This window comes from Balaenoptera acutorostrata, chromosome 2, assembly GCF_949987535.1.
Source record: "Balaenoptera acutorostrata chromosome 2, mBalAcu1.1, whole genome shotgun sequence".
Classification (NCBI taxonomy): Eukaryota; Metazoa; Chordata; class Mammalia; order Artiodactyla; family Balaenopteridae; genus Balaenoptera; species Balaenoptera acutorostrata.
This window is the reverse complement of record NC_080065.1, coordinates 17,769,488-17,913,666: the sequence shown is the minus strand read 5'-3', so window position 1 is coordinate 17,913,666 and position 144,179 is coordinate 17,769,488. Positions and strand designations below refer to the sequence as shown.

Sequence of the window (144,179 nt, the reverse complement as noted above, 5' to 3'; positions counted from 1 at the left end):
ACTTGGATGGACCTGAAGACTGTCATACAGAGTGAAGTTAAGTCAGAAAGAGAAAAACAAATATTGTATATTAACGCATATATGTGGAACCTAGAAAAATGGTACAGATGAACAGGTTTGCAGGGCAGAAATTGAGACACAGATGTAGAGAACAAACGTATGGACACCAAGGGGGGAAAGCCGCAGGGGGGTGTGGGTGGTGGTGGGATGAATTGGGAGATTGGGATTGACATGGATACACTGATGTGTATAAAATGGATGACTAATAAGAACCTGCTGTATAAAAAAATAAATAAAATAAAATTCAATAAATAAATAAATTAAAAACTGTGAGAAAAGGCGTGAAGGGGTTCTCTGTGGAAAGTTTAACATGTCCATGGCTCTATGCTGCCTTGATTATATTTATGAGTAGCTCATATTACTGACCATATTAGGACCATATTGAAGAATTAGATATGTGCTCCCAACGGAAATGTTAGCAGACATGTTTTCGCAATCTCACTTACAAGATGGTTCTAACAAAAATGTACATGTGCCAACAGGTTTCCTCCCTGAAATGACTCTACACATTTTTTCTCACTAAATATTCACCAGTAGAGTACTTTCCTGTCAACAAACTAAGTTATTTAGTATTCCTCAAACACAACTTGCACGTTCTTGCCTTGGTGCTTTCAATTTTTTGTTCGGCCAAATACTCTATTACTCTCTCCATGTTCTCCCCACCTTCACCTCCTCCAGCACATTTTGTACCCATTCACATGACTGCTCCGCTGTGACGCCTTCCAGACCATTTCACTCCAGAGTCACTGTCCCCTTCATGGATTTCTTTCTTTCTTTGTTTTATTAAAGTACAGTTGATTTACAATGTTGCATTAGTTTCAGGTGCAGAGCAAAGTGATTCAGTTATACATGTATATATATATATATATATATATATATATATATATATATATATATATATATATATATTCTTTTTCAGATTCTTTTCCCTTATAGGTTATTACAAAATATTGAATATAGTTCCCTGTGCTATACAGTAGGTCCCTGTTGGTTACCTATTTTATATATAGTAGTGTGTATCTGTTAATCCCAGACTCCTAATTTATTCCCCCCTGCTTTCCCCTTTGGTGACCATAAGTTTGTTTTCTATGTCTGTGAGTTTATTTCTGTTTTCTATATAAGTTCATTTGTACCTTTCTTTTTTTAGATTCCACATATAATCAATATCATATGATATTTGTCTTTCTGTGTCTGGCTTACTTCATTTAGTATGATCATCTCTAGGTCTCTGAATTTCTTTGATGCACATTCTCTGCCAGCCTCATTTGGAAAATCATGAGAATTTCTTCCTCTTATATTTTCTAAATCATCACTTATTCATGATTCATCTTGCTAATCATTTGGAATCTTTGGAGAGAAGGCTTTGTCTTATGTGTCTTGGCAAGCCCAACATTGTCTTACAGCTGCGAGAATGACAAGGTATATCTGTTGCTTGATTATTTGTTTATTTGTGGAAGAAGGAATAGGAAAGAGATGTAGAAGTAAAAGGTAGCAGATACGAAGTGTTTGCTATCTGCCAGGTACTTACTGTTCATGCTACTGTTTGAATTTTATATCATTTAATCTTCTCAGTACAGTATCTTATGTGATAGATTTTCTTATGATCCCCATTTTATAAAAGGAAGCACGTTCTCTAAGGAAAATTTGCTTCTCTGCATCACTGCCCCATCCCACTCACCCCAGGATGAGTTCAGCATTGCCCAGGGCTTCTGATGAAATCTGTCCTACATGAAAATCTGGTTCAACTGAAAATGGTCTTATCAGCCTTGTGTCTAAGCCATGAGGCAAATGCGAATAGCTTGGCCCTACTTGTTCCCATTTAAAGATTTGTGATAAGGGACAATAAAAATATCAATGTTAACAATAGGTAGGGAAACAAATTCAGCTTTTAAGAGAATAAGATATTAGAATATATATAATATTTTGCATAAGGCAAAATACTTTGAATTATTTTTTTTAATATTTATTTATTTATTTATTTATTTATTTATTTATTTATTTATGGCTGTGTTGGGTCTTCGTTTCTGTGCGAGGGCTTTCTCTAGTTGTGGCAAGCGGGGGCCACTCTTCATCGCGGTGCGCGGGCCTCTCACTATCGTGGCCTCTCTTGTTGCGGAGCACAGGCTCCAGATGCGCAGGCTCAGTAATTGTGGCTCACGGGCCCAGTTGCTCCGCGGCATGTGGGATCCTCCCAGACCAGGGCTCGAACCCGTGTCCCCTGCATTGGCAGGCGGATTCTCAACCACTGCGCCACCAGGGAAGCCCACTTTGAATTTTAAAACCAATTTCCAGGATAACCTCAACTTTAAAAAAAAAAAAAAAAAAGCAAACGTATTTGATTGACAAATACCTGTATATTTCCTCCAATAACTGAGTTAAATATCAAAGACTCCATAGCAATCACAAGTTTTGTTCATCTTGCTTCAGGCTACAACCTAAAAATGCAACCAAGGACATTAAACTATTCTAAAAAGCATAGTAGTGATCATTAATCATTTCCATTTTAAAAGTAGAGCTATTCAAGGCTCTAGAAAGCCACACAAGAAAGTGAAACTCACTTGTAGCCTTATATATACATGGCTAAAAGAAGAGCCTTTAAAAACAAAACCACTTTAAATGAATTGATCTCTCTAACACTCCTTTAGGAGTTTCCAGGATATTCATAACATATATGGAAATTAATTATGAAATAATGTATCCAGGAGTTTCCCTATATTTGCATAAAAATTAGTATTAATAGTGGTAGTGTTCCCTTCTACAGCACCTGCCCCTGACTGTCCCAGTTAATTAAAGCTTACATAGTGACCTTAGCCTTGGGCAATCCTTTGAATCATATATCCTACCGGTGTCCTCTGTACCCAGAGAGGTTGTGCTGACAGTTTTATTTCCCTGATGAACTGAAGTGATTGAACCAAAGAATGCAAAATAAGCGGTCCTCACCCTGTCATTTTCCCTCACAGTTTGTCCTTTGGTGAAGATGTAACTATTCTCTCTAGGTGGCTCAAAAGAAATTAAGAACCGGTAAGATGACAGTGTTTAACAGGAATATTTGTTGAAGTGACAATGTGGAGAGGGGTCTTAAGAAATAATTTTGGAGCCAAAATTTAAATTTATTCTTAAATGACGCATGATGTGGTTGTAGTTTCATAAATGGTTAAACCGATTGCAAAGCTGCATGAGGAAGGAAGGAAAGAAGGAAGGAAGGAAGCAAGGAAGGAAGGAAGGAAGGAAGGAAGGAAGGAAGGAAGGGAGGGAGGGAGGGAGGAAGGGAGGGAAGGAGAGAGGGAGGGAGGGCCACAAGTAACTATTGCTAATGACCTGAATTCTCTCAGACTATGTTCTCATATGGCTTCGGTCAGCACAGCAGGGCAGCAGGCCTCCAAATCCAAGTCTATCTCCAAAATTTAAGGAGAAAGGATATTTTGCAGAAAGAACAAGTGAGGTGCTGGTGCGATGTCAGCATCCTCTACAAAGCAGAGTGATGCAGGACTAAGATGGCTCTAGACCTTAAGCTCTACACTGACCATGGCAGCCCACTGGGCTTCCAGGGTCCTATGCCTTGTTCACTAAAAGCACTAGAACCCAGCCAACGTTTCACTTGACTTGAAAACCACTCTCTGCACTGGTGAAAACTCATTTCCTACATCCTAGCTGCTAATTGATAACTCTCTCAGCCTAAATTTCCAGAGATTTGAAATAGTAAGTAAAGGAAGAGTTGATTCCTCGTTATGACACTTCAAATGCTAACTATTCAACCTAGAATGTGGATTCTGAATAAAGTATTTCAACTGCCTCTAAGGTGTAGATTAAAGATAAATTTAACACAAGTGCATTACATTATTTGTACACTAGGAAACATTCTTATAACAACAAGTTATGGACTCCTTGGGATCTAGTGAGAGAAGAATCAAGAAATCTGAGTGTCAGGGTATCAAACTCAAGAACTATTCAAAAAAACCACTTTTAACAGCCAGTACTGCCTATCTGAGTAGAAATATTTGTAGAATATAAAGGGGAATTTGTCAAGCTACTATAGTTTCTTGGTAATATCCATTGGTGTAATTCTCAGCACACCAAGCAAGCCCCTATTATTTGGTCTCTTCACATGACCAATGTCCTGGCAGAAGTGAGGGTCCTATGTAAAAAGGTAATTCCATTTATCTTACCAGATATCTTAAGATTATGTATTATAAATTGCTGTTCCAGTTTTTAAATCAGCATATTGTGAGTTTGGTTAGTGTGGCAGGCTCAATAATGTTCACCCCTCCTCTCACCAAAGATGCCCGTGTCCTAATCCCAGAACCTGTGAATATGTTCCCTTAAATAGCAAAAGAGATTCTGCAGATGTGGTTAAATGAAGGATCTTGAGGTGGGAAAATTGTCCTGGATTATACGGATGGTTCAACATAACCACAATGGTCCTTACAAGAGGGAACCAGGAGGGCCAGCATCAGAGAATTTGATGTGATGATGGAAGCAGAGGTCAGACAGTCAGAGAGGACTGAAGATGCTACAAGGCTGGCTTTGTAGAGAGAGGAAGGGGCTATGAGCCAAGGAACACAAGCGGCCTCTGGAAGCTGGAAAAACCAAGGAACCAGACCTTCCCCTAGAGCCTCCAGAAGGAGCCAGCCCTGCAGGCACCTTGACCTTAGCCCAGTGGGACTCATTTTAGATTTCTGACCTCCATACTGTAAGATAATAAATTTGTGTTTTTAAGCCACTGAGTTTGTGGTAATTTGTTAACAGCAGCAATAAGAAACTAATACAATTAGTGTGATTTATTTCACAATCTGATAACTTCTGGGAGAACTAAAAAACTGGTTTTCTGAAGGATGAAAGCTGGGCCCTGGGCCTGGGATGAACCCCTGTGATGTTCTCTCTTTTCACATTCTCTCTCCTCTCTTTTTCACTCTCTCTCCTCTCTCTATCTCTCTCTCTCTCTCTCATCATGATCATCCTCACAGCCTGAAAAAATTAGAATGTAGGGATTCATTCTAGAATTCTATTCTTTACTTTGAGCAGTCAGATATTCAGGTATAATGACAGAACACATCACTTCCATAGAGTTTTCCTATCTTCAATTACCTATAACAGAAAAGCAGCCCAGAGTTTTGAAAACTAGCCAAATCAGGTATAAGACATTCCACTTACGAAATTTCCTCTATCTTATCCCTAGGAGGATATCTCTGGGCCTAATCAGTCTTACGTAAGATTGAACAAGCTTAGTGATCTAATTGTCTAGCCCATTGTAAAATCTGAAGCCACAGGTTCAAAATAAGGAATGGGGAGTGGATTGCTAAAAGAGATCAAGTATTTGCAAAAAGAAGGGAGAGATCACAACCTGATAACACGAACGAGACATAAAAACTCTTCCTAAGAAAACAGACCCCAGAATTTAGGAAGAAAAAAAAAGGCAGCGGCCTGGAGCCACTTAGTGAAGGACCAGCTAGGGTTCAGTTCAGCTACACAGCTCAGCTAGGGTTCCGGACACATGAATGTGTTAAATCACAGTGCGATATCTGGGGTTTCTTATGATGAGCCTAAGTTATCAGTATGGCATTACACCGTGGCTTTTATAAAATGCTTAACAGGGTAATTATAAATATAATTAATTATATGACAATGCTTAACAAAGTAAGATCCCTTAATAATTCACTTTAATTATATGTCTTAATGCTTACCAGTTAAGACCCCTCAATAATTCACTTAAAAGGAAGTCTCTCATTCCCCAACTATGCCAAATAAAGTGTTAAAATATTATTAAATTTATTCTATGCTAATTAGTAATACTGAGAAATCAGAAGTCCTCTTACTCTCCCCCCCACCTTTTTCTCTGACTCTCAGTAGTTTTAAAGATCGAGGAAATCCTGACACCAAAAGCAAGCCCCTCCTCCATCCATCAGCTCCTCTGTGGTATTGCCACCAGCCCCGCAGGAGATGATTTGAAAGCACGGCATCACAGGCAGGATTTTACTCAGCCTAGGATTTGGAGAATTTACCTGGCAAGCTCTATAAAAGAGGTCTGATCCTGCCCACGGAAGAGGCGGGAAAGGTGTAGCAAAAAGCACTTCAGGATAGCTTCAAGTACGCACCATGGCTGAAAGCAGAAAGCGATGAATAGTGCTGAATCCTGGAAAGTTTAATCGGCTACTGAAAAAGCAGACTGAAGAACTGGAGATTTTCACACCAAGAGATGTATTATTTGAGGTCCTTACAAGTACAGCCCTTGGCTGGTGTCTGAGACCTTGGATTTCTGAGGAAGTGCCATCACTTTGACAGGAGGAACTCATCACGCTTAAACTGTTGGTGAAAACAGTGATTTATGTTGACCATTTGATTTCCTTCTGGCAGTCTGGAATTTTGATACATGCTAGGTAGAGGGTGTCTGCATGACTAGCCCCCAGTAAAACTCTGAGATCTGAATCTTTAATGAGCTTCCCTGGTTGGCAACATTTCACAGTGTTGTCACAACTCACTGCTAGGAGGAATGAGTGCATTCTGTCTGACACCACTGGAAGGGGACCATTAGAAGCATGTTTCTGCTTTCCTCCCAACTTCATTCCACGCACTTTTTCCCCCGCCTGATTTTTCTTCATATTCTTTCACTGTAATAAATCATAATTGTAAGGAAAAAAAAAAGCACTTCCATCATCAGTTCACATCTCCTGAGATTCTCAAGACTTGGAGCCCAAGATCAAATCATCAGCAGGATGCAGAGATGCCGTTTAAAGTCAAGTTTTTAAAAAGTCACTTTGAAAATTTCAGCCCTAAGCGTAACTTCCTTTTCCGAATGAAAGTTAAGCCAATGTACATGACCCGACAGGTTTGCAGATGACCTAAATCCTTCAAAGAGAGAAAATAAAGTCATATTTTTGGCAATGACAGATCTCCACCACCCTCAGCCCCGAGTTTCCTCATGCAAGGATTAAGCCTATGATTTGGTAACCATCACTTTGCATATTGTAGAAAATGGTACGTTAGGCAAGTGCTTAATATTCCCCCAGGACTTTGCTGGAGGAAGGAAGTGGGTAGCAAAAGGGCACAGCAATAAACCAGAGTGAAAAGACCCATCAGACAACAACGTGGATAGCTCCACATCTCAGAACCACACCATCTAGTTTCTCATCTCCAGGCTCCAGACCTTATCTCACTGAGCAGCTACAGTAAACCCAATGTTAGAAAAAAGTGCTGTTTCTCAAGCTTCAAACTCAGAGGAGAATATGAGTGAAAAATCAGATGTCAACTTGGCGTGCAGGGGTATGGGGATTTTATTACATCCTTTCTACTCAGGCTTACAGACTTCACGATCACATCATGTCACTCCCCAAGATGATGCTGGAGAGCCCCTTATACATCAATTCATTTGACTTAACATGCGATTTTTTTTTTTTTTACAGTAGGTCCTTGTTGGTTATTTTAAATATAGCAGTATGTACATGTCAATCCCAAACTCCCAATCTATCCCTCCCCCCAACCCTTCCCCCCTCATAAACATAAGTTCATTCTCTAAGTCTTTTTGGATTCTTCTATGCAGCCAAAAGTTCTGGTCACTGAAAATATACTGGTGAATAAGTGCCACATAGTCCTTGCCCTTAAATAGCAGAGAAATTGAGCAAGAAAAGAGGAAATTACAATAAAATGTAAAATGTGCTCTGACAGGAGTCATATGGGGTCCTATGGGAGTTTATAGGAGAAGCTGCATCAGATACAAGCTGAGAAGGATAAGTGAGAGTTACCAGCTGAAGGTGGAAGCCCGGGGAGGCTTCCAGTATGGCGCCTGCGGGCACTCGAGTTTGTGAATTTCTGAGATAAAACATGAAACGTTTTTTCCATTTAATCTATGAAATCATCATCATCCTTTTGGACATTTGGGCGACCATTATGTGAGTGACCCTATAATGTACCAGGCAGGCATTTGGGGTTCAAAAAAATATAAAATATTATTCCTACCCCCACAGAAGGTTTACTGTTTTTTTTGGAAAAGGTGCAAAAAGACAATCAGCAAAAGATTTGAATAAGCATTTCCCCAATGAAGGTATACATTGAAAAGAGGCTCAACATTAACAGTCGTTAGAGAAAAGCAAATGAAAACCACAATGAGATATCACTTCACAACCACGTATTATACAAACAATAACAAGCATTGACGAGGAGGATGTGGAAACACTGGAACCCTCACACACTGTTGATGAGATGTAATATAGTACAGCCGCTTTGGAAGATAGTGTGGTTGTTTGTTAAAAAGTTAAACATGAAGTTACCATATGACCCAGCAATTCCGTCTTAGGGAATTATCCAAGAGAAATAAAAACATATGTCTACACGAATGTTCATAGCAGTACTTCTACTTCATAATAGCCAAAACAGTAGAAACAATCCAAATGACCATGAACTGGTGGATGGATAAGCAAAATGTAGGCTATTCGTACGGGATATCTGTATGTATCGTTCTGAAACAGTGAATGAAGTATTAATGCAAACTACAATGATGAACCTCAAAAACACATGCTTAGTGAAAAAGCCAGTCCCAAAAGACCACATATCATATGATTCCATTTATATGCAAAGTCTGGAAAAGACTAATCTATAGAGATGGAAGGATCATTAGTTGCCTGAGGCTGGAGGTGCGGACAGGAAATGCCTGCAGACAGACACCCAGGAGCTTTCTGAGATCATAGAAATGTGCTAAAATTGGATGGTGCTGATGGTCTCATGACTGCAAATCTACCAAAAATTATTTAATTGTATGCCTAAAATGAGCAAAATGTATAGGATATATTATACCTCCATAAAGCTGTCTAAAAGGATAATCATGGGGACTTCCCTGTGGTCCAGGGGTAAAGAATCCGCCTTCCAATGCAGGGGACGTGGGTTCGGTCCCTGGTCTGGGAACTAAGATCGCACGTCCCACAGGGCAACTAAGCTCGCACGCCACAACTAGAGAGAGAAAACCCACATGCCACAACTAGAGAGAAGCCCTGGCACCGCAAGGAAGACCCTGCATGCCGCAACGAAGACCTGACGCAGCCAAAAATAATTAATCAATCAATCAATAAATAGAGATAATCATATATTGTGAAACATGGTAAATGTCAAATCAATCGTTTAAAAAAATGGTGTCCAAACTTTTAATATCATCTGATCATGCACCCCGCTCATTAAAAGAGTGTTCATCGTCGATGTATATACATTTATTTCTTTGCAAATAATGAAATGAAGTAACGTGCTGGTATATTATATGGAGCGTAGAATATACCCCAAAAGTAAAACCAAAAGAAGAGGAGATTTAGGATACATAACCAGGTAATATTTTAGTACAAAATTATTGATTTGATCACAAGATTCTTAAGAAGAAAGGAATCTAGGGGTTAGAATTAGTCAGCAAAATGAATTCTAGAGTAATAAACATGTAAGTGTGGAAAGCTTCCAAAATTGACTGGGGTTTCTGTTATGGACAAGACCACCCATGCATGATAAACCCTCAGAATATTCATCAATTGAAAATCATGTCCAAAGTGATGCTGTGTTTGCATAGTGAACAATGGAACAGCCATCAAAATAAACCCAGCTGTTCTGAGGATGGCAAATATTCAGGAACATGGAACGGCGGGCGTTGTTAATAACAAGTGTCAAAGGGGAGAGTTCAAAAGAAAAGAACAGAGAAAGGAAGTTGGAGGAAGGATTCATATGAAGAGGAAGCTTCCTATGCAGTGTGAACTTTTGCTTCCAGGTGGGATGGATTTAGTCACATCACTCTGTCTAAACCACCTATTGTGACCAAAGAGTTCAGTATAAGAAAGACTGGACCAAATATCTGTGGAGTTATAACAGCTGTTAAATCTTTAAACGAGTTTGCTACATCTATTGGTCTTTATCCTTAACCTTTTCCCTTGAGGTTTCGCATTACAAAAATAATGATTTTTGTTGGCTTTGATGTTTATAATGTGGTACCCGCAGTGAGTTACAAACAATAAATGAATATAACCAAGACAGAGGGTTCTTATTACTAAGTTGTAAGAGACAGATAAAGTTGGATGAGGAATTTAGGGCCAGATCCTGAAGGGCCTTAATATTATGGAGTTTGGACTTTTTGTCTGTAGCCATCATGGGGGCCATTGAATGTTTTTTGAGCACATGGCAATCTAATTTGTGTGGCTTTTGGAGGAATTAACAGAGTGCCATACACAGTGCGGACAAGAGTGGGGAGAGGTGCGAGGTAGCATTCTAACTGGTTAGAATTCTAACAACCAAAAGCTCAGTGCAGGCTGGAATTAAGGGCCTCGATCAAGATGGGGCACTGAGGACAGAAGGAAGAGAACAGCAGAAAGTGAAGAATTTCTAGATGGCTGATGGTGCTGTAGGAGTTTATAAATCTTGGTGCCAAAAACTCTCCAGCACCAGGCGAGAGGGCAAGTTCAAATGAAGTGTACAAAGATACTCCACAAGCTCAAGCTCCACTGGGTTTCTCCGGGCTAGATAATGTGGCCCGGAGCACTTTGAAGCAGGCCCAAGGGCAGGAGGTGCTCTATCTTGTTTAGTTCAAAAAGTATCTGCTTATCCAGTCCTGCTTCATTGCTTCTCAGTGGACTCTTAAAGACACAGAGGAAAGTATTGAAGGACATGTCATCAATTTTTTTAAAGCACCAAATAAAATCATCTTACTTTGGAAAGGGGCACTTCATCTCCATCCATATTTGAGGAATTTTGTAAAGGGGACTCAAGTAAGAATTAAAAGATCCATAAAATCCCTATCTAGTTGACTTGATTGTGTTGTGGTTGACAACTGTCTCCAGACACCCTGGGAGAAACAAGGGCTGTTATTTTCAGGAACCTGATATCTACATGTTCTGTGTGTGCATGGAGGCTGTAATCCAGTGACCAAAATAGATACAATAATTCCTACAACTTAAAAAAAAAAGAAACCTAATTGTCCATCCACGTATTTCTATTGTCACTATGGAATCACTCTGGAGGAAATGTACTTGGAAGTCTGTCCTAATATTCCTTTTTCTTACTTGCATACATAAAAACACAAAGGTTTGGATTTTATTAGTGAACCAAACTGAAAGAAACAAACGTAAGAAAGATAATGTTTTCTATATTACCTGGTAATAAAATTCCAATTTTTAAGGTCAATTTATCTACCAGATTTATTTTTCCACCTTCCGACATCTTTGTATTTTCAGGTTGGTTAATGGTGAAGGTCACTCAGTCAAATTGTAGAGCTTGGCTTCCTTCATCTGAGTAGTCATATTTGCTAGACATTTGGCTTCTTACAGAGTCTGTTCTAAAGATCACAACCATAAAGGTCACCTTCCACCTCTCACCTCCCTCACGGAATCACCTCTTGGTGAGTCTAAAGAAACATTTTCCTGCTCTAAAGATCAAGAACAGAAACTTCTGGTTATTAATCAGGTCATTATTTAGTTTCCCTGGTTTGAAATAGGCAAAGCATACCTTTTTGGACAATGTATAACCTCCATTGTTGCAAAAAAAAAAAATTGAGAATTTGGTACATGGTCAGATGAAGTCATTGCTTGCTTAATGTTTTTTGTTACAGTAAAATAGAAAATCTTGGAGTGCAAGTCTGTATAACATCATTATTCTAGACTATTTCAAGATAGGAAATTAAACTCCAGCCTTGAAATTCTCTTCCCCTACAGGAAAGTCAGCCATCATTTTTCTTGAATATTCTCCCTTCTGACCTTAATGAAGAATTTATAGGACACCTCCTTCTGGAAGTATGACCACCACACTACAGAGTGTCCCTCAAAAGGGGAACCCGGAAACTTGAAGGGCAACCAATCCCAAACTGGCTGTATTCTGGGGGTTTTGTGCTGAACCCTGGGGATATGATGAAGTCCAGGGTCATCCAAGCTGGAATCTAACAGGAAAACCTTTACTTAAAGCTGAGACCCCAAAAGAAAACAAGAAATACATCATGCACAAAAGGAGACCAAAGCCAAAATGAAACAAAACAAAAACTACACACCCATCTCAAAGTTGGTGTTGGATAAATGAAAAAGAAATCTCTTTTAGGATTTTATAATGGTAGTCTGGACCTTATATGAGTTTCAGTCTAAATGTACACTGTCCATGTGATCTAAAACATCTCAACAGAGAATTGGATTAAAGTAGTCTCAGTTTTATTGCAAACAGAGTCAAGATATATCCTCTCTAAAAGATCTCAAGTTCAAACCAAACCTCAAACAATTGCCGCTAATAAACTCCCAAGGGAAATGCGCAGCTCTCATTCAAACTTCAGGGTACACACAAGGAACAGGCACCTTAATGAACATCAGCAAAAAAGAGGAAGCATCTGAAACAGACATACAAAATTTTAGATATTGAAATTATTAGACACAATATAAATAATTGTATTTAATAGTTTTTAAGGGACATCTTTAAAAAGAAGCTTTAATATATAAGCAGGAAAGAGGAAAATTTAAAAAAACAACTTCTCAAAGTGAAAAGTGTAATAATTAAAATGAAAACTTAATAAATGTGAATATTTGATAATAGGAAGGAATTATCGTTAATGATTGTAAGTGTAATAGTAATATGCTGGGGAATGTCCTCATGTTGAAGCAATGCAGGCTGAAGTATTTATGAGTCAAGGCTGATGATATCTGCTACTTATTTTTCAAAGGCTCTAGAAAGGGAGACAAATGGGAAGATAGATCAATGGGTGGATGGATGGATGCACAGAATGGGAAGGGATGGATAGAAAGATGGAGAGATAGAGGGCCAAGGGATAGCTGGACGGATCGATAAATTGATGGGTGGATAGAGCAAATATAGGGAAATGTTAACAATCTGTTTAATCTAGCTGAGTAGATATACAGGGGTTCACTGAACTATCCCTTCTGCTCTCCTGCATCTTGAAATTTTTCAAAACAAAAGTTGCAAGAAGAAATAATCTGTATGAAGAGAGCAAAGACCTCCTTCTCAGTCCTGGAGTCTCTTCTCCTTCCAGAATTCCCCATGCCTTTCCCGTTTTCTCTTCACCTGATGCTGCCCTATTCTTTTCTTCCCAGACAGCAGAGAAGAAAAATGTAGTTTCCTAACTTCTCAGCGGGCACTTCTGGAAAGCCGTTCTTTATGGGGAAATAAAACTAAGTTGTCTAAGTTAAAACGTTTACTAATAATTATTGAAATGTAGACATTTGGCTTTGTATAGAGTCTGTTCTAAAGATCACAACCATAAAGTTCACCTTCATCTCTCACCAATTGTATTTGCTGCCATTGGAAATTTCCATGATGCTTCTCCTTCACTATTTATTTTATTTTATGTATTGAGGTATAGTTGATGTACAATGTTATATAGGTTACAGGTGTACAACATAGTGATTCACAATTTTTAAAGGTTATACTCCTTCATTCTTTAGTGCAAGTCTAGGACTCAGCCAGTCTTTCCCTCCTTGCAAGAGGGCACATGTGCATGTACACACAAACACACACACACACACACTCACGCACACACATTTTCTGCTACTTCGAATCAAAGCCCAGCTGGCCCTATGAGAATCGAACAGAGTGAGGTGATGAAGCAGACCACACAGTAGATTTGAGACTGGATCCCTGGAAGGGATGAGAATTCCTTGACAACTCCCCAGGGAAAAGTAAAGTAAAACTGTGTCATTCTCAAATACTCACGTAATTAAATTCACGTAAAATTAAAACCAACATGAAACCTTCCTCTTCATGTTAAAAGTAGTTCACTTAAGCAGTCCACGTACTGTCGGCTGCTCCTGCTACACATTATTAAGTGACTGAAAAGATTAATTTTAGCAGAAATCACAGTTCAGTGGTTATTAGGCTAGCATTAAGCAAATAAGCATCCTGCCTCCAAAAGAAGCTGATGGCTGCTTGGCAGAGGGAAAGAACAGAATCACCTTTTTCTGCCACAGGCAATACTATAGCATTCATATTCCATGTTTCAGTTTGCAGCTTGCATATGTGTCTTCAACTCGTGAAATATTAGGAGAGGACCCTTTTCAGGAAGTGAGAGTCTGAACATGACAGACATATAATCTCATCTAGAATGACAACTGCCTCTTTCCTAAACCACAAGTATTCATTTCCACAATTTGCAATAATCTGCCCTGTGCATACCAAAGCGTTCTAGACAGAACCAGCAGTAGCAGGCTGGTCTTCAGTCCCGCAGGCTTTTCTGTTAAAACCAGATCCATAATCAAATGCTAAGAAAATATATGCCCTCAACCCTAGTCAAAAATACGAATGCAAACTATATGAAAGTAATGTTCTCCGGGAGAAGATACGTGTAAATCTAGTTTGCACATGGAAATCAAGGTTGCTTTGCTTCCCTGAACATTATGCTGGAGCATAGATAAACAACTTCTTTGACCTTGACCAGGAGCTAGGAGACTGTTGGCGACACTGAATGACACAAGCTGGCCTCAGACATGGGGCGGGAAGAGCGTGGTGGAGATGGAAGAAGAAGGTAAAGAAACAAAGGGTTTACAGCAGGGGTGAGCAAACTCTTTCTGTAAAGGGTCAGATAGTATATTTTTAGGCTCCGTGTACCACTGGGTCTCTGTGGCAACTCCCTAACTCTGCCCCTTGGAGTGTGAAAGCAGCCAGACACAAGCTGTAATGAACGGGCTTGGCCATGTTCCAGTAAAGCTATTTACGAACATTGAGACATGAATTTTAGATAATTTTTGCATGTCATGAAATAGTGTTCACTTTTTAAAAATTATTTTAAAATGTAAAAACCATTTCTATTCTATCCTTGATAATTTGCCAGGTTATGGCGCTTTGTTCTAACAACCTGAACAGACTAAGACTGTATGTCTGTGTCCCAGGTATGGAGAACCACACCTGGCAATTTGCAAGCACTTAAATCTTCTTGAATGAATGAATGTATAAGTGATACCAATCTATTTGGGTTTAAAATAAGAAAATATGTGAAGACAGTCTGACACTTTCAAGGACTTTGACACAACTTTTTACTTGTTCATAGTTCATATGGAGATCATAAAAAGAAATTGAGTATGCATGATTCTGTAAACTTTATGATCTTGCAGCTGCAAGTTTAGTCTCAAGCATCACGATTTAGGATTTTTAAAAAGCCTTGGCAGCCCTTTCATCTAACCACTTCCTGTCACAGAAGATAAAGGATTTTGTCATTGTTCTTAACTCCAATCCATCCAAAAACCCTAATTTCAGGGGTCTCGCTCATGAACTCCGCTGTCTTGGTCTACTCAGGCTGCCATAACAGAATACCATAGACTGGGTGGATCAAACAACAGAAATATATTTCTCACAGTCTTGGAGTCTGGAAATCGAGATCAGGGTGCCAGTATGGGTTCTGAGGAGGCCCCTCTTCCTGGCTTGCAGACAGCTGCCTCCTTGCTGTGTCCTTACGTGGGAGGGAGAGAGAGAGAAAGCTGGGGGTGTGGGCAGCTCCGTTGTCTAAAGGCCGAATTTCCAAATACAGTCACGCTGGGGGGGCGGGGGGGCATGGCACAAACACTCAGTCCATAACCTCTATCTTTTGTGTTTCCACCCTTCTCCTTGTAGTACCAACTCAGATAATTGCTCAACACTAGTTAACTCTACAATCCATCGATCCTACCACTTTTCAATGCCCTCCTTCTTCCTGGGGTTCTCATTTCCCTACCTAGCTTAAATTCTACAGTCTCTCATTTAAAGCATCCCCTTAAATACGTTCTCAACCACCAGAATCTCCATCCACTGTCCTATGAGGTGAATGTTGTCATCCTCTCCATCCCCATTTTAAGGCAAGAAAATCAAGGCCCAAGGAGAAGGGTCCAGCCAACATTCAAGCCCAGACTTCAAAGCCTCCACTGTTTCTTGTTTTATTAAAGTTTATTCGCCTGGTCATTTAGCACAATTGGTTTACTAGTGAATACACTAGAGAGAGGGTTTAACCAGTGCAACTCCTACCATGGCCTGCAGACTAGTGCCCACTGGAAACATTGTTACCAGTCTGCCACCTGGTTGTTTCAGAAAAGCTGATGCTTGCATTTGGTGCATCCTTTTTTTTTAATCTCATTTTTCTGGTAGTTCATTTAATTGTATTTTATAGAAGTAACAGCCCAGGATGGATTTGAAATTAAAAAACAAACAAACAGAAACAAAACATTTTTTCAGAGATAATTTTTAAAGCTCTAGTTTGAACAACTAAAAATGCAAGTTAATTTATCCCAGTATGTTCTAGATTCCAATTTTATTAAAAGAGAAAAGCTGTCCTATGCAATTATTGCATCTATGAGCCAACCTATTCAAATTAAATGATACAGATAACTTCAACATGGAAACTCAATCCAAAGCGTTTTGAACTGAAAAATTATTAAATATCTTTCCCAATGTTTTTCCCCAACTCTTTATATGCCCCTTGTTAGAAGTCTTTTCACTTAACTATGTGAAGTATGATCAAATGGCAATATTTTCAATTTCATGAAAAACAACAGTTTGACCTCTTTTTGCCTACTCTGCCATATACACCATACTTTTTCTCATTATTGAAATTTAAATCTACTAAGAGCAAATCAATAGTACGTGATCTCATAGTTTCACTTGGATCAGGGCTTCTCAGGATACCTGGAAAACTTGTTAAAACACAGACTGTTGTGCCCAACCCCGGAGATTCTGATTCAGTAGGTCCGGGATGGGCCCATGAATCTCCATTTCTAACAGACTCCCAGGTGGTGCTGGTGCTGTGGATATGCCAACCATATTTGGAAGAAGCACCAAAAACACCAGGTTACTTTGTGAATTCAGCCGAAATATTCATTCATTCCATTATTTTCGTACAGTAAATATTTAAAAATACAATTTAACAACTTAAAAATGTTTTTAAACAAATTCAGATTAAAATCCAAGGTATTTGAGAAACATCAGGTCCTAAAGGTGACTCTTGCAAATGATGAACTTGACATACTTTCCAGCACGTAGTATTTGACACCTTGTAGATGTCCCATAAACGTTTGCAGAAAAGAAAGGAAGTCAGGAGTGGCAGAGAGCATGGGACCTCACCTAGTTCAATAAAACAACTGGGAATGGAACTACTGTTATTTTGGATCATGCGTGCTCTAATCTATTCCAGTATAATCATGAGCGCAAAGCTATACCAGATTTTGCCAAATATTCTATTCCTTTAATTTGACCCCTCTTCCAGTTAAAAAATATTGCCAAAGAATATCCTCAGATTGTTCAAATATCACAAAACTCTCCGAGAACGGTGATTCTGAGCTTTCCCATGCCTCTTCCCCGGGAGCATACCAGAACACCCTGTCCTTAGGTATGTAGCTTTGTCTCCAGTTCTGGTAGCAGACACCCTCTCTGTCCATCTCCCGATAGGTGTAGTGAAATCTTCTGGATTAGCCCAATTTGGCAGGCTATTGTTAGGGTGTATTCAACCTAGCAAGCTGATATCTGTATTATCTTCATTACTTGGTAATATGCAAAATACTTCCTAGTTAAATATTTTATTTTAGGCCATTTCAGATTGATCATCAATCTAAGACCTCCATTACAATTCTTCAGCTACCTCTTGCACATCTGTGCAACTTAAATAAAGATTTAGTTTATGCTAATCTAGGGTCAACTTAATAGCCTGCCACACACGTATCAGCCATCTCTGCCGTATTGCCAACATTCTTCCTCACATCTATGGGTTACAACTCAACCAAGGTTTCCAGCGATGAATTCAAGAGGTTACTTTTCCATATTTTACTGCCTATACCTTTTATAGAAAAGAAAATTGAGGCCTAGAGAATTTAACTAATTTGCACAATGGAACAATACTTACAAGCATTATAACCCAGGTCTCACTCTCATTCTGTTTATCTGGTTAAAGAACCACATCAAATAGATTCAGCAAGAGTCCCTGTAGGTAGGAGCTGTGGAGAGGGGTGTGGGGCAGGGAGAGGAGAAGGAAGTAAATTATAGTCCTGGGGAAAAAGGGAAAAAATTATATATCTATGTAATTATAAATAGTATGAAACAAAATATAAGAAAAAGTTAAAGTATGGTGAAAAATAATCATGCATATTTCAAGGAATACAGGACAAAGAAAGAAAATTACCTTCTATATGAGACTAAGGCAGAAATGTTCCCAAAAGGGAAAAAGAACTAAGAGCAAGAAATTGATCATATATTGGTCACATTTATACAATAACCTTTAGATTGTTTAAAAAAATCAACCTCATTTTTGTTTTCTCTACAAAACAGTATGCGTCCCAGAGTAGGTACTTAATAAATGTTTGTTGAATTGAATTTAAATTACTCAGTTTGGCAAGATTATTCCTTTTTCTTAGTGCTCGGAGGGAAAAATCATTAAATGGATTTTTATCCTACCTTTTATAAATGATTCTATAGTGCTGGCCTAGTTGAGGATTTTCCTTTGTAAGATTATTATGTTTTGCTTCTAGTCTCTTGTACCTCCATTCTGTGTTTTGTACTAAAACTGCAAGTAAGAGAGATTCTCACTTGCCAGGTCCCTGTTGTCAAATTTCAAAGATTTCCGCAAACAGGTTAAGTGTCTTGAAGCCAACTCATTTCTTCAAGGAGCCAGCTGAACCCTGATTTTTGTTTGTATGATACTGCTGCCCTTGTTCTATTTCAACCACCCCAGGCAGAGAATAAAATTTTTGCTTGGCCTTCAATTCCATGTTCGTATTTATTTAGAGTTTGCAAATGCCTTGCACATTATTATAAACAAGGAAAATCTTTGGGGAACTTTAGAACTCCAGTTGGAGAAATCACTGCAATCAGAGCTTTCTCTGGTGGGTAGGCTTAAAGATCCATTGAAGATCCCATCAACCTTTAAGAATTTTTTTAATACAGTGTTAAATTTCCTTGAAAAGTTTACATCAAGAAGTCAAACTTCATGTATTTGTCATTTTTCCAAACAAGGATTGTTGTCTCAAAAGGCTTAGACTATGTCTTAGAACTCATTCCCACTCATATTTCACAAAATTATATTAAGCAACAAAATTTCACGTTTGAAGGAGACTTTCTTCAGCTTTCTTCTTCTTTAAACTTGTCCCATGATCAGGGTGGGGGGAGAGTAGGTGACAATAACTTTCCCATCTTGGGTGATTTTCCATTTATTTCAATGCATGGGACTCTTTTCCTTCGCCACACACATGTGCATAATAATTAAAGTTTAGAATGGGTCAGAGAGGCCATCTGGTCCCAAATTGACTGATGAGAAAATTGAGGCCCAGAGAGATTAAAATCCTCTCCTCAGAGGAGGAAAAGAGCCAGAATTTAAAATGAAATCTAATGACTCCCAGATGATTCTTTCCTCTGCTTTTGCATTATCATTTATCTTTTTGTTTACTACCTATGTCTCATCTTGCCAACTAGATTATCCTTAGCTTAGCCCAAAACTAGTCAATGAGCATCACCTCTGTTCTTGGTGTCATCCTAGGTGTTGGAAGTAAAAGATAAATGACACCTTCCTTTCACTCAACAATGTTTGCCTTTACAGTACCTGTGATGATGAATGTTGAAGAAAATCAGGACCCAATCCTGATGTTCATTCATGCACTCCTTCACCAAATATGTACTGAGCACCTGTACTATGACAGGTATTGTTTTAGGCACAACAGTGAATAAAAATAATAAAATTCCTGCTCTTGTAGATTTTATATTCAACTGGGAGGAGAGGCAGGAGATATGTCTGTTGGTGAAAAGTGCTGTAAAGAAAAACAAAGGGTGAGGGGGAATAAAAATGATGGGGGTCCTATTATAAATGGGCCAGAAAGGCCTTTCTGATAAGATGACCTTTGAACCAAGACCTCAAGTAAGTGAGACCAACCCAACTATTTGGCTGGTTTCCATCAGGCCTGTGCTATGATTGGGAATGAAAAGGTGTGAGCATAGGGGGTATAGAAAATTAGATTCCTTTGGTTTTATTATAGATTTAGTCTTTTTAAATTATTTATTCAGATGAAATTCACCTAACATAGAATTAACTATTTCAACACATACGACTGGGTGGTATTTAGTATGTTCACAATGTTCTGCAACCATCACCTCTATTTCTAAAAGATTGTCATCACCCTAAAAGAAAACTCCATTCCCAGCAGCCCCTAGTAGCCCCCAATCTGCTTTCTGTTTCTCTAGATTTATCTCTTCTGGATACTTCATGTAAAGGGGATCATACAATATGTGAAACATTTTGTCTTGGGCTTTTTTCTCTTCGCATCATGTTTTCAAAGTTCATCCGCATTGTGGCACATGTCAGTACTTCATTCCTTTTATGGCTGAATAATATTCCATTGATTGTGTAAACCACAGTTTATAGATTCATCCATAAATCAGTATTGGCCTGTTTCTACCTTTTGGCTATTGTGAATAATGCTCCTAGGAAATTTTTTGTACAAGTATTTGCGCACCTGTTTTCCAATTTATTATTTTTTTGCCCCTCCTTAATCCATTTCTGAGTCTGTTCACAAGTCACCTTTGAAACTAAAAAAATATTTTAAATGACCCCCACAGTGATAAAGGAACAAGTATATTTGAAGCCTCTAAATGAATGCCTGGCACATAAGAAGCCTTCAATAAATGGCAGTTGTTATTATCAATAAAAATAATTAAAAGAACACTATGTTAAATAGCACACAGTGAATGCAGACTTCATAGAGAATTTTTCCAGTCTGGAGGGTAGAAGTGAGTGGGGACCCAGATCCTTGTGGGGAATCAAGCTTTTCACAGCCTGTCCCTATACTCTTCATCCACCTCATCTACTTCCCAGTAGCTGGTGAAATTGGCTGGAATTTTTTCTCAGCATTCAGGTCATTTATCTGCCATACTCTAAGATATTCGCTAGTCCCCAGATTTGCCAGTGGACATGCTCTGGGTTTTGCCCTGAAGTTACACAAACCTTGTTGTGAAAAGCAAATGGAAAGAAATTGTTGTGTTTCTGATTGTGTAACTTGGCATTAAGTGAATCTCTAATTTATTTATTTAACACGCAACTGCTGACATCATTGCCTGAAGCAATATCAAGCAGGTCTGATCCCAGCCTATTTGCCACCCAGAGTCAACACCATTTAAATGCATTGTGACAATAAAAATTCCATTTTTATCTAGAGCTAAATATCTGCTCAAATAATCACTTGATCATTTGAAGGGCTAGGACTTGGGAGATGCACTAGAGTTCAGGAGTTCCTAGTCCTTCTGTGACTTGTTTTGACCTCCAAGAGCATAATCCTGGCATTGTGCTACTTCCCCATTATATTCAGGTTACTTTATATGACCCTATGTACCCCATCAAAAGTTGCAAGACTTATCCTATATTTGTTTACCTAATCTGGTCAATTCAGTCAACGCGGCTATGAGTGGTACAAGTCACTACTTAATTAAGACCATATTTTACTTTTTAACATCAATTATGCCTTCTTTTTTTAATTTCAACTGAAGTTTCTTTCATGCATTACAATATTAACAATGTTGGTGAGAGAAAATGGTGACAATTGGACTAACTCTGTAATGTGTAGTTACTGGCCAATGCCAATTTAATATCCTCACAGAAGTGGCAATTTTAAGAAAGCCATGTTTTTCTTAAGAAAATAAAACAGTTCTCTTTACAATAATCAAGATCCCTGTTCCTACATTTGCACTTAGAGCTCCTCTACTTGCAGAAACGAATTCTGGCTCTTCCCTGTATAGCTGTCTACCTTCTCCATGTATCATATTGCAGACAGAAGGAAGCTTTCAGAAAATTCTCCCCAGACATTAAAAGAAAAACACAGCAACAAGAGGCCTTCACTATCTCAGGGCTGAGTGACCCAGCTGAATTATCATCAGAGCATAGACCAAACTCCAAACAAAACAAATATCGTTATAAGCAAAATTTCTCTACAAGAAAAATATTTTGCAACTTTGAAACCTTGTTGCCATTGACTCAGTAAACTATACCATGCAGACAAACAGAGGTACAAATTGACTCTGTGATGCTACAATCTCCACCTTCCCACTAGAATGTCTTTAAGAACAAGGCTTTGTATCTCTGGAGCCTGGTGATTAATATAGTGATGCTGAATAAATTTGGAAATGAGTAGGTTCTCAACGCACGTTAGTTGCTGAGCAAATAGGTTCAGTAAATTCCTCTTCCTATATGTATATGTATAACTGATTCACTTTGCCATACACCTGAAACTAACACAACATTGTAAGTCAACTATACTCCAATAAAAATTTTAAAAATGAAAAAAATTTAAAAATGAAACAAAATATAGTAATTTTCAGTAAAAAAAAAAAGAAAGAAAAATTCCTCTTCCTAGAACTTGAAAACTCAAGGAACAGACAGTTGTCAGTATTGCCAAGACTATTAGAAGTATGTTAATCCTTTATTTGCAAATATTGAATAGATTGTTCTGGAAAAAAAATCATTTTGTAGAAAGAACTGTTTTCATTTATTTCAAACTTGTTCCACTATCTTTCTCCTCCCCTGGACAAAAAAATTGTTTCACAGAAGAAATTATACCTTATTCATTTGTTTAACTGCACCAGCTAGCATAGTGCCTATTATTAGTTCCAGGATAATTTCTAGCATTTCTAATTCCGTAAGAATTTCTGTTATTGCTAAGCTGAATCTTTGAGAGGTTACTCAGGAAATAAGTCAGTAGGGTGGGATGGCAGCCCCACACCTAAGAGCAATTGCTGCTTGGCTGAGGGTTTTGCACAGAGGCGACCACAGTCCCGCTGAATCCTTTGTTGAAGGCACTCTCTCCCATCCAGCACAAGAGCGAAGGAGAGGGCCTGGGAGATCTGGGCCACTTGGATTTAGAAAGGCCAGAAGTCTTTTCCAAGTCCTGTCTCCATGGTGTGCAAACTCAGAGACATTATGTCATGTATTGGTTTCTCAATGGAATTGAAGTTTCTTGATGAAATTCCACTGCTTTCCCCTGAAATAAAAATAAACATATTTTCTTAAGTGCAAGAGGATCTGCTAGGAATCTTTCACTATAAGGTTAGGATTTCTGAGACAGAGGACGTTGCCTACAGAAATGTTTCCAGGTACCAACCCACCCCTTCAGCCATTCTCAGCTTAGCATATCAGACTAATCTCAAAGCATCCTACCTAGTCCCTCTGGACCTCCTGAGAATGGTAAGGGCTACAGAGAAAGAGTATAGGCCCATCCTACACCAGGGACCCCGAGAAGCAGGAAGAGCTCCTTTGGAGGTGAATGAATTTTCTGAAAGTTGTGGTATAGTAGAAAGAACACTGGGAGAGAAAGAAAGGAAGAAAGTGGAAAGGAGGGAAGGAGGGAGGAAGGAAGGAAGGGCAGGAAAGGAGGGAGGCATGCCCACAGATCTGGTGCTCATAGAAACCTTATGAGTAAGGCAAGGCAGGGGGTTTATTTCCATTTTACTAATGAGGAAATTGAGCCTCAGGAAGGTTGTTCAGTCAGTATCTCACAAGTAGTGGAGCTGAGACTTGAACCCAAATCTTCTGATTCCTGGTCCTGTGGTCTTTCTGCTGCAGATACTACAGCATCTTTCTTTCTTCATTTTCCTTGTTTGTGTCTACTTAAAATTTCTGTTGAAGATTGATTGGCACCTGGATGAAATGGCATGGGTACAGGGACATTCACTCTGTCCCTGGAGTGTCTGTGATCAAGAAGTTTGGCAGCTCTTCAGGAGGAGAATGAAGAAATCAATTAACCCAGGGATTCCCTAAGACCACAAGACAACTTGATACAGCATGATCCTGATACAGCGTGATCCCCAGGTATATTGTCAAGTGTAAAGTAAATGTGATGCGTATCAACCTGCACAGTGTCAACCCAAGGTCCCCAGGGGGGAGGGCATCTCAACCAAAGGAGGAAAATTCTCTGGTCTCCGCTATGCCCTGCTGGAGTCCACGCTCTTTTGCCTCCTCCTCCAGCCCATTTAGGGTACAGGGCTGTGAAAACCACTCCACAGTGCTCCTGGAGCAGCTCTCGGCAGAAGTCTGGGCTGTGTCTCCAGAGTGAGAAATCCTCTAGACAGGACACCTGGGAGGAGCCCAAACAGAGTATATTCCTCCAGGGAGCAGTTTACTCCGGGTAGATGTCATAGAGTAATAACAAGAAAAGAGGACTCCTCGGCAAGAAAAGCTGGCGGCAAACAAACAACAACAGAGTTGTAAGACAGCAGAGAAAAGTAAGTGTCCGACACGTTTCAGCAGAAACCCTGGCATAGCAGCAGAAGTAGGGGTCTCAGAAGCCGGGTCTGAGCAGGGAAGAAGTGGCAACGCGAATGGGGACCTCAAGGCAGTGGCTCAAGCTACCAACTGATTGCTCAGCAGAACAATGGAGGCCCCTTTGAAATCCCCAGAATTGCAAGGCTGGTGTAGATGCGAAGATTCAAGGCTGAGAGGGGTCCAAGGGGAAGTCATGAAAGAACATCCATGGTGAGCAAGGGCCTCCCTGGGGGTGACACTGGCCAAGCACCAGGCAGTGGGACTCTGCAATGACCGCATCGTGGAGGTGATCACCTGAGGGTTCCCATCAAGGCAATGAAATGTTTTGCTTTCCTCCCCTCCCCTCAACCTGTATAATTAAACTAATTTGGCACAAAGCTTAGTGCCACAAAGCCAACTCAAAGCTGATAAAAGACCCCCGAATAATAGCCTGGGAATTTTATTACCCAAGGCTAAATCTGGGGGTACAAGGCCAACATCAGAGGGGATGAAAGGAAGTTATTAGCAACAGAGTGGCTATGTGAGCATTCCAGTGTTTACTGAAGGCAAGAACTTTGCAAAGGGGTTCATATGAGAGGTTGACAAATTCATATTTGCCCATGGAAACTGTTGTCAGACCAAATGAAAATTTCAATAAAATGTTTCTCATGACTGATATAATGCATTCTAACTTTCCTATTTCCATGATTTGATTAAAATGTGTGTTTGTTGTGCAGTAGGCATGACCATAAGTACATTTTATTTAATCTGAATTCTATTCCTAGCATCCTAAATATGCCCCAGGCCACATCTTAATAGTTTAGGGAGGTTTACAACCGCTGAAGAATATTAACTAGAGCTTTCTTTTGTTCCATTATGAATTCAAGTTTTTAAGAATAAATTATGTATAAGCTTTCTTTTCCCCAATGTGCCATTTATAACTAAAGAATATATACAATTCTTTCGGGAAATACATTGCTGTCCAGGGTTATATTATTATAACACACTACTATTATTATTATATTATAGTATATATTATAACATTTTATTGCACAAGACTGCTATCGTAACCTAGCTTGAAGTGGTGTCTTGATACACATCTTTGTCCTTAATACATCTTATTAGACACAGGTCAGGTGCGGGGAGAGTCAGGGATGGAGTGAATTTCTTTTTTTTTTTCTTTTTTTTTTTGGTCACGCCACACGGCACGTGGGATCTTAGTTCCCCAACCAGGAATCGAACCCGTGCCCCCTGCAGTGGAAGCACAGAGTCTTAACCGCTGGACCGCCAGGGAAGTCCCCTGGAGTGAATTTCAAAGATAGAGGAAGCCGAGGTGACAGACTTGAATCAATGGCCCAGATTGGTCCTGCAAACTGTTACTTTTATCCCACACATTCTAAAATATTACATTAACTAACATAAAAATTCAGAAATCCCACATAAAAATCAAAATTGAGAAACAGGCCTGGCAACTCTGGGCCTGCCTTCACTTATAACAACCATCTGTGGGAACTGAGCATCAGCTAACCCCAGAGCACTTTGTCTCAGTCCCCACTGGGCCCTACGTGGCTCCTGTAGGCCCCTGAGTCCTCAACCCCTGGGTTCACAACTCCTGAGTTTGCAACCTGTGAGCTAGAGGATGAAGCAGTGTTGTTAGTGTGTGAGAGAGGTGAGGACAAAGTAAGAGCTGTGGTGGGAGGAGGGTGAAGATGAAAGTCCCAGGTTTTGTAGACTATATGTGTACAGTATATAAGGCATGTGATTTTACAATGTGTTGTGACACCAGAATGTTCTGCTTAATGTCAAAGGCTGGTTGGGGCTCTGCCCTGGTACCTAGAGATGCGAAGAAGAAACAAAGGTCATGCTCCTTCTCACAGTGTAACCAACGAGAATGAGCATCTGGTGGAGGAAATGAAAAGAAACGGAGCTGGGAATGACACTGAGCATAATTTAAGTTCTCTTTGTGATTTGGTCATCTTTACACAGATCAAATATTTTATTGTGCATCATAATGCAAGCTTGCCTTCAAGGGCTCTTGAGAAATGTTGGCAGGGATTCCTTAAATTCCCTCTCAATTCTTCTGCTTTTATCATTTCAGTAGAATACAATTCTAATAAATTCTTACATTTTATTTTTATTGAGGTATAATTGACATACAACATTATATTAGATCCAGGTGTACCACATAATGATTAGGTATTTGTACATATTGTGAAATGATCACTGCAATGTGTAGTTAACCTCCGTCACCACACATAGTTACAGAATTTCTGTGTGTGTGATGAGAACTAAACTTATATTTTAAACAGGAAAAAAAAAAGGAGTTCCTCAAATTCAAAAAGATACATGCACCTCAATGTTCATAACAGCACTATTTACAATAGCCAGGACATGGAAGCAATCTAAATGTCCACTGACAGATGAATGGATAAAGAAGATGTGGTATGTATATACAATGGAATATTACACCGCCATAAAAAAGAATGAAAGAATGCCATTTGCAGCAACATGGATGGACCTAAAGATTATCATACTAAATGATATAAGTCGGACAGAGAAAGACAAATATCATATGATATCACTTATGTGTGGAATCTTAAAAAAAAAAATGATACAAATGAACTTATTTATAAAACAGAAATAGACCCACAGACATAGAAAACAAACTTATGGCTACCAAAGGGGAAATAGGGGTAGGGATAAATTAGAAGTATGGGATTAACAGATACACACTACTGTATATAAAACAGATAAACAAAAAAATAGATAAATAACAAGGACTTACTGTATAGCACAGGGAACTATATTCAATATCTTATAATAACTTATAATGGAAAAGAATCTGAAAAAGAATATACATATATGTATGTATGTGTAACTGAATCACTTTGTTGTATACCTGAAATATTGTAAATCAACTATATCTCAATTTTTTTATAATTTTATTTTATTTATTTTTTATACAGCAGGTTCTTATTAGTTGTCCATTTTATACATATTAGTGTATATATGTCAATAATCTCCCAATTCATCTCACCACCACCCGCCCGCCACTTTCCCCCCTTGGTGTCCATACTTTTGTTCTCTGCATCTGTGTCTCAGTTTCTGCCCTGCAAACCAGTTCATCTGTATCATTTTTCTAGGTTCCACATATATGCGTTAATATACAATATTTGTTTTTCTCTTTCTGACTTACTTCACTCTGTATGACAGTCTCTAGATCCACCCATGTCTCTACAAATGACCCAATTTCGTTCCTTTTTATGGCTGAGTAATATTCCATTGTATATATGTACCACATCTTCTTTATCCATTCCTCTATCGATGGGCATTTAGGTTGCTTCCATGACCTGGCTATTGTAAATCGTGCTGCAATGAACATTGGGGTGCATGTGTCTATGAGTTATGGTTTTCTCTGGGTATATGCCCAGTGGTGGGATTGCTGGGTCATATGGTAGTTCTGTTTTTAGTTTTTTAAGGAACCTCCATACTGTTCTCCATAGTGGCTGTATTAGTTTACATTCCCACCAACAGTGCAAGAGGGTTCTCTTTTCTCCATGCCCTCTCCAGCATTTGTTGTTTGTAGATTTTCTGATGATGCCCATTCTAACTGGTGTGAGGTGATACCTCATTGTAGTTTTGATTTGCATTTCTCTAATAATTAGTGATGTTGAGCAGGTTTTCATGTGCCTCTTGGCCATCTGTATGTCTTCTTTGGAGAAATGTCTATTTAGGTCTTCTGCCCATTTTTGGATTGGGTTGTTTCTTTTTTTAATATTGAGCTGCATGAGCTGTTTATATATTTTGGAGATTACTCCTTTGTCCATTGATTCATTTGCAAATATTTTCTCCCATTCTGAGGGTTGTCTTTTCATCTTGTTTGTAGTTTCCTTTGCTGTGCAAAAACTTTTAAGTTTCATTAGGTCCCATTTGTTTATTTTTGTTTTTATTTCCATTACTCTAGGAGGTGGATCAAAAAAGATCTTGCTGTGATTTATGTCAAAGAGTGTTCTTCCTATGTTTTCCTCTAAGAGTTTTATAGTGTCTGGTCTTAGATTTAGGTCTCTAATCCATTTTGAGTTTATTTTTGTATATGGTGTTACGGAGTGTTTTAATTTCATACTTTACCGTGTAGCTGTCCACTTCTCCCAGCACCACTTATTGAAGAGGCTGTCTTTTCTCCATTGTATATCCTTGCCTCCTTTGTCATAGATTAGTTGACCATAGGTGCGTGGGTTTACCTCTGGGCTTTGTATCCTGTTCCATTGATCTATATTTCTGCTTTTGTGCCAGTACCATATTGTCTTGATTACTGTAGCTTTGTAGTATAGTCTGAAGTCCGGGAGCCTGATTCTTCCAGCTCCATTGTTTTCCCTCAAGACCACTTTTGCTGTTCGGGGTCTTTTGTGTCTCCATACAAATTTTAAGATTTTTTGTTCTAGTTCTGTAAAAAATGCCATTGGTAATTTGATAGGGATTGCGTTGAATCTGTAGATTGTTTTGGGTAGTATAGTCATTTTCATAATATTGATTCTTCCAATCCAAGAACATGGTATAGCTCTCCATCTGTTGGTATCATCTTTAATTTCTTTCATCAGTATCTTATAGTTTTCTGCATACAGGTCTTTTGTCTCCCTAGGTAGGCTTATTCCTAGGTATTTTATTCTTTTTGTTGCAGTGGTAAATGGGAGTGTTTCCTTAATTTCTCTTTCCAATTTTTCATCATTAGTGTATAGGAATGCAAGAGATTTCTGTGCATTTATTTTGTATCCTGCTACTTCACCAAATTCATTGGTTAGCTCTAGTAGTTTTCTGGTGACATCTTTAGGATTCTCTATGTATAGTATCATGTCATCTGCAGTGACAGTTTTACTTCTTCTTTTCCAATTTGTATTCCTTTTATTTCTTTTCCTTCTCTGATTGCCATGGCTAGGACTTCCAAAACTATGTTGAATAATAGTGGTGAGAGTGGACATCCTTGTCTTGTTCCTGATCTTAGAGGAAATGCTTTCAGTTTTTCACCATTGAGAATGATGTTTGCTGTGGGTTTGTCGTATATGGCCTTTATTATGTTGAGGTAGGTTCCTTCTGTGCCCACTTTCTGGAGAGTTTTTATCCTAAATGGGTGTTGAATTTTGTCAAAAGCTTTTTCTGCATCTATTGAGATGATCATATGGTTTTTCTTCTTCAATTTATTAATATGGTGTATCGCATTGATTGGCTTGCATATATTGAAGAATCCTTGCATCCCTGGGATAAATCCCACTTGATCATGGTGTAGGATCCTTTTAATGTGTTGTTGGATTCTGTTTGCTAGTATTTTGCTGAGGATTTTTGCATCTATATTCATGAGTTATATTGGTCTGTAATTTTCTTTTTTTGTAGTACCTTTGTCTGGTTTTGGTATCAGGGTGATGGTGGCCTCATAGAATGAGTTTGGGAGTGTTCCTTCCTCTGCAATTTTTTGGAAGAGTTTGAGAATATATTTCAATTTTTTTAAAAAGATATGAGAAAATAGAACAGCAACCACAACAGAAAAAAGAGCTCCTGAGACCTGTGGCACCACTTGCCCCATGCTTGATGGACTCAGACTGCGGTACTTCTGCCCATCCTTTACAGTTTTTCTGTCTCCTCTCTCTACGCACAACCATTACTGTGTAATTCACCATCTTTCTATTCCACTCCCTTATTTGCAGACGACTATCTAAGCAAGGAACTGAGACCTTCTGGAGAGCAATGTCTTGCAAGCTGTGTAACAGGAATTTTCTTTGATTTCTGCTCATGGTTTTCTTTGGCTTAGTTCTGGGTTCACATCTCATGAGCTTCCATAAGCCTGACCTCCCAAGGTAAGAGGAATGTCACAGCGCTAACACGTCCACGAATTGAACTGTTGGGTCTTCATAAAATGTACTTAAAATGTTTAAAATTATTTCTTTAAAACAAAAACTCATTATATTGTTCAAAATATGCATAGGTGTGCCTACCAAAATGCTTCAGTTCTTAACTGTTTATGATTTTAACTCCATATATCTACTCATGAAGGATATTTCCCCCAATTTATAAGTGACCCAAAATAACAAATATACTTTTTTTCAAAGGCTAGAAAATGTATAATAAAAACAACTTTGGAAGGTCTAATCTTATTTCCATTCTTAGTTCTACTGTGGTTTGATAGAAAAAATATGTAAACTAGTTCTTCTGGAAATTGCCATTAACACAGCAATATTCTTAGACTGCCATATCAGGAGAGCAGAGAGTTATGGCAGCAATGTCGCTCTTCCTATAATGCATGACTGTTAATCAACACTTTGAAACAATCACTGGTGTTTTGCGATTATTGTCCATTCCTTCAGTGTCTTCGTTTCCCCCTACTTAGATGCACTTACATGCACATGCAAACATACATACACAGAAACACTTTCTACCGATTGTCACTTGTCCACATATAAACTTAAAATAACCTGAAGTTCGTGTCTGAATCTGCAATGGCTCAGTCTAATTCCTTTTTCCTCTTTTTATCTCTAATATATATGGCATATCAAACACACCCTTATCTGAGCCCACTATCTATAAATAATAGCTCCTCCCAAACCATATTAGTACTCCTCTAGGAATGTTGCCCTTCTAGAGGTCTGATTAATTAGACAAACAGGGCATGGAGTTCCAGCCTTATTTCCAACATGAAAAATAGCCTTTTGTTTTAAATTATGATTTTTCTCAGATGAAAACAGTGAATTTAACTTATGGTGACCAAAGCATAATTCCTCAAGGCAATAACTGAACATCTCCCTTATTCTGGAGGTCAAACTTTTGGAAAATCTAACCATCTTGAATACAGATATGAATGCAGAAATAAGTTAGGCATTAGTGTAGAAAAAAATCCAGATCATTAAATCAGAAAGTATGCCTAACATTGTATTTATTTAGCCTGCGGCTTGCCGAGCACGCACCAAGCACGTTTATGCCCAGTATTTGTTGCTTCCCCCTTGCAATAATTCAGATCAGAGAAAAAATTACTTTCAAATAAAATGGCAGTTCAATCAAGAACAAGTAAGGCTTTAGGGCAGATTTAAACTAAGACACTAGCCATAAATCTACAGAAAGTCAGGATATTAGAAAATAGCAATGTAAGAACATATGGAGGCTGTCAAACATCCATCTGAGATTGAGATTTCTATAGAGTAGAAATATAGCAAAAATGTGAGCAGCACTTTCCAGGGGCCTGACACTATTAACCCTATTCATCCCCACAAGAACCCCAAGGGATAGGTACCCATTTTACAGATGTGACTGAGCGTAAGTAACTGAGCCAGGATTATCAATGGTTCGAGTCAGAACTAGACGTCAAGCCCAGTGAGGTGAAACCCCTGCATTTGTTATTAACAAACTGTTACCATGGTACCAATGAGCAAGAGAAATAAATCTTTTTTTTTTACCTGTTGATGTGGCTTTTTGTAAGGTCTTTGAAATGCTAAAATATGGAGTGTGGTACTTTTCTGAAAAACACTCTGGCCGTATGTCCAAGACTTTATGTTTTATATTCAGATAAGTTTCTCTCCTCTGGTATATAAGCACATGAGCTGAGTATTTAGGGCAAGGCCTTACCATCAGACAAGGAAGACAGTCATCCCTGCAATGGGATTTGATATGTCCACTTCCCCCACATATCTCTCCCGTCCACTGAGTACACTGTCTAAAATTGCACCCCCTGAAAACTTGTGAAATGGCCATATATTCACAGTTCAATAGAAATGTGTCTTCAAATTGATTTTTCCCATTCTTCCACAGCAAAGGGCACTGGAGGATGGAATGTTGTTACAGCAGTGGCACTCGAGGGTTATAGGAATGGTCCACAACATGACCCCGACTCTGGACAGAGGAGAACAACAGCAGTTTATCAGTCACGTGTACTCACAGCCTCAGGAGGGAGACGCTGCTCCGTGGGGCCACATGGGAAGTGCACGTGGGAGCAGAGCGAAGGAGCAGAGGCTGGAGAGGCGGGCTTTGTAGTAACAAGAGGGTGGGATGGCTCCCATGGGAGGGTGCGATGGGCTCATCTGAACAAATCTAGGGGTTGGCAGGGAACTGAAGCCTGCCACTCAGGGAGAAGCAGGACCAGTGCCTGGTCCCCATGACAAGGGGGGCTGTTTGGCTAGGGCACCTTGCCCACAGGAGCAGAGAGCAGAGGGAAACATGCTTTAGGCCATTCAAGCCCCTCCCAGTTTCCCCTAGAAGTCAAGGCAACACATAATATTAGGCCTTAATTTTAAGCCTTACACCACAAGTGGACGAGTATGGAGAGAAATGGAAGAAGAGAGATGAGAAAAAGTGGAGAGCTTAGTGCCTGGAAGCTGAATGACAAAAGGCTTGAAACTGAATGAAAAAATTGTTTGAAGGGGGCCTGGAGGCAGCTCCTAGCAAACTCTTCCGGGAAGCTCTCAAGGGCAGAGTCCGTACAGAGAGGTAGCAAATGATTTGTTTCTTCTTAATTATTATTGCTGTGTGAAGTAGCAATAAGCTAGTGACACAGCCAGCTAAAGGAGCTCTTTTATATTATTTGAAAGAGGACGGTATGTGATTGGATTCATCTTTCTCTTTTCAGCTGATAGTGTTCGCAGCTTAGGTACAATAGGAATTATGTTCAGAGTAGCAGGAACACGGACAGTTTCTGTTGAGCACAGACACAGTTTGGTCATTAATTTCCATGCAGTGTGATGTCCACCCTGGGGATCGGCAAGATGATGTTAGGTGGTTCCTGGAACCAACATGAAATAAAACACACAGTGGTTGCCTTTTCAGCGTTCTTCAATCCAAATGAAAGCCAGGTTAAAGTCTCAGTTTGATCTACTAGTTCTTCATCTCCACTCTTGCACTGGCTAATCTCCTCACTTGAGTCAGTATACCTCCCATCCAGAGGCTGTGTCAGCCCACGCCATCTGGCTAGAATTCAAGTCTTCAGGTATCTCCTATTTATGGCAAATTATAATGGCTTTCCATTTTGATGGTGAAATAAATGTTCCTCTTTAAATAAATATGACTCAGTAGAAATAAATAAACCAGTGAACTAATTTGAAGAAAACATTTAAGTAAACAAGTCCAAGTGTTACATGAATGTAGCAAAACTATCAACTTTGTATGTGAGTGACTGAAAAAGAAAACATTGAGTTCGTTAGAGACATTTTTAATATATGTGTGTGTATGCATACATGTATATTTATTAGATACATATATATCTTGATCGATTTCAAATCTCCTTAAGTCTGACAAAGAATAGTGTTAAAAAAAAAACTAAGAAGGAACCAAAAAGTATCCAAAGTGCCTGGGTTTTTTTGTAAAATAAGCAGTCAATTCCCAACGACAGTACCAAGATTAAACATCTATTTCACAAAAGAATGCTTTTTCCTAACTAACTGAGAGTTAACATAATAGATGATCAATAAGTACTCTAAAGATGCAATGGTAAAGGAAGATAATAAGCTTTATTCCTCATGGTAATGGAATATATGTGGTTCATAGAGTCTGAGTTCTTACCCAGAGATTAGGCGAAGAACTCTTCCCCAAAACTTTCTATAACACCCTTGTTTCAAAATTTCAGCACATGGTTCTTCTGTTGGGTGACACCATCATCAAACACTCAGAAACGTCAAGAACATCCGTCTCCCTGCCGTCCACGTTTCATCTCAGGACATTATCAGGAAAAGTTAGATTCACTGTGGTGTAAAGATTAGACCAGAGGAGGGGGACCCAGAAATAGGCCGCCTGCCCCTTAATGTGGGAAATGCTCTGATGCCTGTCAGTTCAGGGATAAAACTGAGCAAAACTCAGAATTCAGAGAATTTGGTAAATTTTGACCAGTCCAGGCAAATAGTGTGAGGATGTATAGGGTGGAATAACAATAACAGGATTCTCTGCACAGGTAAGCGGGACAGGGGTCCAGGTAAAAGGCAAAGTTCAGAGATTCTAGAGGCAACCTCAGTAGAGTCTGTGAAAAGCCCCTTTTGGCTGCTGGCTGGTATCTCGCCACTAGCAGTGGGCTAACACCTGGCCTCCCAGGCAAGACGAGGACTGGCAAGACCTAGGAAGGACCTCAGTTCTGGAGGAGCACAGTTTAGGAAGGCATAGTTTCTGGGATAGGCCGCTGATTCTCTTATCCTAAGTAAGTCCAAGGGTAGACTGGGCTTCAAAACCAGTCTTCAAAACCAGAGGACTGGCCACAGTGCCATCATTAACCTCAATGTTAAGCTACGTCTTCCTAAGTCCCCTGACAGGACTGAGGTCAAGAAATGGTCCCCTATCTTGGAGGCAAAGATGACTCTTCATGTGGGAATGAGGTCTTCCCAGAGGCAGGCAGAGGAGGGCTTCAGAGGATGAGAAACTGGCAGGGGCTGTACACGAAATGGAAGGTGACAGTGTGATCTTTCCATTATTACACAGAACAATCGTGACCTGTGAGGGTCAGTGGTCCAACCTTCTAAATCTTGTAGGTTATGCTCTGAATCAGTGGTTCTCGTCCAGGGGCAGGGATGACATGAGAGTCTATTCTCTTTGAGAAGATCACTCAGTGATGAGGATTCTTACATGCCCCAGCATTCTATAAATCTCTGCTATGTACAAACCAGTTATGCAGCCTTAATTTAACTTTTTTGTTGTTGTTTTTTTTCCTTTGGCCGCGTAGCGCAGCTTGCCAGTATCTTAGTTCCCCAACCAGGGATCGAACCCACACCCTTGGCAGTGAAAGCGCTGAGTCCTAACCACTGGATCACCAGGGACTTCCCAATTTAACCTTATTTCTATTTTAGTCGTATGTGAATGTGGGGGGTGGAGGGTATGTTGGGAATCGTCAGCAATCCTTTGAGAAAAAGAAAACAAAAATTCTCTATGTATTAAAAGATACAGAAGCTGTCATTTAGCTGTCTCTTGTTGGAGGCCAAGCAATGTCCGTTCAACATCTCATGACTTAAGCCTAGCAATCATTCAGATACAGACAGCAAAGCAGAAAGCCTAGAAATATTTTAAGTACCAGACTGGAAAAAATTAGATACACACTTATGACATACATTTCCAGAAATAAAGAATTTTCAATTGTATAAAATAAATAATATTAATTATTTGAAATCCCTTAAGACCTAGCTATTGATGTGTGGAGCAAGGACCAGCAGCACGGGCATTCCTTGGGAGCTTTTTAGAAATGATGAGCCTTTGCCCCAGTCCAGACTTACTGAATCAGAATCTGCAACTGAATGAGGGTTCCAGGTGATTCATATGCAGGTTATGTTTGAGAAATACTCTGAGATATATACTAGTACCTTTCCTTTTGCAGTGTGCTCAAAAAGGAAAATTTAGAAAATTACATTTATTTCTTATGCAGAAAACTCTCCATCATAGTCGCCATTAGTTATCTCTTAAGTATAGTTCTTAATTGGTGAAGGTAAATATACTAAGGAACTACTTCCTATCTCCACACCTCCACCTCAACCATTTCAAAACGGTGAAAATTCCCTTATACTTAGCAAACCTGTTATCAGAAACACAAGTGGGTTGAGGAATGGTGTGAACAGCAGGAGGGAAGCCCACACTTTCAGGAAAAGCCCTGGGAGGACTGGGGAGAAGTCAAAAGGCAGGAAAGATAGGCTGGGGAGAAGATGAAGGCATGCAGCACCCATGGTAAATGCACATATGGTTGGGTGTTTGGCTTCATAAATCACAAAGATCTCTGATTTCTGACTTTGCCAATTGACTGGGTGCCCAAGTGGATAACCAGCTTCTTCTTCATCTGATTTGCTAGTCCCCAGTTGGTATGCTCATTCCTGGGCCCTGTTGGTTTTCAGGCATCTATCCTGTCTACAACCATTACCCCTGCACCTTTATCTTCCTAAGTGATCTTCCTCAAAAGTCACACAAGACTCTCTTCCAGCTCTTCCATAAACCAAATTGTCTCAACGAACAACGCAGAACCATAGTCTGAGATATAAAAAAGGAGCCAGAATTCAAATGCAAGGTATCTTTAGGCTCAACCCAACAAAATCACCTGAATCATCAGCAATTCTTTGGCCTCCTTTTGCCTCTGGGAGTGGTAGTGGCTTGTAGCTGGTATGAAATCTCTCGTAAGTATGAACTTGTGCTTGCTTCAGAGAATTGGAAGATGGGGAAAGTTGGAAGAATTCTGATTAAAGCATCAAAAGGACCTCATGTGAGTGACTCTGAGCTATGAAGTATAGATGGCTGGGCAGCCAACAAAATGGTGACCTTCAAAAAAAGTAACCAAGATTTAATCTATCAACTTCTCAGTTGATAGATCCAAATGTTTCCTCGAGGACTAAGATTATAAGAAAGTATCAATCAAACTAGGTAGCATGACTAGCCAGAATTTCTCTCTAAAATCAGATGCCCAGGATAAATGAAGAAACTAGCAATGTGAATATTTTTTTAATATAATAATCCACATGCTTTATAACCTTATACAGATTATTTTCATTGTATTATACATTTGATAAGTGAACAAATTTAAGGATAATAACAGGATTTTTTCTTTTTAAAAGTGCAACATAGATGGAGCACCTTTTTGTATGCTTTGTGTAAATGAAGAATACGTTATTTTTAATTACTGAAATATAATGAAGATACAGGCATATGCACAATACATGATATAATTGATGGAAATTATGAACACTGTACATTTTTTTCTGTCAAGGAAAATACTATGTTTCATAAAAAGAAAATCCATAAGTGAATCATGTACGTTTCCACTAGAAGTTACCGAATCATCATGCATTACATATAGAGAGAAGGTAACATGTATGTTAGTTTACAGTAGGGGCTTTGCCAGAATAAACTCACTCTCTAGTTACTTAATAACCCTGATGGATTGATTATAGAATTAGTGTGTAAACTCCTAGTTCCTTGTTTTAAAAAGATAAAGTTATCCCATAATTATTAGTCGTCTTTAGAGAGACTTAGAGAATTAAGTAAGGAAATGCCAGCTCTTCTAGTTGAACTTCCTGTGGGACCTTCAGGGAAAGTCTGAAACTCAGAATACAGAACAGACACCAAATTTCCAGGAATCCACGAAGAACTCAACAATAAATGTTACTTTCTCCAAAGAATATCAAGCAAAGCAGCTTGATATTCTAGTTGCTTTCTAATTTCTTTTCTTTTATCCAAATTTAAATTGAATAATAGTATTTTCAGCAAGATCGCTCTAAGGCCATCCGCTCATTACTGTTCAATCCACAGGAGGGCTGTTGGAGGTCTTTTGGACTCTGCAGAGATAGGAAGCTCAGGGAGGCAATTCCGTTCAACATCTTCATAAACTAATAACGCTTGGCTTCAATCTGTGGTTCACAGATGCATGGTTTTCATTTATAATATTTGATTTAGGACAAGCGCTTCCCTCCCTTCTTTTCCAAATGCTAGAGATTGGTATATATTAAATTATTAATAAGAAAACAAATTATGTTGTTATCATATCATGCACTTGTAACAAATACCAAATACAGAATTGGCCTTATTAGTTGAGAAAGTCAAAACCAGACATGCACGATGCGATTTCAGTGGTTCTAGGAAGATCCTCGTCAATAATGCTGCCCTGCCCACCCAAAGTCACCCCACTCTTCCCCAAACAAATACCTCTCCTCTGCCTGACCATTTACCTGAAATTGGACAGTTGAGAGTCATTTTTCCGTAAACTTTCTGTCTCATCTTAAAAGGCAAATAGGTCTGGGAGAGAACATAAGTGGTCATATTATATAAGCCACTTACGTCTCAACAAATATTTTAAAAATACTAAGTGAGAAGCAACATTCAAAGTACTGGAGATAAGAGAATGAGAAATTATGTTTCTGCCCTCAAGTCACTCACAGCCTAGTGAGGGAGCTATATGACACAGAGGATTTGAAAAAGTCCAGTGAGTCTGGATTTTAGGAAATATTTGGAGAAACAGAGACAAGGCTGCATATTTTCTTTAGTCCACCACTGGGTTCCAGGTATTGTGCTTCAGGTCCATTATATCATTGATCTTGGTGACAACCCTATGAGTTGGGTGATATTATTATTCCCATTTTACAGATAAGGAGGATGAAACACCAAGAGGTTAAGTCACTTGCCCAAGGTCGCTGAGCTCAGAAAGTCTCAGAGACAAGCTTCAAACCAGGAGTCTGCTAACAGCTTCTCAGTGCAGGTTGTGAAAGAGGAAGGGTCAAGGAGCACAAAGGCATGGGAGGTCTTCGGAGAGATGTGAGGTGTGTGCCGAGCCCACATGGAAAGCAGGTTCACCCACGTGTGCTTTGTTTGAGGGCCAGCCTGCAAGGTCTACTGAGGCAAGGTGGAGAATACCTCTTTGGCCATTAGGGCCAGAACTTACTGTCCTCAAAGGGAATGTTAAAGCTTAATCTCTACATCTCTCATCTCTGGTTACCATCAGTCAACACACAGTGTAAGCTACCGGGGGGCCCCATTTGCTGCGACATCGTCCTCCCCATAATGCACTCTGTTTCCCTGCCTGGACTCAGGTGTGCTCTCCTCCCCACCTCCCAGACTCTGCTCCAGAAGCGCAGCGTCATAGCAAGCAGAGGCCTCTTGCCCTCCATCGTCTTTTTGGAACATCCCTCCTCCCTCCCTGCCTTAACGGGAGCCACTGAGGATGAGCTCCCTCCTTGCTTCCTACAGCAACTTCCAGAAGTCTGGTCTGCAATGGTCCTGTGCAGCACAGCACCAAGTCTGCACTGAGGCTTCTGCCCTTTGACCAAAGCATCCCCTCCCCCTCACATTTTCATGGGCTCCTGCTTGCTCCTTCTCTTTCCCCACATCTTGGCCACCAGCCTCCTGGGTGGCATTGCCTTCCAAGCGGACAACTTAGCTCAAGTCCTGGCCTCTCAGTGTCTTCACTTCCTCTTATTCAATAACCCACTCACCCCCTCAGCGACCTTCTTCCTCAGTCACCAGGAAAACTGTCACTGTGCAAAACTTCTCCACTTCCAAAATTTCCACTTCAAGTGTCCTGCTCCATTTCTCAAACATGCTTTTCCAACCACTCTTACCAAGACTGTGGTTCGACTTCCCCACGGTGTTTATCCCACGGGCTGCTTTCCTTTCTCCCCATCCACCTACCCATCTCCTGGTTCTTCACTCTCTCGGTCTTACTTCCGTGGGATGGCCACCGTATCAACAACAATCTTGCCAGTTCCCTAATTGGGTTTTGAGGGCTGGGTTTCTGTCACATGCACCTAGAAAAATCCAACCCTGGAGGCCCCCAGCTGTGCTCTTTCTATGTGTCTGCACCCAAGTAGCCAAGGAATTCTGGGGAAGAGCAAGCAACGGAGCATCATTACTCATCGTTCAAGATCAGCCATCTCCAATGGGCCCTCAAGTGTGTCCCACCACCTTACTAAACTTCGAGGGTCACCTTGCAGATCTTCCTTCTTCTGCATCTTCAAATCTCCTACTAAGCTTTCTGCCCAGCACCCCAGCTGGCCCCCCTCAATCGCAGTAAATACTCTTGCCTCAGAGGAATAGTCATGACTTTTTTGAGAACAGGAGAGTAATTTGGACCCAGACCTGATGCAACACTCCTTTTCAGTAGTTGTATGGCCTTTTCTGGCTGTCATCATGGCAACTGTCAACTCTCATGGCACTGGTGGGTGTGTCTTTAGCATGCTAATGTATTACAATGGGCATATAATGAGGCTCAGGGTCTACTGGAAGTCAAATCTTTCACCATCTTGGGCCTAGTTGGTTCTAACCAGTTCTTGTTTTGTTTTCTTTGCAGCTTCCTCCTGAAACTTAGATAAGAGTAATTGGTTTCCATTTGAGGGAGACGCAGGGGTATGATTCTGGGGCAACAGCCTTGGTAACACTTATGTGCTATGTACTGTGCTAAATATGTCCTTTGATTCTCTCCACAAGCCCCCAAGACAGGCATATTCTCTAGTTTTCAGATTAGTATATTGAGGCTTTGAGAAGTTAAAGCTGTCCCAGGTCACAGAGTTAACTAAATAATAGAGGTAGGATTCCAGGTCTTCACCTGCTATACACAAGGCAATTCATTTTCCCTTCTTGAGTCATATCTTAGATATCTCAGTAAACTAATTCGAATATTCTCAGGGAAACCATCTTGGATTTTGACATTTCCCCCCCCCGCCCCCCAAATGGTTTCCATGCCTTGCATGTGTGTTTTATTTTTTTCCTACAAACTAGCCTGTCTCATCTAGGATAATTTGGGTCTCAATTCCACAGTCATTGCTTTTGTATTTCCAAGGAAACATTAAGAAATGTCTTCCCATTACATTTTCCTTTACAATTTAAGTAGGATAGACAAGCCAGAGCTTACAATCCCAGCTTTTTTTAGGAACTGAAGCCTCTGTTGTGGTTCATTGAGTATCTATCAAGAGCTGGTTACTTCCAGCTCTTATTAAAAATATTCACAGCAACTTATTATTACTCCTTTTTTCCCTAATGAGGTAAGGGAGCCTCAGAGACATTAAGTAATTTACTTAAGATCAAATAATCCACAAAAACAGATTCTAACCCAAGTCTCTTTGCAAATCTTGTGAAAGTTACACTATCTCAGTGGATTCCCAAAGAAGGGCTTTATGAAACTCTTCCCCTCCCTCTACCTTCCATAAGAACTACTGGTTCAGAATCATGGCTTGGTGCCTGGAATGTTTTTATTTCAATACCTTAGAAAATTTTATGTAGTCAGGTCTTATGGCATTTCGGAACCACTGCCCTGCATTCTGGAATAGAGTTTCTTGAGGTGAAACCTTTAGGATTCCCTTTTAATAAGCACTCTACATCAAAGACTGTTTCAAATTATGTTAGATTCTGAATATATCTTCCCTTAATCTCCCTGTTATTCTTATAGATAAATGGGGGTGGGAGGGGGGAGAGGAGATGTAAGTAAAGTACAGGTAAGTTCCAAGTAAAGTATATTGTTCTTCCTGAACAAAGAACAAATGAATAATAAGCGTTGTGCAAAGTAAAAAACAAAACAGTACACTTAAAGTGTATTTAAGGAGTACACATTTAAGATGTATATAATTTTTATAGTTCTGGCCCAGTGTATGTATTTGCCTCAGTGTGAATTCAGTGGAAGGAAGGTAGGAAGGAAGGAAGGGAGAAAGGGAGGGAAGACAGTGACCATATCACTTTAGAATTTAATTAGTTGACCAAAATTGTAGAAGTAGGAGACTTGATGGGAAAGACAAAACGCAGAGGAAACAGAATAAGGAAGAGAGGAAATAAAAGGCAAAAAAAGTTATAATGAAGTTCTGACAAGCATCAGAAATGTAAGCAACTCTTCTTTGTCTTCTAATTATGTTATTTTTCGTTTTTTGTTTTTTTTTTTTACTAGTGTATGTGTGTGTGTTTTATTTTTATTTTGAAATGGTAGAATTTGCTCTGAATGTCAAGGCATTTTCAGCTCCTGCAAGAGAAGGCAGTTGAATAGGTAGCAAAATATAGTCTCTATTATGCTCAGCAAAAAAAAAAAGAAAAGAAAAAGAACCAAGAACCCTCTGGGGAATTTGCATACTAGCCAGACTCTGGTGGCTGCGGTGGGTGGCTCTGGCTGACAGGCAGCTCTATTCTTAGACGTCTGGGCTGAGGCAGAGGGTAGCACAGAAACTGTTCACTGCTGCTCTAGGACCTTCTTCTAATCGGAGATTTTAATGGGGTTCACCTGTCAGATCAAATTTCCCAAACCTGCGCGAAAGGCAATTGGAATCAGACGTGTCATTTCCCTTCTGCTCATGGCAAATGTCCAAACAGGGTCCTTTCTGTCAGTAAAGTACTAAAATGTAGTCTTTCTCTTCCATTAAGAGGATTGCTTTCTTTTTAAGGGCTCAGGGATTTTTTTTTCTTTTTTTCAATTTTCTTTGCTGTCCTTTTTGGTAACAAAAGTGTGTTACAAGTGAATGTGTTTTCCTCCAGGTTAAAAAAAGAGCCTTTTTCCTTTGAGTAACAATGTTATGGGCCTGACTTTCTGGATGTGTGGCTCTTAAGTACAATCCAATAGACATTCAGGATTAATTTAGTCAATTATAAAGCAAGCGTCTTTGGTACCTATTCCAACATATTTTCTACTTGAATAAAGTCATAGCTTAAAAAGCCAAAAGATAGTGAGGTTGCCAGTAGGCTTTCTAATGATTGAAACTCAGTCTTTAAGATATATTTTTTTAATGTATCAGAATATTTATGTAAGTTAAAAAAAATAGATTTCTTTTTAAGTTTTAGTGACCTTCCCACACCCATGACTTCAGGGAAGCCCGCAGCTTGTCTGGCTTTCTTTTTGTCATCTGAAACTCTGCCTCAGAATTAGGGAAATACATGTAAAGCCATATTCAAGATGAGAATTCTCCAATACATCATTTTTGAGACACTTTTACTCTTACTCTTTTAAATCCTGGGCTATATAAGCAAAAACATATGTGAAGAAAGCAAATATGAAAGCTTTCTAGATGATTCTAAATTGGTGCTTATTGCGCTATCATTTTGTCATTCGACCATTAAAGACATGAACCTGAGGGAGTTAAAACAAAAGAGGTGGATACATTATAGAAGGTTAATTAATTTATAAGTGAATGATATTAAATGTGAATTTTCCTGGACTCAGAGGGAAACTTGGGGGAAACATAAAACTACCTTCAAAGGGAACAAAATGAGGAACAAATGTGATATTTGGACCTTAGGAAAATATGAAGGTCAAGTGTACATGAGATAGAGATATATGATATTGCTATTTGATTTTTCTATTTCAATGTGTACAGTTGTACTAAGTATTCTTTTTCAAGAGCATAGTTCTTCTTTAAATAGATATTCCCTCTAGGAATTCAAATATGTAAATGAGTGGAAGTATACAGCTTCAGAAGGAAAATTGCTTTTAATAAAATGAAGACTGAGAAAAACTTGTAGAAATGTACTGAACCAATGGTTCCTGGATTTCGAGATTTCATATGCTAATAAAATTTCTATCCTTAAAAAGGCATGTAGCATATAGGCTCATAAAAAGAAATAGCTTTTTTTTTAAAATCAAAGACATATACCTTTATGAAAAACTCTCTACATTACTCTCTTAACTTTTTCATGAACAGAAAGGGTAAAAAAATGTGACATCTTAGCCAAATAGCAGTCCCTGAGCTAAAAGTTTAAAATATGAACTACTTGGCTGACCAAAAACAGTGTCAGTTATAAATGAAACAAATTTTGCCTCCTTTTATAAGGATGTATAGAAAAGCTCGTCCGATTAATCCCACAAATATTAGTGGCACTGCTATTTGGTATATTCTTAAAATTATCTTCCAAGCATCTGATTTCCATTATTGTGTAAATTAGTTAAAAATAAAGATCAAAATAACTGTGCTGTTATTCTGGAAAATAGAAGTCAAAAGAATGGAGATCAAGCTCATCAATCTTGAGACAAGAATTGGATAACAACAAAATAGTTAATTCTCTAAATAGTAGATTATTTCCCCATAAATGAAACTTGACTGAAATTGCTGTATGTCAAAGCTTTATATATGTAAAGGAACAACATAAGATGGGTGTCTCAAAGCCAGCTCTGACAGTGGACATCAGTTGATATGCTGAATGTTTCAATGAAGAAACATTTGTGTTTCAATATACCATGGTATTTCATTTAATGAAAATTAAGCTTTCAGGATGCTTTATGAGAACAAAGTGTGTACTTGCTGGCACCTAATCATTTTCCCAACTTAGGCAGCTAAAGAATGTCTAGATCCCATCAGTACCTGGCGGTTGACAATATACACTGGACCTGGGTCCGACCCCACTGAAAGGAAGGACGCCCTCTAAGAATGGCAAATGGCATTCCTGGATGGTGGCCATGTGTGGCCTCCGCCTCAGCGGCCAGGGACAGGCTGAAGATGGCCTGCTCTTAGGGTTGAGGCCAGGTAGGATCACCATGGCATACCCCAGCTCTTGAGGACTGGGGTCCATCCCTATCATGCAGAGGCAGTGTCAGCTGCTGGACAGGACACCCAAGGTAGAGGGACAAAGCTGGTCACTGTGGACAAATTCATTTCAATTCCTGTTAAGTTTCCTACCTGCAGTATGTCCATAGGCACCCAACAAGTGTTAGGTCCTGGAACCCTTTCTTCTTCGTAAAGCAGACGTTAAACACGCATGAGGTAGTTAAGCCAAACATGTGGGGAGTCTCCAAATAACTTGCCAGTTAAGCAAAGTCTGTGCATTACCTTCACTTTATTTAAGATCATTCATGAGAAGGGAGCAATCGAGGTTCCTCCAAAGTTGAAATGGATGCTCGACATTGTTCCTTCCTGACTGAGCCCACCGCTCCCACACGCAAAACACGTTCTGCTGAATATACAATGTCAAACTAAGTTTTTCTTAACTATGGTAAAATTAAATGTCATGAGCCACAGTTAGGTTAAAACTCTGATTTCAATATTTGGAGGACCACATTTCTGATACTTTTTAATTGCTGGAACACCTACTAGAGTTAGAAAAAAGAAAAACGGCTCAGATTTTAATTCTCCCACAAAACAACTTTAAGTGTAAATAAACTAGGAAAAATGCCTCCTTAGTTTCGTTTATCCCTAAACAGCAATTTATAGTGATAAACGCTAATCCAGGAGGCTGATTTGATTGTTCTAATCACCCAAAATCCTAGTGAATTTTTTTATTAAAAGATGAAGAGTGAATTTATATGACTTCCATCAAGCACATCTATCTGCAAGAAATGCGTGGTATTTAATATGAGTAACTATTTAAATGTCCTCCATGGTTCATAGAATCTGTTATCTCCCCACCACCACGACCAACCCACCCCTGAGCTATTTTACATCTGCTAGGATACACCAGTAATAATTTGGACATTCCTCTGCTATTTTGCTTACCTAAAACAGTTGCTTGGTGGTTAATGTGTTTACATATTTCTTGTTTGTTGTGCTTTCAAGCATTAAGAGTTCAGATTTATTTCACTATAGAAACAAGAACCAAAAATGCCAAAAGTTGATCACAGATATGAATTAAACCCAACAGGGATATTGTTCTAGTATCCAGTTTCACCATTTCTTCTTCTCCAGTATTACCCACTGGCAACATCTCAGGTGTGGTACATACTAGACTACTGAGACGATAATTGGAGGGGACTTTTTTCTCCTTTTTTATTTAACCATGTGTAATGTAACCCGTTAAGAACCGAAGAAGATTCATCCTCACCCACTATATCACTAGTGTCCATCTGAGAATTAATTCCAGTATATTGGCCCTTCACAAATTCTAAAGAAAATTTTCTAGGTTACAGGGTGAAACTGTATTTACTACTCTAGGTAATTACCACCCAATCCCACTCTCCCCAAAACCTGCCATTTAGCTGATTCAATCATGAGAAATCTTTGTAGTGGCTAGCATTAAATTCATTTTTAAGTGTTTTATATTTGAGATTTGGTTTCTAATATCCAATCGGAAAGACCAAAATCACTACCAAGAGATTAGAGCCAATTCCTTCTTTTCTTACATTATAGAATTGAAATGTGTGCCTGGCTTCCCCATAAAAGCCACTGCTGACACCAATTCTCCAGCCCCTTCCCCATCTACAGAATACATGAGCAAACTGAGGGCCACTATTCCAGCTCTGGGGGAGAAACCGAGGGACAGAGGTGACATCACATCTGTTGGTATATACCTATTCATCCTATAAAATCGTCATCAGACATATATACAAACTATTAAATATTTCAGAAGTAAAAGGGGCTTTGCCTTAACCCTCTTGTAGGTAGAGCAGAGAAGCCTGCAGGTTGGATGTGACTTAAAAGCCATGAGTCATTAGTCAAGTCATTAGTCAAGGCAAAATGTGAACAGGAATCCGGTCACTGTAAAGGCCAGTTCCATGCTTGCTTTCACCCCACTGCTATCTCATGGCCTGCTCACAACACTCAGGTCCCCTTTCTGGGCTCTATCATGACTACGGTACATAAACAGATAAAACGAAACAATCTTCAGTGGCTTCACAACTTACATACGTGTGATGTTTCTATAAGACCTTATAATTCTCTTCTACCCAGCCTTCAAGTTCAAATCCATTTATTGTCTTATAATGTATTTTATTCAAAATATCTGTGACTTTTAAGTAAATTTTAAATTAAATTAAAACACCCACATTTTTTAATAGGGTGTATCTCCATAGACATAGTAAGTCTTCAGTTTACCTTCTTCCAAGATTTACTGACACAGATCCAGCTAATTTTTTAAAAAGATAACATTGAGGATCCTGCTTTATACTTCTATCCAAATATACCCATGAAAATGCCCAATACATTGTTCTGTTCTCTACTGAGGCGATTACAGAGCAGGGGGCAGCGTGCTGGTGGTAAAAGAAACCAGTAATCCTCGTGACTTCAGTTTAATTGTTTAACTTTATTACTGTTGCACCATTTATACAATTACATATAATTTCAATGCATCCATTGTACATTTTTTTTGTTTTTTTTTTATTTTTATTTTTTTCCATTTTCCAATGAGTGGTGTGTTGGTGTCTGTGACACAGAATGGAAGAGAAAACTGGAACTGCAATGAACGCAGACTTTTTTTTTTTTTTTTCATTTCCACTGACCAATAAACAGAACTACAGGTGCACCCAACCACGGACATGCATTAACTCGTCATGAGAAATCTAGGGAGGCTAAGTAGGATGAGAGAATGTTTGTTACTCCCAAAAAGACCTGGGAAGGAAGAATGGAGTATTGGCATTGAGATACATGTGGACAGGCTACGTGGGCTGTCTGAAAGTTGGCATTCATCCACAACATTAAAAAAATATCAAAATAAGAAAGGCTGTAAATGAAAAAGAACACACAGAAAATACTGCTTTCATAAAGATCTGATTGCCTCGGCACAGGCCCTGCGGGCAGAATCAAACGCATCACTCCCAACTCCCCTTGCAGAAGACAAGATGCTCAGATCTTAGTGGCGGAGTGCATGTAACAGCAGTTCAGGTACAAAAGATGTACTGTACTTTCAGACATCGAGCTTTCAAATCCAGGACTGATTGGTAGAGTTGACCGAAGGTATATTAGATATTTCCCCACAAAAATACTATTTGGATTCTCCCCACCCCCCTCCCTTGATGGGAACACATCCTTATTCTTGGGCAATACATATCATTACTTCCAATCTGAAACAAGTTAGTATAGGAGAGAGAGAGAGACAGAGAGAGAGAGAGAGAGAGAGACAGAGAGAGACAGAGAGACAGGTCGTCGTTAAGCGGTATTCTTCTTTTCCATAGGCTGTCCTTGTTACTCTTTCACTGCTACGGTTTGATCGGAATTAGCTGCCGGGGTCTCGGCGGGTTTGACCTCGTCTGCGGGGGCTGCGGGGGCCTGGGCCTTGGGCGTGGAACTGGGTGCTTCCGTGGCTGCCGGCGTCTCCTTGGAGGAGGGCGCAGCCTCAGTGCTGCTGGGTTTTGAGTCTGAAGCTGGGGCCCCGTCGCCTTTCGTCTCCTGCGCGGCAGGAGCTGCGGGGGCCTCAGTCTTTGCGGGTTCCCCTCCCTCCTTGCTCTTGTCATCCTTGCTGGGGGCCGCGGGCTCCGCCGCCTCGGTCTCCGCAGCTGTGGCATCGCCGCCCGCGGCGGGGCCCGAGGCGGCCGCCGGCTCCTGCTCAGCACCCTTCGGGGGCTCGGGCTTCCCCTCGGCTCCCTCCACCTGCTCGGGCTCTGCCTTCGGGGCGTCTTCCTTGGCCGCCTCTGTGTCTTTCTCGCCTTCCTTGTCTTCGGGCTTGTTGGCAGCGTCCTGGGCATCCTTCTCTGGCTTCTCCTCCTTGCCCTCCTTCACCTCTGGGGTCTCCGCAGCCGCCTGGGTCTCATTCTCCTTCGGGGTTCCCTCCTCTTCTGTCCCGGCTCCTTCTGCCTTCTTGTCTTTGTCCTTGGGCTTCTCATCATTCACATTGTACCCCTTCTTCTTCTTGCTCAGCTTGCCTCCCATCTTGGAGTTCTGTAACAAAACATAACACAAAACGAAGAGAGAGTTACTCGTGGCTCTAGACCAAATGTCTGTGTCCTCCCAAATTCATAGGTTGAAATCCTAACCCCCAGCGTGACGGTATTAGGAGGAGGGGCCTTTGGGAGTTGCGGGTGGAGACCTCATGGATGGGATCAGTGACCCCACAGGAGATACCCCACCGCAGAGCTCTCTGGCCCCTTTCCCCATGTGCCCACGCAGCCAGAAACCAGCCATCTACAATCACAAAGCAGGTCCTACCAGACACCAAATCTGCCTGCACCTTGGTCTGGGACTTCCCAGCCTGCAGAAAGTGTGAGAAATAAATTTCTGTTGTTTACAAGCCACTCGGTCTATGGTAATTTGTTATAGCAGCCCCAGTGGAGGAAGCTGCTTGTTCTGTTTACAAAGTCAACAGCTCAGAACACTACTGAACTGTACACTTTAGAATGCAAAACATGGAAAATCTTATGCTACATGTATTTTGCCACAATTTTTTTTAAAAAAAAAGGAGTCATAAAAAAAAAGTAAAGTGTCTAATCATAGTAAGCCAAGGACATACCAAGCTGAGATCAAAGAATCAGTGATTAAAAGAAGACTAAGCCTGTCAATTGTAAAGAGAAGTGGTGCAGTATTTGTTTTATCTGCTTTCCGATGTCCGGGTCGAACACCAAGTCTTGAACAAAATGGCAGTGACAGCCATTTTAGGTCTATAGTAAAGCTAGTAAAAGGTGTCATAACTTCAAAACACTTTGCAAAGAAATGGCACAGCTGGAAAATCACAAATTTCAAGAAAATAATCTCAAACTCCATCATTCGTATATATGCACATATATGCACACACATCTTCAAAGACCAAATGCGAGGAGGATTTAGTCTATCTCATTATTAAGAAGGACCCATTAAAGGAAAACTGTCACGCAGAAAATGAAAAGCATGGTGTTGCCAGTTACATTTGGTTTGTTAGTTGCGTCATACTTGCATTCATTGCTTTTCAAGGTATTTTCGGCTTAAAAGAAATAGTTCCATGGTAATATACAAGTGTCCTTCATTATCAATTTCCTGATGAGAAGTCAAACTAGATACCCAACTTCAATGGTCATTAACAACCTATTTCACTCAAAGTTAAGTCTCCAACTTCCTGGAGGTTGACACTTTTATTCTATGAATATATTTGGATCCTGAATTTTTCTCCTCTGGTACTAAAGCATTAATCCAAATCAGTAATCAATTATAAATTTAAAAATAATAAATTCAATCCAGAACCATTGTCGGAGCTAAACAGGCACTCCATTTCTTTTTGTTCAAGTGTATTTTTATGGCATCATATATCAGTGGGAATCCACTGAAATGTTGCTCTTTAGAGGAAAATCTGTTGCCTTTCCTTGATGAAGCATGGCAGAAATTATATGGCAATATCCTCTTTAGTCCACACAAATAAGTCCAGGAGAGAAAGAGAGAGAAAAAGAGAGAGGACACACGCCTTGCCCTGTGCCCCATGTACCAGTGTACAGGTGAGACCTCTGGTTCTGTTCTAGTTCAGGGCTGTCTCCTGGCAGAATTATACTGTACTCTTTGACCAATCTTTTTGGGTTTTTTTTTAAGTATTTTCCATTTAGAACAGAAAATTTGCTGCTTATACATTCCATTCCTTGGAATCATGACTCAGGACAGTGATAACCTACATTTATCTTATTTAGAAGCCGGGTGTTAAGTAGAAGAGTGCTATTCTTCAGTCAAAATTTGTCTCACCACTCTATATGTGAATCTCCTGTCGGAAACTGGGGAAGAAAAACAAAGGAACAAACCGAAGGATGACGAAAATACTGCTCCAATTCTCAAGGAAGGCCTTTATTACGTTATCAAAGTAAGAATTTCTCTTACACATTTCTTTCTAAAAAGAGAGTGGCTTTTGGTCATAACCTACTTCAGACATCCGACAGGCTCTATTTGACTTAATTTTTGGTTATTTCTCCCTCAGAAGTGGGAGCAAACATACATGGTAAAAATACTTTAAATGCACCTTTATCCTGTAAGCAATCACAAAACAATAGACGAAAATCTGAAGAAATAAACTGGAGCAGTATTTTAAATTGTAGTTTATAACTCTTTCATTGAATTCTTAATTACCCAGTATGCATGAATGGTGCGAGCCAAAATGTCAGCTCTGATATTTCAAGATATTTTGGTACATTAGTTTAGAGCTAAGAAAGAGAAAACCTGACGGGCCTGCCTTTAGGATCTTCTCCCAATTCTGTAATAGAAACCCATGCACCAACTTAGAAATTATAGAATAGAAAACAAAGGATAAATGTAGTGTGTGTATGAACATTACACATGAGTGCCCCTTTCTGACCCACAAGGCATGAAATTCTATACAGCTATCCCCAGAGGCTTAAAGTCATGTTGGTTTACAAACCTAAAATCTACTTTACTAAAATTGGTGTTCTGAAACACAGTTAGAGCCACTTTCTATTCTTTATTTCTGGGTAGGAAATGAATGTACATAATCAAATTCTAAGGAAGAAAGTGCGTCTCCATTCCTGTTTGTCTCTCAAAGTTAATAAACACTCCTACTTTTGCAAATTTTCTCATGTTAGTTATAGTGAGGTATCAGAGGGAGGCTTATAGAATCCACTAGAACCCTGGAAAAGCAGGGCAGTCTGGTTATTTCCCAAGACAATATGGGTGAAAACCTTGCCAAGAGCCAAGGATAAATTAAAATTATAACTTAAAATCTATTAACTGTTTCCAGGGGTCCAGCACAATCCTAATTCCAAACACATTACTAAACTATTTTATTTAGTCTTCTCAACAGGACCATGAGGTCGTAAGTATACCATTAGTGCCCTCCTTTTACCCATATGGAAATTCTAACTAGCTGAGTTCATGCAGCAGTGTCATAAGCAAAAGGCCAAGCCAACAAAATTAGGTAAGGCAGGAGGGCACTGTCTAGGAGGTTACAGGAAACCCCACCAAGAAGTTGGCAAATGGGCAAAGCTCTTGTCTCAGGAATGGTACCCACCTTGGGTCACAAGTTTGGTGCAGATCTAGGGTGATTCAAAACTCAAGATGTTGACAAGACAAGGATGAAATTCAGAATTTCAGTTACCCTTTGCCCCTAAACTTTTTACCACCCCATTTGCCAATGGAGATTTGTATCAAATCCTTAAGAAATAAGGAGAGTGGTGGGCATATATTTTAATTATTTCTCATTTCTATTACTTCTAATTTTGAAAGAAATCAGTTGGTATAGAAATTCAGAAGCTGGAACTTCTAAGTTAAAAAAAAGGCAGTTAAACAAACAAACAAACAAACAAAACAAAACAAAAACAACACGGCAACTAGTAATCCATGCTGGAAGGCACTTAAACCCAAATCTAAACTACAATGAAAGGGCTGGGATTACCTTTGCATTTCTCCACATTTGGTACATTCACTAGCCATAGAGTGACACAGCAAGAAAACTCACACCCAAGCTGATGCACTGGAACTAAAGCTCTCCATGTTGATACAATAACCAAACACTAAGGTTGATTTATTAGTTACAGCATCTCAAAGGAAAGCAAACTCCGGAGTTGCCCTTTGAAATTACAAAAGAATTCTAAGTTCCAAGGGCCAAAACTATTTGAAGACTGGTGGCTTCAAATCGGCACAGAAAACAACTAACAACCAACAGCAAGAGAGAGGAACTTCACTGTGTTTAATCTGGAAAATGTTGGACAGGAATTATTTCATGGAGACTTTGCACATTGCATCATGGTAGATGTTGTTACGAATCCCATCTCCACAGCACACCGGCCCTGAATCCTTGGGCAAGTTACTTACCCTCATTGTCCTTTCATTTCCTGTACGATAAGAAAGGTCAATCTTAGGAAAATTTTATGTGAGGCATCAGTACAACGTTTGACATTTCATGCGCCTGCAATAAATGTTAGTTCCTTTCCCCATCATTTAGTTTTGCAATTCTTAGATAATTCTGTGCTTCTAAACCCCAAGAGAAAGGTAGAACACAGGTTCCACACCCACAAACACACACAAGTTCTAGAATCAGGAATTAGAAGCACTGTCATTAAAACATTTAAAAAATGTTTTTAAATGGCATCAAGAAGACTATTGGTAATTGTGTTCCAAGCATGCTCCTGCTGTCGGATATATGTGGAAAAGAAGTTTGTACAGTTATCTGTTGTCACCATACTACCACCATACTGCTAATATTAAAATCAGTCTACTTCTTTGATTTGAATCTTTTATGTACTTAAGATTCTCGAGGTTCCAAGTCTTTTAAAAATATAAACAGTCTTATACCAAGAAATCATTTTCCAGACAGAAGTAAAAATTATAGATCAGTCATCAAATCTAACTCCTCCCAATTTGATCTGATACTGGAGTGATCATAGAAGAAATATCATTTCATCTTCCCACTACCTCTCCATCACCTGGTCCAAGGAAAGAAGAAAAAAAGTCCCTTTCAGTCATCAGGATGAAAAGAGAACTCAAATTCTTCAATTAAAACTCATTTACTGACTCATATACATACGTGAAAGACAAAAAAAAATTGATCTACACTTTATCTTGGCTAATAAGCTAAACATAGAATGTCTGTGAGGGAAGGTAACAGTCAAATGTCACCACCTTTTTTTTTTTTTTAATTTTCCACAGATGACATTTTTCTTGTATAAAGTCCCAAATCATTTAATATTTTTTAGGCACTAACAAACAGTGTTCTAAATCTCCCACAGCTGTCTTGTGACTTATTCCCCCCATCTTATCAAAGTGAGCCTCTATCTAGTTAATTAATCCCACTTGGCTATAAACAAATAGTCCAGAAGAATTAAAATTCTGCTTTTTGGTGAAGAGAGAAAGTGACATTCTAGCACCGTTATGTGATCAAAGCAACCTTGGATGGTAGGTGGGAAAACAGGAGAGAAGCTGTGAAAGTTAGAGAGAAGATCAGTGGCAGTTATGCAGCCCCCAAGCCCAGTTCTCCTTTGCCTACACCTCCCGTCAGGGTCCCAGAAAGAGATGGCATCCACGTGATAGAGTAAATTCCTAGTTAGGCAGGCTAGGTAAGGTGAGGAATTTTTTGTCCTCAGAAATAAGTAAATGAAGTAAATAATAAGTGGCCTAAATATTAGATTTTAATTTTTTCTCCAAAGCAAATATTTGGAGGATTTTGTTGAGTCTTAGAGCTAACAAGTATTTCTTTTCTTGTAAAAGGAAATCCTGTTTACAAGCTAATGTTCAACTACCAAGTTGAATACAAATATAGATCTATAAGAAAAAAAAATATGATCCTACATATGCCACCCTAGCAAACCTAAAATTAAAAAAAAAAAATGTCTTTGGGGGGTTCTGGGCAAGAAATCATTTGAAATGCTATGCTGTAATAAAGATACTCTAATAGACAAGATAATCACCTCTACAAAGCTCTTCAAATTCTTTGTTCCTTTCGCTCCAGGAAGCCCGTCAGGGAACACGGAAGATGGTCCTTAGCCATTCAAATCAGCTAAGTTGTGTTTATTTTGTACACACAATCCCAGGACACACTGGGCAAAATCACCTCTGTATAAGCTGAGTTATCATGGGGTTTCACTAAACAATCACCATTCTTGCAAATTCTAATATGATCAACTCATCCAGAACTCTCCTAATATGCACCTGATTGTTTTTCTCACCTTGAAATAAACCAATCTATCAGCATAGCCTACTGAATTAAAACTTAGTCTTTCATTTTGAGAAAATAAAGGTAGATAGGCAGAGGACAAAATGTCATTTAGAAAAAATTAAATTATAAATATTTTCTTTACAACTCATGTCAAAAACAAGCCACCTAGCACTCACTCAGTATGAAGTTTGCTAAACATTGCATGCACATTGAATGCTGGTCCCAGCTGTCAATAATTTGCTATAAAACTCTGAGCAAGTCACTTCCCCCTCTGGGTCTCAAATTTCCCATTCAGTAAAATGAAGATATTTAGTTTATTCTTTTTCTGAAAAAAAAATTACGTATATATTATGGATGCTTATAGCACTAAACAATAAGGTATATGTGAGAAAAATGTGCTGTGATCAATGCTATGGTCTGAATGTTTGTGTCTCCCCAAAATTCATATCCTGAAACCTAACCTCCAAGGTTATAGTATCAGGAACTGGGACATTTGGAAGGTGATTAGGTCATGAGGTGGACTCCTCATGAATGGGATTAGTGCCCTTATAAAAGGGACCCCCATAGAGCTTTCTGGCCCCTTACAGTATATGAGGATACAGCAAGAAGATGGCAGTCTACAACACAGAAAAGGGCCTTCACCAGAACCCAACCATACTGGCACCCTGATCTTGAAATTCTACAGCCTCCAGAATTATGAGAAATAAATTTCTATTGTTTATAAGCCACCAGGGTATGATACTTTGTTAGAGCAGCCCAAATGGATGAAGACAATCAATAAAGTTCTATACTCCTGTTAATTATTACCATAAAAACTTACACCATCTTTCACCCTGAAGATCAAATTGACAACCAGTTGGTTTATTGGTATGATTGGATTTCTTTATACATAATTTTAACATGTGTGAAGCTTGTTAAAAATCCGAAATAAAAATTTGTAAAACAACATCCAAATGTTTATCAAATACCAGACTTTTTAATGTTTTCAATTACGTTTAGGAAATGTTTTCAGGATAATGTGTCAGTTCTGTAAGTAATGAATGGGAATGGAACTGAACACTGAAGACATCTTAGATGAAGATATCAGTGCTAGAAAAAATCGGTTTCATTAGCTTTGCTTATGCAGAACTACTTCATAGCATTGTGTTTATAGAAGATGCTCAGTTGTTTCCACTTTACTTGCTTTTGATGGGTAACCTACCAACCACTGGTGGTTCTGCTTGGCAAGATTTGCTCTATGCCCAAATTTTCTGTTTCCTATATATAAAAACCAGTTATGAAACATAAACTGGTGCAATGTAGAAATTATTTTCTTGCCCTCACCATCTCCACTACCTCATCCAGAACTAGTTGATATTGCGAACAGTGTCTGCAAATCCTTCGGGAACACACGTTCAATGCAAATGCAAGGCTTGACTTTATTCTAAAGCAAGATTTGCCGTTTCATAGGGCACTAACACTGAGCACTTAGTCATGTGTGGCCTCCCGATAGGGTGTATTTTGTCTGCCAGAAACCAGCTTTCACCCACTTGCTACTGGTGAGAAAAATTATCTAAGTAGAGGCTGGATTCACTTGTTCCTCAATAAATGCTAAAATTCTCAAGTTCCTAACTAGAGACTCCTTTGTCCCCCAAAGTTCGCAAGGGATCTTTAAAGTATGAAGGGTAATTTTATTTATACCTAGGTTAATCTTCTCATGGAAAAAAAATATGATAAAGTATCTTGAATTTTACGAAGAAAGTGGATTAAATTCCTGAGCAAGAATAAGTGTTAAGATTGTCTGATACCACAAAAATGGTCTCAATTTTGCCAAAGTTCAAGGTTTTAACTGTGGAGCCATCCCCTTTTCCTTCCTTCAACAAGTCTGAAGAGGTGAACACATAAGCAAACACTACTGGAAGGAACAATTTTTGTTTTGTTTTGTTTTGAATTGAGCCCAGAAAATGGAATATTTCTTCTAAGAAAAAAAAATTTTCACTTGTTCATAAAGGCCTGTATCTTTTCATGGATTCTCCTGTATGTTCAGAACCTGATTAAATAGTTTTATCTAAGAAATCTCTCATGAATTGCTTATTTCCAAAGTCAAGGGGTAATTCATTTCTACATCGATTGTATTGGAAAGCTACACCAAACAAAACTAGGACATAGAACCATTTTACAGAGCTGTTAGAATGCAACATAGAAGATTTTGTTTGCAGTTTATCATAAGTTGGGAAAGAGTTCCAGGCCAGCTATAGGTTTTTAATACCAACAGCTTTGCTTTGGGAATATCAGCATGAGGTCACGGTGACTTTTAACACAGTAAGGGCAAAGATTCATTACTCACACATAAAAGAGAGAGGGAGAGAGTCTGGAGAAAGAGGAAGTCTCTCGTTTTGAATAGTCTCTCTTCACCCTCCTTATTCTGCTTCTGAATATCTGCTCCTCCACTGGAACCAATCTTTTTCTGCATTTTAACTTATAGAAACTGAAGCCAAATATTCGATCCCATAAGCTTCTCTAGCAGGACACCTTCGGAGGCAAGACAAAAGTATCCAGCAGTAAAGGATTTAAACCTTGACTCCATTCTGCACTAAAGGTAAAGCAATGGTATTAGGAATAGAAGCCCATTGGAACAGTTTTCCTGTTCCCCAGTGTTAAGAAAGGAGCCAATTAGCAGACTGTGGTGAGTGGACCCATGGAGCTGACCTGGTCCTCAGTGGTCTCTATAGAAGACAGTTCTGCCCCTTCCAGTGACTGAGGCTCTCAAATGCTCTGGCTACCAAGTGAAAACACACAGCTCCGTCCCTCTCCCCATATATTCCTTTGGTTTCGGTTAAGACAACTGCCAGTGTTTTAAGACATAGGCACAACCCTACCTACCAGGATAGAATCTAATCAAAATTCTAGCCGTTAAGGAAGTTGTTCTTATGGTTTTCCGATAAAATGTGAGGTTTCTGGGAGCTATCATTTACTGTTTCCTTTCTTTAGTCTTTGAAATAAAATACTTGCTAAGTAGTCTGATTGAGTGCAAGTGAGGGAGAAGGGGGAAGTGTTGGATCAAAAGGAGTTTTGAGTAGGAGAAACAACAAGAGAACGGTCATCACCAACTTTAAAATGTCAGTCCTTTGAGGCAGGTCTAAGTAATAGCATACCATCAGGCATCCTAGAAGAGTCCCTCTAGAGAGCTGCATTATCCAAAGAGCTTTCAAGAACCATTCTGCATTCTGCTGGCAAGCACAATTATTGGTAATTAAATGTTAGTGTTTATCTCAGCCCATGGACTGAATTTTAGATGTTTTGATGTGCAGATGACCACCATTTGTGACTGCTGAATTTTCATTTAGGTAGCACTTTGTTGGTTATATCCATTAGTTAAAGCTTCCCACATCTTCAGATAAAAAAACGCAAGCCCCAATTATAGCACTGACCCTCTTCAGAAAATGCAACCTTGCATAATGACACAGTTTCCAGGCATTAACTACCCCAAAACCACAGGGATTACATGCACTGTATTCTTCCTTCAATTAGTACGTATTCCATGACATCTCCCAATTCCATTTCTCATTTGCATACTTCTACATTTTTGCTACTGTCAATGAACAACAATGCAATTCTGTGACAATGAAAATAATTGGCATACGTTAACTGGTGTATAAAACAAAACAAGAAAATGACTGATAATAGTATTTCTCCATATGGTCTGAAAGTTACTATATTATGGACTTCCAATGCTATTCCTATTTATATCTTGTCTCTCTACACTAATATCTAGGCATTTTCTATATAGGACAGTTTGAATCATACAAAGGTCCCATCCATTGCCAAGTTTCTATTTTGAAAATACAAATTTGGATTAATTAACCATGTCATCTAGAACCAGGAGACTAAAGTTCTTAGGGATGATGTCAAACAGATTACAATGAAAAAGATGACTCCAAGTCAAAACCCAATCTGAATATGCAACAGTATGTGTCAGAGACTGAAGTGTTATTTCTGGTTTGATTGCTGCTTCACGGTGTGATCAAGACAAAAAACAGTCTCCTTTTGATTCTGTTTCCATCTGTGAGGCAGATATATTTTCTTCTGATTATAAGATGGATACAGAATCAAAAAGAGACTGTTTCTTGTCTTGATAACATATGAAAATGAACCAATGTTTCCTGACAAAGTTAAACATGTGACCATGGCACATTAACTGTGTCACTCTGCAAATTCAAGCTGCAGAGGTTCAACAGGTTTAAATACAAGATAATCCACTACTGATTTTTTTAAAGTAACATACAATGTTAGAACTGACTCATAAGTTGCATCTGCAGACAAACATCACCAGACATGTTGGCTTTACAATGACTCAGGCTAAAAGAATCCAACTTGTTGGTCAAACCTAGCTGAAGCAAATGTTGGGATAAGAGAAAGGAAAAAAAATTTTTTTTTACCTTAAGGAAAGAATTTACAAAGTATGGAGAAACACAACAAATTCAAAATACATTTTCAGTGAGAACACAGGGAAAAAAATCTAAAACATACGGTTGGTTATGTCCAACAATTACTATTTTCAACAAACAACTGTCCCTTTTCTTTCAAATATCAAAACTTTTATTCTAAAAGAGGAAAATGAAATAAAGATAATGTAGCCTATGTGTATTTTTGGTATTCCCATCAGGATGCACTTTGTCATAATGATTTGCTCTCAGGTTTTATGAATGCCTGGTGATAATTTCTATTGTTGGAATTACTGTTGTCAGTATCTGATTCAGTGAAAGCTTCCATTCAGCAATTGTGACATCACCAACATTTAGGGTATCGGAATGTCCTCTGGGGAGAGGGTACTATAGTAAGAGCTGTCAACCCATGTCAAAATTTCTAATGCCAACCTATTAAATACAAGAGTAAAATTTTAAAGAAAACATTTTCAAGATAATTTATTTCCTTGTCACAATAAAAATGTTCAACATTGTAAAAATGTACTGTAAAATGTGCAAGAAATATTTGAAAAACACAGAGATACACATACACTGCTACAACCCAATTTTCCCAAAGAGGTGGGTAAGATGAGTTAGAGCTACACAGTCAGAAAGCCCTCCTATAGAAAAGGAAATTAATCACAAGTGACACTTCCATTATTCTCCTTCATGAAGTTCAGGCTAGCCCTACAGGGCATCCTCAAAGTATCTTTGGGGATGTCTCATCAAAAATTCAAAACACAGGATAGTCTCAAGACCTTCAAATCTTCAGAAATTATTTTAGGAAAAAACAGACTTGATCTTTAGTAGGAAAAGAAAATTTTTTTGAAGTTAAGTAAGATATGAGAACATATGAGAGCAAAAAGCCTACTCTAATCTAGGTTAAGACAGAGACAATTAAAATTAGAGTAAGTTAAGCCTCATAAGAGAGCATAAAACCCCCAGTTTTCCCAGAAGAGATGACCTTTAGTTGGACTCAGGAGATGAGAAAAGTATTATAGACAAGGTGGAGTTTGAGAGAATAGAAATATCGAAAGTACTCATACACACAGAACTTACTCTGTCTAGAACTGTCTTACTATTTAATCTTTACATATATTAACCCATTAACTGTCTCATCAATCCTACAAGGAAGAAATTATTACTACTTCCACTTTACCATGAGGAAACTAAGGCATGTTGGAGCCAAATAACTTACCCAAGATCAAATACTAGTAGTCTGGAGATGTGGTGTGAACCCTCGCACTCTGGCTCTGGAGTGAGGTCTCTTAACCATCGTGATAAACTGCCTTGAAAGATGACTAAGCTACCTCTAGATCAAGATAGGGAAGTAGGAAGTATTTATGTTAGAGCAAACCAACAGGAAGAATCCAGTCAAGAGTATGAGAAAACCTGATTTATATTCAGGAGCTCGGTGAGGAAGGATTCATCTACCTGGAGGGAGGTATGATGGAATATAATCTATCAAGGTTGCCTAATCGAATGTTCGAATTTAGGTGGCAGAAAGCAGAAAACCAGCTTTTTTCCAGAAAGGGAAAAAAATAAATATGTTTCAGAAATCAAGAGAGAATTTTAGGAAGCAGCTTGGAGGAGTTATATTCTGCTACAAAAAGATGAAAAAAGAAACAAGAACAGGAATTGTGCGATTTGATCTTGTGAGGAGTTGTTAACGACTCACCCTGGAGTGACTCAGGTTGAGGAGTGAAGACACATGCCTCTTTGGAAAGGCTCAAAGAACACATGAGGAGCCAGAAAAGATATCCACAAAGGCCCACGCTGAAGAGCGTGAGTGAAGTAAAAGCAATGTCAAGGCAAGAATTTGCAACTTTGTCAAGACTGAGTTTTGTCTATTTGTTTATAAGCAGCTGGAAGAACTGAAAATATATACGGGAAGATGGTATGAGACAAAGAATAAAGAGAGAAACGAAAGTGGAAAGACAAAGGACAAATAATTGATAAGGCAAGGTTCCGGAAGACTCAGAAAGGTCAGTCAAGATTAAGCTTGGTAAGGACGGACCCTTAACTATACAGATGGGGGAGGGCAAGAGAGGAGTGAAATGAATTCCAAATCCAGTGGTTTTCCCAGCCTGGCCACTGGCATCACCGTCTTTCAAGTGCACGCAGTCAAATCTGAATGATTCCAGACCAAAGACTCAATGAGGTCTCTCTAGAGTAAATGTTTGATCATGTGTCTTTGAAACAGTCATTTACCTTTTGGTACTTTATCTTCTCAGTTCTTTCATATAACAGTGAGGATTTCTCAAGTACTGGGAGGAAAAGGACAGACATTTCATCAACCAAAATGCTTTAAAATGCTAAAGAATTAACATAGTGACCACTAAACCAGGAGAGGTCTTATTGTGAAAGAATTTAATGTGCAAAGTAGAGCAAATAGGCTTAGTGCATTATGAAGGGGTTTAAGAGTTTCTTAGATAAGAAATGCATAGCTGACATCTAGACCTGTATTCATACAGTATTCATGTATGAATTTTTCAAATTCTTTTCCCATTTAGGTTATTACAGAGTATTAAGCAGAGTTCCCTGTGCTATACAGTAAGACCTTGTTGGTTACCTATTTTAAATATAGCAGTGTATACAAGGAACATTAATTCTTAAGAACTTCACTACTATCCTTATTCTTTCCTTATTATGCAATCTAGACTTGGTTTTAGATAAGCCTCCATCTTTGGTTATTTACCTGTATCATCATTGCTTAACCCTTTTATATTGTGATTGTGCTGGAAGTTTTAGCAGTAAAATAGATCTGACCCCACTTCAACATCGACCTGAAGTCTAACTTCAGATTTATTCAACGTAAATATAATGACCCCAGAACAAAGATTTTGTTTTTAAGATTGGTAAAGCACGATGGGTACTTGGTAAGTACTACGGACTCACTATCCACTGAAACATGCAATTTTCAAGTTTTATAACTAACTTGAAAGAGTTATAAAACTCAGAAGATGGAAGTCTGTACAACCCATATAAATTGAGTTATGTAAACTCTGCTTTCACTTAGCAGTAGAAGTAAGTATGCTAAATTAGAACTGAAATGTCCATTCCATTCAATGAGACATGGCCAAGTTCCAGGGATCATCCATGATGGCAAACTCTAAAGCACTAGAACCCATCACATAATTAAAACAAGAATACACAGAAATCACTACAATAATATTGACAAGACATTTTTCTTTTAGGTTACTACGTGCATATCGTAGAGACCAATTCTTCAAAGCGTATCTCCTAATTGAGTCTACAAGTTTTGAGCATAAAACTCTGAATTGACGCTGCTGTTATAAATATGACCGATGACAGTTAAGCTTGTCTTGGAATATAAAGGTTAACTAAATGCAGACCTCACACAGAGGGGTTTTTTCCCCACTTTTAAAATATCCTGCCACATGCAGCAAACACTATCAGAAAACATGTATTATTCATTCTCATCAATAGTCTAATATGCTTTTAGAGTCTGCTGTACATTCACATCGTTATTTATTTGCACTTAACGGGTAAGGTGGCCCTTTCCAAAGCCCTGGTTACGGCATCCTAACATATGACTTTATATGAATCACCTGGTCTTTTATTCAATAAAGCTACTAAGTGAACCACAACCAGCCCAGGAAATTCAAGCCCCTGAGATCACTTCTGGACCTTTTCTCTCTTCCACAGAGTCAGGAAACTATCATGTCTTACCACCACAACTAATTTTGAATTCTCGAAACAGAGTTAAAATAAAGCACACGGAAAAAAACCTTACAGCAGCTGAGATTATTAATGCACTAGACAGACCATCATGGGCTCTGGAGCCATAAGAGGCTTGCTCAGTGTAGCTCACTCGACAAAGACAGGCTGGTGGCCCAGGAGACGGGGAGGCGGCCCACCTACACCAAGAGGAGCTGCAATTTTACTTCTAGTAATTTCTATATCCAGTCATCAAGGGAGGTTCACACTTTCTATGATTGCCTAAAATCGTGATATATTGACATTTGAATGTGTTTTTCCTGCCCCCCACCCCTCCCCGGCACCAACAGCAAATGCAGCATTTCCAGTCCTAAAACTATTGCATATTTTAATCATTTTTGATGAAAACCTTTCCAAAATTCTTCATACGTATCCTGGAGTTTTAAACAAAGAATGTTTTTTTTTTTCTTGGTGGTGTGCTTGGCACAAATAAGGATTCAGTAAATGGATGCTGAATTAAGAAACAATGCATTAAATCCACAGGCAGAAAGTATGTGCTATGTCTATCTTCAAGAGGCTACTACAATGTTGAGTTTAAGCAACACAGTGTAACATTTAATGTCCTTTGTCATCCAGCCTCTCCTTACTGTGATCTGTAGGACATTGCTAAATGGAATGTGCCGGTGACAGCGTGAGTCTTAAGCAATCCTGGAGTTGTGACAGATACATTTGATGAGGGGTGTACTGTCTTAATAAAAAAGTCAAAGACAAACATAGTGTCCACTGAAAACTGAAGGTGGAGGTGATAGAGATGTATTTAACGTGACAAAGTTCATCTGACTTACACAGGCAGGAAAAACTAAGCCTCAGTAAAGATCCCGAAGGTTCTAGCACTCATTCCCACCACCCACCTTGCGCTCCCACAACTTCCTACCTTGTAACACCTTCAGGGTAGTGGGTGACAAATTACAGCATTTCCTGATTGACGCTAGGCATCAGTGTGGGGCAAGAGATTTCAAAACACACGCCAGCCTGAGACTGGCACAGGTACCACAGACGCCATACAACTCTTCAGGTGTACAGAGAGTATACAATCAAAGCTTAGAAGGTAACACTAGGCTATGACTCATGAGTCTGTTTTAATGGGAAAATCCTAGTGAACCGATTATAGTATTAAGTGGGTAAATTATTTTACTATATCATTACCAGGAGACCTAAAGTAGATTAACTTGAACCAAAGGGAAGGAAAATCTTTGTTAGAACGGCATCCTCTAGCCCTTGAGACTGTCCACCCATCCCCAACATTTCTGGGCCTACAAGGTTTTCCTATAAAATGAAGGGCTTGAGCTATTTCATCTCTAAAATGTCATGTGTGTAAAACACTATTACAATAAATACCAATATAGAAAAATTTGCATGTCCCAAACTGTTTACTTGTTTGCAAAAATGGGTGCAAATAAGTACATGAACAAACGTTGCTGGTTAGAATAAATTATCATGTAACATGAAGAAAAATCAAAGCTATACCTTTAGTCAGTTGGAAGGCTAAAAAGAAGCAGAATGTGAATTAAAATTACCTAAGACCACCCATAAAAGAGGGAGCATCTAATAAGGTAAAGATCAGTGTCAGAACATTGTTATTTCTTTCGGTGTCAACTGAAATAGGCCGTCCAAGGTGCCATCTACTGAAATAAGGACATTCAACAGAGACGGTGCTTTAAGGTTTATTTCCTCCATTTTAGTATTGGACCTCTCACTAATTGAAGCCTAAAATATCTTAGGGATCATTACCAAGCATGCTGTACAGTAAAAATTCCTTGCTCTAAATCACGATTCACACTTTGTGATGACTCAAACATGGGCTTTGCGATTCTTACCGAATGCTTATCTGAGAAATGAATATAGTTATTCAAAATTTATTGAATTCTTCATTAAATACAGAAGATCCATTGCAAATTAAACATTTCTATCAACCTACCTCACTTTACTTACTCATACAGATTTATTCTGTTTATAACGCAGCTTTGAAAGCAGACTACGCTAAAATCCAAACCATCCTCTTAGGTCTCTTTTTACTTGGAATTAGTGAAACTTGACTGTCACAGGTGATTATAACAGACTCACGGGATTCCCCAAACACAGTCACGACGTCTCAGTTCCCCCAGGCATTCGAATTTCAAAGACTTTCTGCACAAGGAGGAGAAATATTTTACTTCCTGTAAGTCACAAGGAGAGGCAAAGGCCAAACACAGAAGCAGAACTCAGCAGCAGTGAAAGGGGACGTTCACCAAAGGTGCATCCTGTATTACTACTACAATGCATGCAGCCGGCCTTGCCTGGGAGGGGAAAGGCACTTTGAAATGAACAGAAAGGATGAATGACAATTATTTTAGCAGAAATTTGCCTTTTCAATTACAAATAAATGAGAAGTGCTAAAGAGAATCAAGAATCTGCTTACGATTCTTTTACAAATTAATTATGCTCATTTGTCATAATCAGCCCTTATTTGCATCCAAGATGTTGAAGTCCTCCTAGTTTGTTCTTTCATGCGAAAAGAAGTTATTTCCCTTAAAACTTCCATCTACTTCATGTTACCAAAACGTTCAACTACAAAACAAATGCAGCTTTGCAATTTGAACCTATCAGAAAACTATCTACATGCAAATTCCACTTAGAATGCTTTTCTAAGATAGCTATGTATATCTGCATAATACAAATAAAAAACGGGAGATAAAGTAACTGATGTTGAAGGACTTTTCTATTCTATAAATCCCCCAGAATGTGCTAGTGGTCTTATCATTGGTGAGTAAAATGTGTGAAACTCTGCTAATAATGCACGCAGAGGAACTTTCTCACATTCACAGATTCCAGTCTGTGAATCCACAGATGCTGGGGTCCACACACACATGGATGAGGATCAAAGCAGCTCAACGTCTCAGCTTGGTACTCAAGGATCTCCACGATTTAGGGGTTGACTTGAAAGATACGGATTATTTTGAGAGATGTGGAGGCACCTTGACAACTCAGAATTCCATCAAGACTACCCAGGAGAAAACAAAATAGAGAACAAAATAAGGAAATCCAGTTTCATACTTTGCAGCTGCTCTCCCAGAACTGTCCTTACACTTATAAAAGATCATTACGGAGATAAGTTAATTTTAAAAAACAAAATTAGCCAAATATTTTGAATTTTGGAAATGAAAAAGAACAATTGCCTTTTTTCACAATTTTGTCAGATGACTTTACTTGCAGGATTAAACGTGGAAATTCTAGAACTTAGCTTTCTTCTAGAGCAGGGGTCAGTAAACTGGGCCACCTGCTTGTTTTCGAAAATAGAGCTTAATTTGAACACAGCCATGCCCATTCATTTACATATTGCAGCTGCTTTCATGCCGAAAAAGCAGAGTTGAGTAGTTGCGATAGAAATTGTAGGGCTGGCAAAGCCTCAAATATTTACTATCTGGTCCTTTAAGAAAAAGTTTGCTGACCCCTGTCTAGAGTCTTGGATGAACATACTTCACCAGTGACTCAGTTCCTACTATCGGATGAAAGTGTGATTCAAGCCTAAAAGATGCTGCAAAAATTAATCAGGCTCTTTTGGGTTTGCAACAATATTATCAGTAAAGAAGAATGTCACATGGGAATGTTTTAAGATTGGGAAACAAGATCGTGTTTTTTGTTTTTTTTAACCTCTTATCACTTACTCTCTGTATTCTGACTGCCTGAGAGCAGGGAGACTTAGGTTTGGAATCAACACAGCACTTCCAGGTCAAGAACTGGACAAGCCACTGAACCTCTCAGGAGGCATGGGTGCCCCAGCACAAAATCCAGACGAGAACCAAAACACTTGCTTAGTTTCCAAGCTAGGGCTCCATTCCTTTCTGCTGCGTAGCATAGAGTGAGTTTCCTATCCTCTGTGAGCCTCTTTTCTCAAAAGCATAAAATGGGGATAATACCTTTACACGCGAGAGGATTTACAACAAATCAGACAACAAAGACTTCAATGCTCCTCTTGAGCAGAGTGCGTGGTCTTGTGACACCCTCCAGATTCTATCATGCTCGGCCTTCTCTGAAGTGAAAATGCTCAGCTTTGTGATGCTTCCATAATATCAAACAATGGTGAAAGTGAAGCTGAAGGAAGCACAGCTGTTGGTCTCCTTCCATTCTCCCTGGACCTGTCTTTCTCATCTTCAAGCCTCCTCCAACTTCTGTCCGTAACTTCCTCCAGAGGTCCATGGGGGAATCGCCCTTGATCCTCATCAATTCAGCTGTCTTGCTTTTCCTGGGAGATCCAACCACTTGTACACTTTCAAGAGCCTTCTGGGATGCTAAGGTTCTCTCTGCCGAGTGTCTACAGCTCGCTGACTGTTATTTCCTGAGCTTCAGACTCACACACAGTATATATACCACTGACCCAACATGGACGTCCCTTGGGGATTTCAAACTCAACATCTCCCCAAGTGAGCTCATTGCTACCTTCCCCACCTTCCTGAACCTACTCCTTTTCCTGTGTTCCCATCCAAGAAACTACAACCATCATCCATCCCACTGCCTGGGCAGAAATACAGGGGTCTTTGTGGACCAATCTGAACCAACACGACCAGCACTTTTGTATCCAATTGCTTAAAACAGTTCATCATTCCACAGCTAAGTGCTGGAAAACAAAATATGATCTAAAGTGTTGTACGTACTTCTGAAAGAAAGATAGCTTGGAGCTCCAGCAGCCATTTTGAACCATGAGGACGGAAAGACAGCCTGGTATCTTGATGGCACTGCTGAACTGCCACATAAGCCCTGGGACCCATCTCTGGAATTTTACGTAAGACAGAATTCAATTTCTCTTTCACTCAAGCCATTATAATTTTGGATTTTCTGTTCTGTCTATGCAGCAAAATCTAATCCTAACAGAGAGTAGATTTCTCAAAATCACTCCTCAAGCACCAAAGTTCAGGTTAAAGTATCTCAACACACTTGGCAATAGATCATTCAGATGACTCCCTCCTCCCCATGACCATCTCTCAAATAATAGATACATACATTTCTAAATAGTCAGTGTTCAGAGTAAGGTATCACCTGAAAATACCAAGTCTGCTCAATGAGTTCGCCACAGAAAATATTACTGATGCTGTAAAAAAATAAAACAGTAACAGAAAATTAGGTTGATTTGTCATACTTACTACAAAGTCAGTGCAGCTAATCTCACAAAAGAAGAGACAAGCTAATCAACACACTTTCTGTAAAGTGCAAAGATTTTATAAAGAACAAAGTGACTTTTTACAGTCAAGCAGACCATGTATCAAATTGAAACAGAAGGGGTACTTTAGTAAAGATGGACCAAACAGCACGAGCAAGAGTGAGTCTTAGCAATAAGTCAAAGCAAAAAGGAGCCCTAAAAACACACTCGCATGAGAAGCCTTAAGGATGGTCAAGAAAAAAAGTTGTGGGTTGAAAAAAATTAAGTAGGAAGGAGCAAAGCAAGGAAACATAGAGACGTGTTAGTATGAAAAAAGTGATTTATAGAAAACAGGATAGGATCTAAATTGAAGTTTTAAAAAAGGTAAAGAAGCTATGTTTAGCAAGTAGTTTTAAGTAGGGTTTAAAAAAATATATGATGGGAAACTGCCTTGGCATTGATTGAATAGGACCAAGAGGGTCTCATGGAACTAGTCACTGAATTTGGCTTTGCAAATTTTGCATCAGTTAATCACATCCATTTAGACTTTTGCCAGCCCCTCAGCTCAGGAGGGAACTACCATAAAGAAGGGGCTGCACGCTGCAACTCAGGATGACAGCTCTGACTTGTTGCTACAGGCTTGCAGAAGAGAGGCGCAGATGGCTTCTCACCTATGACCAAATTTTCTTCAGGGTGAGAAACAAAAGGCTTCAGGGACACTGGCAAAAACTGGACCCCATACAGGTCAGACCCACCCATCAAGAGGTGAAGCAGTGCAGGCCAACAGCAGAAATGGTTCGTGCATCAGGCCCTGCAGGTGCAGGGCAAGGCTGGCTGAGCTCACAAGGGCTCTGGAAAGTCTAAAAGTTTGAGATCTCGAAGAAATAAAATAGTTCCTCCAAAGCGCAAAAAGAAGACCTCCAGATTTTCACTAATAAGTGTTTAAGTGTTGCTATAGACTGAATGTTTGTTTCCTCCCCCCTCCCACCAAAATCCACATGTTGAAACCTAATCCCCGATGTGATGGTGTCTGGAGGTCGGGTCTTTTCGAGGTGCGAGGTCATGTAGGCAGAGCCCTATGAATGGCATTAGTGCTCTTATAATATAAAACAGGTCCCAGAGAGTTCCTTGCCCCTTCCAGACACTGAGTCTGCTGGGGTCTTGATCCTGGACTTCCCAGCCTCCAAAGCTAAGTGAAATTAACATTTATTGTTTAAGCCACTCTACATTATTTGTTCGGGCAGCCCAAATAGACTCAGACAAATGCGTCTACAGTAACACTTATGCCAGTGAGCTCCTACAACTCAGCACAGAGAGATTTATAGTTATGCAAATTATGTTTAATTTGGGATGAAAGTGTTCTCATGTTTAATATGATGTGGAGTAAGCCTTCCATAATTAAGAGATGCTAGAACCTGTGGAATGATGGTATGCGAATAGAAAAAGGTAATCAAGGAGCGTAAAGAAAGTGCAACAATAGGTAAAAGTGCTTAAAAGCTACGAAAAAGCACAATTGCAATGTTTGAAGTGTATTTATATCAAGATATTATGGTGTCAGAGTCCTCCAGTGCCCTCCTGTTTGATGGGAGCCCCCAGACATGCTTGTTTTAGGACATCATGCTCTACCACAGGCTGCAAGCTACTCACATCCTATAGGGCAACACATCGCTCCCTTCTTCTGAGTTCAAAAGAACACTTCTGTGACTGAACTTGGTTTTATTAATCCTCTAGTTTATGCAATGAGAATGTTCCATCATAGAATAGACATTGAACAGAGTAATGTCCAACTCAAGCTGAGACAGATCTTTTCAACAGTCTGCTGAAGTGACCTCCCATTTAAATTCACACAGCCAACTACAGCATCAATATGCACTGACGTTCAGAAGTAAATTTTAGTTACAAAATCCTTATCCGGCACACACAGCAACAGCGTATGATGAAAACACCTCTTATTTTAAAGTATGATGGAACTGTTTTCACACCAAATCAATAGATTAAGGTCACAACAGAGGCTGCTCTGAAATGCACACTTGTTGGTCACTTTCTCCAGGTAAGAGATTCTGGATGTGAACTTGGTCCTTTCATTGCAATAGCTTATAAACAATGGCTACATTTAAGTGTGCGCCAGAGAAACTGTTGCATTTATAGCTGATGTGAGAATTTCTGACAGGCAACGGTCTAAAATGTATTTACTAGAAAACTGACCAGCGTGAAACCATCTGTTCACTATCCCAGACCTGGAATATTTAAATGGTTGAACTGAAATAATCATAAGCAACTGAGAACAAGACAGAGAAAACCTCATGACTGTGGGGCTATTGGCCAGCCTATGCCTAAGACAGCTTCGTGGTGGCCCAGTTGCAAAGAAATTCACAATTTCTCTGATCACTAATGTTGTTTTTCCAGGAAACAGCGGGGCACTGCTGAAGAGACCACAAACATGCTAACTATTTTCCAAATCCTCTGCAATACATTTATCCCCTGATTCTCATAACACAAACTCTACTGATTCTTTTAAGCTAAATCTGGGACATGTGAAGGGCCAGAAGATTTACTCAGACACACTCGTGTACTTCATTCCTGCCGCTGTCTTATATGCTGAAAGAGATACAATTTCAGTCACATTGCTTAAACGTGACTGAGGGGCGATTCCATCAAAGGCAGGCTTAAGTGCTGGTCCAGGAACTTTATAAGCCACATCAAAGCTGATTCCCAACCATGGGTACCTTTTGAAGAAGCAGCATCCATGATACAGTTATAGCTTTGGATCAGCCTCAAAAGCCGGACAATAAATGGGAACACACCCCCCCTGGGCAGTCTGGTATTCAAATGATTTCTTCCATAGTTGAATGAAGACATGGTAACATTTATGTTTCCCCGTCCTCTGAACCAAATGGAAACATCGCAATAACATAGTTGTAGGTATGAAGTCAGGATCCACATCCTTTAGAGCCCGTGGAGCCCTTTTCCATGCCGAGGGCCCCTGGATCAAGGGCCTCTCAGATCCCGTGACCAGTACTTTCTATGCTCAGAACTTTAATCCCAGTAAGAATCCAACATTCAGAAATCCAGATGACTTTTACAAGGTGATATAAAACGACGGATAGAAGGCAGGGCAATTCACCTCTATGGTGACAGCCAGAGTTCAAATCCCCAGAGGCTCAGAGGTAGAAACATGCAATTTTGAAAAAGACCCCTCCTTTAGATTTTGCCAAGTTACAAATATCTGTACAAGCTTATACCAAGACACAGAGATGTGAGTTGACCCAAAGCACAGCACCGTTTCTCTCATAATGAGTTGTATTTAACAAAGTTTGAACTAAACAGCAATAATTGAAATAATAACCAGGGTTCGATTCTAAACCTAAAAATCCTCTCTCAAGTTTACTAGTTTGCCTGCAGGTTAGCCCCTGGCACACGAGTTTCTTTCTCCCCCTCCCACGTGACAACGTTGTGCACTGGAGAGCTGTGGGTTTGGAACCTGCTCCATCAGTGACCAGTCTAACTCCCCACTGCCATCTTGTGAGCCCAAGTTTCAACCTAGTTTTCAGGGTTGTCTTCTGGGCCCTCTGATCTAGAACCTCTCCCCCTTCCAAAGGCCTTTTACAGGGAGTCTTTTATTCTTGTCAATACAGTGGAGACTGTCCTCTGAAGAGGCTAAGCCCGTCCTCAAAGCTGAGACAAGTCTTGCTGAAAAACCTTCTTCAAATACCTTGGAAGGTGATGTGGCTCTACCATGAAATCTTCTCCAATAATTCTAGAAAATTCCAGAAAAATTCTAGAAAAACATCTATTCCCTTTCCTTTTCTAGCGTCCTCTTCACATTTTTTCTCTATCCATACAGTCCATTGATATTATTCAACGTTATCAGTTACTCACTACTGCCCCCCAGTTTTCTTTAGACTCCATGAAAGCAAACACACAAGCTTAAGCACCACACACACACACACACTTCTGAATGCTGATGCCTCCATGTAACACCTGAGTTATCCTAAGCAATGTATTTATTCACTCTGATCTCAATCTCTCCTTTTCTTGTCTTCCCTCCCTTTTCCCTTTTTCTATTTTCACCTTTTCCCACCCAGCGAGCTTTCTCTGTATTTTTTTTTCAAGTGAGGCAAACAGTAAAGACCAAAGAGATTCTCTGATTAGAGGAAAAAAAAAAAATTATGTAGCTTTCTATGAGGAACCTAGTAAATTTTAAAGGCCTATAAAACTATAAATTTATTTATCCTTAATCTCAGAATCTCATATATTAAATTGCTGAGGTGAGAATGTTTATAAAAGAAATGAAATTAATAAAGGAGGCAAAGTGGTATTTACAGAGTTATATGATTTATATATAAATATATCTGGCATTTAGATTTAGTGTTTATAAATGTCTAGTTAACAACTGAAATACTGAAACAAAACAATGTTAATCAAATACCTGAGACAAAATAGTATTAGTAATGATAAAATAAACTCCATCTTCAAAATGAGAGTAAAAAATAATTTTTAAAAATAAAATTTTAATTTTAAATAATTTAATATTAAAATATTAAAATTTAAGATAATTTTTATATAGTTTATTTGACATCCACTATAAGAAAAAAATGTCTTAACTACCGTTTTAGAAACTGTAATTAGAGTATTTTGCACATAAACGTAAATATATATTCAATGCCTATACACCTATCAAGCCCCCTTTACGTTAAAACATAACTTTAAGATCTGACAGTATATACAATAGCAGCGTGCTTGTGGGTAACTCATAGACCCTTTCGTCATCAGTTCCCTCACCCCTAAAAGGGAGAGTTGGAAGAGATGGCTCCTAGGATTCAATGTCAGACCCCAACTCAGCAGGAGTTACTGGCTAGAATGTAGGTCCCCAGATATCCATGGATAACAAATTTCTAAGCCATTATGTATTTTCCTGATAACAGGCAACACATGTTTTATTCATGTTTGTGATTCAACATAATTTTTACCTGTACACACAGAGCAAATCAAACAAAAACTGACACTATATAATACTCAGTCTGAAGTTAAAGCAGATCACTGATAAGCATAAATCCAATTATACTGGCATGAGTTAAATTACTTGTCTGGAAAAAAAGCATGACGTTGGACCAATCTTTCACCTAATCTTGCAAACGTATAATGTATATATTCTTATCAAGAGGGCATATATTGGAAATATTTAATATAGAGATTCTCACCAAATAGAAAGTGATCTACCAATATTTGAGAATCTAAAATATCAAAATAGAAATCTTCAACTCTGTGCTACAGTTCAGTGTAAGGATATATTTGTAAGGAATTAACTTTACCTGATTTCACGTAGTACCCAGCATGTATTGCACTGGAGAAACTGTGCCTGATAAACACTTTGGCAAGAGCTCCAGTGCTTTGTTTTCTGCTGGCAGTGAATAATTATGCATTGAGGACATGCAAGGTGCAGAGCGCTGGAGAGAGACCTGGGCTGATAGCAGAGAGCTTACATTACCGGCTAGCAGGGAGATAGCATCATGCACATACAAGACAAGACCACCAACAATAAGGTCATATGATCAGACATAGTCCACAAACAAGACAAATTCCCAAACAAAATAATTACTATGTGTCATAAGTGCTATAAGGAAACAAAGATCTGGAGGTGAATAACAGTAACTACCATTCCTTCTTGAGGGATTACTCCAGTGCCTGGCAAATCCTTGTAATAACATGAGGTAGATACCATTCATGTCAAATTAGACACAAAGTATCTGAAGCTAAGAAGGATGGAGGAGTTGGATATAAATAAGGCATAGAACAAAGATTTAAGTCCGGATGGGTCTATCATGATTCCCTTTCACCATCTGTCGCATGAGCCTGGTGGAGACAGTAGGGTACAGGTGTTCCAGAATGTTCCTTTCCCCTTTACACACATGATCCACTCTTATACTCAGATTTTAAGGAAAAGTGCAAACTTCTGGGGATGGAAGGGCTTATAAAAATGTCATTTTACTAGCACATGTTCACTTAAAGATATGCCCTCCTCCCCCCAAAAAAATTCCTTTTAGGAGGGAAAAGATGCTTACCATTTTTTTTAAACCAAGTTGATTTTTTTCCCTAAACTTCCACTCCATTGGAATATTAATAAGTTGAGCAAATATGTAGTATTATAAATAACATTAAATTATTTTGTTGTTTAAAGATTTTAAAACATATTAGTAGTCATAATGACATAACAAATGCACTGACAATCACTTAATCCCCCTTAAATTAAATGAGGAGGCCTGACTTGAACATTTATTAAGAGACAAAGGTATGACACAGTAGTGGTGGATACATGTCATAAATTAGTCCAAACCCACAGAATGTACGACACCAAACTATGGACTTTGGGTGATTATGATGTGTCAATGTAGGTTCATGGATTGCAACATACATGCCACTCTCGTGGTGAGGCGTTGATAATGAGGGAGGCTATGCATGTGTGGGGACAGGGGACAGAGGGGAAATCTCTGTGCCTCCTGCTACATTTTCCTGTGCACCTAAAACTGCTCTAAAAAGTATTAGAAGAGAGACAGAGAAAGACAGAGCCACGGGATCGTTCTCAACCCCATGCACTGCTGATATGGACGTATCCTAAACTTCTCCCTCTCCTTGCTTTTTTATTAACTGAGTCATCGATAAAATTAAAAAAAAAAAAAAGGAACTACAAATTCAGTGATTCAGTGTAGTTGGTAGTAATTGCCAAAAGTATGAAGGGGGCATCAAGAATGCCTTCCACTCTACGGAGCAGCATGAGAAGATAGTGCCTTACCGTAATTGTACTCCTTTCTCTGCCACTCAAGAAAGCACCCAGAATACGAGGGAATGAGGTGTCTTCTCTGAGATAACCACTTTCCCTTAAAACTCAGCACATCTCATATTTTGTGGGGAGACCACAGTATGGTTCAATATTTCAGTTAAGAGTCCTCTGATTTAATTTTTTAAGCTTAAGTTTGAGTCTCAGAAAATCCCAAGTTTGCATCCTGACTCCATGTACTAGTTTTACAGCCTGGTCCCCAAATCCCCAGCTCCTGGTCAGTCGGGGGGTTGAAACCTCTGTTTTGTTTTGGTAGATTGACCCACAGGACCGATTCCCACCCACTGCAACCAAAGGGACTGGAGGAGGGGCGTCTGTGACACTGGTGGCCCTCAGGGATTCACAGGCAGGCACAGCGGCTCCGCTCCAGTCCCAGGACAGACATAGGAAAGCTTCAGAATCTTGTTCATTTCCAACAAATACAGCTAATGCGTGGCACTTATTTAAAGAGGTCAAAGAGAAGTGACCCAAATTGGAAGCAACAAATTAAGTTCTTCTATTGACCGTAATGCTTTTGGCAAGTTAAGAGCCTGGAATGTGGCCCAAGAACGGCTGGTCACACTGGCTGTGTGACCTGTTACTTATTTCTCTGTGTCTCAGTCTCCTCATTTGTACAACGGGATGACAACAGTACCATCAGTTTGCTGTATCTTGTCAGTCTCTGTAAATGTCAGTCTCTGTAAAGCTTGGTGCACTGCCTGCCTGGCCCATGATAATCTTGTATTCAGTAGACTAAAAGGTTTTATTTTATAATAATATAACTTTAAAAGATTACAAAATGCTGTGAAATGCCATTTAAACACTAGATATTTGTATAGCTTTGCCTTCCCTGTAACGATGGTTTCATGCTATCAACTTAGAATCAAAATCATAACCATCCGGGCCTTTTATTTAGTAGAACCTTTGAAACTGCATCGCTATGAACAGTGCCAAATACAGGACTACAGGTTGAAAAAGAAAACGCAAATACCACCGTACTACTTTTCCAAAGACTCCACCACCACCGTGGTGGTTACCAGTAAAGAGGACTTTGGAAAAGTACTGTACAGATTCACAGATTGGGGGTGGTGGAGGAGGGGAAATCTAAACTGGGGAGGTTTTGCTTCACTAAGTGAAGCTTCTGTTTTCAACCCTTAGAGGACATTAGCAGATGCAAATATGCCGCACACATCTAAATCCCTAACTGAGTTCAGACTAGGATCAGCCTTACATTGCAAGGTCCTGGAAGGAAGGTAACCAAAGCTGTAATTAAGGTGATGGTCTAGGCTGTCTAAACACATCCTTCAGGACTCTGAGGCCTAGGTCCCAGGGTGCGTACGGGGCCAACAGTTATCGCCAAATATACAGCCCTCTGTATATGGACCAACAATGACCTTCTTATTTGGACCCTGGGTTTGGCAACTTCAAAAATGGTTTACCTGTAAATCAACTATACTTCAATAAGGAAGGAAGGAAGGAAGGAAGGAAGGAAGGAAGGAAGGGATGGAGGGAGGGAGGGAGGGAGGGAGGGATGGAAGGAGGGAGGAGGAAAGGAAAAGAGAGAAAGAAGGAAAGAAAGGAAGAAGAGAGAGAGGGAGGGAGGGAGGAAGGAAGAAAGAAAGAAAATGATTTAGCAAGAAAAGACAGAGTGAGAGGACTTTTCATCTATGCCATCCAAACCTTCTTCAGAAGGAGCTAGAGTAGTGTGTAATATTCAGCCAAGTGCTGACTGATTATTCAGGTAAGAATACGGAGTTGTGTGGCTCTATTCCCCCCACTTCTTTACACATTCCTTTGGCTCAAGCCAGCTAAATTGGCTTCTTACCCGACTGAAATGAGGAAGCACTAAACCAATCCTCCTTTTCCAGGCATTTATCAGAGAGCTGGGCAGTCTTCATCTGAGTGGAAAGGTCCTTAAAATTTACCAAAGATAACCAAAGTTGAACAGAAAAGTAGGTGATTAATAGTTTACACTCAAAAAGAAGTCTCCACGTATTCTTTGTAAAATCATCGCCATATCAATATTTAAATACAATTCATAATGAGTTACGTTTAAAGAGTCATATCCTTTATGCCACACTTCAGATATTTATCAGAAATTAGGAGCAGCTCGTTCCTGTATTAAGACTAAGATGTTGAGGAGAACCAAAGGAATCGGGACTGAGTTTAAGGAGAAGGGAAGTGCAATGCCGTTCTGAAAAGAGAAAGCGAATGATATAGAGAAAAAAACAGAAAGGCACCTAGACAATAGAATAGGTACAATTCACAAACATATTCCAAGTTGCAAACCAAATAAAGTGTTAGTGGAAGTGTCAAACTGCTCAGATCCATCCAAGAGAATATGACTGAGAACTGGAAAAGACAAGACTCCCCCAAACAAGCATTTATATAATTAAATAGCCTCTTCACACACGTTCCATTTTGTACTGGCTTGGTGACACCACAAGTACTCTGACTTCAGAAAGTAACATCAGGGAACACCCAGGAAAGGCCAGGTTACAGAAGCCTCATTTAAACACCTCATTATCCAAGGTCTACACTGTAATGCCTGCAAGTTCAACCCCAGGTTTAGGCAGTTTTCCTTCTTCAAAATGAAAATTATCCAAGTCACTAACGTTAAAAACAGACCTTTAGTCTGTGTTTTAATTCAGAAGAGAATTCCAGATGAGTTCAAGGAGGGTTCTTTGCTTCCCTACCAGAGAGCCTTATCGGGTCTTCCTTACAACACCTCCAGGAAGAATTCTTGGTTGTTTACTGCAGGGTGGGCTGGAACATTCCATTAACAAGCTTTCAAAGGTATACACAAAAATTCCAGCTCTTGAAAATTTCAGAGGAATTACACAGCAGCTTGTTAGATATGAAGACATGATTTATTTACATCAAGACCTCCTCTTAATAATTTTTTCTTAAGATGGATCTAATTAGAAGTGTGCATTACTTGCCACATTTGACCCACTCAACTTTTTGATATTTAGGAGCTACAAAGATGATATAAATCTTTAATTCCTATTATTAAAATATTTGGTTTTTTTTAAACAATGACATGAAAACTAAACTCTTAGGATATGGTCTCAGGATATATTCAGTAGCCATTTAACTATTTAGGAAAGAACATCTACAGAGCATGAATACTTTAATTCCCATTTATCAGCCAGGAAACTAGCTCTCTTGAGTGATTTGCCCAAGAGACCCACAAATGTATCACTGGTTTAAACTCATGTAGTAATAAATTTTTAAAATGTAAAAAGTAATCATTTTTGCTTTTCTCCCTCAAGGTAGAATAATCTCCAAGATTAATACATTGATTTATGTTGAGCAGTTATTCTGGGCCAACTATTGCCTTTCATTCTAGGAGAACATTGATTTATGTTGAGCAGTTATTCTGGGCCAACTATTGCCTTTCATTCTAGGAGAACAACAGTCAAGCAGACAGGGCTCCTATGTCCAAGGAGTTTCCCCATGAGGTTGAGAAATAATCGTTTGTCAGTCAGCTGATACAGATGGCAGGTAGTACAAATCAGACTAGAAGGTGAAGGCTAGAGGAACAATAAGAAATTGGTTACCAACCTTGCCATAAATTCATTGAGAGATTTTTTTTTTTTTAAGTCATGTTCAAGAGTTTCTGTAAGCTCCTGAATTGCAAATTTCAGGAGTCAAGAGAAACCAGCACTTTAGAGAAAGGACTAGACCTATAAGAAAATATAATTCCTGTGACAAAACATTAATGGAAAAACGATCTGCTATCAACCTTAGCACTGCAGACTTACCCAATCCAAGAAGAAACTCGAATTTACATTTTCCAAAGCACAGTTTATCAAAAAAAAATGTTTTCTTTGTATAGAGACACTCTTTAGTCGCATGCCAGTCATTTCCACGCACCTCCCATTGTGTTCCTAGAGATTCCATCTCTCTCTGGAACAAAGGACCAGCACCATTCATTCCTGGATTCAGGGAGTAACTTCCAGAGAATAAAGACTTGAAGGATCCTGCAAACCATTGTGTGCTTTTCTGAGACTCTTGAAAAAAGAACATCAGAAATTCTTCACTGTTTCTCAAGCTGAGTAGCCTGTCTTAAGGCAGTCAGGCCAGCAGGAGGGAGCACCAGCTGGGGATGTTTCCCCAAAAGGTCCTCAGGTACTTAAGGATGCTGCTCTGCTCGAGATCTAAAGCAGATCCTTACTGTGTTTTAAGAACTAACTATTCTTGAAGGCTTTTCCTTCAATTTATAATCCTAAAGTACTTTGTTTTTGATGAAAATGTAAGATATGTAAATGACTTTTCTACCGAGTCCTTACAACCTTTGAATTAAGTGAAATCAATCCTGAATTCCATATCCTCAAAAGAGACAGTTACATAAAACTCTTTTTAAATAATAGCCAATTGAACTTGGAATATCCCACATGGCTTAGTCAAGTGGAAGAGATGGATCTACTGACAGCAGAATAGAGAAAGGACTTGCCTCACTGTAATTACTGGTGTACTTGTTTGTCTTCACCAACTGTGAGCTTCTTAAAAACAAGGTAACAAGTCTTTGCATCTCTCAGCTCAGTCAGTAAACAAACATTAATTCTACAAGATTTTAATGTGGTTTGTATTTTCCTACATTGCATTTAACAGAGTAGAAAACTCCCACATCCGTTGCTCATTTGAACTGCTTTTAAAAAGCTCAGTCTTAAAAATATGCTTACCAAAACAACCGATCTTTTTTTAAAATTTTTTAGAAAACCGCTGATCTCTAAATAAAGAATGAATTCATCACCAAAGCAATACTTGCACCTTTTAACTATATAAAATAAATTTTTAAACTTACATCTTGTGCATCCAACCCAATAATGCATTTATAGAGCAGAAATAGAATTGTCTTCACACAACTGAAGGGGAGTTATGTAGGTACCCACAATAGCAGAAGATGGAGGCCCACAGAGAATGTTTCCTGGAGTTGGGGGATGGTGGAATTTAAACATCTAAGCCAATCATGCCCTGGGCTTCCTTACTGCAACCACACCAACTTTCCTGTTTATATTCCTCAATCGCAAAACCAAAATGACACCTTTACCCTAGCAAGTCACATGAGAGGACTTTTTAAAAAAATAAAGTAAGGGAAATATCATCTAGTAAACTGCTTGGAAATACACATCCAAAGGTATACCAGTCGTCCAGTTACTCATTTGTCATAAATTGCTGCTCAACCATCAATACCATGTCATGCCAGCTGATTACACATTCCAAGTACATAATCTACGACCTCAGGGCTTCAAAGCAAAACATGAAGTTTGGTAATCAGCTATCCGTATGGTGAGTTAGGGATACTCAACTGTGCATAAGATAAAAAGTTAGCTGCAAAGAGCTATCACGAATGGATAAAGAAGATGTGGCACATATGTACAATAGAATATCACTCAGCCATAAAAAGAAATGAAATTGAGTTATTTGTAGTGAGATGGATGGACGTAGAGACTGTCATACAGAGTGAAGACAGAAAGAGAAAAACGAATTCCGTATGCTAACACATACACATGGAATCTAAAAAAAAAGGGTTCTGAAGAACCTAGGGGCAGGACAGGAATAAAGACGCAGACGTAGAGAATGGACTTGAGGACATGGGGAGGGGGAAGGGTAAGCTGAGATGAAGAGAGAGAGTGGCATGGACATACATACACTACCAAATGTAAAATAGATAGCTAGTGGGAAGCAGCCGCATAGCACAGGGAGATCAGCTCAGTGCTTTGTGACCACCTAGAGGGGTGGGATAGGGAGAAAGGGAGGGAGACGCAAGAAGGAGGAGATATGGGGATATATGTATACGTATAGCTGATTCACTTTGTTATACAGCGGAAACTAACACACCATTGTGAAGCAATTATACTCCAATAAAGATGTTAAAAAAAAAAAAAGAGCTATCACTGCCCTTTTTATTCTACTACCCAATTTAAATCCAACTGACTTGACCCTACAGAGTAGATGATCCCTAGCTATGCTCTCCCTTCTGAGGGCCGTTCCTTTAGATCCATATGGAAGTGCCGTCCTAATATGTTAGCGGGGAGGGGCGCCAGGGGAAGGGGGGGAGATAAAGGAACCACAGCTGCAGAGAATGCCGTTGGCTAATTCATAAACTGAATTCATATAAAATGAGACCATCTGAGTAATCAGCCACATACAACCGGAATGTGTTCCATCTTGTCTAAAATGAGACCATTTTAAGACAAAGTATTGATTTAATAGTAAAAGTAGCACATGTTTATGGTATAAATCTTGGAGAGGGTATGAGAATGTCCTAGAGCCCAAAGCAGCTCACAGATATAGACAATAAATACCCGGCCATCACCTCAACTATAACTACACTTTGAATATGTAAAAAGGAAGCTTATTAAAATAAAAATTTTGCAAATAAAGTATCAATATCTAGAAATGTTCTAGAATGAGTAAGTTGTATTGCCAGATTAGACTTGCCTACTGGAACCCTGCATTATTTCTTAACTACAGGTTATTTCAGAAATCAATTCCCTATCACTGTAAAAACCTACAAACTTATTTTATTTAATAAGAATTCGATCATTAAGAATCAGCTTTAAAGCACTAGGCACTGTCCTGTGAGACCCCAGGGCTGACACGAAAACACTTATCTCTAAGAATCTTAGTTCCCACTAAGGCCAGAGACACTCAGGAATGAGACAATAAAAGTTGAATACTGACCGCCAAGGATGACACGTAAGTGAGGGGGTAAGGATTAAATCACAAATGTTGTCTTAACTGTATTCAACCCCCTACCCCCAAAGAAAACACTGTGATATTTACTAAAGATTCGTTACAAGCTGGTTCTCGGATGTGAAAGTACAGCGAAGGGCCAACACTCTGAAATATGCCTTATCTGTATCGCATGATGTCACATAGCCACAAAACACGCCCTTCTGTGCCTTCAGCCCTCACTGGACCATAGGTTTTGTGCTAGAAACTGACATCCAAAGATGAAGGAAGCAAAGTCCTGGCATGGATGAACTCACCATTTAGAGTAAGTGGTGACAGCACAGAACCAGGGCTAAATTCGTATCTACTTCATTAGGTTTATAATCCACTAATGTGTTAAGATTTAAAATCATATGCTCATCTGGAGGCCTAATACTCCTGACTTCACAAAGACTGTTACAAGCATTCATTGGTTAAGGTGCTGAATACTATTGATCCATGACATTCAGTGACTTGTAAGTATGGATGAGAAATATAACCACAGCCAGCCCCAGCTTTCACTCACTGCGGTTTATGTCTGAGAAGACCTCACAGTGTAATAATACTATTTGTTTCCCAAATAACAATACGATTTCATTCTTCCTTTGACACTCTACCTTAGAAGGAAGCTCGGGTGCAGGAGCCATTAGCACTAATTACTCCAGAATGTCCCAGGGCTTTAGTACAATTACCACTAAGGTTACCGCTTGGAGACAGAATACTTACACTAATTGGAGTTCATCAGATATTCACCTTCATGGTAAGCACAACTGATGAGCTGAAATTTCGTGTCCATAAATGGAAGTTACCTCAGCTAGCAAAGGACCTCAGCCTTTCAGAGGATGTGTGCGCTCCATGAATATAATGTCCTGTAGGCAACCTTTGACACTGAACAAATATGGAGCGCTTGCTAAGTCCCAGAACTGTTGCACAGCACTGTTTCGGATCCACCAAACTGACACACCCCTGCCTCCCAGGTCTTTCCAGCAAGAGGAATGGAGACACTAAATAATCACATCAGTTTTGATAAATGTGGGGGTAAAATTGCCAAGTGTTCTGAGAGGCGTGGGGATAATCAGGAAAGGCGTCTCTGAGAAAGTGGCATTTTTAAGCCGAGGAGTACTCGGACAATGGGAAAAACAAACACTCCTGGCAGAAGAACAGTGGGAAAGAGCTTGGAGCATTGGGAGAACTGAGAGGCAGGCCGTGAACAGAGGGTGGGTGACAGTGAGTTTGAGAGGAGGCTGAAGAGGAAAACAGAAGGTGCACACGTGGGAACTTACAGATCAGCAAAGGATTTTTATTTTTTATTTTTTATTTTTTTAATTTATTTATTTATTTATTTCTGGCTGTGTTGGGTCTTCGTTTCTGTGCGAGGGCTTTCTCTAGTTGCGGCAAGCGGGGGCCACTCTTCATCACGGTGTGCGGGCCTCTCACTATCGCGGCCTCTCTTGTTGCGGAGCACAGGCTCCAGACGCGCAGGCTCAGTAGTTGTGGCTCACGGGCCCAGCTGCTCCGCGGCATGTGGGATCTTCCCAGATCAGGGCTCGAACCCGTGTCCCCTGCATTGGCAGGCAGACTCTCAACCACTGCGCCACCAGGGAAGCCCGGATTTTTATATTTTATTCTAAGTGTAATAGAAAGTCATGATAGAAGAGTCTTCGGCACAGGAATGCCATGCTTAGACTTAGCAGAGGAAGGCAGCAGTAAGCGAGGAGAGGGATCAAACTTCGACTAGGCTCCTAGCTTAGTGTAGAGAGGAATGGACGGATGTGAGGGCTAATTATAAGGTAGACACCATAGAGCTCTGTTAGCAGGAAGAGCCCAGTTTTCTGGAACGAATGGAAGAAGGTGCTATTGACCAGAAGTCAAGCACTGAAAGAAGACCACAGACGTTGGCTCGAAAATAGATGTGGCTTAAACTAGTTAAAATAAAAAATTCAACAGTAACTCACGTTGCAGGTTTTATGCAGAAAGTAATTTACCAGTGAAATTTTTTATAAAAGATATTAAACTACCAACTTTCAATTAGTTTAGGGCTGCTGGTTCATCTAGAACCATCACAGTGAATTACTGTATTCAATTAGACTGTGGCTCAGCGAGGTAATATTTTTACTGCCGTAGTGAACACAACATGACGTGACCTGCAGCTTGAAACAGAAAGGCAATGGCTGAATCACTTGAGAGGGCACTTTCAAAAGTTGTAAATTGCTTTTTGAAAAAGAGCGTCTCCAAAGTGTTCAGTGAAGACATACCCACATCCACATTTGTTGAGAATGCCCCTCAAAAAATCCCTTCAGTATCACTACTTGTTTCATTACTTGGAAAGGCCCCAACATTCATGAGCCTTGATTTTTCTTGTCATCAAAGACTTCATATGACTCCTGACACTAACTTCCCAGTCTTTAACATCCCACTGTGCAGAAACCTATCAAAACTCCAACCATTCTTCCCACATTTGCTTTCTGTTAAAGCTTGTATCTTCTAATGTCTTCAAGTCTCCATGCAATAAAACTTGCCCTGTAGTAATACTCTGTATGGTGAATCCCTACCAACAAGCATGGATGCTAGAATAGGATTTTAAACTGGCTTACACATCTGGTCAACTCTTCCATCTAGAGTAGGAAGGGCTCTTTACCAATGCCACTATTGGTAAGAGTTTTTTGTTTGTTTGTTTGTTTTTTGTTGTTGTTTTTTCCCCCAGAATACCTCTATTTTAATTTACCCAAGACTGGCTAGTTCTTTACACAACATGGACTAGGTAAATCCTTCTCTCTTCCTTTATTCACTCTTGTCAGTTTTAGGTATATGGATAACCAATGGGAAATGCTTCAAGCAGAGGAAAAACATGATCATACAGTGCTAGAATGGAAAATAGGCTTCACCACGTATTAATGCCTATTGATTGGTGGCGACTGCCTAGAGCACTGTGTTGAGAAGGATTCTGAGGCCTCATCCATAGACCCATGTCCATCCTGAGTACAACAGAGGGAATGGTACCTGCATACACACTTTGCCAACCCCAGTCCACGGGAGCCACAAAAACAGGCTTTGAATCCCACACAGTCTCTACCTTTTCCAGCAATGTGAATCTCAGGGAAATTAACTTCTCTGCAACTCATGTTGTCCAAAGAGAACGCTACTTAGGCTTGCCTCACATGGATTTGTGAGGATTAAACCACAGGCTCCAGGGTAGCTCATTCTCCCCACCCCCTTCATCTTGAGGGCAGGGAAAAGGGCACTTTGCACAGGGGCTTCGAATGTTCCTCACTGTAAACCACCTTTCCTAATATGAAACCTGAATTGTTATGAGCTGTGTCCCCTCCTCCCCCAGATTCGTATGTTGAAGCTCTAACCTCCAGTGCCTCAAAATATGACTGTATTTGGAGAGAGGGCCTTTAAGTTCAATAGGACTGATGTGTCCTTATAAAAACAGATTGGGACATACAGAAAGAGACACCAGGGGTGCACGCACGCAGATGCAAGACCCCGTAAGGACACAGCAAAAAGGCGGCCATCTGTAAGCCAGGGAGCGAGACCCCAGAGGAAACCCAACACCTTGACTGTCAACACCTTGACTTTGAAATTCTAGCCTCCAGTCTGGGGTATTGTGTTATGGCAGCCCTAGCAGATGAATACAGGGACAAAGCATCCCTGCCTCTGCCATTCCTATCGCTGCGTGAGCATCACCACCTCTCCCCTCCTGTTCCTCCCCTTCCTCCTCACATGCTCTAGTCTCCTTTTCTCCCCTGAAAACTCTAGAAGGAGGGGGTGGTGCGGGGCTTGGAAACGAGGTCACTGACTGCTGATCTAGAACAATGTAGTTTTGCTTCCTGTAGCGTACTTACCAGAAATCCTGCCCACGCAAGGGGAATCCAGACACTCTTAAGAACTGAAAGGAATGGCATTCCCCTCTCTCCATCCAGAAATATGGCTGCAAAAGTACCTCGTTGAAACTTCCCTCAAGTGTAGCCATTTGCTCCCTTTCAGAAGGATTTTACAAAGCTCAGTATTTCACAAGAAATGCTACTGTATCCAAATGCCTCTCCATCTCTCAAGATGAGATGGTTTAATTAGCTAGGGTGGTAGTTAAATGTGTTATCTGAATCAGATTTCAATGGAAATTCATCCCCAGCCAACTCACATCTCACACTAACCATGGTGCACGTTAGTGATCTAAAACATTTATTCTAGTAGTTAGATATTTTCTCTACTAGGTAAACTATGCAAACAATTGCTAGCATGTCAGGGCCTGCTTGCTGGTTTGCCATGCTGTGTGCTGCTAATATTAATTGTATTATATTATGCTGTCTAAATACCCTAAGAGTTTGGGAGGTTTGGGGGTTGATTCTTAGATATATCTCCCTCAGGTCACACCCTCTTCCAAAAGAAATCATGCTCAACTCAAAACTGGCTTGAGGTTTTTTTCACTCCCCTTAGAAACAGCAGTAACATTTTTTGCAGTATTACATCATTCTGGACTTCTTTACGCTTTATTTGGGATTCTTGGCTATCTCACTACAGGTATGACAAAGGATACTCCTTAGGTAGTATGCCTAGCAAAGCGGATCAATAACAGAAAAGAGATATGCAAGCAGTTGCTCTTGGTCTTAAAGAAGGCAAGTTAAAGGGAGTAGCATGGGTACAAATCCTAATTTAACTGGGGACAAATCCTAATTTGCCAACTGCTTCCTTTAACCACCACTTCTCCATTTAACATGGTAATATTTGTTGCCGGAAATAAGGATACAGTCCAAGAATGTGTTACTATTGACAACATTAAAGTTTAAAGTGCAACAATGTGATATTTTTTAAGGAGGAAGGACTAATTAACATGGCTGATGAGGCAGAGAGATTTGAAGCCTGTTGACATTCAAATTCGGTTTTTCAGGAGTTCATTTTTTGGTTATATTCTCAGCACTCAGAGTTAGTAGTAAATCAAACATCAAAGCTTAGAAATATTAATGGAACTCCTTTCCCATTTAAAACTACAACTCTTACCTTAGTGAAATCATGTGTTATAATCCCATCATGTAGTTGCTTCTCTCTGCATTGTAGCCAGTTGAGTTCTCCTAGGACAACCCTCATACCCACCTACCCAACCACCCACCCAGGAGACTTTATTATAGATGAAATCAAAGCTAAGCTCTCTGGATAGTGGAAACAAAACCAGTAAGAATAGAAAGGGTGGAGGTAAATGGAGTGAGCTACTAGTTCTGTCTCTTACACCAATGAAACTTTCAGTGAGACTTTTCCTTAGTCAACCACCAGATTAGGTGAGGAAGAAGACCGATAATCATGTGAGTCACTTGAAGAAACACATACCTGGGAAACCATCAATCTTGTATTAACAACCTTCTTGAGAACATTGCTACAAACACTTGTTACTATTTGTCTGAAAACCACACACTGAAAGTGCTGGAAAAGTCCAGTTGGGTGAGCCCTAGGAATTCAAAGCTTGAGGTCTCAACAAAAGATCACCAGGGCTACTGAGGAAACCCTAGTGCCACAATAACCTCTGGTCAATAAGGGTAGTATTCACTGAGGCTGGGTGATCACGAGACCTTCCAAGAGCTATTGTCACCACCAACTGTTAACTGAGACTCTTCCTTAGGAAAATGAGTCATTCAGAAAAGATTCCAGAACACCTCATTTAATCATTTAAGTCTTTAGTGAATACCCAAGTGGTCATATAACCTCACCCTACCTTCTTGATGGAATGCAGGATAAAGGAGGAGAGAAAGTCATCTCAAAATCTCTCCACCTGTAAGTCACTGATTTCTCTCAATTTTCCTTTTACCCAATAGTCTTAAATATGCCGAAAGCAAATACAGATGATGTTATCTTGTATTGAAACAGCTGAGAACATTTGTAAAGGTCAGAGACAGCAAATATTCTTACAGCTCCTACAGTTTCCAAGACAAGCTCAGAGAAGCTTAAAACAGTACTCTGTGACTACCCAACAATTCCAAGGAGACGTTCTTCTCTACAACCTTAAGAAACTGGGATGTCCTCAGTTATTAGATGGTTCCTATTGTTTTCTCTTTTGATATACTATTTTCCCAATTAGATCCTGTTACTATTTAACTTGGCTATTGTATTAGTCTATGTGGCAATGGTGTTTTGAATGCCTGTCAGTGGGTAAATGATGTGGGTCTTTTCAAAACCACTTGGCCAAGCAAACCAGGAAACTTGTAATTTAGAAAGCTCAACCAGGAAAAGCTGTTCTCTGACATCTTTTTCTTCATAAACTTACAAAAAAGTTTTAATTTGGGTTTACTTTAGGAATATATCCACTTCTGAACCTGCAAAACTGTAATAATTAAAAGCATTACGAAAACTGTGACGCCACTTGTTTATTGCAGGTTTCCCTGGGAAACAATATAAATTTATCTAAAACTTATTCTCCACTTATTGAAATGTCTAAATAGATTATTTTAAATATGAAACTAGAACTCTCTTATCTAAAACTAAACTTATCACAGTTTCTCCAAATACAGATGCACATAAACAGTTTACATTGCTAAAATCCATTTCAAACATCTGAATATGAAGCTTTATGAAGTGTTTTAACAACTTAAGTACTTAAGTTCCATATCTTAATGACTACTTCAGAAACTTACAGCCCTTTTAAATCCTCTAAATCGGCCCAAATACTATAAATGATCATTTTAAAGAAAAAAGATTAAACCTCATGTTTCACGCAGCTCTCAAACCAATAAGCCAGATAACACTAGTAATCGGCATAAAAGCTCGTGTCCATCACCTCTCCACAGCACTGTGCGCTCTGGCTTTTCCAGGAGATTCCGGAGCATTTCGAGAGTACCATGCTTGACGGCTCCACTCACTCTACAGCCCCCAAATTAGTCGAAAACCAACTGGCTTTCTTTTCAAACTCCTACCCTCCATGTTGCAGGCTCCAAACCCTGCAACACTGTTTATTCTAGGAGGAAAACAAAGATATGAGACGAAAATTTAGTTTTCTGGGCGAAGTTGTTTTAATGCATGCCATAAATTCTTTGGCATCTAAAGGAAACCACATGCCTATAATGTAAGAAAAAAAAAAAGAGAGAAGTTGAGGGGGAAAGATGGCGCGTAGATAAAGCAGTAGCAGGCAGTAAGCACAAGTGGTGTTATCAAAAGGCAGAATGGCTTCTCTCTGCTGGAGAGGGGAGACAGGGCATCAGGGAGAGAAACAGGATCAGGACTGGATTTTCAAAAACTGGTATCAGAGTCAAAGAATGGTAAGAATTTTTTTTTTAAAGTTATAGACAGTGAGTAAGAGCTTGACTCAATCAGACAGAAGGGAGGGCCCATAGGAGTGAGGCTTTATTGAGAAATAATCTGGGTTTCCACTCAGCCACTAACCAGCTCAGGGGACCTTGAATAAGCCACTAACTTTTCTAAGATCCTTTTGAGTTCCAAAGAAGTGTTTTAGTCATGAGCTTTCAAACCTTCTGTTACAATCAGGCAAGTATTTACAAAGGACTGAGGTTGAGTTAGGATAGTATTTAAAAGCGGCCACCAACCTTCTGTAAACGAATCCTGTGTGGGGGCAGAAGGAAAATGGGGTCACAAATTTAGGACTTGGTTTATTTCTAATCAGGCAACCCTAACTACATAGCTGGAAGAGGGCTGACTAGTATCTCTGATTAGTATTTCAGAGGTAGAATCACAGGTACGGCATTTGAATGATTCCTTCCACTTGGGAAGTGTAATGAGGAAAGTGAAGGGGGCAACCAAACCCACGTTTCTCTACAGTCCTGAAAAGCAGCCCTCATCCTCACCATCCTCATCCCAGAAATCATTTAAGGATATCAGCCCATGTTCACTATGACAGGAAGCATTTCTAATCTACAGATCACTTAATGTATTTACAGATGAAATATTTATTAGACACTGTATCTCTTCTAAGACAAATAATTTTTCATTGAAGAACTTAGTACAACTCTCTCTAAATGAATATTGAAGAAGTTAATGTGTTACAATATGTTATCCATTTTCTGTTCAAGTGCCCATAATTACATGAAATAAAATGGCCATGGCTTATGGGAAAGACAGCAGCACTGGCCAGCGGAATAGGGCTATCAGACGTGGATTCAAATTCTATCAATTTCTATTAGCTCTAGGATCTTATGTACATTATTTAACCCTCTATTTTTTCTTTTATTCACAGGTAAAATGCATCTTACAATTTGTTTGAGGGCATAAATTTCAATTAGAGCATACGACATACAATAAATAGTCAACAAGTGTCCAATTTCGTCCCTTAACTTCTCCAGATTTAAAAGAAAATAAAATCTTTGATGGAGGAAATTTCTTAAATGATACAATCACTATATCCAAAACCTCTTTCCTATAGTGAATACCTGACAGATAAATAAAGTAAAATATAATTTCCTTCCTGATTCCTTAAGATTCAAAATCCTCTTTAAAGAAACTATTAAAAAAAAATTTAGCCAAAATGAGAATGATTTTACCTTCACTCAGCAGCAAAGCCCTGTGTCCAGAAGGCCAAAAACAAATCACTTAGGCAGATCCCTGAATTAAATGCCTGAAAGGTCAAACTGATTCCAGGATGAACCATCTCAAATATCTGAAATTCCAAAGAACTTCCCTTTTTTTTTAAAGAGGCCACAGTGACTAAGGTTGCCAGAGAGATAATTATTTCTAAAGATTTTGTCAACAGGTGACAACACCTTCAACATTCCTGAGTAAGACAAGCTTTAGTCTTTACTCCTGGTGTGGGTGGTAGGGATGTGGAAAAGTGAAAACTTATTCCTGGTGTGTCCTCAGGATTTTAAATATCTAAATTGGTTTATATCAATCTTTGCACTAATGACTAAAACACTTTCAGATGCTGATGAATGCACCTTGATTCAGGACACAACAAAGCCAAGCCTCTTCAGGAATATGAATGAATTATGTCTACACCCAAAGTTATCCAGTGGAGTCCAGATCTCAACATATCAAACCAGTGAGCCTTTCTCTGAAGGTCTCTCAATTTCCAAGGACTTGCACATTATTGTTTTATACTGTAATACCAATCAATATGGAGGTTGGGGTTCTATGAATCTACCCACTTTGGACTTTCAAAACTAGTACAAGTGTCCTGGCAACATATTCAAGGTATCATAGCTACACCTGGAGGACTTTCCTAAACCACAGACTTCTATGTTCTACCAACTGTCCAGGGTACCACCACCAGCTTGTCTTGCAATAATAATCTTTGAAGTAAGCATACAAACAGCTATAAATGTAGAGGATAAAGTAAAGAAAGCTGGTCTTCTCACAACTTTATAGTGTATGTGCATTATAAAGATGCACAGAATGTGTGTGACGCATTGTCCTAGGTCTTTGACTATTTTACTTAATCCTTACAATAACTCTGTTTTATAACCCCCATTTTATAGATAAGAATTGAAGCACAGAGAAGCTGAGCAATTTGCCAAAGGTCACACAGCTAGTAAATGGTTGAGACAAGATTATTAACCCAGTGCATCTGGCTCCACACCCAGCCCTCCAAGTCACGCTTTCTAAATATCACACTTCCTACACAATGTACAGTGGCTGAGCCCTATATTTCAAAGAGAAGTTCAAGGAACAAACCCATGAAGTCCAGTCCTTCCTCCCTCATCCAAAATGAACAAGAAAATAAAAAATCAAGTCAAAAACAGGTTCAGAAAGTGTTTAAGAGATAAGAAGGAAATGTGTAAATACTTTGCCTTTCTCACTGAACACCATTTTCTTACATTATCTTGAAATGTTTCCTTATGACCTGGTTCCCTGTTGTGCTTGCAGATGACTTCCATTTCTAAGTCTCTAAAGCTTTCAGGAATTTATTCCTAGACTTCGAAGCATGTTCAATCATAACCTCCCCTCACTGACTGCCTTTGCTAGTCAAAAAAAATCTCTGCTTTCCCTGTTTTTGTTCAAAACTTCTACTGCCTTTGGAAAGGCTGATTTTTAAAGTTACTTAAACCCTCAGGGTGCAGAAGAGGGAAAACACACTATGAGACTCTCTGCATCCGTCTCATCCCATTTCTGAGTTCTAGAGGGAAGAAAAGACTGTGGTTTAACCTCATTGCTTCTTAGGCTTGTGTCTTTTCAAAATTACAATTTCACTATATCCTGGTAAGACTCTGATTCCCTAAATGATTATCTTTTACTTTTTATAAGGTTTACTGGACATTTTTTCTCACACGACATTTACCTAGATGTCTGTCTTAATAGCAGCGGAGGGAATGGCATTTAACAAAAATCTTCCTTTGGCAGGCTGGGAACTTCTGTGGTTTTAAGACTACCCCTGTATTTTCTCAAAAGAACTTAAATGCCATCTCTTGAGTTACATAAGCAGCCATGGGAAACTCAGTGAGGGTGGCCATCCTAGCTTCATTCAATCCACTTTGGGGCAAATTCCCACACGGCGTCTCACAGAATTTCAAATATCTACATGAGGTTTGAAATATCCTATTTCTGACTGAATACACCGAAACCCTCAGGTCTTAATCAGCGTGGAACAAAAATACAGCTCAATATACATAAATTAGTTGCCGATGTCAATCACACTGATGACTGCTGAAAATGCAGACTGAGAGGTTAGGCCGGCCCCTAAGAGCCAGCCACTGTACTTACGCACTCTTCAGACATATGTGTGGTCCTTATTACAGCCTAAGATTAGGAATTATTACTCCAATTATACAATTGAATAAAGTGAAATTCAAAGAGGTTTGAAGCAATTTGGCCAAAGTGGCCGAGCCATTGCCTAGAGATTTCTCAGACTGACTCTTTTCCACTAACTACATCCTAGGAAACCTCCCCATCAAGAGTATTTGCTCTTTTAAAAAACATTCTGGCTATTCACAACCTCCGTTATTTCCTGATACTAATCCACCAGAATTAAGCTGTAAAGTTCACATTGCATTGTATTATCCAAAGTCTTAAGAGGCAGAATAAATGCAAAGGATTCAGTGAGTTGAGAAAACTTGATAAAATGCCAGATTCCGCACCCATTCCCCCCACCCCCAGAACTTCAACCCAGATACATGCTCGGTTTTCCCTCAGCAGTTACCTGGTTTCCAGTTTACCAGCTAAAACAATCATTAAGGAGATGTTAATCTTTTGATAAACAGGGTGTAAAATGAGTAGGTAAAAACTACCTATTAGAAAGATAAAGACCTAAGCAAATCAGAGCATTGCCCTCAACAGAAGCAGACACCAAAGGCCATCGCTTTTGACAAACAACAGTTAGCACGCCTTTCCTGAATATTTTTCAAAACAAAATTTTACAAACGATAACAAAAATAAGGCAGAGCAACTTTATTATAAATCTTTTATTTAGTAAGCATTGTTTATTACAGCTTTTAAAGGGCTTTATGTGAATGTTTAAGCCCGTAAATGAACATGTTAATTTCAGATGCTCAATGCAACCCATTTGTTTCAGGGGTACATGGGTAAAAATTGGAAATGAGCATCTCAGTAGACTAGCTAGGCTCTCCCGTCTATATGCATACTGAGAAAAACAGAAAGCTGGTTGCTTTCCGAAGACCATTATGAAGCACTGTAAAGTGATCTTCTACACCAACTAGTTTAGTTTCATATCATTAATAAAATTTTATTTTGTAACATGAGGATATACGTATACATTGTGTATGTGTATATACACGGCACCTTCCTTGCTTTAAAAATGGTTTTGGATTTTGCCATTTTTTTACAAAACTACAGTGACTATAACAGACATCCGTTGCACAGTGACCGAATCTCCTCCAAACCTAAGTTTTTCATACTCCACTTATCTTGACCACGGAGTGAAAATGGTTTGAAATTGTTGTCAATGTGAAATTTTTTTAAAAAAGACAAAAATTAAAGAGAATATGTCACACCTTAGATTATAATAATATGGTTTGGTCTAGTAAATCCAGGAAGATTTAAAGATACCTCCAAAGAGAGGGAACCAAAGCCCATAGGGTTCTTCCATTCAAATTAGGGTGTTCAAATTAGATGTTCAGATTAGGGTGGTCTGTGGGGAGAAAAGGTCCTCCTGCGCCCACGTAATCCGAGCGCGAGCACCAGTGAAGGAGAGGTGCGCCACTGGCGCCACGGATAATACTGTGCAGTCATTGTTGGCGCATTTTGTCGAAAGGCCCAACTCCCTTTCTCTACCTGTTAAAGCTTGCCAGAAAGCTAGCTGGATAAAAGAAAAAGGTAACTGATCATTTATAGTTCAATTTAAGAATTATCTTGCTCAAAAACGTAAGATTCATTGAATCGGGGATATATTGGTATATATTTGCTATGGCGTGTGGTCTATATTGACTCATCCCTTCCACCAAAACATAACCTAAAGGAAAAGAAAAACAAAAAAAACAAACAAAAAAACCCTACATCTAGCCCTCTAAACCATAAAAAAAAAAAAAACTACTCAATACTACGGAGTAGAGACGATAGCAGGCAGCCATCCTACCAAAGAAAGGTCCTGATACAGTCAACTTGATCAATATCAAGTTTTATTAAAAGGAACAAAAGAGATGATTTCCATTTTCCTGCCACGTGTTGTCTTACCAGGGTGTACCGAGAATACTTAAGCATAAATTCTCTCAAGCATAACGTACCATTGCGAAAATATTATTAATATTTAGCTCCTTTTTATACACACAGTAAGTCTCCTTTTAGTTGGTAGAACAAACTAGCCCAAAAAGAGGCCATAATCTGGTTACTGCATCACTGGAAGAAAAATCAGTCATCAATCATCAAATGTGTGTGTGTGTGTGTGTGAGAGGGAGAGAGAGAGAGAGAGAGAGAGAGAGAGAGAGAGAGAAAGAGAGGATGGCTCATGGCTTCTGTTAGACACAGAAAAAAAAAAAAAAAAAAAAAAGAAGAACTTAATCAACCATCTTCACCCCAGCAGCCCCAGCTGCCTTCTTCCTCTCCTATCAGTGGATTTCCATCTCCATGGGGTTCGTCTTTGGGATTCCTAATGAAACAATGAGGTACTAGGAATCAAGAGAAAACAGCGTTAGGATCCTGACAAGGTAACCCTTTTCTCAGCTCTGGGTTTTGTAGGCCATCTTGTTCGTATAAACGCCAAAATATCTTAATTTTTCCCAAGGAGTGACACTAGGGGCAATACCCACTGTCATTTCTGAGACCAAGGTCCCTTAATCAAATGGCCAGCAGCAAAAATCTGTCAGACAAACGGTTAATTGATGCACATTAAGACAGCCGCCATCACTGCAGCTCAATACATTACAGGAAAGAGAACAATGAACAGCACGAGAAAGGAAAACAGCAGTGTTCGTTTACAAAAATATTTAATCCCCAGTTTGCCCTCATCGTCAAGGCTAATCTTATTTTTCATCAATTGAAATCTCTAAGAAAGCAAGAGATGAGATAGCCTGGAAAAGAAGAAATACAAACACAAGGGGGGGGAAAAAAAACTGTCATCTGTATCCAGCGGTTTCACGCAACATTTAGGGCAAACGCCTTTGTTCCTGGGCTTGGGAAGGGAGTGGGGGGGTGGGTGATGGAGAGATCAGATGGGGCTGCCTGGGCCCTCCACTCCCTGTTCTCCGGCGCATGCGCCAGGCCAAGACAAAGGAATAGGTAATTACAGTCCCGATTCATTCATTTTGCCCGCAGTACTGAGGATCTGCTGGCCCCGGCTGTAATCCCTGGGAGGTTGATCCACACCCCTATAGCAGGAAGACCACCTCTAGACTAGTGTTTGATTTTTAGCCCGCCACAGATATGCTAGTGGCCTCGCGGCAGACCGAGGTGTGGTGTCAATCCTGGTCAAGGTACTAAAAATGCACCCGTGTGCGCTGTGCTAATTTAAGCAGAGTGAAAATTACACAGGCAAAGACTGTTCACGGAGTCCGTTTCAAGGCGGACATGTCTCCAAGGAAGCAGATCAGGAGGCCAGCCAAGCGTTCGATGAATATTCATGAAAGAATGCGGTTTGTAGCCACGCATTGTGTGTGTGCGCGCGGACCCAGGGATTCTGCAATTTTTATTCTTGGTGGGGGGGGGGGGGGTAGGCGGGGGCGATTGGGCGAGGAGGGCGAACAAGGGCCGGGCGTTGGCTTTCAGTGTTAGCGCTTTAAGCAAAACCTGCTAAACCCCAAACCTTCGCTCACAGCCGGGCTGGGCACTCAGGGGCCGCGCGCTGTCAGGTTCAAGCTCACACCCTCCCGGCCGGGCCCGCGACAGGAGGCGCTCAGCGCATTCTCCGAACCGAATACTCGAAAACATAAAATGCTCAGATGTAGCCCACGGGTTCATGGAAAGGCAGTTCAGCCACGACCGAGGCTGGGGCTCTGCTCTGCTCAGCTGTGCTTCTGGAGGCACGTTGTCGTGTGAACCTCGCATTTCCTTGGCCACCCCAAGCCAAGATTCAGGAGTCCCACGGGTCAAGGAAACCCATCTGCTGAACCAAAAAGCCGCCTCCTCCCTTCGGATCACACCAGATTCCCCGTATTCCTTCTCCCCTCCCTCCCTCCCGCCCCACCGCACCCCACCCTCCATCTTCTGCTGCTGCGCCCCTCGCACCAAGCGCTTTCTTCCCGGCTCTGGACGGTGCCGGTGGCAGATACTCTCCCCTCGGCCTCACAAAACCGTCTCTTCGGGACGCAATTCATTTAAAGGGTTTCACATTCGGCAATTTCCTCCTTAACCAGCAGCTTCCCTCCCACCGCCCACCCCCAACTCCGTTTATCAGGCTCCCCAACCCCCCATCCTCCCCGCCCTGCGAGCGGTCGAAACCACCCACCTCGGGGCCCCCCATCACCCCAGATGCCCGAAGCGCGACGGAGGCCTCACGGAGGGACAGCACGACCCGCGCCGTCTAGTGGGGCCCGCACCACTCCCTCCCCGCCCCGGGCTGCGGCGCCGAGAGAGAACAAAGGGCCTCGGGGTGGGGCGGGGGCAGAGGGGGGAACGGAGGCCCCCGGGTGGTCGGCACCCCGGGTCCGCGGCGGCAGCTGGGCCACCGGGGCGCGCCTCCTTACCGGATCTGGGTGCCTGTGCCGCCCCTGGGTGAACGCGGTGCCGCGGAAGGGCCCGGGTCGCTGGCGTCGTCCGGCCGGGTGCCTGGCCGCTGGCGGTGGCTCTCTCCCCGGCTCGACGGCGGAGCCCGGAGCGAGGAGCGAGTTGGAGCGCTGCCGCCGCCGCCGTCGCCGCTGCCGCTACTGCTGCCGCCGCCGCCGCTGCAGCCTCTGCATTTCTCGCGCTCGCGCTCCCCCTCCCCTTCCTGCCCAGCGCCCTCCCCCGGCGCGTCCGCCCGCCCAGCCTCCCTCCTCCCGCTCACCCCGCCCACCTCGCTCCCCTCCCTTCGCCTCCGTCCCGGTGCCCCTCCCGCCTCCCCTGAACTCCCCGCCGCGCTGGGGCCCCGCCCTTCTCCCTTCAAATCCCCTCCATCCCGGTTACCCCCACCTCCCTTCTCCTCCGAACGGCTGGTCCCCTCCTTTCCCCCTCCCCTTCCCTCCATCCCTGTGCCCCTCCTGCCTCTCTACATCATATCTGAACGCCGGTTTCCCACTCCCTCCCCACCTCCCCTCCCCTCCCCTCTTCTCCGGTCCCATGCCCCCCACCTCTGTCGCCTCCCCTTCCCCGCGGCGCCGGAGATGTCCGTGGGCACTACTCTCTGTTTTTCTCAATCTCTCTCTCTCACTTTCTTTCTCTCTATTTGGAACGGTTGGATAAGAAGTGCTCGGGCTCTCGCTCAGACTCCAGGGGCTGCCTCGAGGTGGTGAATGACGCCCCCTGCCACCTGCTACCCTTCTCAGCATCCCCACCCGGCCGCTCGCGACGTCCGGCTGAGATTCTGATCCCCGGGCAGGCAGTGAGGTCGGGGGTGACCTGGTGTCTGCCCTCAGCCCATCAGGACAGATGCCCGCGCGGTTGACAGTGACCTCCAACTGCAGGCGCGTCTGGGCGGCGCCCCGGCGGACTGAGTGCGCTCGGCGGGCGGCGGGCGCACACGCTGGGCTGAGCCGGGAAGGCTGCGGCTTTGGGCAAGCGCGGCGCTAAGGTTCAGCTGGCTGGGCGGGCGGCGTAGCCCCTGCGAGGATGCTCTCAGGACTTGGGAGAGGAAGGAGGGAAGACAAGAGCCCTAGGCAAGGAGCCGTCGGGTTCTTTTTTTTTTTTTTTTTTTTTTTTTTTGATGCCTGTGCTTTAATGAAGGCACCGGTTCTCAGGAAGACTGAGTTAGCCGAAGCAACCTGCACAGTGCCGCTCAGAAACGCACAGGTCAAAACCGTAGCCAGCTGCCGTGTGTCGGCGTGGCCCGGGGGGCTGCCACTTTGTTTAACACAGGAATGCAGAGTAACCACCAGGGTGGGGAGATATGCTCACCTTGTTTATCTGTTGGCAAGAAGCAAATACGACATCGTTTAGAACGGTAGCTCTTTCACTAGACAAAAGCCAATTTTTCCTTCCTGCAAAACGCATCTGAACGTTGGAACTTTCATTTGCGGCATTTGGGCGCCCTCTGGCTGTGTCTGAATTGCTCTCATGTTCGCCTACATCGCAGCAAAGGGAAAAAAAAACGATTGAGCTGATGTTTCCCCTCCAGGATGGTTCTGCCCTCTTGACCTGGGCGTGGATTCGAGGATAGAAATATTATCCAAAATCGGGGTGACAAAATGTAACCGTACTTAGGGAGGCAGACGCCAAAGGCAAGTGCATCCGCTTTCAACTGGGGTAAGGTAAGTCCATTTTCGATGACCAGGGAGAAAACTTACCAGAATCTAATTACTATATTTAAATTCAGCGGGGTGGCAGTGTCAACCGCATACTAGGCTAGAAGTTTTGCAGTGGAACAAGGCTCCCCGACTGTGCAGGTATTTACAGTTTATACAGGCCACACCAAATCAGACAAAGACATGCAAGCTGGATGTTCACACATTAAAGCCAAAGTGGCAGGGGAATCTTGCTGTCTTTTTCATTTTTTCTTCTTTCTGTTTGCCATTTAAATGAAATAACAAACAAGTAAATATGGTACAAAAACAGGGAAGCAAATTACAGCTAGGGTTTCCTCCAAAGCATTTTATTTATTTGAACGTAAATGTTCAATAATTTAATATGTTAAGTATACGTCCCTCTTTCCAGCACATTATCTATGAAGCTAGATGTAGGGTTTCTCAACCTCCTGTTTTGGGCAGATAATTTTCCAACGGGGATGGGGGTGAACCTGTACTGTTGGCCTCTATCCATCCACTAGTTACCAGTAACACACACACACACACACACACACACATATCACCACCACCAGTTGTGATGACAAAAATGTCTCCAGACATTGTCAAATGTCCCCTGGGAGGTAAAAATCACTCCAGGTTGAAAACTACTGGGCTATAATTTTTTTTAACTGTCGTGAGCAAGTCTCTAAGTTTTTACCCTATTAAATTAAATGAGCACTTACAATTTTATGCTCAAAACCTGTACTGAGTGTACTTGTTAGTGTATCTGTGTAGTTATTTCGTTTAGCATTCAGTTTTTATCCCTGTGATCTTCCAGGCATGTAAACTCATCTCAAAATTAGTAAATATATGTTCCCATTGTGTTTGCATGATAAGCCTCTGGATGTTATCTTCTTTCTATCTTCTCTTTTTTCAGTTTTTCAAAAAAAGACATAAAATTTAATGTCTTCGGTGCTACTGGCTAAATTTTCATGAAGGAGAAAACAAGCCTTTTAAAGGTGTGATTAGAATATAGATCATAGGTTATCCTAGAAACAGGAGGCAAAAGCTTACACCAGTGAGACTGTGGGTCTCCTCAATTTTGTCTTCCATCAGATTTATTTGTTTACTTAAAAGATTTTTAAAGGAATTCTTCTTTAATAAAATAATGTAACTGGCTGATAGTGCTATTAACCTTAAGAATGGAAGCTTTTCCAGAATTTATAGACATACATCAAATGGTACCCAAAATGTTATATCCCAATACATTACTACATAAAATCCAGTTTGATTAAGTTTTTAGTCTCCTTTTTAGTTGTTCATCTAACGTCTTACATTTTTAAGGTGCATTCTCTTGAAAGTTTTTTTTTTTTTTTAAACACACACTTAGGAAATTAATGAATAAGCATTTAAAGCTCTGGAGTTGAGAAAATTTTTAACATTAACTATTGTGGATGTCACTAGCTGTTTAGATTATAGACGAATGAACTTGGGAGTAGATGTTAAAGGTGCAATTTATGACAAATTTAATTACCTTTCAACATTATACTCCTGAAAATAAAGATTGCTTTAGTCTCCTAAAGGAATGAATAATTTTTTAATTAATAAAGCTAGACGTCCTGGGTTGTAAAATGAATTCCACTGTCATTTTCAATTGCCTACATATTTTGCTTCAGTGAGGCATAACCTGCATTATGGAAATATTAATCAAAAAGATAAATGATTCAGTGACTACTGATTTTTGCTGAATGATTTGCTGTAGAATTGCTTGCAATGTAATGGACTCATTGTCACCTAAATTAGTAGGTTTACAAAAACCTCAATATGTGTTCAGCTTTTCAAATTTTATCTATTGTCAGTTGAGACATATATAATAGATTATTATATAGACCTCATCTCACCTCCAAATCTCACCCACATCTCTGCTCTCGGTACCTCTCATATCACCCACCAAGGCTAAGCATCTTCCCAGTTCCCCATCCTTTCCTCCTAAACAGTAAAAAGAGAATTAAGATCCCAAATAAAACATGTAGACCAACATGGATGAAGCAAAGGCATGGTGACAGTAGTGTCACCCCAGTATTGCCCTAGCCACCTTTGCTTGACATCTTTTTGACTAGCTCCTCTTCAAGGCCACTGAATTAACACAGACCTGCAGAGACCCATGTAGAGAATTTGATCAATTCAGCTCGACAGCTAAGTATTGGGTGAAGGATTGAACTGCTATCATTTGCTCACAAGATCTCTTCTACAAATTGCAAGCTAAAGGCCAAACAGCCAATATCACATATGAAAGCAGATAGCTTTTCTTTCTTAAATATGTTAATAATTTTTAATCAAAGGGAAATATTTAAATCTGTATATTTACCTCATCTTTCTCCTTTTCTACCCTCCCTCTGGTGTTACAACCTCACCCTTCCCATAGCCAAGTGAAAGGACTTTGTTTCCATCAGTGGTTCTCAAGCAGGGGCTCTTGTGCGTCCCAGAGGACATGTGACAATATCTCCAGGCTTTGGGGGAAAAGACTGTAAGGGGAGATGTGCTACTGGCATCTAATGGATAAAGATCAGGGTTGCTGCTAAACATCCTACAATGCACACAGAGCAGCCCCATAACAGACAGTTATCCATCCCAAAATGTCAATAATGGTGAGTTGAGAAACCTTGGTTTAAAACTTGATTTTTCTGAAGAGCACATGCTGCCTGGGGAACCGCCTCTTGCTGTGGTTCAGGGTGTCAGTAACAGGCAGCAGGTCTGGAGATGCAAAGATGTAACAGATTTTCCTTTTAGCAGGGGCTGCATTGCGCCCCGAGCCCTTCATTGCCACCTTCTTTGGCTAGAACATAGATCTAGGCGGTGGCTTCCAGAGCAATGACAAAGGTTACCATCCGGGATTATGAATTCCACTCTGCTACTACACGCTGAGTAACTGGAAGAAAACAGCTTACCCGGTCCCCTATTTCACGCTCCTCTTTATGTCCTGTAAGAGGATAGTTGGAAACCTGAGCCAACGTGTGCTTACCACGAAGCATCGGACTTGAAATGCAAGGAGCAACCTGGCCTTGGTACCACATTGGGAACATTTTTGCCCAAGATAAAAGGTGGATAAAAAATAATCTTATCCTCCACCTGAATAGTTCTCATTCCCAACTCCTCCCTTTCATAGACCAGAATTTCCCCACCTATCCTTTCAATCCCAAAGCACTTTTTCTACTCACCAGCATTTTCTATTAAGGAAATACATACAACTAGGCATAGAAAACAAACTTATGGTTACCACAGGGGAAAAGGGGGAAGGGATGAATTAGGAGGTTGGGATTAACAGATACACACTACTATATATAAAACAGATAAACAACAAGGACCTACTGTAGAGCACAGGGAACTATACTCAGTATTTTGTAATAACCTATAAGGGAAAAGACTCTGGAAAAGAATATATATATATGTATATATACATATGTGTGTGCATATGTGTGTGTATGTGACTGTATCACTGTGCTGTATACTTGAAACTAACACAGTATTGTATATCAACTATACTTCAGTATAAAGAAAGAAAGGAAGAAAAGAAAATACATAAAACCAGTGATCAAAGGGTGTTTGCCTCACTAACCAGGGAGGGCTTTTTTCCAGGCAGTGCTTACCTGTTTCTACAGACACAGGGCAGGGGATTAGAACAGGGAGACCTTCGTCTTGGGAGAATAGTCCTTAATTCTTTGGCTTCCCTTCCCTCATAATCACCGGTTAAACCCTTCAAATAACATGTGACTTTCCAATGGCATAAAGAATGTTGTAGAACACTTTTTCACATGGCTTCCTTTTTGAGTAAATGAGACTGCAGAGGTTCCAACGTTAAATAGTGTGAACCTTAAGTCTAGCCCCATTTCTTGTTACCACCTGCTTCTCTCTCAGATCAGCCTCTACTGGTAATGAAAATATTTTTACTTTAACTCCAATGCAAGAAATGGTGCCCAAAATCAATTGGTAATTGCAAAAGCACGTTGCCAAACAGAATGCAGAGGATGCACTTTTTGCTGTAAATTAATAAAGCGATGCTGCTTTGCCTACTTCTCCAAGTGCAAATATTGTCAAATTCCAACATCTCCCTAACTCTGCTCTTTGGATAGACTCCCTAAGACTCCTGAACAGATGCCCTAACCCTCTTGCTTCTCAAGCCGAGGAATCTCCTACTCAGCTAAGTTCAACTCAATGTCAGAAAGAATGATTTCTCCCCAAACAAAAAAAAAAAAAAAAGTGAAACAGTGAGAAATGAGAGAGCCAGACTTAAAATGTAGTAAGGAAAGAGCTGGCATAAATAGTTGAGGATAGCCAAAACCAAACCAGCCAACCACAAAAGTAGCTATTGTGTCAGTAGTTTTAAGGGCACCCAAAAGCCATCGGTGAAAATGAGTGATGGGCCAGGGTATTGGACACAACAAGAAAATCATGGCTCCCGTCTTAAAGCATCAGCGTTTCTGGAGGACATGGGACAAAAAAGAGAAGCAATCTCATTGTAGTAATTAAAATATTCATCTGATCAAAATCAAACACAAGGAAAGGTGTCAAAAACAACTTCTTAGGTGCCTAAAGGAAGTTGCTGCACAATATAGAGAGTATTATTGTCCCTATGTTATGCTATAAATAAATATCAATATATGGGAAGCATCTGCAGGATTTTAGCCCAAACTGTTAATCGTAGCTCTCGCTGGGAATTGGTGTCATTTCAGAGGTGGGACGGAGGGTTGCTCAGCTTTCTAGTACTGTGTTCTAAAGTTCTATGTTGAATGAATGTTTCTGCAATGAACGCGCATTACTTTGGGAACCAGAATATATAGTTTTGTACGTTGCTCAGGAGACCTAGGCTGAGAAATCACTACTTGGAAACTGCCTTCTCATCAGCTTTCCTGACACTCTGTCTTTTAACACCGTACTTCTGCTTCTTGCGTCTCTCTGCTTCTTCACCTCTGAATTAGTGGCTCAGTTTGGATGAAGAATGTGGCCGCAGCCCTGGCACTCCCCTTTTGGCTGTGGGCCTGGGTCTCTGGGGTACCCTAATCCAGTCCACTTCTAATGCAGAAGACTGTCTCCTATCCCCAGCTTTTCAGGTGATTGCAGGAACAAGAAGGTTTTAGTCTACAGTTAGCCCCTGCTACTCCATCCTTGTATTGACCTAATTTTTGCATTGATGGACTCGTAATCAACACAAAGTTCTGTTTTCTTTGTAGCATTGCTTTTCATGTTTTCCTCAGTCTATCAGTGAACTTCTAGTACACAGCATTGCTGCTGAATCAAAAATCACTTAAGCATTTTATCTTCTATTGAAGATCAATTATCTCCTTTCTTTTTTTTACTCCTAATAATGCTGCGGTGACAGCTTTGAACACATAGTCCTCATCTTTTAAAATATTTCCTCAGGGCTTCCCTTCCCTGGTGGCACAGTGGTTGAGAATCTGCCTGCCAATGCAGGGGACACGGGTTCGAGCCCTGGTCTGGGAAGATCCCACATGCCGTGGAGCAACTAGGCCCGTGAGCCACAACTACTGAGCCTGCGCGTCTGGAGCCTGTGCTCCGCAACGGGAGAGGCCGCGATAGTGAGAGGCCCGCGCATCGCGATGAAGAGTGGCCCGCGCTCGCCGCAACTGGAGAAGCCCTTGCACAGAAACGAAGACCCAACACAGCCATAAATAAAATTAATTAATTAATTAATTTTAAAAAATTAAAAAAATATATATTTCCTCAGTTTCAGCTTCTGGAAATGGGACCCATAAATCAACGCTATGCTGATTTTTCTGACTTTTGCCCTTCAATAAGATTAAACAAATTGGGTGAAACCAAAAGAACCTAAGACAACCCGTCTCCCCAGAGATTCAACGCCAAAGCATTTTACAACTTTTCATAGGTGCAAAATGGCTTTAAGTTGCACATATCAATATTTAATTACTGACAAGATTAGACTCTGTTTTTTCCAATGTTGATTCACTGCTTGCATTTCGTTTGGTTTAACAGTCTCCTATGAAAATGTTACTATCAATTCTATGGGTAAAAGTCTTCTAACTGTTCATCCTTTTAATAATTGTTCAGTGGGAAAATTGATTCCATTTTTATAGAGCCATTCTCTTTGACATCTGTTGAAATCCACTGGAGTATGACTAGGGGAGATTGTCCATCTCAGTGGTTGACAAGCTTGGCTTTTAGATGATAATGGTGTCAAATCCTAACTTTGCCTTCACTTTCTAGCTTTATGAGTTTGAACACAATCCTTCCTGTCTTTTAGCCTTGGTCTTTTCATCGGAAAAATGGGAAAATTACCAACTTCATTGGGTTGCTCTGAAAATCATATAAGAAAATGGATTTAAAGCCCTTAGCCAGTTCATAAAACACACTCACAAAATGTGTCCTAAAGAAGCTAATTTTACAGCACCACCAACAGGACCATTAAGGAAGGGATAAAATAACAAGAGTTAAGTACTGAATCAGGGAGGATGGGAGGGCTCAGATAGCTATAACGGAAAACCTGAAGTATGTCGCTATGTTTCCATAAAGAATTTAGCTCTAAGCTTCCTGGCAGCCAAGAGAAAAAAATCAAAATGTTATAGGCTATTCATTTTTCTAAAAAGGGAAACATTTCAAGTGTGTCAGAAGGGACAGCTCTTCCTAGCAATCAACTTTAAGAAGACTGTATCACTACATCCCTTTCTGTAAAAGATGCTGAATTTCACAAAGGACAACTTTTCAATAATGACTTTTACTGGAGATACGGCAATTTTCTCATAAGGCCATTTATTATATCCACCTGCAAACTGCAGAAACCATCTCAGTATAATTCTGCTAAAGCATTTTTATGAAAAGAGTAAAAATCATGTGGTCCAGACCAGCAACTCTGTGTTGGAGCACATAGACAGATTCTCCATGTGGATGGAGGGTACAGGGAGGAAGCAGGGCGCCTCTCCTTGGACTGGGCAGAATGTCCATTGCGGGAGCAAGGTCTACTCAAGATACGCGTCCACCCTCACCCCCAGGCTCTGATGCCGCCTCTCCCCTTGGGTCTCAGGCAGTTTTCAACCTGGGACTCCAGACTCCCCGGGGACCTAGGGGTGGCCATCAGGGAACTCTTCACCCCTCTCCCTTAGCTTCTTCTTACTAAATGCTTACTAGATATTTTCATGTGAAGTTTAAGCAAACACTGCAGCACAAAAATTGACTTCTCAAGTATTGTTTTGGCAGAAAAATAATAAGAAAATATCTGTATTTTAAGGTTTTCTTTTTCTTCTTTTCAACTTAAGCCCCTAGCTTGTATTTTGGTGCAGGTAGAGGGTTCCCCGATGTCTGCCAGAAGGGGTGCCGTGGGAGTCCGGCAATGGACACCCCACATCTTGTTGCCAGCTGCTTAAAATCTGCTCAAGGGCCTGCAAATTGCTCCAGAGGCTGAAAGCCCGAGGATGGAAAAGGCGGCCTGGGCCGGGAAGACTTTTGAGGGCAGTTGTTTCCTGCCAACCAGCTGGATGGCCTCAAAGATGCCATAAGTGGCTCCTGGGGAATGTTGGGAGCAGATCCAGGCTGGAGGGTGATGGCCCTGATGTCCTGCTGTGCAGAACGCCCTTCCGGGTGGGGCTTGCTACAGACCCCAGCTGAGGGCAGAGAAGCAGAGGGCACAAGCCTTTCTCTGATGGCTGAAAAAAACAGGGTTGGCCTAAAGGACACGCGTAATTACTGATACAAAATACCACCCACTGCATAAATTTATATTTTATACTCTGTTTCTTAAGGTTGGTATTAACTGATCATCTCAAAGGGATTGATACTCTTTTAAAGAGAAATTACAAACTGAAGTTAAACCTAGAATCCCTGCCTTCAAAAATATACAATCTAATGGAGAAGCTTATAATCCAGAAAGGGCCAGGTAGTAAATACTTTAGGTATTGCAAGCCATGAGATTTCTGTCTGCCACTGGGACTCTGCCATTTCACAGCAAAGCAGCCACATAGACCATAAAGACAAATGGACATGGCTGTGTCCCAATAAAATTTTATTTACAAAAACACATTGGCAACACAGGGGACACGGGTTCGAGCCCTGGGCCAGGAAGACCCCCCACATGCCGCGGAGCAACTAAGCCCGTGCGCCACAACTACTGAGCCTGCGCTCTAGAGCCCGCGAGCCACAACTACTGAGCCCGCGTGCCACAACTACTGAAGCTGTGCGCCTAGAGCCCTTGCTCCGCAACAAGAGAAGCCACCGCAATGAGAAGCCCACGCACCGCAACGAAGAGTAGCCCCCGCTCGCCGCAACTAGAGAAAGCCCGCGCGCAGCAACAAAGACCCAACGCAGCCAAACATTAAATAAATAAATTTATTAAAAAAAAAAAAAAAAGAAGGCGTGTAAGCCATCTATTGAAAAAAAAAGAACACATTGGCAGGTCAGCTTTGACACAAGGGCTGCAGTTTGCCCACCCCTGCTCTAGATCATTAGTAATTTCCTCCTGCTAAAATCACCAGTCACTGTATTTTCTTTTCACTAAGATAAACTCTACACATTCTTTTAAGTCTCCATGTCCATTCAGGTGTTTTTTTCATCCACTCAAAACATTTATGACTGCCTGAGTGACCTATAAAGTGATGAAAGTTTGCATTTAATCCTGATTTTCATTAAAAGGGGGTTACACTCCCTTCTGGGGTTCATTTTATCTTAATCTCATTAATTTCACATTTATTGTTCCCATAATTGAAATATGGCTTGAAATATTTGTCAGGCTAGTCTGGAATTATCTCCTTGTAAAGAAGCAAAATGGAAGAAAAGAAAGCAAATGAAGCCAGCCAAATAGAAGAAAAGATAACGCATCTAGGGAAATAAAATAATAGGCATAATAAATACTGGACCGTGCAGGACATTTTTCTGAAAGGAACATTTTTAATATACAATAAAATGCTTTTCTTTCGAGATATAGGATATCAGATGAACACTGGCTAAATAAATAGATGCAGATCCCTTTGCATTCATCTCAGATTTATTCCTGGAGATTGTAGTTTATCATTTTGCGTCTGAATTGAATTCTTACCCTATCATTAAAAGTTGAGAACTGCTCAAAGGTTTAAGTCTAGTTCAGATCTAAAATGCAGTTAAAACAACAATGTTGGGCTTCCCTGGTGGCGCAGTGGTTGAGAATCTGCCTGCTAATGCAGGGGACACGGGTTCGAGCCCTGGTCTGGGAAGATCCCACATGCCACGGAGCAGCTGGGCCCGTGAGCCACAATTGCTGAGCCTGCGCGTCTGGAGCCTGTGCCCCGCAACGGGAGGGGCCGCGATAGAGAAAGGCCCGCGCACCGCGATGAAGAGCGGTCCCCGCACCGTGATGAAGAGTGGCCCCCGCTTGCCGCAACTGGAGAAAGCCCTCGCAAGAACCGAAGACCCAACACAGCCAAAAATAAATAAATAAATAAATAAATAAATAAATAAATAAATAAATAAATAAAAACAACAATGTTTTGACAATCTGTCTTTTAAAATCACATTCCCTTTAGAGCTGAAGGAAACCATGTGACCCAGGAATGCACAGCCAACACCGCCTTCCACGTCCAGGTGGGCATCGCTAATCAATCAATATCAGTCAACCACAGCATTCTTTTCCTGGCCAAAAAATTCGTTGTAATACTATACCCAAGATGCCACTGCCAATTAGATCATACCCAAGGCTGATATGTAATTGTCATCTGCAATGTATTCCAGTCCCTCATTTTACAAATTGGGATGCCATAAGGTTAAAGCATCTTCCCAAGTGCTAAGCAAGATCCTCATCAATTTAATGCCTTTTCGACTTCTATTTTCCATATACCAGATTACCCAGAGACCAGGGTCGGGTGGGAGTCGCCATTCTTGAAATATGAATTCATATGCAAACTAAACATTTATCAAGCAACTACTAAATGCCAGGAACTCTGCAAGAGTGCTGAGAATTCAGCAATAAACAAGGCGGGTGAAGTTCTTGTGGGCACAAGAGATAAAAACAAAATTTTGAGAAGTTTTATTGTGATAGGAAGCAGAGAAATGCAGCATTAGCTAGAGAGAATTTGCAGTTAGGGCAAGTTTTTTTTTAATGGCAGTTTTTGGAGCATGTGTTATGTTGAAGGAAATGTGGAAAGAAGGAGGAAAACAGAAAGTAGGAGAACAAGGGGCTAATTACAGATGTAAAGTCCTTGAGTCCTTGGGAGGGCAAGAAGTATTTGGATCCAGAGAATAAAAAAGGGACGAGCTGACCTTTACAGCAATAGGGATATTTTGCTCACATACAGCAGGAAGAATCGTAGAGAAAATGGGCACACATGCCGGTAGGATATAAGGTTAGCAGGTTATGAAAGGGGGTCACATTTCCAAATTTTAACTTATATACGCAAGTCTTTGTGCTTCAAAACATAAGCTCCAGGAGGGTGGAGATTCTTGTCCATTTCATTCACTGTCATAAGCTGAGTATCTAGGACATCACTTGGTACACATTAGGAGGTCAAAAAATACTTATTGAAGGAAAAGTACTGCAGAGCACTTTTTTGCCAACTCTGGTTTTCCAAATGACCACAAGGTGGCAGGCTCGTACCAAGAAAACACTGTCACCTGGTTAGCTAATTGCTATAGTGTGATAAATGCTAAACCCAGAGAAATGGTGACTTTTTAATGAACATTCAGATAAACTAGAAAACAATTTCTAGTATTGGGATGTGTATGAACTTATTTGTCTTGGCAAGCACTTACTTGACAGATAAGACTTTATGTAACCATGAGAAAGGAAATAAAATGCAAAGATTGGCTAGGTACCCAAGAGTTTAAGATATGCTTCTGATGATGTGAAATTATTTCCTTTTAAAGTCATTTCCCTTTAAAACAAAACTAAATAAATAAAATTATTTCCCTTTAAAACAATAACACTTAACTGCCTCAGCTATTTCTCAAATTCGGCAAGTTTCAGAGTCACGTGATGAATGTAAAACACTACAGAATCTCCAGAGTGAAACAAGATCCTCTTTGAGACCACCTAAGCTGTCTGAAATCGAGATTCTAGAACCTGAATTTAATTTGTAGAAATAACATTAGATTGGCCCTTTTGTAAAGAACTCTCTTGGTGTTATTCCTCACAGATAATATCTTAATATTTTCTTTTTCTTTCCCAACTACCTCCTAGAATAATAACATACAGGGGAAATTTAATTCTTTCTCTTTTTAAAAAAGTAGCATACAGGGTTTGATTCTAACATTTCTGCATGATTAAGCCCTCGATATTGTGTTTTTGTTTTGTTTTGCTGGTTTTGTTTTGTCTATGGTAGGGTGTATTCCTCAAAATATGTGCTGCTCTTCCTGATGGAGGATGGGACTTCCCCACCCACTGATAGCAGGCATGGCCACGTGATTTGAGATGTCTCCATGAAATAGACTAAAACCTCCCTGACACATAGGGGTCAGGAGTGACCACGTGACTCGCTTTGGCCATTGAATGCAGGGGAGAAGTGACATGTATCGCTTCTGAATGGAAGTTTTAAGAACCAGCTCATGGTTTACCATCTCTCCTCTCTCATCACCTGAGACTACCACCACCCACCCGGATGCTGCTCTAACCCCTGGGTCCCTAGTGATGCAGCCCCACCATGGACATGTCATGTGAATAAAAAGTAAGCGAGTGTTGTCATAATCCTCTGAGATCTGAGGGCTCTTTTCTACTGCAGCGTAACTTAATCTAAATTGACTGATACAATATCTTGTATGGTGATTGTAAGAATAAGTGAACAAATACTTATAAAATGCTTAGCCTCAAGTGTGGTGTATATTAAGCAATGAATAAATGTTAAGTTATTAGTATCATTGATCATTTCCATTCATCCACTTTACCTACCATATTCATGATAAAAACATACTTAGGCTTTATTTAATTTGCATTAGAAAGTGTTAGCATCGTAGAGAGGTTTAAAATGAGATTTAGAGTCTAATAAAGAGACTAAGACATATTTTACATGGAGAGCGATGGAAAGCGTGGTTAAGTGCCATCCATGGGACGCACATACTCGAGAGTCATTTCTTGAGCAGCTAGTGTTAATTTTCTTGATGCTGCTACTCTGCCTTTACAGCCTGTTCTTCAGAAGGTGCACATTTCTTTGAGTGCTAAGTGCATTCAATGAAACCAAATTACTTAACCTGAGATACTCTGATTTTAAAATTCCATTCCATTAAATAATTTTCTGCTCTTCACTTATGTTCTCGGCATCAAGGAAGGGAAAGTGCATACTCCCCTACTGGTCCTAACTGGTAACAAAGCAATGTCTGTTTGGTGCCAAGTTAAAATTATTTTTACATCCCCTTGATGTTTCTGCAAGAATGCATTCTAATGTCCCAAAGACTACAAATTTACTTTCCAGTTGGTGACAACTTAGTGTTCTTAATACAGCTTTTAATGCGTGCCTGTTAACAGCCAGCATGCTGAGTCATGTAGATTCTGGCCTGCAGCTCCTGCTGATTCTTTCAGCCCAGATCAAGCATCACCAATTCCACCCCGTCACACAATTCATAACAATAATTCTTCAGCTGGTCCCTTTAATGAAAAAAAAAGTGGTTTAAACTGTAATTCTTTTCCAGAAGTATTGGAAAGCCAGCTTACCTTACAGAACCTTCAAAGAGCCACAACTTCGAGGTGGGAGATACCCAAAGGCAGAGGGGCGGTGCAGGGGGGTGGTTGACAGTCTCTGCGTAGAACAAATGCAGCCCCAGCTTCCCTCCCAACCATTCAACAGAGGCAACCGCCTCCAAGCTCCCTGCCCCTAGCCTGGACTGGAAACTTGCTCTAGAGAAACTGACTCCGAGAAGCACCAGCCTAATGGTTACTGGTGAGCACAGAAAGAGGATGAGGGAACAGGCCTGAAAGTGCGGGAATTAACTGAGAGTCGCCCCAATGATAGTAGAATACCCAGCCCATTTCCCACAACCTGATGCCAGAAACGTTTTCCAGAACGTGTTACCTGTCTTTTCCTGCAGCCATAAAATACCCTTCAATAGGAGATTGGAGTCTTCTCTGGAGAAATGGCTCCCTAATGAAAAGGCCAGTTGGCCCTCTAGCCAAAATTTTAGTTTGACACCATTGTGAAGCCCACTTGCCCACAGCTCTGCCTGCACAGAGAGCTGTAAATTGCTTTCAAGTCTCTTAGTCTAAATTACAAAAGGACAGCCAAGGATTACCAGGTATTTAAGAAAATTTGTAACATGACTTAGAGGAGAGTGATAGGATGGACTCCGAGGGAAATAGAGATGATGCAGGAAACAGATGTGTGTGCGTGTGTGTGTGCGTGTGTGTGTGTGTGTGCGTGTGTGCGTGCGTGTGTGTGTGTGTATACCATCAGAGCTGTTTTTGTTTGTTTGTTTATTTGTTTGTTCTTGGCCACGCTGCACGGCTTGCAGGATCTTAGTTCCCAGACCAGGGATTGAACCCAGGCCCCCCGCAGTGAAAGTGCCGAGTCCTAACCACTGGACTGCCAGGGAATTCCCCCATCAGAGCTATTGGAGAACAGAGTTCGTTCATAAAATAAGAACAGGAAGATATGAAACAAGCATCAAAGAGCAAGAAAGATTTCCTGAGAATTAAAAAAAAAATTGAGAGAGAGATAAATTTTAATAGAAGATTAAAATATAATATGGAACAAATTCTAGAAAGTAAAACAAAAATATTAAGAAATACAAACTAGGAAAGAAAAGAAAGATAGGTATGGAACAAGAGGTCCAACATTTCTGAAATTCCAGAAAAAGAACAGAAAGGAAGAAATTGTCGAAGAGTTTATAGAAAAATTTTCCCCAGAACTGAGGATCACAAGTCTCCAAATAAAAAAGGCACACTGAGTGCCAAGCACGATGTATGAAAATATCACAACAAAGCAGACTATCTTGAAATTCCCCAGTGATAAAGAGAAGATGCCAGAGCCTTTCAGAGAGGAAAGAAACACATGGAATCAGGAATAAGAATGGAAACACCAGAAGTGAGAGAGAAAACTTCTTAAATTCTAAAGGAAAATTGTTCTCAGTCTAGGATTTTATACCCAGCCAATCTATGCACCAAACGTAACAGTGGAATAGATATTTGCAGACTATTAAGGACCCCATCAAAATGAGGACCAACACCAAGGAGAAGTGAGACATGGAATCAAGAAAGGAAGATGCTCAACATAGGAGAGCATCAGAGGGAAGTCCCAGTAGAGCAACAGTGCCGCCAGTTCAGTCAACAACTGGTCCAGGCTAGATCAAGTGAATTAAAATCCAGAGGAGGAAGTTCTCCCAGCAAAACCTGAACCGAAAGATTATATGATGCATTTGAGAATTTGGAAAATAATACTGACAGACACTTGTTAGTTCTACGAGAGCATTTGGAAATAAAATGTAATGACAGTTTCAGAGACAACGAAAGTTTGGAAAAAGAAATGAGCTCGTATACTCTACTTGGCTCAGTTATATAGTCATAAGTATGTAAATACTGACTAATAATTTAACAACAAATTGTGATTTATTAGGAAAATGCAAGGTTGACAAGGGAGAGGAAAAGATGGGGAGAAGAATACCCTACATTTATATTCCTTAGCAGAAATTCAATAGATAGCCTATAAGTGACAATTCGAGACCTAGAGAAAGGGCAATAATACAGGGAGGAACTTGCCAGGAGAAACAAATAAGACTTGAAAGGGAATTCCTGTAAGGAACATGAAAAGAAAGATGAGTGAGTAGAAAAATGGCATTTTTCATTATAAACTTTTTCTTACTTGTGACATCGTAGATTATGTGCACCTATTACCTTGATTATTTTAAGTTAACTAAAAAAAAAAGATAAAACACAGGTTCATCATCAAGGAATTACCAATCCAGTTGGGGAGATAAGACAGAAGCATGTAGAACTAGAATAATAATAATAGAATTCTCAATAACAGTTAAAGACAATACTAGAAGATAACTCAGCAGGCAGTTTGACTAATTCCCAAAAGTTTATTTCCAGAGTCAGAGAGAGGAGCTCTTGCTGCAGCCTTGAGGTTGTAAGGGAAGACTTTGTGGAGAGGTGAGATCCGGCCCAAGTTTCCTTGGAAAGGTAGAATTGTCTACTTGAACATGGGGAGGGTGGTCCAAGGACTTTAGAGGCAAAAATGAGGGATACTTGAAGGGAACAGAGAGCAATCCACTTAGACAAGTCTAACTGTGTACATCCAGTATGGCCCCAGCTGTCTGACCATCTGAGCAGGAAAAGCCAGTGGAGACCAGGTTTTGGAGGGTCTTGGAAGTGGGGCTAAACAGTTTGGACTTTTTATCTGTAGACAGTGGTCCCCAAAGAGATGCACGTTCACCCTGAAAGTACACAAAATGGGAGGCAACAAGAGCATATGGGGTCTTCTCTCTTGTCAGCATTAAATATAGCAATGGACACCGATGTCCTCACTCAGCCTGGGTGTCAGACGGCCCGTGAGTGCGAAAGTTTATCCCAAAGGGGAGTGGGTGACCAAAGGGGCTCCTCTTTGTTTCTTCACTTCCTATTTATTGTCACATTTTGCAGTGCAGACAGTTCATGTTTTAGCTTAATTAACTCTCAAAAAAACGGACAAGTGTCTTAAATAGATTCCCAGAAAGAAATGGCATACTGAACATAAAGCCAACACAGACAAGCAACAGGAAAATGTCAGGGCAGATATATCTCTACTTCAGCATGAGGTAAAAGCAGCGGTAATCAGATCACCTCTGATAATACTATGGACAAAAAGTTTTAAGGCACCAGGAAGATGCATTGTCATGAGGGTTTGCACCCACTATTATTAAAGAGGAAACTCGCCCTAAAAGTAAACCGTGCCTGGAGGTGACAGCTAATGGCGGGATTGAGCAACATGATTAGCAAGACATCTAGAAATACTTTCTATTTCTGCATAGATTTATCTTTTAAAGCTTCCTGTTGTTGTGTGCTTTATCATGTACCTATGCTTAGTATAATTGTATTTGCGTATTATTTATATGACTTGTGAATTTTTTTTCTCCACGGATTGTACGCAGGATCAAAAGAGCTTTGAGCCCGCTACTGTGGATGATGGGAATTTCATAAGGTCTGGGGACCGCAGAAGGCTGTGCTCAGAATTCTACTGGAGGGAAAAGACTTAGTCCCGTGGGGATGGGTTCCATGAATATTTACAAGAGCGCAGTCATGTAACCATAATGAGCTAAATGAGATTAATCTATTAGCCATTGAATTGCAATGATGGAATAAATTGGAGGAATACTGCAAAGGACCAAGAAAAGAGTCCTGGCTGGTTTAATAAGGGAGGGCATTTGTCATGACACTGCCTGGTAAAAACAACCATCAACAGCATAAAGCGCGATAATACTACTAACTTTATGACTATCATTCCTTGTTTGTCCCTAGGCAACTGTATTCTGCTTAAAACTTTATTTTCAGTTATACACAGGGTTATGTACCTAGGGGCACTCTCTTTTATTTTTTTAATTTATTTTATTGAAGTGTAGTTGATTTACAATGTTGTGTTAATTTCTGCCGTACAGCAAAGTGATTCAGTTATACATATACGTACATTCTTTTTCATATTCTTTACCATTATGGTTTATCACAGGATATTGAATATAGTTCCCTGTGCCATACAGTAGGACCTTGTTGTTTATGCATTCTATATATAATATAATCCTGCTAATCCCAAACTCCCAATCCATCCCTCTCCCACCCCCTCCCCCTTGGCAACTACAAGTCTGTTCTGTATGTCTGTCAGAGATCTTTCTTGATGCTCTTAGTCTAAAGGAATAATTTAAGGTTATGAACACTCAGTCCTTCCCCGTTTTTAAGGTGCTTTCACACTAATTGGATGTTTGAGGTATAAAGACATGAATAGTTAAGATTTCTGTGGCACTCAGCATGCCTCTGCTGGTGTTCTAAGAACTTTACACAGGATTAAATGTGTAACTTAATCCTCACCAAAATCCCTATAAGTTGGTACCCATTTCTTACCCATCATCATACCCATTTCCCAGATGAGGAAATCGAGACCCAGAGAAGATAAATAACTTGCCCACCATCAACTGGTAAAGCTGGATCCCAGCCCAGCAAGTCTAGCTCCAAACCACACTAAACTGCTACAAGAATGTAATCAGTGTAATTGCTCACAAATACCTTCACAGGACATGTATTTCCTTTTGAGTTGTCAAACCATTCAACACTATAAGTTTCCCAGACTTTGGTCCAAAATTTGCGGATCAGAAAATAAACCAATTTATTTTCTGTTGACTGGTAGAGAGACACTGAAGCCTCCTCCAATCCTAGACACAGCTCATAAGTTGACACATAAAAAGTAATGATTAGGGGCTTCCCTGGTGGCGCAGTGGTTGAGAGTCCGCCTGCCAATGCAGGGGACACGGGTTCGTGCCCCGGTACGGGAGGATCCCACATGCTGTGGAGCAACTGGGCCCGTGAGCCACAACTACTGAGCCTGCGCATCTGGAGCCTGTACTCCGCAACGGGAGAGGCTGCGACAGTGAGAGGCCCGCGCACCGCGGTGAAGAGTGGTCCCCGCTCGCCGCAACTGGAGAAAGCCCTCGCACAGAAATGAAGACCCAACACAGCCAAAAATAAATAAATTTAAAAAAATAAATTTATTAAAAAAAAAAGTAATGATTAGAATACACAAAGGACTGAGATCAGTGACCGAAAAGTTGCAGTAAAATGTCGACAGTTGGAAAATAGCATTAAATACGGGAATAGTGAATGACTAGCACTATATAGGAAATATGCTGAACATAGTCATAGAATATTGGAGACTACATGAGTTTTCTGTGGCTACCTTAACAAGTGACCACAAACTTGGTGGCTTAAAACAACAGAAAGGTATTCTCTCCCAGTTCTAGGGGTCAGAAGTCCAAAATCAAGGTGCTGGCAGGGCCACACGCCCTCGGCAGGCTCTGGGGGAGAATCCTTTCCTTGCCTCTTCCAGCTTCGGGGAGCTGCCAGCATTCCCTGGCCTGTGGCCGTATCCCAGTCTCTGCTCCCATCTCCGTATCACCTTTTCCGTGCGTCTCTCCCACATGTGTCTTTCATGAGGACACTTGTCACTGGATATAGAACCCACTGAGATAATCCAAGATGATCTTCCATCTGAAGATCCTTAACTTAATTAGATCTGCAAAGTCCCTTTTCCCAAACAAGGTAACATTCACATGTTCCAGGGATTAGGACGTGAACATTTCTCTTTTTATGCGGGGTGGGGAAAGGGGCATCATTAAGTTCACGACCGAGACACCAACAAAATCAACAAACTGAGTTAAATAGTTGAAATATACAACTAATTCAAAGGTTGGCAACATAAGACAAGGCAAATGGAAGGATACACAACCAATAAAAAGATGAGTGTGCAATGCACAGACACTCAAAATGGACAGAATAGGAAAATGCCTAAATTGTGTAAATGTTCAATGTCAATTGAACATTAGGACACTGTGGCCCATTTGGAGCAATACTTGTGAAAAGGGAACTAAATTTGAGAAAAACAATAACTAACAATTAAATATTTGTAAAATAGTGGCTTTAAAGAAAGGATAAAAAGATTGAGCATCAATAAGAGAAAGCTTAGACTATAAAATAACTGATCCAAGCCCAGGGGGAGAAGGCTCTCAAGAAAGTCCTCTGCTGTTGCCTTTTCTTCGGCTCACAGGGTTACTAGTAGGTAAAGGCTGTATCTCAGGGGGTTGGAGTTAGGAGTGAGGCTGGGTGTCAGGAGACCCCAGCCCAGGCACCCACCACCTTGAGGTGTTCAAGGCTCCAATGTTGGGCAGTGGTGCATACGGAGTAGTGCCAGCCCCTCCAAGAGCATTTTAGTGAATCTGTGCTTGTCCTTTGCCTCTTCCAGGTGAATGAGTGACTTCATAATATGGGGAAATTCAACTACGTGATTTTAGGCCCACTCTGGCTCTAAATTGCTGATTCTAAGGGTCTGCGGATTTCCTTTTTGAGAGCGAGCATTCCTGAGGGTAGGATTACCGTGTACGAGCATGCTTTGGCCCTGAACGTGAGCACAGCCCATCTGTCTGGGATGCTTCACACGTGGTTCTGCACTAACCTGGAAGGATTAACCAGGCACTGTCTTTGGGTCCTGTGGTCCCCAAGGTTCTCAGAAGTCTGAACTTCTCATGTGCCCTTCACAGCAAGCAGAGCCCAGCAGGGAACAAGTTTGTAGCCCTAGACGGCAAACTCTGTCTCTCACAGTTCATCTCTCCTTACACAGCAGTGGGTCCTGAGTCCAATTTCAAAGAAATCAGGTAGTGGAGGTGCTCTCCAAATCATGCCAGGGAGGGTCAAAGTTCAGGGGCAAAGTTCCCACACCGTCCCCCAAAGCCAGTTCACAGACAGCTGCCAATTCAGGACAAACTTTTCCCTGTTCCATGGTGAAATGAAAGACAAGGAAGGGCAAGTGTGTGTGTGTGTGTGTGTGTGTGTGTGTGTGTGTGTGTGTGTGTGTCTATGCATACACATACACACATGTATAACATATATAGAAAACACAATTTCCACCGGAAGAAATGTCCTTCTATAATTATGTCTTATCTTTCGTATATAATTGTTCTCTCTTTTATGAACTAATGTGGATAGTAGTTGTTTAATTATTACTTTTAATGCCATTCATTGGGGAAAACTTTTTTAATTAGCAGTCTTTTTTTCATTCCCCATTTAAAACTTTCTTTTATTTTTGGCTTGCGTGTAAAATCTCAAAGTCTGGGAATCTCTGCGATAGCTTTAGAGAAGACTTGAGAAACCTCACCCCAGATCTGTTTCCCGTACAAGACAATCCTTGCTTGAATCCCTTGGCTTTGCAGCCGTGCAGTCTCCTGGACGCTACAGAGCCAGGAAGGGAGGCCAGGGCCTTCAGCTCCACCCCAATTATGGACCAGAAGGAGGCGGAGCCGGCAGGGCAGCTGGAGATCCGGGTCTTAGCCGAGTAAAATGGGGATTAAAGTCACAGGCAGAACATCTTTACGCAAAGCAGCAAGAAAGTGGCCTTTATCTGGGGACCTGCTGTTTCCTCCCCATGCACTTGTTACAAGCCCTCTGGCAGAAAATAGAGGTCAGACTCTGGCTGTGTGAATTCATATCCTTATCCTGCTGTTAAAATTGTTTAGTCATGATAATCTCAGTTTTAAAGCTTCACTATAGGGCTTCCCTGGTGGCGCAGTGGTTAAGAATCCGCCTGCCAATGCAGGGGACACGGGTTCGATCCCTGGTCCGGGAAGATCCCACATGCTGCGGAGCAACTAAGCCCATGCACCACAACTACTGAGCCTGTGCTCTAGAGCCTGCGAGCCACAACTACTGAGCCCGCGTGCCGCAACTACTGAAGCTCGTACACCTAGAGCCCGTGCTCCATAACAAGAGAAGCCACCACAATGAGAAGACCACGCACCGCAACGAAGAGTAGCCCCTGCTTGCCGCAACTAGAGAAAGCCCGCGTGCAGCAATGAAGACCCAACACAGCCAAAAATTTAAAAAAATAATAAAATAAATAAATTTATATTAAAAAAAATCTTCACTATAGCCATATTTTCAGCATTTTAGTTTTCGAGGCACCTGTATCACGTTACCAACCACAGTTCAGAAAGTCCTTATGGTCATTTCCTTCTGTGCCCATTTCATTACATCTCCCTTCCTTCTCCCTTCTCTTGAAACAAGCAAGAGGGGACGTGCAGAGAATTTCATGTAAACAGTCAGAGGATTATACGTATACACAATCTGGTCATGTATTGAAGTGAACTTTCGTTGGAAAAAAAAAGAAGAAACGAAATACGAACCCACTTTAGAAAACCATGAGTTTGTTAAAATGCATTCTTCTATTTCTGTCAAGTATCAACCGTGAGAACCTTATTATAAAAGTATCCACTAGGGAGCACTGCAGTCAAAGCAGACCAGAATGAACTCTAAACCTTTCATCAACTGGGATAAACTCCAGTCATTTCACTAATATTGTCAAAAGCATATTGTTTTCACAAAATGAGAGGCCACCTTTTTCACATTTTGTTGAAGGGGAAAAAGTCCATTTTCTGGCAGCAGAAGCTAAAAAGTCGCTCACTCTGGGCATCCAGAATTGACTGTACTAAGGTTAATATACATGAAGCTGCATGAGAATGTGAACCAAGCCGGTCAAGTCAGAGGTTAACAGCGGGTCTTGTAACTGTCGCACTGCACTGGCTCTGCTGAAAATGTCCTCCCCCCTCCTTTCTCCTCTCCCCATCCCCTCGTCACCCCTGCTGATAAACACAGACAAGAAAATTTAGGGGACTCAGAGAAGCTTTAAAATAAGATTTAGGAGTAGAAGGCATTTAATTTCATAATGCAGCTGACATCACCAGCTGCCTCCAGCTGAGTGAGGGCCTAATCTCGAGGGGGATGTGGTCCCTTTGCCTCAGAAGGTCAAGAGGGGCTCCTTTGTGGCTGCAGGAAATGCAGCGGAGGAAAGCAAAGTGGAGTGCAAGAGGCCAGAAGCACGTATTCTGACCCATTTCTTAAAAGCATTTGACTTTTTCATTTAACTAACTCCATTTTTTGAAGTATTTGATTTATTTGTTAAACTAAAACTAAATTTATTGGGCTGAGAGCAGAACAGCTGAGGCTCGGGGCTAGTGGAGGGCACGATGGAACCCTGGGCAAAAGCTACAGCAAAGGCACCATAAAGGTACGTACAGCACAATTCAAGTCCCTACAGCTCAGTCCCTGGGCTTCCCACCTGCCCTCTAAAGTGCCCTCAGACGCCTTTCCCACGCAGAGAAGTTACCAGTGCCTCAATCACCCGGGCAAAGGGAAGATTTAGTTTTAACTTGGTCAGCGTTGTAGGTCGAATTGTGTCCCCCTGCCCCAAAATAATATGTTGAAGTCCTAACTCCCCAACACACTTGAATGTGACTTTATTTGGAAAGTAGTTCTTTGAAGGTGTGATCAAATTAAGATGAGGTCATTAGGGTGGGCCCTAATCCAGTATGACTGTTGTCCTTAAAAGAAGAGGAAGTTTCGACGCTGAGACACACAGAGAGAAGAGGCATGTGATGAAAGAGGCAGAGATTGGGGTCATCCATCTACAAGATAGGAACCCCAAGGATTGCGGACAATGGCTAGGAAAGAAGGATGGCCCACATTCTCCCTCGGAGCCCACAGAAGAAACTAGTCCTGGTCACACCCTGATCCCAGACTTCCAGCATCCATGATTCTGTTGTTTTAAGCCACCTAGTTTATGGTACTTTGTTACTGCATCCCTAGGAAGGTAATTATTTATGACCAAACTCAGAAACAGTAGGATGGAATTCTGGGAATGGCAGTGAAGAGAGACTTAACTTACTATGTAAGGCTTTCAAGAATTTTTCCTCTGTTTTCTCCCTTTCGCTTCCTTTTCTGCTGTCTAACCAATCCCGCTATTCCAATTTTTTATGAAATATAAAACACTATTTTTATTTATCTTTATATGCACAGCTCTTAATGCTTTCTAGAGATATGTCCTTTTTTTTTCCTGGTACATTTTATAGTTCTCCTCAACTACCTAAAAACTTCACAGAGCAGATGGCATTTTTAAAGCATCTTGCTCCCTTGAGTTGCTCAAAGGATGACATAAATGTTCCCTTATTCTTCATGACATCTTAAAGAAAGAGATTTTTTTTTTAATGAACAGTTATTTTAAACCTCAGGAAATATAGAGCCAAGTTAAGCATCTTGTCCTAAATCACATAGTCTTTCAGTGGATGAACAGGGTTTGGGAGACAGATCTCCCAACTCCTTGTATACGGTAGTTTCCCCTTATCTGAGGTTTCACTTTGCATGGTTTTAATTACCTGAGGTCAACCGCGGTCCAAAAATATTACAAGGAAAATTCCAGAAGTAAACAATTCATAAATTTTAAATTGTGCACCGTTCTGAGTAGCATGATGAAATCTCACACTGTCCCACTCTGTCCCACCAAGAACATGAATCATCCCTTTGTCCAGCATACCCGTCTGTTGGTATAGAAAAAAACATAATATATTGGATTTGTTATTATCTGTGATTTCAGGCATCCACTGGAGGTCTTGGAATGTATCCCCATGGATAAGGGGGGGGGGGCTACTGTGGTCTCTTTTAAATATTGTACAGTTCTATTTTATTCTTAATTATCCACCAATAAGAGAAGAGTGCAGAAATCCTCCAAAATCAGGGTCAATCAAAAGTTGCCTTTTGGGTGCCTTTTCTGTATTTTGGATAGAAATGTGTCTGATTCTCTGAGACTTCATAAAACCTCAAGCCATGTGGTACAAGTACATTGTCATGTTCTAATTTCTCAGTATCCATGAGAGTTTCTTCTCCCTTCCTCCCCATTGCATCGCTGAAAAAGGGCCAGCCACCTCTCAGAATATGGGAAAGATCAAGCCGAGCTAAACCTTCTCCCCAACTTTCCTGGCTCCCCACGTCCCTGGCACAGGAAGATCATTAGCTTGCTGGTTCTGTGCGCCAAGATCGCTCAGAATGCCTTAGGCAGCCCTTGGTCCTATTCCCTCTGCCGTCCCTATGTTGCCTCCCAAAGAGCAGTGCCATCTTCCAGGTCTGGCTCACGCGAGGACAGAATCCCTTATCCTTGCTGTGACTCAGCAGGGTTGAGTCAGACTGGAATTTCCGAAATTACCAAAGAAAAATTTAAGGGAAATCAAAGAAAGTCAAGGAAGCAGAGAAGCATAGCTGGGTCTGTCCCGGGGCTCAGAGGTCCTGTCCCATTCCTCATGGGAGCTCAGACAATGAATTCAGGTGATGATGACCACCTCCTGGTGTCCCAGCTACTGAGTCATTATCAGGTGAAGGGTGCCATCCTGCCGCCCTGCCAAGCCAGTGTCCTAGACGGATCACCCCCTGGGATCAAGGCCATTACTGGCCTAAGGCGCAATCTCCAGCTGAGAGGTAGAGGATAAGATTCTTCACATAGGGAGTGGCTTAGCCCCATATTCATCCTTTTAATGGAAGAATTATGAAAGTACAACCTTAGAATAAACATGACTCTCACACAAGATGAATTACATACACATCACAGCCCGTGTAGGTTGCAGGGAACGTAATTCATCTGACCAAGGCTGAAGGTTCCAGCTAGTGACACAGGAAGACGAGGATGTGATGGATAAGAAGGCAGTGACACTGGCGGTGAAGGGGGGACACGTAGACCAGGACGTTGTCATTAGGATGTGGGATGGGCATGCGGCAGAAGGCAGGGAATCTCTGGTGGGAAACAGCTTAGGTTGTTCCAAAGAACACTGAAGTTTCCCCAGATGGTGGTGGATTTGGGAAGGAAAGGAAGCAGCCAGATATAATAGTTAATAATTCTTGAGTTATGCCTGAAACATGCCAATCACTTTACTTGGATCTTCTCATTCCATCCTTTCGACAACCATATGCTCTAGGAATTCCTGTTATCTGCATTTTAGAGTGGAGTTCATAACCCTGAAAACACTCAGTCACTTGGCCAAAAGTCACACAAACTAGCGAGTACAAAGCGGAAATTAGAATCCAAGTCAGCAGGTATTGCAGCCGGGGTCTTGACACTATATAGGTACACACACACACACACTCACACACACACACACACACACACACACACACACACACTCACACACACACACATACTCACATCTTAATTGAACTGGGGAGGTGGGAGGGAGCAGTCACCAAGCCATCCCATAGGGGACAGTCAGGAGGAAAGGGAGGGGAATCACACAATGTCAAGCACCAAACAGATGGAGGATATTTTCCAAAAAAGAAGAAAAGTGATGGATTGCAAGTGATTGGGGGAGGGGCGGGGGGGGAGGAGAGGAGACTGACATAACCTTGAATCCCCACCCTGGCCGGTGGAAGGTGGAAAAGTGAACAGAAAGCCATATTTCAGGTAGGGTTGGCATCCTTTGAGGGCTCTGAGAATGCAGAAGAGATTATCCGGCTTGTAACCAGGATGCAGCCAGCGCTGTGGGAAGATCTGGAGCACAGGCGGAGTCAGAAGTCCTCGCGAGAGACCCACAGAGCAGCAGGGAGCACGGGAGACACATTACCGGAGGGGCCAGCCCCTGGGCGATCCCTGGAGACAACAGAACGGCAGACACGATGGGACTCGCCGGCCTCCAGGAGCCCCACAAGCGTCCAGTCGGTTCCAGTCCGCTGAGCCCCCGGGGCACCTGAGCCCTCGGTCGGCTGGGCTCCACCCCAGGTGGAAGGGGGATCTTTGGGGCCGCAGACACCCTGGAGGAGGAAGCGATGCTGCTTCTCCCGCTGACGGCTGGGAGCCCTCAGTCCCGCAGGAGGAGAATTAACCAGTCTAGGAAGCTTACCCTGGCGTGACAGCGAAGGTAAAATAATCTGCCTAATATACATGCCTTTTTCCACTGGAAAATCTGAACCAGAGACCAATTTGCCTTAAAGTATTACTGTACCTTCTGCTTGTCTGGAAGGGGTGGGACACGGAGTCACCCAAAGGAGCCAGACCTGTAGTAATTAGGATAATTAAGACCCGGGAACGGAAGTACTGTCTTCCGGCGCTAGGTAAAGTCGAGTTAGTAGCAGCCACGTGACCAATCTCGGGCTCACTGGTTTTAGGCTATTTTTCTAATCTTCCCTTTCTGTTTCTGCTTGGAAACGATCTCAACCAGCCGCTAACGATACGTCATAGACTTTCTCAACCGTCTTGTTCTCCTGCCATCTCTGACCCCCCTCCCAGGCTGGGTTGTGTTGAAATAGTTTTTGAGTGTGCTTTTAAAGTGCCAAGAAAACATTTTTCTTAAAGTCTCTTTAAAAGATGAGTTGGAACTGAATGGAATCCGTGCTTCTGTTAAGGTCCCCTTGAAGCCTCTTGCAAGTTGAGAGCAGTCCAATACGAGGGCCATGATCATTTCTCTTGGCCACTGTTTTCTTTCTCTTTTCTCCTTTTTTGTTTTTTTGTTTTTTGTCTTTTGGATTTTTTTTTTTTTTTTTTTTTTTTGGTAAGGAAAGTTCCAAACATGCACAACAGCATGGAGGAAAGAATAATAACGCCCTATGTAGCCATCACTCAGATCGAGCAATCATCAGCTCATTTTAGCCACTATCGTCAGTATTGCTTTAAAAATGCATTAAAATGTGGCACACAGTTTGGAGTACGATCCCCCATTCCTTCCATATTTCCTCTTACACTGGAACCCAGATTTGAAATAGTTCTCAGCACAAATGACATATAATCTGTTTTTGCAAACTGTTCCTAGATTCTGAATTTCAAATAGTTTTCAGGGAAATCATTAGGTGATAGGAATTAGGAGCCTCCTTACAAAGGAATTTATCTCATTGTCACTTATTATTCTGAACGTGGCTCTAAAACAAACTGATTCTTTATGCCAGGCTCACATTTTACCTGGGGATTTTAACCACATGCAGCAAATTCTGGTAAGAAGCTTTAAAATTTTCCCAGCTAAAGAAATGCCGGTGGTGGCAGGATCGGGGCAGGAATAAGAAGGGGGGGGCGGTACAAATAATATTGGATTTCTGTAACCTCCAGCCAAGTCATGCAAGTTTACGTTTCAGACTGTTGAAAAAGAGTCCATGGAGGTCACTTTAGGGTGAGTCAACGGAGACTACTCTAGAGAGAGTCTGACTCTTCTTGAGCAAGGGGGAGAGGTTGGTCTGTCTGTTGAGAGTTTCTCAAATGTAGCTCATCACTTCCTTCCTTCCTTCCTCCTTCCTTCTTTCCCTTGTTCTTTCTGTCTTTCTAAAGAGCCTGGCCTTATTAAGAAAAAGAGAATTCACATCATCAGTACTAGCAGTCACACAATCACTCTCCTGTTTTCTGTTAGCAGGTGAAATTGAAAAGAAAAAAATATAAGCAGTAGGTACCAATTCTCACTCAAGATCTAGCTATGTAATTTATTTCCAGAGTCACTGGAAACCTCCAATTGTGGGATTTGATGAACTCAAATGACGGCCTCCAAATCCTGACCATGTCTATGTAACAGCAAACAATAGGTTTAGCATGAAATAGATCCGAGCTGAAATCTTGGCCAGAGGCATCGCCACTTCCAAGTGTATTCCCCCCTGGAAAAAAATGCTTAAGGAAGACACGTCTCTAAAATGAATGCCTTCCCACAGAGGAGGGTGGATTCCATAGCTTACACACACACACCATACACAAATAGAAATAAGGAGACCCATTCTCTTGGGCCATGAATGCCCTGGAAGGCTCCTCACTGTCAGGCAAACATCCTGAAATGGAGGGGTTTCCTCAAGGACCCCAGAGGTGGTTGCATCCACTTGGGACAACCTTTCGCAATTCCTTACCATCTGCAGAGGTGCGAAAGAGAGGACCACCCTCCAGAGAGTTAGTGGCTGGGTTTTGTCTGCACTCCATCAGGGATTTAAATTTCAGGACCTAATTTCTTCAGCTCTGATGTAAAAGGAGGAAGTGAACCAGATGATTTCTGAAAGTCTAAAGGCAGCTCTAAATACATAGTAAACTATGAACACAGACCAGGGCTCGGACTTTGCCGGCATCAAACCTTAGCTCCACGCATCCAAGCTGTGTGTCCACGGGAATGTCAGTTGATTTCTTCTGCTGTCTAGAGAGAGGAATACCTATGTCACAGGTTCTTATAAGGACTGAATTCTTTCAACATATATGAAGCACCTGACCTATGGAATATGCCACATTGCTAGTACCCTCCTTCCTAAAATGCTATGATTTCAAACATCAAAGAATCTGGGAAGGTTGCCTTTCTGTAACACAGCTAGATAATTCAGTCCAAAATATTTCCCACTCTAACTTCTTACTCATAGTAGCATGAAAATTATACAAGTCTGGGTCAGTACTACTGAAAAATACTCATGAGGTCGAAGTATTTCAAAGTTCGTTTCTTACATGAGATATTCTACATTTTTTCCCCTTATTTGTTCCAAGTCACTCAGAAATTTTAAAAAATGATATATGTTAAACCAAGCTGAGAAAGTGAAGTCTTTACAAAGTTTATGTTGCTAATTAAATTAAGGTTTCTAGCAGATCAAGTCCAAATGACTGGGTTCAACCAAATATTTCCTTTGATCTCAAGATTTTTTTACTTCAAAGACTAGCCAGCAGGATTGCACAGTCTGCCAGGGGCCCCTCCCATCCCTACAATGAGGGGCTCATGGTGAAAGAAGAACTTCTGAGGGTCTGCTTCAGAGCAGTGAACCCGGCAGGGACGGGCCCTCACCCAGGGTGAGGTGTCTTGGGAGAAAAGAAATGAGTCGGAAGATGTGGGTTCGGGCAGCTTGCGTCTGCCAATTACCCACATCCCGTGAGAAAGTCACTTGACCTCAACCTTCCTGTGAAATGAGACAATAAAGCCTAACCTATTTATCTTGCAGACTTGATATAATGTTGGGTCTTTGGATACACCAAATATTGAAATAAGATTAAGAAATAAAACCCCAGCGGGATCCTACAGCAGTTTCTTTTTCCTCCCAGGAAGAGTTTTTCCACAATTGTTATCTCTGGTGCTTTAATAGTAGGTGCACATGAATTCTTTGCTGAATAAGTAAAGGGACAAATAAAGAGAGTGGTGAAGATTGGACCCAGGACTGTCTGCCACTTAGGTTTGCTCTTTCCTCCTCTCAGACCATCTCGTGCATCCTGCCATTGCAGCCCTGGCTCTACTTAGTCCTGGGATGTAGTAAAATTCTTTTTTACTACAAAGGTTGGGGCAGTGTGGAGAAAGGCAATGGAGAAGGTAGAGCCACCCAGCAGCAGGGAAGGAAGGAGGATGGCTCTGGGGATGGAAGGGGATTTCCTGCTCCACCTGTGAATGGGCACGTGCTCTGTCCCTGCTCAATGTGTCACACGCTGTCTTGGACAAGAGAGTCTCAGCATTATTCCCATAAATCCATGTTTACTTCTAACTGAATGAATCGAACATTCATAGCTTTCCAAATTTTCATCAGCCTGGAGAGACAAACACCCTACTTATTATCAGTGAAATACAACTTCAAGTTGGCCTGAATTCTGAGTCACAGAAGAGGGCTTGAGAGACTGGGGAGCCCAGACACTGATTCCATGATGAGAACATAATGAACAGACTTGAAGAATTTGCGCTGCAGACTTGTATGCATGATTTTCAAGTCTCCCCATCTCTCTGAGTTTCTCTTTTGCACATTACCTCTGGACAATCTTCATTTTTCAGAATCAGAGATTAGGGCAGGAGCTGAAAGACAGAGCTTTGCTGTAATATAAGCTCCAGGGTAAGCACGGATGGAATCCCCCCGTGAGCATCTCTATCTAGATATTTCGACATCAGTGTTCCCAGGCCTCAGATGGATTGTTCCTCCCTGACATTGGGATGGTTTCCTAATCCGTGTCAGCTGTGAATCAGCCCTTGGTGGAGGTGTGATACAGTGGACCAGCGTGGTCGGGAACTCCAGATGAAGGAGACCCACTCAAAGATACAGTATCAGTTAGGATGTCTGAGGCTGCAAGTCACAGGAAACCAACCTTAAGTGGCTTAAACATAAGGACGTGTATTCGTCTCACATACCAAGAAGTCTAGGGAATTGGTGGTTTCAGGGTTAGGCCGTTCTCTCGGTTCTGGAAAGGCAGGAGGGTGCCGCAGTGAGGGACACAGCCTCTGCCGTCAGTGTCCCTGGGTTCAAATCCCAGCTTTGGTGCTTCCTGGTTGTGGGACTTCTGACAAGTTAACTTCTCTGAGCTTCAGTTCTCTCCGCTGTGAAACTGGAGGTGACACAGTACCTCCCTCCCAGGGGCCTTGCTAGCATTACATTAGTACATGTAAACTGCTTGGCCAGGGCCTGATGTGTAATAAGCACTACATAAATGTTGGAGGGACGGTGGTTGTTTTTTGTTTTTTGTGTTTTTTCTGGCCGCGTGGCTTGTGGGACTTAGTTCCCCAACCAGGGATTGAACCTGGACCCTCGGCAGTGAGAACACAGAGTCGTAACCACTGGACCTCCAGGGAAGTCCCCATACACGTTAGTTTGTATCATCTTTATTTATTAATATCATCCTCTCATTGTCACAAGAGGGTTCGCAAGGCACCAAGCTTCACACTGCACATGACAACCTGCAGGGCAGGGAGGAAACTGTGGGAGGGGGACGGGGCAGGGGATGAGAATGACAGGTGCCTCCTAGTGCATCCCTCTCCTTTAGCGGGGACAAAAGTCTTTCCCAGACACCCACATCCCTTTTCACTGGAGCCTGGAGGTCAGGATTGGGCCAGGTGACCATGTCCGGCAACACCTGGCAAAGAGGGCCGGAACTATCATGATTTGGAGTCTTTGTACAATCTGACACGGTAGCCATCAGCCACACGAAGCAATTGAGAGTTAAATGACAATCAGTTAAAATTAGAAATTCAGGGACTTCCCTGGTGGTCCAGTAGTTAAGACTCCAGGCTTCCACTTGGGGGCGGGGGTTCAGTCTCTGGTCGGGGAAGTAAGATCCCACATGCTGCTTGGTGTGGCAAAAAAAAAAAAAAAAATTAGAAATTCAGTTGCTCAGTCACACAAGCCACATTTCAAGGGCTCAGTAGTCACATGCAGCCAGTGGTCTCCAGAAGGGACAGTGCAGATATAGACTGTTTCCATCCTCACAGAAGGTTCTATTGGACAGCTCTGGAATCAGAGTTCATGCATGAGGGACCCACCTGCCCTAAGCACATCTTCGCCTGGTGTCTGAACAAATTCAGGACTCTGTTCACAAGGAAGAAGTGGAGGTGGACACTGGGCTGGCAATCAACAAAAAAAGGAAGACCAGAGGAGGACCGGCATAGACGCTAGTGTGTACATTGGGGTGCGGCTGGGCATACTCAGCGAAGTTAAGGAAGTTTCATGAGAGTTCAGGATTAGCACGCTGGCCTCTAGGCTCCCTTACACGCAGGAGCCCAGCTATTTGACTGTGGTGGAAATTGGGATTATCAAGAAGGATTTGGACTTCCCCAGTGGTCCAGTGGTTAAGACTCTGCGCTTCCAACGCAGGAGGGGTGAGTTCAATCCCTGGTCAGGGAACTAAGGTCCCACAAGCTGCATGGGGCACGGCCAAAAAAAAAAAAAAAAAAAAAAGATTTGCCAGACCTCCATCTGAGTCGTTTCAGATACATGTATTATATTATAGGACAAAAATGAACCTCCAGCCCACCTATAGCCTAGACCCCAACCTAGTGTTACAACAATGCTCTGCAAATCACCACACTGATGTTGGCTATTTTTATGATCATGTAAAATGGGGGTAACAACCATTTTCCACTTTGCACAATCACCGTGAGACACAACGGACAATATGACAAAGTCCTCAGGAAAGTTCTCCCATTCTACCTGCAAAGCGCAGCAATGGGATCATCCTTGGCTTACCCAAGGGGTCTTGGGCAGCAGTAAAAGTCCTCGGAGCTCCTCTAAGTGTTTGAGAAGGTGTTGGTTGACTGCAGAAGGAATGAAGCTGGAGTAATAATAATAACAACGGATATGCAGTTATGCTTAAGTATATGCCAGGCATTTGCCTAAGGTCAGGAAGTGGCCGAGTGGGATGTGTGCCCAGCTCTTCTGCTGTCAAAGCCCAGGCGCTCTGCTACACTTTCTCCCCGGATCTCTGGAAGACTAAGGTCTTTAGGGTGATGGTGGTCAAATTCCAGCGTGCATCCGAATCATCCAGAAAGCTTGTTGAAACACAGCTCTCTGGTGCAGTAGCATGCTAGAGCAGGTTCCCCTATCAGCTCAGGAGAGATGATTGTGTGTATCTCTTTCCAACTCAATAACAATGCATTTGATAACTTCACTTTGGTAGCTTGAAAGCAGTCACAATGGGAGAATTTAAACGACTGGAATCAGCAAACTCTAGGACATATCTTCCCCTGGTGAGCCAGTTGTTAAACCTTTATCACCACATCACCTGGAGTCTCTGATTCAGTAAATCTTGGATGGGGCCTGAGAATTTACATTTGTAGTAAGTTCCCAGGTAAAGCTGACTCTGCTGGTCCAGGGACCACACTTTGAGAACTGATTGGAAAAACATTTCAGAGAGCCCTGAAATGGATGACAGGGTCTTATCCTGAAATAAGTCATCACTGATGTGAAGAATCTTGGAAGTCTCAGCAAGGAATGTTGGCTGTAGATGACCCTAAGTCAAATTGATACTAGTAAGAGCTAGTGTTTACAGAGTATTGCTTGTAGGCAGCTACTGTCCTAGCCATGCCTTGCATTATCTCACTTAATCCTCCCAACAACCCTGGACAGCAGGTTCTATTATCATAGGTGAGCCTGAAGCACAAAGCAGTCAAATGACTTGCCCAAAGTGTACAGGGAATCAGTGGAGCCGCTGAACTGTGGACATGGGCAGTCTGCTTCCAGAGCCCACAGGGTTAACTGGTACCACAAATCACAGATGAAACCACAGGTGTGAGAAGAAGAAGGAGGAGGAGGAGGAGAAGAAGGAGGGGGGAGGGGGAGGGGGAGGAGGAGCTGGGGGAGAAAAAGAAGGGAAACTTCAAAGAACATACACACAAAAGGGGACCCAAATTTGTTTCTGCCAACTAGACTTTCTTGGCTTTAAAGGAAAAAATAGATAAAGATGTTTGCATTCCTCTCATCGTCCTTCCTCCAATATCCTGAACGTGCAGAATCACGCCATCAGTTGATGAGAAAGTCATTCTCCTAGATCAGGGGTCAATAAACATTTTCTATGAAGGACAAGATAGTAAATACCCAAGGCTCTGTGGCAGCTACTCCACTCTGCCATCGTCACTGGAAGCAGCCATAGAGGGCATATTGGAATGAGTATGGTTGCACCCCAGGAAAACTTTGTTTACAAAAACAAGCATTGGACCTTATTCAGCTGTGGCCTATTATTTGATGACCTATCCTAGATTCATCTACAAGTTATTCCTTATTCCAAACTAACGAGCAGGAACTATACCCTCATTAAATTTAGGCAGAATTTTAACAAAAGAAACAAAAACAAAAAACACACCAGTATATCTGAGTAATCACTTAACAGATTCCACTGGGAACTCCTCAGAAGACCATCCTTTTCTCTGAGGGAACCTCCTCAGAAGAACATCCTTAGAGAAGTTCTTCCTTAGTTTTAGATTATGATAGTAGGCTCAGTTGGCTGGAAAATCATGCTCCTGAGGTAAAGGTCCACACATCCAAAGTTTGGCTCAGTTTCAGTTCCCTTGGTCAAGAGGGGAACCAGAGTCATGACCTCATTTGATCACCTCAAGTACATCATGACTAGCCTAAAACCAACTCAGAGTGTAGCTTATAAGTCAGCAGCGTCATCTTTCTACTTCAAAGATAAAATATTTATTCCATTTTATACACCAACAGTAATGCCAAAGAATATGATGGTGGTCTGTAAGGAATTTGAAAATGATGGATCCCAGATCCATCTCCGCCTTAACACTGAGATTGCTGCCTTCTTGGTAAATGCCCCCCATAACTTTTCTCCTAGGCCCTAACCTGTTCTCCATGCCTCCAGGTCCTCCCTGCCCCTGATTCACTTTCTTAACGCACATCCTTGATCCTTTTGCACTCCTAATCAAGAAACTCTCTCTGAATTACCATTGCATATTAAGTTTGACTTAAGGCCAAACTCCTCAACCCAGCATTCAAGACCTGGTCTGACCTGGCCTCATTTTTCTCTCTCCCAGTTTATCTCAAACCCATCCAATTTCTATACCCACATAATCATGCCTTGAGTAAGAAGTTCCAAGGGCTTAGTCAAATGAGACAAGTGTTTCAACTAAAGCAACAAAAGCCACATAGCCATGGAAGAACCATAATCACAGCCAAGTGAAAGACAGAGTCAAAGGCAGCAAGATAATCTAGAAATCAGAGGAAGAAGGTGGGACAAAATTTCAGAAATAAAGCAGTAGAAAATGACATGGCCCCTCTTCTCTGGTGTCTGGTACTTGGTGTCTGGACAGATCTGGAACCTTAAGAGAAAACTACGGCTGATGCACTAGGTCAGTGCTTTCCAAACTCACCTTTCTGTTAGAATCACTTGGGTGGCTTTTAAACGTAAATATTAATAGTCCCTATCCCACACCCAGGAAAAGAGCCAGAGAATCTGAATTTTAATAAATGCTTAAGATCATTCTTCTGACTGTCCAAGGTTGGGAAAATGCTGACTTCAGATTAAAATCACCTGGAGGCCATACAGAGACACCACGTAGAGAGGCCACCTAGAGGAGTGCTGGCTGACAGCCCAGCTAAGGCTCCAGCCAACAGCTAGGCTCAACCGCCAGACACGCGTGAAGATGCATCGAGATGACCCCAGCCTCCAGGTACCAGTATATCCCAGCCAAGGCCCCGGACATCGTGGAACAGAGACAAGTTATCCCCTCTTTGCCCTGTCTGAATTCCTGACCAACAGAATCTAGGAGCCTAATAAATTGGTTGTTTTATGTTTTTTGAAAAAATCATCTGGGGAGCTTCTAAAAAATGCTGTAGCTTAAGTCCTGTCCCCAAGACATCCTGATTTATTTTGTCTAGAGTAGGATCTGGTATTAATTTTTCCCCTACTTTTTGTTATAAGAATTTTTTAACATCAAGAAGAGTGGAGAGGGACTTCTCTGGAGGCGCAGTGGTTAAGAATCCGCCTGCCAATGCAGGGGACACGGGTTCGAGCCCTGGTCCAGGAAGATCCCACATGCCGCGGAGCAACTAAGCCCGTGTGCCACAACTACTGAGGCTGCACTCTAGAGCCCGCGAGCCACAACTACTGAGCCCGCGAGCCACAACTACTGAGCCCACGTGCCACAACTACTGAAGCTCACACGCTTAGAGCCGGCGCTCCACAGCAAGAGAAGCCACCGCAATGAGAAGCCTGCGCGCCACAACGAAGAGTAGCCCCTGCTCACCGCAACTAGAGAAAGCCCGCGCGCAGCAACAAAGACCAAATGCAGCCAAAAATAAATAAATATATTAATTAATTAATTAATTATTTTAAAAAAGAGTGGAGAGAATAACACATGGAAATCTGTGAACCCATCACAATCGTGAATATTTTGCAATGTGATAGATTGATAGAGAAATAGATGATAGAGAGATAGATGATAGATATATATAAACACAGATAGATACATAGAAAGATACATAGATACACAGATAGATATATATAGCTGAACTATTTGAACATAATTTGCAGACATAATATTTTACCTGTAAGTATTTAAGCATGGAACTATCCAAAAATAATGGCATTGTCCTACATAAACACAATAACGTTATCAGGTCTAAGAAAATAACAGCAACTCCCCAATATCCAGTCCATGTTCAAATCTCCCCAATTGCCTCAAAAATCTCATTTTTTGCTCTTCTTTCAAACCAGAATCCAATCAATTTTCATGCATTGCACTTGCTTGTTAAGACTCTTTAGTCTATTGTTCTCCCTTTTATTTATTTATTTTTGAAATTATGTTGACATTTTAAAGCAACCAGGCCGGCTGTCTTATAGCATAGCCTAGAATCTGGATTGGTCTCATTGTCTCTTTGTGGCATTATTTAACTTATACATCTATTCCCAGTTGGTCCTAAACTGAAATTTAAGTCTAAAGAGACTAGATTCAGATCAAGCTTTGAGGCAAGTATAATTCATAGGAGGTGTGTATTTACACCACACCAGGTGGCATATAATGTTGGGTTGTCATACCATTAGTGATCCTGACCTTGACCCTGTGATTAAGGGGATGACTGTCATATATCTCCATTAAAACTCTTTTTTCTATTAAAATTAGCAAGGAATCTGTGAGGTGGTATTCTGGCACATGAATGTCTTATTTCCCCAACAAAATTCCATCTAGTAGTTTTAGGATCTATTGATTACCCTTGCCTGGAAGAATTATTTGATTAGAAGTTGCAAAAAAGTATTTTTTTTCACTTTTTTATTAAGGCAAAATCCATGTACAGGGAAAGGTCACTCTTTTTTCTGTACAGTTCTGTAGGTCTCAACAAATGCATGTATATGTTTGTACCACCACCACTAAGATATAGAATAGTTCCACTCCCCCCCCAATAGTCCCCCCCATATCCTGTTACAGTCAACCCCCAAGCCTAGCCCTTGGCAACCACTAATATATTTTCTGTCCCTTTAGACTTGCCTTTTCCAGAATGTCACATACATGGAATCATACATTGTGTAGCCTTTTGAGTCTGGCTTCTTTCACTTAACAGAATGTATTTGCGACCCATCCATGCTGTTCATGTATCAGTAGTCCTTTCCCATTTATTGCTGAATAGAATCCCATTGCCAAGAGTGCTCTGCAGTTTGTTTAGCCATTCCAAGGTGAGGGACATTTGGGTTGTTTACAGTTTGAGGCAATTACGAACAAACCCATTCAGACATTCTCATCCAGGTCTCCCTGTGAACTTACGTTTTCATTTCACTTGGGTAAATACTTAGGAATAGGATTTCTGGATTGTTTAGTAAGTGTATGTTTAACTTTATAAGAAAATGCTAAATTCTTTTCCACAGTGGCTGTACCATCTTACATTCTCACTCATGATGCATGAGAGTTAAATGGTCATTTTTAAAATTCTATCATCCTTTATATTTCTTAACTGGTAATCTCCCATAGGGGGCAAAAAAAAACAAAACAAAACACATTTTCTCATCAACTTGATATGGGCTCTATCTCTTATCATAAAGGCAGAGTAAATGCTAATTCTTTCTGCTTAATTACCAATTTTTAGAATAGAGAGTTTTTATAGGAATCACCTCCAGTGGTAGCAAGCAAGGTTTTCTTTTTTCTCTCTCTGTCTCTCTTTCTTTTCTGTAATTATGCTCTTCTGAATTTATTCCATATTTTACAATCAATAACACTTGCCATTCTTTTTCATTCTCAAAGTGTCCCAAATTTGCCTAATGGAAATGCTATCAAGTTGGTAGCATTTGACCTTTTGATGACTTCATTAGCCTTTGACACTATTTTCCTTTCTGGCACAGTAAGATTCCTATTCTCACCTTGAACTTCCCTTGACCCAGGCCTAGAACCAGCCAGCTCTCCAAAAGCACCGAGTTCTTTAAATGATATTGAGAAACTAAGTGACCATAGCCTTCTCGTGGCTACTGGGATGTCATCACGTTTAGGTTCTTTCAGTAGAAATACACACACACACTTTAAATCAAAAACTAAGATATCTACATATATACAAATCATGAATTCATATCAGTATTTCCTGTTTAAATTTAGCCTTCTCAACATTTTATTTTTTAATATTTATTTATTTATTTATTTATTTATTTATTTTTGGCTGTGTTGGGTCTTCGCTTCTTTGCGAGGGCTTTCTCTAGTTGTGGCAAGTGGGGACCACTCTTCATCTCAGTGCGCGGGCCTCTCACTGTCGCGGCCTCTCTTGTTGCGGAGCACAGGCTCCAGACGCGCAGGCTCAGTAGCTGTGGCTCACGGGCCCAGTTGCTCCGCAGCATGTGGGATCTTCCCAGACCAGGGCTCGAACCCGTGTTCCCTGGATTGGCAGGCAGATTCTCAACCACTGCGCCACCAGGGAAGCCCCCTTCTTCTCAACATTTTTGACTTTTTAATTTGTACCTCTTTTCCCTTTCACCAAACATTAATAAAATTAACACATTTACTAATCTGCTTTATCTCATCATACAAATAAAATAGTATCAAGATCACAGTGCCATATGACTACTAATAAAACTGCTGAGGGAAGTTTAACATTTCTTTGCAATTCTTTTTATCCTTACAATATTTCCTGCTAGGGATATCTAGTTAGAGTACTGAGTTCAAAAGTCACTTGGAATAATTCTTTCTCTGTGTGCTTATGTTCCAACTTGATATACAGTTAGGTGTATTTGTTCCCATTTGTTTTCCATTTTATGGTCTGGCCTCAATATGTTTTAAAAGCTCCCCGGAGATTCCAGGGTGCAGTTACGGGTTGAGAGGCACGGACTGGGTTCTTTGCTCTCTCTTCCCTTTCCCTCCTCCTGAAACCGCTTCTCTCCCATTTGCTTTTATTGAAATTCCATCTTTTCTTGAAGGCTCACTTCCTCCATTCTAAATCCTTCCTTTGATCACATTAGTCAAGAGTAACAGCACATATACTAAAATTGGAACCATTAGCCTGGTCCCAGTGCAAGGATGACCTGCAAATTCATCAAGCGTTCCACAGTTTTCAGTCTCTTGCACTTAAAATTATGAGGATTTACTATTCAGTTTAGAGAATTGTGGGGAAAAATAATAATAATACTGTGCTATTCCTCTGGACGCTTCCCATGACAGCTCTGGATAGTGTAGGAAGACAACTGATCACCCAGCATGTGCTAGAAGAAATGGATAACTCAACAAAATGATGCCACTAATTAAATGTGAGATGCTTTAGGAAACTCCAAGAGAACAAAAGGAAATTCTCTTTTTTTTTGACGGTTTCTGTGTCCGCTCTCAGAGGTAAAGAGATTTCTATCCCAAAAGAATAAAACGGCTTTAACTATTGCCATATTTGTAATTTCCAAAGGTTTCAGTGAAGTTAAAAAACTCTGTAGAGGGCTTCCCTGGTGGCGCAGTGGTTGAGAATCTGCCTGCCAATGCAGGGGACACGGGTTCGAGCCCTGGTCTGGGAGGATCCCACATGCCGCGGAGCAGCTGGGCCCGTGAGCCACAACTACTGAGCCTGCGCGTTTGGAGCCTGTGCTCCGCAACAAGAGAGGCCGCGATAGAGAGAGGCCCGCGCACCGCGATGAAGAGTGGCCCCCGCTTGCCACAACTAGAGAAGGCCCTTGCACAGAAACGAAGACCCAACACAGCCAAAAATAAATAAATAAATTAAAAAAAAAACAAAACAAAAGCTCTGTAGAATGTGTTTGTTTTTGTTTTTGTGTTGTTTCATTTTTGTCAAAGAGAGTCAAAAAGTGTCAGTTGGACGAAGGATGGAATTCAAAAATAGCAGCTGCCCCCTCTGGAACCCTATAGCATTTTGACCATTCCTGATAGGACTTCAATGGAGGTAAAACATTCAAAGTTCTACCTTGCGTTACAGTCCTTGTGTCCAGGGTCAACGAACTTTGACTGTGAAGGGCCAGATAGTAGCTACTGTAGGCTTTGCAAGTCACATGCATCTCTTTCACATACTCTTCTTCTCGTCTGTAATTCTTCATATTCTCAGTTAGCAGGGTGGACAAAAACAGGCGACGCCCTGAGCTTTGGCTTTTGGGTGGTTGCCAACACCTTCTTTATGTCATTTTCATATTTCATGTACCTTGGGGGCAGGAAAAGTCTCACTCATCCCTGTATGCCCCACCTATAGCAGGGCACGTAGGAAGGGATACTCACTCAATGTTTGCGAAACTCATGAATATATAAAATTATTATATGGCATACTTACAAGAATTTGTTATTAATACAGAAAATTGAACTATACAGAACTATAAAAAACACTACATATAAACAGAGCACTAGTTACAGGCAGTACCACCCTGTGTGTTCAGACACTTGCCAACCTTCTTCCAAGGGTGAGAGGAGATTGGTGGCCGTGCCTAGGTCTGATCATCATTGACGTGGAGGTTCTTGGGACTAAACACAGGTAGCCAGAAGAGAGTTAACAGCTACAAATGTACAGGAACAGACAGGAAAGCAGAGGTGGGAGTAATTAAACTTCCCTCCTTGTAACCCCAAATGTGGCTTCCAGTGCCTGTGACGATGTGACCTTCCCTCCCCAGGAGAAGATGCCAACCAGGTGAGAGGCAGCTCTGGTTTTCAGAAGCCTGACTCCATCTGGAAGCGAATGGAAAAAGACCTGTAGCTTGTTTCTAGCTCTTGGGCACTCTGAGTGTGTTAGGGTGAAGGAATAGAAAATAGGGCAGGATTAACAGTCTGAACAAGGGCAGAGTGTTACACTAAAATTCCTGAAACAGCTCCTTAGTGCAAAATGCTAATTTTACTAGGAGGAAAACAAAAAAACAAAAGTGGAAATGCTTTTTAAAAACCTGTCTTGTGTTCCGGGAAGTTTCTACTGACACTAAATTTCCACTTCTGACCTCAGCCCTGGGGTCGGTGATGTTACTTCCCATGGTTGGGACCTCCATCTAAGCACCTCGCATCTCACATTAAAAAGTAGATGTCCTTGTGGTTGCTGCCGAGGAATTTGAGTCCATTTGAAGTGTTTTCAGTCTAAGAAAATTTATTTCCATATGTAGTTGGGACGAAAACTATATGCAATCCATTTAAAACGAAGGTGCTTTATAATAACGATGTTTGAAGTTACAATTTTGTTTCTTCCCTTAGCCTGTCTTATCTTAAGCCATATGTTGCTGTAAATTAAAAGAAAGGGGCATTTAAACCAAATGGTTTCTCTGAATAGCATTAATCCTTTCAAGGGTAGTTTGTGACAAAAGCTAAAGATTGTGCTCTTGCCTTTTAAGCGCAACCAAGTTAAACATCTGAACTATTTCTGCTGTCTCTTAAATATTAAGATGTAACACATTTGTGATATTTGTTGACGTTTGTTATACTTTTGATGAACAATTAGCCCACAAGAATATTAACAGGAAATTCCATTCATGAGATAAGCAGCTGTTCCTGCAAAGCTTCAGCCAGATCATGGGACCAAAAATCTTCTTTATGCAACTACTGTTTGTTGAATAGTCAGCATTCCTTACATCTCCAAAAGGAAATGCTTTGAAAATAACTTTTATGGCTAATTTTGACTCTTAAATTTTCGTAAGGAAAAAATAACTTTTATGATTAATTTGGACTCTGATGTTTGCAGTTTGTAAAATGTGAATATTTAATAGTGTCCTGAATCACCATGTAAATTTCAAATAGTGGCACCAACAAATGACTAACTCAATTTCCAACCTGTAGTGCAGAATCGTAAGGCCAGTCTTAACAGCCCTAATTCCACAGCATAGCCTAATACATTCTTATTTCATTCTTGAAGCAAAAGGCTGAGTGCCAACCGTTATATGGAATACTCTCTTATTCAAAACTATGAATCTCTTCCATTTTTGAGCTATTAAAACATTTAAAGTAATGGTCACATTGCAATATTATTTTAGCATCCACTAAATTGCTAGGAATACACCTCTGAAAGACAGAGAGGAAAACGACTGGTAAATAACTAGATAGATTACAATGCCATCACAGAATTGATGGCAGTTCTGTAGAAGTGCTAGAAAGGCAATACATTCTTCATTGAGGGGCCAGGGTTTTATCAAAGATTCACTCACAAACCATCAATCACCAAATCCTAAATACCATTCCCATCTGCTTCTTTCTTTTTATCCCAACTGCTTCATCTCCTCCTCTTTTGTATCCCATAAAGGACAAAAAAGGAAATCCGGAAGGGCCTTGGGTTTATTTTAAAGTAAAAGCAAAAGACCATAATTGCGTCTCCATCAGTAAAATATTTCTGAGCAGGCATTCCCAATCTGGGTACATTTATTTATAAGTTATACAAATGTAATACTCTGAAGTACTGTTTAAATATCAGTCAAGTTTAGTGTCTTCTTTTTTCAAATAAAAAAGTACATCTGCAACCAATTTTCTTCTCATTTTTTCTTGCATACTTTTCAGAGTACAAGTCTCCCCTGCAACTTGTGAGACCACTGCTCAAAACAGCCACCAGAGCGAACTTTCTGAAAAGATATCAGATCATAGTTAAGTCCCTTTCTGAAGTCCTGCATGCAATTTATGGTCTTTAGCTTTTAAAGTAAACCCAAGGCCTTTCTGGATTTCCTTTTTTGCTCATTGTAGCCTCAGATCTGGCTCTAAAGATAAACAGGTATCTGCTCAGATGAGCACACCCCACGCGTCCCCATCTTCACCCTCATTTTCATGCCCCCTCCATCTGGCCCTTTGCTCCAGTCCTGCTGAACTTTTGGCAGCGAAGGAGTTAAGACAGAAAAGGCAGAGGTTCCTGATAGCCAGAAGCCAAGTTGCTTTCCAGTTGAGAACACCCCTGAGGTATAACTGGCCAGAAGTCTGAACTACAACTTTTCAGGAGATTAAAAGTGTCCCTTTTAGTGAAGGTGGCTAAAAGGTACAAACATCCAGTATGAGATAAATAAGTCCTGAGGATGTAATGTACAGCATGGTGACTATAGTTAATGACACTGTATTGTACATTTGAAAGTTGCTAAGAAAGTAGATCTTAAAAGTTCTCAACACAGGAAAAAAATTTTTTTGTAACTAAGTGTGGTGATGTATTTAACTAAACTAATCTTGGTAATTATTTTGCAATACATACGTATATCTAAATCATTGTTAAACTAATACAATCTTATATGTCAATTATATCTCAATTAAAACTATATATAAATAAGGGGGGAAGGATGGGGGGAGGGATAGTTAGGGAGTTTGGGATTGACATGTACACACTGCTATATTTAAAATGGATAACCAAGAAGGACCTACTGTATAGCACAGGGAACTCTGCTGGGTATTATGTAACAACCTAAATGGGAAAAGACTTTGAAAAAGAATAGAGACATGTATATGTATAACTGAATCACTTTGCTGTACACCTGAAACTAGCACAATATTGTTAATCAACTATACTCCAATATAAAATATATATATATAAAATGTATATATATGTATGTGTGTGTATATATATATATATATATATATATATATGAAGAAGAGGTACTGTCCTTTTTTGTTTTAAATCTTTTTTTTTCTCTATTATTAAGACTTGATAATTTTTTTTTTAATTTTATTTATTTATTTATTTTATTTTTGGCTGTGTTGGGTCTTCGTTTCTGTGCGAGGGCTTTCTCTAGTTGCAGTAAGCGGGGGCCACTCTTCATCGCGGTGCGCGGGCCTCTCACTATCACGGCCTCTCTTGTTGCGGAGCACAGGCTCCAGACGCGCAGGCTCAGTAGTTGTGGCTCACGGGCTTAGTTGCTCTGCGGCACGTGGGATCTTCCCAGACCAGGGCTCGAACCCGTGTCCCCTGCATCGGCAGGCAGATTCTCAACCACTGCGCCACCAGGGACGCCCCGGTACTGTCCTTTTCAAGGCATTTTAAAATCCTGGAGCGTGAGGTCAGTCCTGTTACATGACAGATAGGAAATGGGCCCATGCGTCTCCTAACTGGCTCCACCTGGCTGTAACTATAAACTATAAATCCAAAAGGTAATCCCAACATGGACCCCAGGACCTTCACCACTGCACATCATTCACATGATTTCAATCAGTTTCTCTTCAATTTAATGGAACCAACCTGGACTCATTATCTCCGCATCCGGTAAACCAGGTCTGCCTCTGCAGTCAAGTTCTCCGTGGGTGGTACCACCATCAGCCCTGCCTCACACCCAACAAATCCCACATCTCTGCTCAATTTCTCCCACGTTCACTCACCCACACCTCCCAGTTCACCCCAGAGAAGTCTCTTGAATGCCACCTTGCTACTCTGTCACTAACTAATCCAGACCTTCAGCATTTCTTGCCTAAGTAATCATGATGGTCTATTTGGTCCACCAGCCTTCAGGTTCTCTGCGTCGTAGCTTCAGCACAGCTGCCCAGTTATCTTTAAAACAAATCAGCTTATGTCATTTTTCCCAGTTAATGATTTTCATTACTACTGTCTATAGAGGTTGTCTTCAAACACTTTTATTTATATGCCTCTGTTAGTAAAGAACTTTAAGCTCTCATACCTGTAAAATGCGATGACTTATTCAAAAATTACAAATATGTATTACTGTGCTAATATATTGTGCATATCATAAAATAATACACACATGAAAATCAATTTGAAAGTGGGACATTATCTCGTGTGTCATACTTTGGGGTGATGAAAATGTCCTGGGTACTGATTACAGCAATGGTTACACAAATTTATATATATATGTGTTAAAATCCAGAGAACTGTACACTAAAAAAAGTCAATTTTACTGCATATACATTTAAAAATATGAGAATAAACTCAAATAGTTTAAATATATTTCCCACTCCCAATTGGATTAGCTTTTGCATCTTCTGAGTACACACAACCCCATCTGAGGATCACAGCATTCAGTGTGTCAGATTATTATTTTCAGCTACTATTGCGAAAGAAGCAACAGAAAATTTTTTAAATCGTCGGAGGGCTTTTCTATTCATTTCAGAATGACTCTACCTCCAGTTGCATGGTGCTATGGGAACACTGACAGTGAGGATGGGTCGTAGTGTGTACAACTATTGTAAAATAGAAGGTTATTCGTGTTACTCTTCTAGAACATATATTTGGTCTAAATTTGCTTTTGTGACCTGCCCAAAGCAATGAAAGAGAAAGGCACTGGCCTTAGGGATACAGTCCAGGGAAGAAATATCTACAATACGAAGTAAAAATCACCTATCAAAGTAAAGGACCCAGGGACTCCCCCGGTGGTGCAGTGGTTAAGAATCCACCTGCCGGGGCTTCCCTGGTGGTGCAGTGGTTGAGAATCTGCCTGCCAATGCAGGGGACACGGGTTCGAGCCCTGGTCCAGGAAGATCCCGCATGCCGCAGAGCAACTAAGCCCGTGTGCCACAACTACTGAGCCTGAGCTCTAGAGCCCGTGAGCCACAACTACTAAGCCCACGTGCCACAACTACTGAGCCCACGTGCCTAGTGCCCATGCTCTGCAACAAGAGAAGCCACCGCAACGAGAAACCCGTGCAAAGGGTAGCCCCTGCTCACTGCAACTAGAGAAAGCCTGTGCACAGCAACGAAGACCCAACACAGCCAAAAATTAATTAATTAATTAATTAAAAGAAATTGCCTTTTCTTTTTAAAAAAAATTTTTATTTATTTATTTTTGGCTGCGTTGGGTCTTCATTGCGGTGCGTGGGCTTCTCATTGCGGTGGCTTCTAGTGTTGCAGAGCATGGGCACTAGGCACGCGGCCTCAGTAGTTGTTGGCTCGTGGGCTCTATAGCTCAGGCTCAGTAGTTGTGGTGCACGGGCTTAGTTGCTCTGTGGCCTGTGGGATCTTCCTGGACCAGGGCTCTAACCCGTGTTCCCTGCATTGGCAGGCGGATTCTTAACCACTGCGCCACCAGGGAAGTCCAAGAATATCTCTCTCATGTGTTCATTTTCATAAGAATCATGACTTTGCCTTTTTTAAAAAACTTACCCTTTAACACCAAGAACCCAGGAAAGCTTCTGAGACCTGTCACATGGGAAAGTGAATCACCTTGATAAGCGAGCAAGGAACCAAAAGAAATTTCCCTCCTATCATCTTTCTGTTCTCTGAGTAAATAGAGGAGCTGCAGTTTGGGACCGGAGGGGCTTAAACTTTCGAAGAAGTCGACTGCCTCTGACTTTTGATCTCAGATCTGTAGTAGCCTTTGCAGAAAATTCTCTGTTAAAATGAAACAAATAAAAGCCCTAATTGAGGCTTGGACCTTCCAACCTGCCACAGGCGATCAGAAATGTGGGCCCAGCCTCTCTCTCCCCTGTATGTCCCAGCCTTCTGCTTTTAGGACCCCTTGCTCAACCGTGGAGCGCTTTGCTTCCCCCCCTGGGCTACTCCCTCTAAGTAGAATGGGGGTGGAGGAGGGGAAAATTCCCTCCCTCCTTTCATCCCTCAAGACCCTGTTAAAAAGTCACCTCCTCCTATTACGAAGTTCAAACACTTGTAGGCATGACTAATTACCTCTTTCCCTAAATTTTCAAAGAATGTGTACTAACCTCTACTGCTAAAATGCTAACACACAATCTGTTTGCATGAGTATCAAGTTAAGAAATCTCATTATTCCCAATTAGCTGTAGTGGTTTACTCTGGGATAGAACTGTATTTGTATAAGAAAAAACTTGTAGGGGTAGAAGCTGAGGCCCTGAGTGTGTAATTTGGAAGCAAACTACAGGAAGATAGTCCAACAGCTCTGCTTATTTAGTGAAAGAGAATTAGATGGATGGAGTGAGTGAGGTAAGGGAGAGCAGGGAAGGCAGGCAGAGAGGGAGAGAAGGAAATGAGAAGGAAGGCAGAGAACAGAAAGAGATCTCAGCAAAATAGTGGAGGAATGGAATTCGAGTTAATGGAAATGCCCAAGAAGTGTTTTGAAGAATAGGGAAGTCAGTTATTGAATTTTAAATTAATTGCTCTATGGTCTTGCAGTGTAACTTTCCTTGTCATCAAATTGCCAACAGAAATCTACTGCACACAGCTACATCATATATTGTATTTTAGTGGAAGGAGCAAATAATCAAGGGTTGTGTCCCATGTTTGGGTTGATTCCAAGGAAAAGATAAAGGAACAGCTGCAAAACATAGAGTGGAGAACAAAAATTCAGCAGAAGCAGGAAGCTGAAAGCAGAGGTGACTGGAAGTGTGACACCAGGAATGGATAGAAGTTTTTGGCAACTGCATTGAACTTCCTGGTAGACAAGGAGTTTGAACAGATCTGATCCAGATCTAAGGGCAGGGTGGGTAGCCTGATACCTGGTTGACACATAGGTGAGACCCCATTATATCTGCAATCTTTGAGATCCTAAACTAGAAACTCAAGGATAGGAGGATAAAGTGTTTGTTTTCTCCTAGCAGGGCGAAGTGCCTACTTCATAATCGGTGAGGAAAGAATATTAATGCATTACTTTGCAAATTTTAACTAATTAGTAAGTACTGAGATGTCATTTACCATAGTTGGTAGCCTAAGATTCTGCCATTGCTAGACAAAGCGATTTGTTATCTAAAGGCACTCTAGGTTCTTGTATTTATTATATAATAATAATCTATTATATTATTATATTTATACTATTAGACTTTTTTTCTGGAATTAAAACATTCCTTATTCTTTGGTGGTATCAAGGAGTGTGTCAACCCCTTGAGATCACTATCATTCTTCAGTGTAGAA

General features: G+C 40.8%; 1 protein-coding gene across 1 annotated transcript; it reads right to left on the bottom strand.

The window, feature by feature from the left end:
* Positions 1-46,601: 46,601 nt before the first annotated feature.
* On the bottom strand, positions 46,602-95,926 carry BASP1 (brain abundant membrane attached signal protein 1). The gene is made up of 2 exons (XM_057541566.1): positions 95,708-95,926; positions 46,602-48,192 (listed from the first exon to the last, which is right to left on the bottom strand). The coding sequence occupies exon 2, from the start codon at positions 48,181-48,183 to the stop codon at positions 47,500-47,502; it is 684 nt and encodes a 227-aa protein (XP_057397549.1). The 5' UTR covers positions 48,184-48,192; positions 95,708-95,926; the 3' UTR covers positions 46,602-47,499.
* Between the last annotated feature and the right edge of the window lie 48,253 nt (positions 95,927-144,179).

Coding starts and splice junctions, on each gene's coding strand:
- BASP1 (XM_057541566.1), bottom strand. CDS start 48,183: ATGGGAGGCAAGCTGAGCAAGAAGAAGAAGGGGTACAATGTGAATGAT.